We start from the raw sequence: 106073 nt of genomic DNA, 5'->3' as shown, positions 1-106073 counted from the left end.
CAGTTACAGCTCATATTAACGGATATAATTTCAAGCCTGACAGAACAGTCCTTATGATTGTGATTATGAAACATCTCATAACCCAGAAAATGCAATTACTCGAAAACCTTTTTTTCTCAATTCGATTGCAAAACTTGCAACTTGAATTGATTTCTCTACGACTTCAGAGGCACACTTATTATTAGCTGACTCGTGTGGATGCCACAAATTCAGCACAAAGCCAAAGATGTGCTAGCTCATGAGACTGAATTCATATTGAAAGTCTAATACTTTTAAATTCTCTTCATAAATCTACACTTGCATGAGTCTAGGGTCAGCTTTGTTATGCCAGTAATGTAACAGAGCAGCTTTTTCATTAAGTGTTGGTCACTCTCATGATGACGACTTTGCTTTTAAAACCTGATACTGCACTTAAAACAACATGTTAGGGGAAAAGAAGCAGTTGCAATATCTAAAGGTGGAGTATTCTGGACCCAGAGCATTAATATAGCAGCAAACAACTATCGTATCTGTCAAGATAAAGTAGAATTAATGTCAACCCGAGCAAAAATGAAGTTGCTTTCCCTCTGTGTGAGATGTTATCAGAGCGTGTCAGTGCTGTGTTGACAGCGTTGTTCCAGAAGCACTTTTGACGTTGTTAGCACTGTTAGCACCATTTGCTGCGAGCCGCCGACTCAGCGTATGTCATGATGACAGCCATGTGGAGACAATAGAAATAGAAATCTCATATATAGCACCTTTACCATATGAAGGCAAGGCTGACAAGATGTTTGTCTGTTGCTTCAGGCAAACTGTCTCAATGCAAAAGAGACATGTGTTTTGCACAGAAACACTTTATTTTGTATATTACAGCTCAGTGTTTGCATCTCAGTATATGTGCTGCAGGGTACTGCTCACTTGGAAGCTTTAAGTCCTGGACCGTAGAATTGTGAGGCATTGTTTGTAGAACTGATTAAGCTTTTCTGACCTATTTTGTCTCATTTTCCACAAGATAGGAAACAAAATTAAGATGCCATTAACATTCTACACACGACTGAATAAACCACTTTGATGGCTGGTGGTTGCAAAATTAAATCAAGAAATTAATTTGGTCTCCTGATTATATGAAATGCTTCAATGTGCTATATCTCAAAAAGGAAATATTCTCCAAGGAGTCATCAGCAAATATAATAATCACGCAATCAGAGGTGGAATTAGTGTCACAGATTAAACAGTTTATTGAAATTGCAACAATTGTAGTCATTCACAATCTCAGTGCATTTAGGCAAACATGACAAGGACAGGCTTTTCTATGAAGTTAACAGAAGCAGCTGGTGTTACAGAAGTCCACCAACAAGACTGACAAAGAGATGAAATATACAGAAACAAAAAAAAAAGTTCATTCATCAATGAGAAAAAAATCATAAATTAACATATTTGAAAAGAAAAAAAATACTAATAAGACTAAATTAAATTAAAGTCCATAAATAGAATAAATAACAGAAAATTGTATAATTTCACCCCGGTTGACAAATGCTAAAACTGGCAATAATAAAATAAAATAAAATAACATAAAATACAATCCTTTGGTGCAGTGAATAGGCCTTGGTCCAGTCCATAATACAGTAAATAGTCCCATTTTCAGCAGCGTGTTCACCGTATTGTTTTGCATGAAGCTGCTTCACTGGAACTTGTGGGGGAAGGATTCAGGATGCTCTTGGTTTCTGTCGTCCTCCTTCTCTTTGCGAAAAAATCTGCCACGAAAAGAAAAAGAAAATATTTCCTCACTGAATATATGAATCTTTTTTTCAATTGAATAAGCGTGGGTTGCAGCGTGAACTAACTCAAGATGGATCTGTAAGACTTTTGTTCCTCACCTGTGATTCGTGCGTTGCTTCCGGGCTTGGCTGCCGGTTTTGTGAGCGTCCTCTTCCTGCGGACGGGCGTCGCTTCGGCGGGACTCTTGCGCGTGTTGGAGACGCTAGAGCGGTTCTCCTGGTCGGTCCCCCCGCTGTCCTCGCGGTCGCTCATCCCGTCGTCCTCCCCGGCGGACTCCTGATAGACGGCCGCGGCGCAGTCTGCGGGTATTTCCTCCCACTGGAACCTGCCGGACTGCGGCGTCTCCGTCTGGAAGTTAAAGTTCCAGCGGCGGCTGTCCTGCTCCGTGATCTCCCGCAGCTTCAGCGTCAAGTCCCGGTGCAGTTGGTCGTGGTCCACCGGGCCAAACAGACTCCTGCAGACCGACTCTCTGCGCCCGATGGGATCCATCCTCTGCATGCTTCTGCTGGAGTTTTGGTTTGGGAAAAGTCTTTTGGGTGTAGTTTCAGCTGTTGCTGTTTTCAGCTCCGCACATTGCAACGCTCTCGGGGCCATTTAAAGGCTGCATGGCGCACGATGTCCTGTTTGTACACAAAGAGCAGAGGCTGCTGATTGGCTGCATAAGGGGAGAGGGGCGTAATTCATTCATTGTGTGATGGAGACCACAGACACCATCAGTCACAGTCCCCGTTCCATTTGGAATACTTTGTGTAATGTTGTGATAAAGTATTTTTTGTCCTACTTTCCATTTGAATGATCTCAAGCAGTTTATCAGGGTTGTGGCTCATATTGCCAGCTATGTATTCGAATAGAATAGAAAAGTACTTTATTCATCCCCAAGGGGAAATTTGTCTGTGGCAGCAGCAAACAGGGTTACACAATAAAATAAAAATATTGGGAATGGAAAATTCACACTACATACAACATAATAAAATAACAGAGCAGGACCTATTACATTTAAGAAAACCAATTAATAAAAATGCACAGTATATACACTGAATAGAATTGTATTAAGTTAACTCAGTAGGAAAAAAAACAACAAAAAAACAGGAGTGCACAAGATCACCAACAGCAGCAACAACAGTGCATCAGTGTTACAGTCTTGTGTTTGACTTGGCCAGAGGTGATTTATTACACAGCGATATTGCAGAGGGCAGGAATGTTCTCCTGTATCTGTCCTTGTGACAGCGGAGCTGCATCAGTCTGTTGGAGAAAGTGCTCCGCTGTCCCTGCAGGAGGTGGTGGAGAGGGTGATCCGGGTTATCCAACATGGATAATAGTTTCTTCAGTGTCCTCTCCACCACCTTTCCAGATTGTCTTGTTTGCAGCCAATGATGGAGCCGGCCTTCTTAACCAGTTTGTTAAGTCTGTTGGTGTCATTCAGCTCATATTAAATATTGCAAAGCGGTCAAATTGACAGAATGCGGATCAATGCTCGAGCTCATAGAGAGAATTACAACTTTTTTTATAAATGTTAATCGATTTTACATTGTGCCATTTTAAAATGTGCACCCATGAACGTGGCTACAGTATGTAAAATAATACGGGAAGGTAATTGAAATGAAAGCAGGAGTATGTGGTCCTGATGAGAGCAATTTGCCGCGGCTGACCGACATGCAAAGCAACGGTGCGCGGCAGTGTCTGGGATTGGCCGAAAGGAAGGAGAGCCCCACCCTTGCACCACTTCCTGATCGCCCAGGTGGTTCACCTCAGGGCTGTGCAGGAAAACCCCGCAGCCCTCTTACAGGTGTTCAGTCGGAGGAACATTCATTCGAGCCATGCAGGAGAGACAAGGCACACCTCTGGTGAGTATGGACAGTGTGGTCTTTTCTTCATGTTCATCACCATAGAGATGTTTACATTTGGCAATGAAAAGATTATTTATGGTTAAAGTGTAATATTTGTACACGGTGGCCAACGTTTTCACACAAAACAGTGTGTCTGTTGATGATACACACGGGCTCACATCCAGCCAACATTGTATGTCAAGGGTGTTAAAGCAATATGGGAAAATCATTCTATGATTTGTGTGTTGCGTAATGGAAAATAGTTTATGATTTCATATCTTGAGGATGTAATTACAGTTTGACTTTGAAGATGAAGCAGTTGTGGGTCGCATGTTTTTTTTTAGCCATAACAACCTACAGAGATGCACCTATGCACCTACAATATTATAAAAAATGTATTTCTTATATTTCTCCCCTAAGCTATCCTTACTTTACTCATTTTACTCATTATTCTATGTGCAATATCTTATCTCTTTTGGTTTATTAAAGTGAAAGATAAATGTTTCTACCCATGATAATACTACTTCATGTGCTGTAAAAGGTTGACATTCAAAAACAAAATATTGATTTTGAAACAGACTATTGCTTTTTCTCTCATGAACACATTCAATTTAATAGAGGTTTCGGCATGAGTCCGAAGGGGGTTGCTGGGCCCAACAGCTACACAAATACTCTGATATACGGTAGCTGTGTGCTTGCTGTAAATGGATGAGGACATCCCAGATCATCATCTTGTCTGCTAGAGAAAAGACAAGTTCATTCTGCCCGACTTCAAGATGTAAAGTGTGCTGTCTGTGTCCTTGATATTAGTGCATGCAGCCAAGTTACTTCAGATTTGCAGGTAAAACATTGTTCATTCTCAATTAAAGTGACCATGATTATTTTTGCAATGTTTGCATCACGGCAAAATGTTTAAATATTTCTAACAAGAACGTATTTGAGGTAAACGAAGACTCAGTAGGTGAAAGAATGGGTGCCGGCAGTTCCACTGCAGTATATGGAGGTCCCATCTCACAAGGATGCAAGTCCCCTCTTGGCAATCTCTTTAAAAAAAAAGAAAACATTTTTGCAGTGATATTCTGTAAAATGACCTTAAAAGGTAAAGTGACCCGAAACTGAGGTCCACACTTGGTTGTAGTGTTTTGAAGGTCCACTGTTGGTCATGTAGGAATGTATGTGTGTGAGGGTGTCTATGTCCGTATCTTTGCATGCAAATTGTCCTGTTTGCATACCCAATTGTCTTTTCCCTCCCAGATCCAGACCTATAGTCAAATAAAGGCCTCCACAACAAGCTGCTCACTTACATTAGGACAGATGGCTGAACACAAATTGACTCTCGGTGTGTGTGTGTGTGCGCGCGTGTGTGTTAATCGTCGCACCGCAATTCTATTAAGACACTGTTCTTGCCCAGGGAGGCTCTTTGTCAAAGACATGTACACTTGTGCAGCATTTTTTTGTTTTGTTCTCTTCATCTTCCACAAACAGCCCACGCAAATAAGTCTGTGTTCACTCAGGCAAACGGATTATCTTATCAATAATGAATGGGTTTCCTTTCTGAACTCAGTGTCAGTTATTCCTATGACTATAAGCATTCAGAGATAAACAGACGGTTGCTTTTTTCATTGTAAAACATTAACTACATACGAACCAGGTCATAATGTCAAAAGCAGATTCTAGAGTGCTTAATAAAACCTACGTTATTGCCATTTGACAAAACATCCGAGGCGTTTTACATTTAGAGATTTTGGTGAGAAGCCCACAATATTGTGGCCCAGTTTTCTTGTTTTCATGTCTATGACTGGCAGTGTTTTGTGAATTTCTAGTTCAAGCATCGCGCAGGAAGCGCTTTGCATATGAAGCGAGGATGAAAATTCTGCCAACTTTGCATTGACCACAAGTATTTCTAAGAGCCTTTCCTCTCTGTGAAAAGAGTGGCGAGCGAGTCACAATGGATTCAGAGGAAATTGCTGTCTGTGCATTTTTTTCATCACAGGGGACGCTGCAGCCACAGCCGCGATGTCTGCGATGTGGGGACGCACTGGAGTGGTCAGAGGAGCACAGGTGTGTGGTTGTGTAGAAGGCAAAGACAATACGAACAGATACTGCAGTCTGTTCCCTTACATTCCTGACAACTGGCGGATCCTCTTATCTTAAAATGAATTACAGTGCTGTTCAGTGTTCGAGATAAAGACATCAACCATCACATCATTTGCAAGCAATCAGATCAGACTTGCAGTTAGCAGACCATCAATGTAAGAGGTGCTACAGGAAGCAAACATTTGTGCCGGACTAAGAAGCCTTCACGAATTGCAAGTATAGTTTTCGGTTTCAATTGTCAACGAGTAGAATAGAATGCTTCCTGTTAAATACTAAGAGTAAAAGCAAAGTGCTGCATTCTTGATACAACAGATTACAGACGAAGCAGCCAAAGCATGAAGGACACCGGTGCTTCTGATGCGGACGCTAAAGGGATCTTCGGTATCAAACGCTGTGACACACTGTGACGTGCTACGTTTCTATGTCGACACCGTTGGTCGGGACGGCGTTATCAGCTGTAACCAGTGGAGCGCGCTCTCATGCACTAACATGCACTAAAAGGCTCTTGTGTCCGGCCCGGCGACATTAGCAAAGCCCAGAGATGCTCGGATTAAACCACACACAGGGAGAGCGACTTCATTCTCTGCTCCACTGTATTGCTGCTATATTGATGCTCTGAATATCGTATAGAGACCCTTTAAATGTAGCACCGAGCTAATGATAATCGGGCAGATTATACTTTTGTATTTAGAAAAAGTACAGACCAAAAAGTCCACAATCTTTTTCAAATGCTTGCTTCGCTATGGGAGAGCAGCATGAGAGAAAATAGTCTTGGTGCATGTTTGTGAGGAATACAGTGAGACGGGTGAGCAGGAGATCAGAGATCATGCTACAGCTATTGTGTGTTGGTAGAAAGGACTCTATGATGCAATTCACATATCCACTGAATGCGTGTTTCTCTCAGTGTCCTGCTGGGCTGTTCCTGCTGCTCGACAGTGGATGAGACGCTGGAGAACGTAGCCAGAGGCCTTGCCGGCAGAATGAAGCAGGAGAAGAGCCAATGGGCATCGGGAAGAGTGGGCGACATTGACTTCGTTGGCTCTTCAAAGACAAGAGGAAAGGTGAAACCAACAAAAGCTGAAGGTTCTATCACGGCATTGGGAGAGTTTGCGAAATAGATCTTTCGACAATAAGGACATATCGCCTCGTCTCTTCATTTTCAGTTCGTGAGGGTGCACAGCGACACCGACCCAGTGCTGATCTACCAGATGTTGACGGAGGAGTGGGGCCTCGCTCCCCCACACCTGGTGGTGTCACTGGTGGGCGGCGATGAGCTGACTCAGATGAAGCCCTGGCTCAGGGACATTTTAAGAAAAGGACTTGTGAAGGCTGCACAGAGCACAGGTGATCATCAAAGGGCCGAACATGGCCTTGCCTTTTGAAATCAACAGCCAATGATGGAGAATGTGTTCTCTGTCGTCTTCTGTTGGCTGGTGGAAGAATCACCAAGAGGGAATCCTATCTTTTATTCAGATGTGGGAAGTCGTTTTCATGTGCTTTTTAATTGCATGATGAGTAGAATGCGTTCAGGACTTTCAGGACGAACACAGAATGCGTTATAACCATTTAGGCAGTAACCTAATCTACATCATCAATAGGCCATCCAGGAATCCTGGAATCCAGAACACAACTGGTTTGATACATACTCATAGCAGTGACTCGCTGCTTCTTCCCATAGATCCCGCTACAAAGTGCACACAAAAAATGACCGAATGCACACACAAATGCAACTGCTAATGTGTTCTCTAGGGGCATGGATTCTGACGAATGGCCTTCGCTTTGGCATCACCAAGCACTTGGGCCAGGCGGTGAGAGATCATTCGTTGGCCAGCACCTCTTCTAAAGTCCGCGTCGTGGCCATTGGCATCGCACCCTGGAGCATGATCCACAACCGAGAGGCGCTCACCAGCAACTTCCCCAAGGTTTCTGTTCATACACAGGCCATATATAGAGCTTATAAAACCTGCAGCAATGACAATAAAAGCAAATATTTACACCTCTCACAACAGTGAGCTCATGCTGTCCTCTCGTCTTTCTGCATGCCCGCATTCCTGCCATCAAGGCGGACGAGCCTGCAGAGTACAAGCCGCAGGATTTGCCTCATGGGTCGGTGTATTCCCTGGACAGCCATCACTCCCACTTTGTGCTGGTGGAGGAGGATCCCAACAGACCAGGAGCCACCAGTGAGATGAGGGTGAAGCTGCTCAAACACATCTCTCTTCAGCGCACTGGTTATGGAGGTAAAGCCCCTCAGTCATGAGAATCCTTAATAACAACACCAGAATTTAAAATAGTGAATGTTGAGGTCCTGCGTTTACTTGTATAAATAAACTAAACAGACAGTTAAATTCACTCAAACATTAAAAGTAGGAGTACTCATTTTATTTAAATGATAGACGCATTAAGTATTATTTCTCCGTCGAGCTGTTCGTAGTACGGGTGGCTGCTTCATATACTGTTAAATAAAGCCTGTTTCATATTTTATGACCTTTTTCAGATGGCTCGCTGTAAAATCATAAGCCTCGAAATCGTAAAGTTCAGTGAAGGCACATCTGCTGACTTTTGCAATGCGTCTGCAATTGACATTCTGTGTGTTGGGTATGCACTCTTTACCGCCAGAAGGGAGTAAATATATAAGAACGAAAACAAACTGTCTCCCAAAGAACAGCACGTGAGCAGACTCCCCAACATCCCATTCTTTTTATCTTTTTTGTCTTTCAACCGCAAATTACAAAAGAAACAAAAAAGAAATACAGTTCAAAATGGTTCAAATGTAACAATTAGGAACATCAGTCTGCTGACAACAAGGAGACAAAGAGAAACTGTGACTCGGATACTTGTCACCATATGGGAGGTAACCGGGCTATCACCGTGGTGCAGAGTTTAGTAAAGGGACAGCTGAGGGGAAGAAGCTGTTCCTGAGCTTGCTTGACAGCTGATGCCTGTATGTACCATTTGCACAACAGCGGGATGTAGTAATAATTTGAGATGCATACGATGTGATTATAAATGTACTTTACTTTGGTGCATTCAGGCGTAGGCAGTTTCGAGATCCCTGTTCTGTGTCTCTTGGTCCACGGGGAGCCCAGGATCCTGAAGGTGAGTTTCATTTTATTTTGCTGCTAGTTAGTCACTCAAGAACGTTAAAGATGTGACCACGAAGAGACCTTTTGAGAGCTGGATATATTTTTGTGAATGTCCACAATCAAACAGTGGCTTTGGCTCGAGAATTAAGCACTGAATCAAATTTTGGTTGTGCCACCTCCTGAAGTCACGGGCCAAAGCCAGACTGAGGAATCAATTCCGTTTCCACAAAACTAATCTCTTGTGCTAGAAAAGCCACCGAATTTGCATAAACAGAGCCACAAACCACGATTATGGCATGCAGCCGATCGATATATTTCTTTGTTTGTGTTCAGTTGAGAAGTTATTCAGTGAAACACGAGGTATGTTTGTGAGTTTAACCAGCGAGTCTGAACACTGTGTTCCTGTCTGCAGAGGATGCACAAAGGCATTGGCAACTCGACACCGTGGCTGATCCTGGCAGGCTCGGGAGGCGTGGCCGACATGCTCGTCACGCTGATGAATAGGGGCAGCTGGGATGTGGACAGTGTTCACGAGCTGCTGCTGGACACCTTTCCAAATGCCCACCACGGCACAGACATCAGTAACTGGGTCAAGCTGGTGAGAGCGATGTGCAGTGGAGGCAGGCGCATACACGCATCACGTTCGTGTTGCCAGAAAAATGGGGCACACTGGGGGAAGATTGTGAGGGAAGCTGGTGTGGGATTTTCATCCTTATCTTCAAAATGTGTTTGTGATGACCTAATTTAGGATGTGAAGGGGAGGAGGGGGGGGGGGGGAGCTGACATACACAAGGGATTGTAATTTTGAATAAACAATGCATTATCAAATGAGGTATTAGTAATAACTGACTGTCAACCTGCCAATCAGATCCAGAAGATACTTGATCACGGGCATCTCCTAACTGTCCACGACCCTGAACAGGAGAGCGCCGAGCTGGACACGGTCATCCTCAAAGCTCTAGTCAAGGGTAAAGTACCTCGTGAGAGATGTGTTGTCGAGAAACTTGCAAATTCTTTTTTTCAGGCTGTACAATTACTGCAAAGGTTTCTTAACTTAAAAGCTGCATGGAGAGAGAGACAGGGCTTTGACATTTCGGGCACTTCATATATTGTGAACCTGTTGACATCTTGTATGTTGTGTGTGTGTGTGTGTGTGTATTTGTATGTGTGTATCAGCTTGTAAGAGCCAAAGCCAGGAAGCCCAAGACTTCCTTGACGAGCTAAAGCTGGCTGTGGCCTGGAACCGCGTGGACATCGCCAAGAGTGACATCTTTAATGGGGATGTGGAGTGGAAGGTGAGTTGACCAGTCATCTTGAGAAGAGGTTTGTAATTAAACTTTGTCTCATATTCAGTGGGATTGACTCGCTTTTGGAGCCTGAAGAGGCCATTTGATGAAATGCAGTTGTTGGCATAATGTTGGCTTCATTTTGCAGCAACGTAGGTTGCTGCTTGATCAACACACATCCATTAACTAACTGACACGACATTTCACTGAAAAACACTAACGTCAACCATGACGGTGGCGCGAGAGAAGCAATCAGGAGATCATCAAATTCAGTAGGAGTCATCCTCTGGGGACCATGAATGTCTGTACAAAACTGACAACCCACCCAATAGTTTTTGAGATATAGCTCTACCTACCCACTCATTTCTATCCCTTGGGCTTTGCAGCTGGCGTACCTACATTTGTATTCAATCAATATGGGAGGGACTTATTGACCAGTGACTCATTAGATCGTGCAGAAATATGTTTGGTAAGCCAGTGTCCATTACAGTAAAGGAGAATTATGAAAGCCTTTTCACATGAAGTAAAGAGGACTGTTGCTTCATGAGTCTTTGTAACAAAGACGCTCAATCTTTACAGGCATGCGACCTCGAAGAGGTGATGATGGATGCGCTGATCAATGACAAACCCGACTTCGTGCGCCTCTTTGTGGACAACGGCGTGAACCTCAGCGAGTTCCTTACCTACGGCCGTCTGCAGGAGCTCTACTGGTCCGTGTCGGAGAAGAGCCTCTTTCACAACCTGCTCCTCAAGAAGTACGAGGAGAAGCAGCTTCTGCTCGGAGCTGGCAGGGTGCCCGGTCCACCTGGGCACCATCCGCACGAGCAAGGGGACCGGAAACCCCGCTTCACCCTCTACGAGGTCGCCAAAGTGCTGAAAGACTTCCTCCACGACTCCTGCAAAGGCTTTTACCAAAAGATTCCCACAGTGAGTGATTCGCTCTGTCTCGGAAGTTCCAGTAAATCATATATCCTGCACTGAATGAGAGATCCTTTCAACTGATGGATTAAGGTCCACCTTGTACTGTATTTCTCATCCTTTTTGGCTTGTGATATCTTGAAATTAAGCAATGCCTACAGTATTTCTGCTCCCTTGTCACAGTTTGCGTTGGTCTATGAGTTGTGAGTGGACAGTGATTTGCCCTTCTAACCCTCTCAGACTTTTCCATTTGAAACCGTTAAATGCCTGAAAGATGCAAGGCAGTATACAGACGTCACGGTAAACTCACCTCCTGGAAAACAGTGAATCTTTAATGTTGTTCTCATCCTGCACTTGTAGGGTTAAAACATATAATCGAACCAACAACGTTGTCGCAATTCTTCGGTAATCCCAGTAAAAACAGAATATGATGTCCGAACTATGTCGTTTTCGTGTTTTCTGTCCTGTTAGCCAATGTGCGACCCTTCACATTTCTTTTTTTGTGACAGGGGCCCTCGAATTTCACCATAATTGCGGAAAGGAAGAAATGGATCATCGCACACCAAACCTGCTTTCACTCCCTAGGAAATCTCATCTAAATTGACCCTCTAGATTTGCAGTTAATTACCCATCTCTGGATGTTGTTTGCACTGTATCAAGCTGTTAAAAAGAAATCATAGCTCAGATCATGACTTAAAATCAAATTGCTTCTTGTCAGAGGGTCTGTCAGCTCGGCCTGTTTCATGCATTTTTCTTTTTTTTAAAATACCTACATCTCCTGTACACGGACTGACAGACTACCAGTTAAAACAATCATGTTTTTCGTGGCAGATGAAGTCATTTGTTTTGCAATAATGACCGTAGATGTGATATGTGCAATTGATTTTATGACCCATGTAATAACCGCATGCTCCTGTAAACTGCGTGCAGCTACTCGGTTTGCTATACATATTTAATAAAGTGTGTGCGCTCTAGGAGAAGCCAGCGAAGGGCCGACTGTTCCACTCCCAGAAGAACCTGGTGGAGTCAGAGGAGCGCTGCGAACATCCATGGAGGGACCTCTTCCTCTGGGCCGTCCTTCAGAACCGACAGCAGATGGCCAACTACTTTTGGGCGATGGTCAGTCTTGTCCGCTTCTTTATTCGGTTCAGCTCGTATGATCTCAGCTCTGTGTAGTTCGATCGATGAAAGCCCAAACGTGCCTGGCAATGGCAAACACCATTCAAAACCAAATTGAAGCAAGTTAAATGATGCTGTGCTCGTTTGTACTCTAGATTCAGAGGGAACAAGAGTGATGTGGGCCAGCGCAGCACAGGTGTAGGTCAGTCCTGCCACATGAAAATGCCACCGCAGATAAAAGAGCACTACAAACGGCATATTTATGAAGAACTCAGGTGAACTAAAAAGCTATCTTATCTCAGGAACATTAGTCAAATGAAGGTCGTGCTGCCTCATGAGGCAGCGTATTCAACGAGCTGTGAGGTAGTGCGGCCGTATCTAAAGTCCTGATGAAGTTAATGCGAAATATATCCTGACATGGGGTTGATGCACTATGAATGGTTTAAAAGACACTAATCAATGATAATTGCTCTTTGTTTTTAACGTCTCTTCAAGGCACCTTTCATTTCCTTATTGCCCTTCCCCGAACTGAGGGAACCAATTACTGTAATCTCACAAGCGGTCACCCTCATGTGCTCCTTTCCTGCGTCTTATTTCAAACATTGTCTGAAATGATGGTAATTGCATTGGGTATGTGTACAACCCCCCCCACTGCAGATCTTTTCTTCCCCACTCACACTCTGGCGGGGATTTCTGCATTCATAATTCCATTGTCTGAAGTATCTCTCGTGGTGAAAGCCACATCACAATTATCCTTGCCGGCTGGCTTATGCTAGCAAAATACCCCCATTTATAAATTTCGGGCGTGGTGCATATGAATATTGATCATTTGAATCAAGACGGTTGAGGTCCACACCGCTAAGTGTCGCTTCAAATGGAAAGCCCTCCGTTTTAGTATGTTGCTCTTTATTTATGTGTGTCATGTTAGGTTTCTTCTTCAGGGTACATGGCCATTAAAGGGGATGTATCATGCTCATTTTCCCATTCATACTTGTATTTTGGGTTTCTACAAGAACATATTTACATGCTTTAATGCTTTAACGTTTTTTTTTATATATGTCCCATTTAAAGGTTGATATTACCTGGTGAAATTCACACTATATTACAACAAACATAATCGATTATAATGCCAATTTTTACCAGAAAGAACTAAAGGTTTTCTGTTCTGATAAAGAACACATTGATTATCACCCTCTTCATTCTATCCTCATGCACATTTTTGACTGACCTGGAAACCCACCTGGTGTTACCCGAGGACCCAGGAGACAGTTAGCTTACTAAAGAAACATCATGCTGTATTGAAGAAGACTTGAAACTAGAGATTGAGATGATAAACTCATGTTTACAATGTTTACTGAGGTAATAAATCAAGAGAGAAGTAGAGTCATTTTCTCATAGACTTCTATACAACCAGAGGAGTCGCCCCCTGGTGGTCAGTAGAGAGAATGCATCGGCTTCACTCGGCAGAACCGGAGGTTGCCGCCTGGTTAAAATGACAGTGCTCCCTTGGAGGGAAACGGTATTCAACATAACACCGTGAGGAGACAGCCTGGTAACACCCATATACAACAACCCGTCATCATCATATTTCAACAACAAAAAAATCACATCTGCTGACATTTCGGTCAACAAAAACAACATTTATGTTTGCTGCTCGGTTAGCCTTTTTTGTCTGTTTGTTTGTCTGTCAGCAGAAAAGGGAGAAAAGTATTTATCCGACGTTGATGAACCACGATAACACTTTCATTAAAGGTGCTAAAGGACAGCGCAGAGTGGGAGCACGATGGCATGCATTAACATGCACTAAAAACATGACAGACAGGGCATCTGTGCTGCACTCATGTGGCGTCGGAATAATCTGAAAAATGTGTTCCCAACGAGGAGATGCCCCCTCAAGTCAGAACAACAATTCGGAAACAGCTAACGCTCTGAGCAATAAAATACAACACATCTTATTTGTAGGACCCATGTTTTTTTTCCTACATTACGAACTTCCCAACTTGGGAAATGGAACCATCCGAGGAGCATGTGAATGCACCATTGTCTGCGCTCTAGTTTTTCTGATGAGATTGCTTCCAAATTCTTCCAGTGTCAGTGTGTTTGTGCCCGGTACAGACCTGCAGGTTTTTTGAATCCTTGCTGGAGGGAACCGCGCTTCCTTTCCAAGACTGTTTCTGCTGGCAAACGTCAACTTCTGCTGCAGCCGACTGTCTGATATCGAGTGCTGTGGGGTTTGTTTTGGCAGCAGGTCAAACAAGCTGTGCGATTCCTGTAACTCTGCTGGCATAACGGTGTGCGTGTACATCGTTACTTCCTAAACACACGCAGTGCATGCGAACAGTTCAACTGTTGCTGATGAATTCAGCTGTAATTGTCTTCTACTTTAAAACAAAAGAAATTGGTTATGATTTTGAAAGTTTTGGCAACATTCACAACTAGTTATTTGGCACTTACACAATTTAAAGGAATCATTTGCTGTTTGACGTCAAGTTTTTCAAAAAACAAATTCTACATCACATGTATTAAAAGATTGAATGTGAACAATAAGATGGAGGGTAAAAAAAAACATGGTTGGCTTTGAGAAATAGTGAGCAGAAAAGAGTACATGGAATAAAAAACACTGGCAAAGTCCTTTAAGCATGAGGGTAACTTTTCTTTACCTCAACACCACTTTAGTCGTTTCCAAGGTGAGGTGAGTCCACGATCAAACTTCAAAGCATGCGGTTTGAACCTGCTCTCGCTCAAGCTGATTGACAGGTGAAGACAGGCTACAAGTAAGAATGTTCTCTTCCGCTGTTGAAGGCCTGTTCACTTCAGTGGTAAATATCGTGAAAAGTGGTCTATAATTTCAAATACCATCACTTGAGCAACACAGGAATGCTTACATTTTATGTAAGTCGTGAAGTATGCACCATATGTGCAGCCTGGTGCACACAGTACACGCGGGTTTCTAAAATTCTCAACTAGATTCCTCAGATCCCGCTCCCAGACCCATTTCTTGGCTCCAGCTTTCTTGTAATCCTTCAGGGCCCTGAGGCGGTTGCGGCAGCGCTGGCGGGTTGTAAGATTCTGAAAGAGATGGCACGACTGGAATCTGAGGCAGAGTCTGCACGCAGTATGAAGGAGGCGAAGTATGAGCAGTTCGCCCTTGGTGAGTATATAAACCTTTCCATGACTGTGATCAAAACAAAGGCACACTCCCTGACCTCAAACAACAGAAAGAAGTGGAAGGGAATGAAATATGGATCTGCAAATTCTTCAAATGTAGCCGAGCGGTTGACACTGTGTATCTACTGTTCTAATTGTGGCAGATGTCTTTGGAGAGTGCTACTCCAACAGTGAAGACAGGGCTTATGCTTTGTTAGTGAGAAGAACACACTGCTGGAGCAAATCTACCGTCCTAAACTTGGCCACTGAGGCAGATGCCAAAGCCTTCTTTGCCCACGATGGAGTCCAGGTAACAAGGATGCTCATTTGGCTCCAATTGAACTCATTATTTTTGTTATTTTGAAACATTTAAAGGGGACAAGCCATGCTGGTTTTCAGGTTCATACCTGCATTTTGGGTTTCTACTTGAACCTGTTTACATGCTTTAATGTTCAAAAACACTTATTGTTCTTAAATCGTCTGAATATACATACCTGTGTTCACCCTTTCGTCTGAAACACTCAGTTTAGCGCCTGTCTCTTTAAGAAAAAAAAACATGGTGCACCTTTGCAAAGGTAGTTCTCAAGCTGTGGGTGGGGGGGGGTGGGTATATATCCTAATCAGCGTGTGACGAATGTGGAGGAGCCAATTCTGCATGGCTTGTTGAGTAAACATGTTTTCTGATCGAGGTAGCCCATTAAAGGTGAACTGGGTTGTCTTATTTAAAAGTTTGTGGGTTGGTATTCACCCCAGATACCAGAATGGATGTGCAAAGTCAGATTGTCATGACATGTCCCCTTTAACTTTCACCCACAGCGTTTCATTACGCAATTCATTTTGCTGCCTTGTGTACTGAAACACCTTGTTGCCCTACACTTTCAAGGGCATCGCATGCCGTGAGATACTTAGTTCAAAGTCCTCTCACTCTGCTCGTCAGCGGACTCCATTCTCTCTACAATTTTAGAAAGATAGACGCCCTTGACATTACACAGTCAACATTGAGAGTTCATCGGCGTTCAATGTCAGCAGTGAAAGGACGGTTAGTGTGCAGACAACTGTTGTATGAAGCACACGTTTGGTAAAGAAAGAAAGAAGCCTTTTTAAATTGGATGCGGTGTTTCAAGAGAAGGTGTATTTCACTGGTCTGGTAAAAAAGGTGGACAAACCCATGACTGAGCATCGGGTGTCCTTTTCATGAAAGCGACTCATCAGACTGCAACAAGACAGCTGCGGAGAAGGAAACGGTTCACACGTCTTATGAAATGGTTCATAGAGGAGGGGGAAATTAGCATTCTTCATCTGACAACCAGCTCCCTGTTTGAGGCTGCTGTGGGTTTAGTCACAAGACTGAAAGGCAGAAATACTCAAAGGCAGCTGACTCCCTCTTGTGGTGGATTTTCATTCAGATGTTGAGTTGGTTTTGTTTCCACTGCTGTGTGACCCTGTCTGACCTTTCTAACGGTCAGGCCCTGCTCACGAAGATTTGGTGGGGGGCGATGACGACGGACACGGGCATCGCCAAACTCGTGGCGTCTTTCTTCTGTCCGCCGCTCATCTGGACCAACCTCATTAAGTTCAGGTGATCCACTTGAAGTGATTCTTCTCAGCCACGCGGATGCATCTTTTTGTGTTGTGTGCACTGACGCGCTCTGTCACGTGTTTCTCAGCGACGAGGAACTCGATAACCGGAACAGCCGCGAGCAGTTCGTGGAGCTGGACAGTCTGGACACGGAAAAGGCTCTGCTGCTGACTGACGACGATGACCCTTTGTGAGTTTGCACTTAAATAATACTCACATTGCTGATAAATAATCTGAAAAAAGACATTTGTTCATCATTATTTGAGATGTTGAACTGCATTGTGTACTGACGGTAAAGCGGTCACATTTTAATTTCAACTTCAACTTCATTGTCCCCAAGTGAAAGCCAAGTTAGACACACAGGTTTGAGCAAAAACATGATAAAACACATAAAACATATCATAAAAATGAGTAAAACCCACCACGCAAGACAATGTGCTGACATAACACAAAACCCCTGAGTGCATCCAGACTGCATCAACAAACCTAATAATCAATGATTAAAACATACTCTTCCCATGGCCCAGCGTGTAAATCATGATACTGTCTCTCGGTCTTCAAAGGGACTCGTCGCCCGGAGGTCCGGCAGCCCAGAGCTGCGCCTCGGTGTGGTGGCGCTTCCTGCTCCGCCGCTGGCGCCGCTTCTGGAGCGCCGCCGTCACCGTGTTCCTCGGGAACGTCCTCATGTACTTCGCCTTCCTCGTCCTCTTCACCTACGTGCTCCTGCTGGACTTCCGCCCGCCGCCGCCCCTCGGCCCCGGACCCCAAGAGATAATGCTCTACTTCTGGGTCTTCACGCTGGTGCTGGAGGAAATCCGACAGGTGACCGCCGTAGCCACCGATCTCGCTGGGGCCTTTAAAACCCGGTTTTCAAACACATTTTGAGTCCTCGGATCATTGTTTTGTGATGTATTCTGTCGTTGTTGAGGATAGCTATCCATGCAGCTTTTGAAGATTTGCTTGCATGACAGCATTCAGGCTGGAAAAGTCAGCGTGAATCGCTGCAATAAGCTCATTCTCTCTGGGGGTTTTAAGGATTCATGAGCCTTCCACCTTTCCGCTCTGACTCTCTTCCCAGTGAACCCTCCCTCCCTTGGGCCCAAAGGCCCCAGATGGGACAGGCATTGTTCTCTCTGCTCAGAAAGTCCCTGAGCTGAACAGAACCACGGCACAGGTTTCCAAATAAAGAACCGCACTGCTGCAGGGGACCCTGTTGTGCTAGCCCAGGGGTGCATTCCTCTCCCCAAAGAAAGACAATAGCCCAGGGGGCCTCTGTTTCCCGCCATGCTTGTCATAAGACACGGTGACAGACTGTAAGTTTTCTAAAGGCGATAGATGGGCTGGTGTAAGGCTGCTCACTCTCACAAAGTAGTAAAAAACCCATCTGTTGTTGCATCAATTGATAAGTAGCAATATACAGTCGATATGTAGACATCACTCGTGATCACATGCTGGTTGAGGCGTATTATTCCAGACGATTTGTTTAATGTCAGTCTGGGAGGGATTTAAGATAATCAGGGCTGATTCATAGTTATTCACACATCATTTATCACTGCCTTGTTTTAAACCAACACCAATTCATCTGATGACATGTGATTAGTTTGCCCTCAGTATCCAACTCTACACCTTACGCCAAGAAACATTCCAGCTCTATTTGCATATGATTTATGCCGTGAAAAGGTCATGATATCATCAGCAAATAAAGAGCGAAGGAAGACCAGACTCCCCCCGCGGCTTTCATTCAAATATGTTGGAGGGGAATTATTTCTCTTCAACACGCTGAAACTGAACTGGGCTGAACAGAAAAGAGCTGGTAGAAGTAGACTTACAGTGGTTTGCAAAAGTTTTCACCCCCTGTGCTGTTTTTGTTGCATTACAACCTGGAATTTAAATGATTTTATGCATTGTACTTCCACAAATGAGTCCCTAAATGCTGCCAATTACCTTCAGAAGTCACATAATTAGTTAAATAAAGTCCAGCTGTGTGCGAGAGTCACATGGTCTCAGTCTATACACACCTGTTCTTAAAAGACCATGAAGACAACGGAGCGCTCCAAACAGGCCAGGGACAAAGTTCTGGTGAAGTCCAGATCAGGGTTGGGTTGTTAAAAAAAGATCTGAAACTTCCCACACAGCATCACTAAATCCATTATTATGAAGTAGATAGACTTTTGCGCCGCTACAAACCTGTCAAAAGAGGAGCAATGCTCTCGGCAGGCAAGGAGAACATCAATCAGAGAGGCAACAAAGAGACCGAAGATAACCCTGAAGGAGCTGGAGGACATTGGAGCGTCCATGAGAGGAAAGCCACCGCTTAAATATTGAAACGATAAAACATGTTTGAAGTCTCCCTCATGCCTTTGAGTGAACTCCAAACATAAGATATATGTGTATATGTACATGTGTGTGTGTATATATACATAGACTGAGATCATGAGACTGATCATGTCACACTTAGATTTATTTAACTCATTGTGTAAAGGTATTTGGTAGCATCCGATCTTATTTAGGGGCTTCAGAGCTTTTAGAATCTTTTAAAACATTTTTTCCATTTACACGGCAGCGTAGCCGCTGTGATCGTGCTGCTGATTAGGACCACTGTGTCTTGCTTGGTACTTTGAGTGTTCGGTCACCATGTCGGGGCTTTGTTGTCGTACAGCCGGGGCTTACGCAGCAGTCTACCACTTTATGAACACGGCATACTTCCCTCAGCTTGTTCTCCAACCTACTGCCCCATCGAGGCACCAAGCAGCCGCTGTTGATGCACTTACAGGTTTCCCTGTTCACACCACAGCAGACGACTCAACCGCACACTCTTGAGTGCGAGAGACATTTCACAGGATTGTTGGGACACATGCAGGTGTTTCTAAAGACGCAGGACTGTGTCGCTGCTAACTCCCTTTTGTCCCCGCAGGCGTGTCAGGACTCTGGTTTTCTAATCAACGAACTTTTTTATTTTTCAAAAATGTCCAAATAATTATCGTCATGAACTATGTTCTCTGACACAGAGCTTCTTCACGGACGAAGAGATGAGCATCTTGAAGAAGTTCAAACTGTACGTAGAGGACAACTGGAACAAGTGTGACATGGTCGCCATCTCGCTCTTTGTTGTCGGGGTCTCGTGCAGGTAACTGGCATTGATGACACTGGAGAAATATAACATGACACGACAGGCTCTAGGTTTGTTGTTGTGATGGCATAGAATAGAGCATTAAAACAAAGGAGCGATTGCATGAATGAATCACTGAATGGGAAGAAGGAATAAAACAAACTGTCATTTCTTTTTTTGCTTCATTTTGCAGGATGGTTGAGGACACGTACGAGGCAGGAAGGACAGTTCTGGCGATCGACTTCATGGTGTTCACTCTCCGTCTGATCCACATCTTCGCCATTCATAAGCAGCTGGGCCCCAAGATCATCATTGTGGAAAGAATGGTGAGCAGAACGGAGCAGTATTACGCAAACATTGTAATTATGAACATTTGAAAGGGGACATGTCATGCTCGTTCTCAGGTTCAAACTTGGATTTCTCCGAGCACATGTTTCCATGCTTTAATGTTAAAAAGACACTTTCTCATACTGTCAGTCTAAATATGTCTGTATTCACCCTCTGTGTGAAACGCTCCGTTTCAGTGCCTGTCTCTTTAAGTTCCCTCCCCAAAAACTGAGGCCTTTAAGTAATGCTCATGGGTATACATGGATGAAGACAATGACTGAGTTTACACACTTATATTCCAAATATGACAATAATCTTTTCCGATTAAGACATGTGGAATATGCTTATAATCGTTTTTTTCCCACATTATTTAGACATGTATGCAGCGCATTCAGAAACAGTGTCTCAACACGAGGCCTATTGCATGTTTACGGTCAGCTCTGTGCATTTTATAGTTGTCCAACAACACCAACAGTTTGCGGAGATGCATGCCCGAAAGAAAAGCCCGCATTTCTAGTCGTAAGGACTTGGATACAAACAGGCTTTTGGATATGCTCACATATCTCAACGCCAACCTTTTCAAGAAGGTGCAATGAAAGACAAAGGCTGTGTTCGCACAATCAAACAGTGCGCCACCGGTTACGTTCATTAGAGTGCAAAAGGCTGCATGTAAATGGGATTATTAGTGCAAGGATGTGCACGTAAACGTAGTCAATGTAGACCTTGTGTAGCCCATTGAGAAGATAAAGAAACATGTTTTTCTCTCCTTTACAGATGAAGGACGTTTTCTTCTTCCTTTTTTTCCTGAGCGTGTGGATGATTGCGTACGGCGTCGCCACCCAGGCTCTTCTCCACCCCAACGACCCGAGGATCGACTGGGTGTTTCGGAGGGCCTTGTACCGCCCTTACCTGCACATTTTTGGCCAGATCCCCCTGGAGGAAATAGACGGTAAATTACAGCAGATGTTAATTTCTGCAACTTTTGAAATGGGTGTTCATCCATGAAAGATGTGCGGTGTGTCTGTTGTGTAAGATGCTGTTTTTATATTCATTTATGCGATCAGCGATGCTTACCGTCGGCCTGATGTCTTCTAATCTAATTTTCTTCATTTAACGGAGCACAGCTGCTCGCATGCCTGAAATGAACTGCACCAATGACTCAGAGGAGATTATCATGGGCCTGCGTCCGCCGTGTCCCAACATCTACGCCAACTGGCTGGTCATCCTGCTGCTGGTTATCTTCCTGCTTGTCACCAATGTCCTGCTGCTGAACCTGCTCATTGCCATGTTCAGGTCAGAGGCGGGCAATCCAGAAAAACCCTCCACATGTTTGTCTGTCCGACGACATGCGTTGACACACGCTAGTGGCTTCTTTGTAAGTAAAACAAATCAAAAACATGAACTGATTTTTTTTGTCTTTTTTGCCATTTTGCAGCTACACATTCCAGGTTGTGCAGGGCAACGCAGACATCTTCTGGAAGTTCCAGAGATACAACCTGATCGTGGAATACCACAGCCGTCCGGCACTGGCCCCGCCCTTCATCATCATCAGCCACCTCTCTCAGCTCCTCCTCAGCCTGGTCAAACAGCCCGCGTCCAAGCAGGAGCAACTCGGTATGAAGGTTATATTCACGCCTTCATTTGGAAGCCATTGTACTTTAATACAAGAAGATTTAGAAATAGTTCACTGTGGCTTATCGGGCTAAATTAAAATGAAAAGAAATGCTGGAAAACGAGCTGTGTGTTTATGTATTCTCTGTGCACGGGAATTGCCTGTTGCTCAATTGGTTATTGGACTGCCTCCTTGTGTATGTATGTGTTTTGCTAGACAGGGAGCTGCCGGCGGGGCTCGACCAGAGGATGATAACATGGGAGACGGTGCAGAAAGAGAACTACCTGGCCAAACTGGAGCGCCAGCATTGGGAGAGCAGTGAGGAGAGACTCAAGAGTACCTCCTCGAAGTAATGCTTGTTTTGTCATTTTTGTAAAAATCTATAAACTGTGATATGGTAGGAGTTTAACAGTATGATAACCACACTGGACACTATCATCGACTGTCTGTGAATAGTGGAGGTCGTCACCGTGACGTCACCCATCGGTTTGACGCGTTTTTAGCCGCCGTCATCTTAGTTTTTTGCAACCAGAAAAGACATGAGAGGGTGGAGCTAAGTGCAACCGGTCGTTGAATAAAAATTTTAGGCGACCAGAAATTTAAAAACTAACTTTCATGAAAACACAATGAAAGGGTTGAAGTCCGAAGACAAAAACATGGTAAACTCCCAGAACGGACTGGTGTCAGTGACCTGTCAATCACCGTGTAGCCCCGCCCTAAAGCATCCCCTGCTTTATGGTCTGTTTGACTCTAAATGGACCATAATGTACTAAATGAACATCATGCTGTGTTGAAGAAGACTTGAAACTAGAGATTGAGACATAAACTCATGTTTACAATGTTTACTGAGGGAATAAATCAAGAGAGAAGTAGAGTCATTTTCTCATAGACTTCTATACAACCAGAGGAGTCGCCCCCTGGTGGACAGTGGAGAGAATGCAGGTGTAGCCATTGGCTTCACTTTTCAGATCCAGAGGTTACCCCCTGAACACATGCATGTAGCTTCTGCCCTCAAGTTGTAAAAAAAAAAAAGGATGATTGCAGCATATGTCTTGTTTGTGACCAAGGGTTCAGAGCTTGCTGAAGATTGTCGGTGGGTTCAAGGACCAAGAGAAACGACTGGTATCCATGGAGGCTCAGGTAAATCTGAAAAAGTGACAGCACCATGTGACCCACAATGAAGATGCGTATTCCTAAGCCTGTTTCATACAACACTGTCTTTGTAAGTAATCTGACAGACAGTTTGAACCCTCGGTCATTTCTGCCGTTGTCCAGGTCAGATATTGTGGAGAGGTGTTGTCCTGGATGGCAGAGTGCTTTTCTCAAAGCACTCTCAAGTGCGGGACAGAAGCTCCAAGAGCTCCATGTGAGTCAAGAATCTGATAATCACGTGACAATAGACATGAACACTGTTCTCTTCTAACAGCAATATACTGTGATCATACTCTTGCACGACTAAGTACTTTGATCGAACTAAATATCAATATGACGTTTCAGTGTGTCTAAGCAGCACCAGCGGAGAAGTCAAACAAGAAGAGGATGAGGCCAGACCAGGTCACTCGGGATATGGAGCCAACAAAAAGTTTCCATACATCGATGAATAAAACACTAACTGGTAGCACGCAGACAGCTATTTATGACACTATATGTACAATTTTGAGAATATTTTGAGGTATGATAATTGGGGGGGGGGGAAGGGGGAATTGATTTAAATGGACTTTAAATTAAGTGTTTTCTCAGATGTCTCCCTGGTTTGAGTGTTGTGGGGACGTTTGTTCTATATCTTAAACAAATTCACTGAATCCCTCTCTGGCTATACAGCATCATGTTGCCTTCTTTAAATGTATCTTTCTTACAGGAAATAAGTTCCTTTAGGACAGCAGGAAGTTTAACATTTTGGTTTAAATGGAAAGAATGCATGAATTAACGTCTTCATTTAGGGTTCAAGTCAGAACACATCTAATGTTACACATTACAGTGAAGGTGAGCTACTTCCAGCGGTGGATAATATAACATCTCATTTAATTGGTAACATTAAGTGTTTTTTTAACAGTCATATCACTTTGAATGGCATCATAATCATAATCAGAATCAGAAACCGTTTATTGCCATCGTATGTTGAACATACAAGGAATTTGACATGACGGGAGGTGCGTAACAATAATAACAATGCAAAGTTACAGATGGAGAAATACCAAAACAGAAAAACTTTTTAATGTTTATTACATCACGTAAAGGCTGAACTGGCAGAATAATGGCTTAAAATCAAGACACCGACCCATGATGTTAGATTTATGTCTGCTGCGGAAATATCGGTTGGAGGTTACACGAGGTCGGAACGTGTGTGAAAGGCATCGTGAATTCTGTCAAAAGCAACTTAGTGACCAATATGCACGGCAGTAATGTAATAAATCTGCAGGGCTGATGAAACCCTGTGAACAGAAGCTTCATGTGAAAGTCTTTTTTTTACTGATGTCACAATGATGCCTGAAGAAGAATACAGTCAAAAGAATGAACATGAATGTGTTTTGCTATTCCTTAAAATGGCCGTGCTTAAACGTTCCCTGTGGATATTTTTCTACAAACACAGAAAAAGATACAGTATCATTGTTAAGGTGCAACAAATGAAACATTTGCAGAGCAGACTTGAGTATTTTACATTGTTTCCAAATACCCACACATGCACCAACTAGTAGTCTTGTTCTCCCTCCTTTGCTTGAACATTACCAAGCGTCTCGCCATGTTACCGCCACGAAACATCCAGTGTACTACCGTGAAACCGAGGGATGTCGTGTAGCCCTCCTGTTTGATGAACGTGATCAGATTTGACGTAATGCTTCTCAGCATCTTGTGTCCCCTGTAGATATATTAACAGAAATGGACCCATTTTACCCAGTTTACCTGCGGGGGAACCAGAGGGTGGGCGTTACTCTTCGATGACAACGCCGGCGGTTGGAAAAGGCGTTTTTCAGCGGTATTTGCGAGTATGAGTGCAGAGTGGCGGCCATGAGCTAGCCAGCAATGCACGCTCCAACAAGCACGTGCACGCGCAGCTGGACCGGCTACGTAAAGAAAGCACGGAGATGCCCAGATTACACAGAGAGTGAGAGCAACTTCACTCGCTTCATTACATCTTTCCAGAACAAATAATTCTCTGCTGCTTTATTAACGGGCTGAATTTCAAATGTAGCACCTTTAACATTCAGTGCCGTCTCCAACAACCAGAGCAGGAGCGGAAAGTCTTCCAGGAATATTCAGCCTTCAGGCAGCCAGTGCACATCTTAAACTGGTGATGTCGAGCTGATTAAACATACCTGCGTACAACAATTGAACTCATGAGGCTCGCTAAATGTTGTGGGTGACTATGTACATTTCAGATATATTAAAAAGGATCGTACTGTTTATATTTATTAAAACAAACATCACAGACATTTAAAAGTCGGTGGACAAATAAATACGAGCATACTTGCAGTGTCCAAATTTAAAATGTGAGTGAACATCAATTTCTCTCCTCCTGGTGTCCATTAATCAGAATGAACTGAGCCGTATTTAAACACTGGGAGATGTGCTGTGCTGGCATCTCGGCATGATGCTGGTATTACAGACACGAGTTTGACTTTAGTCCCTGGAAACCTCGGGTCCTCTGGGCTGCACAGTGGGTCCGTCGCGGTGAAGCATATTGTCAAGACGTGGCGTCACCTCACAGCGGATGAGCAGAGTGTCATCTTTAACAAAGGCTCTCTGACTCAGCTGATGCAGGTGCAGAAAGGTGACGTAGCCGAACCCTTTGGGGTTGCGCTGGATGACGGGCTTCTGGAAGGCTTGCAGGTCTGGTTTGGTCTCCATCAACTCGACGTGGTGCTGAGCCTCGGGGCCCTGGTCCAGGATGGCGAGGCGGATGGTGCCCTGGAACGGCCAGCTCAGCTGCCCGTCGAATACCCCTTGCATGGTGTGGACAAAGAGGGAGATGAAGTTGGAGCAGCGCGGGGCATTGGGGGTCTGCAAGTGTAAGCGCAGGCACAGCTTGTAGCCCGGCCGGCCCGTGTAGAAGCCGGGGCTGTGCTCCACCACCGGCTGGCCCGCCTCCTGGTTCCGCAGGTGGGAGGAGAAACCTCTGAGGCACCACACGAAGATACCGTGACACTGCTGCGACTCCAGGTCCTTCACGGTCTCCTCCAGCATCGACACTCTGCGCCTGAGCTCTGCCAGCTGGCCAGCCTGTGGAGGACACGGGACGATAGTTTAACATGACTGCGTGTGTCGTCACAGGAGGTGCGGCGCGAGCAGCAAGTTAGCTCCATCAATGTCCACACAGGATGCGTTCAGGCACAGTACCGAGTGTAGGTCACCTGTGTTTTAAAAATGCCCCCTGAAAATTGAAATTTGATCATAAGAACAGTCTAATAAATGAAAGCTAATCACTTAGTCACAATTGTTTAGCTGCGGGTGTATTGTATAGATTTTGGAACTTTTTGTATCGCTGCTCAAGAAAGACAATTTGTTCACATACAAAAATAATAAACCAATGTGGTTCTTTTCTTCATTTCTTCTCCCAAAATAATGACAAAAAAGAACGAATAAGAGTATCGCTAAGGAACCGAACCGATAAGAGGACTATATGGAAAATAGACGTGAAGCATGAACAGTAAGTTTGGGGTCCTCATTACGAGGGCACATCGTGAGAGAAATGAGCTGAAGAAGTGCAGCTCGCTCCTGTGCAGACACAGTTCAAACGTCTGTGCTCAAACAGAGCGAGCAACCGAGCCTCCTGGGAAAAGAAATGGAGACGCTCCAAAAATACAACTCTGTGATTTGATGAAGGCATAAAACATCACGTACTTTCACGGGAGCTTTATTTTTCTACACAGCAGGTTTGACATCTCCTCTTTCACACTTTACCACCAAATGACTCGGGTCTCATAAAAAAGTACACAATATCGAAGTATCCCTTCATGTACATGAGCCACCGAGTACCACAAGTGTTGATTCTTCGGTTTGTCTTTACCTTCTAACAACTAGCAATTAGTTCTGCATTCACTCATAAATGATCGATTGTATTAATCCAATCAGATATTATGAATCTAATAACTGGAAGTTAAAGTCATTGATGTGTTGTGACTTCATATTCAATTTCTGCAAACACATGAGAGACCCAAGACGTGACAAGACGCATCACAAACTGTGCTCACAGAGTCTGATGACACATAATTGTGCTCACGGGCCTTTACCTGCGTCTCCTTTAGGATGATGAGCTCACGCAGCTGGTGGTCCTGCTTCACCAACCGTCCATCCATCTCCCGGAGCCTCTGCATCTCCTCAGCAGGCTGACTCGCCGCACAGTTGCCGTTGCCGCTCGCAGCTCCTCTGGACCCACTACAGGCCGCTGCTGATGCCGCTGCAGCCCCTTGATCCTCGGAGGAAACGGAGGGTCCCGGCGTCCACAGGGACTTGGGCGTGGTGCCGTTGAGGCTGAGGCCACGCAGGAACTCGGCCATGTAGCGCATGTGCATCTGCGTGAACTCCTGCATGTGCTGAGCCAGGTTGTGGCGCTGCATCTGCAAAGAGGCAAACGGCTTTAACGGGCGTGCGACAGACGGAGCACTCAACGATCGTTCTTCTTCCACGCCGTGTCGGAGATTTGGATCCGATCACCTACCCTTTCCTTACACCCGAAGGTGCTGAAGTTACAGGCGATGGGTGCTTTTGGACAATCGGTGTCACAATGAGACTCAATCTGAAACAAAAACATCATCAGCTTAGCTTCACTTATATCTAGTTGTTCAAATCAGGATCTAACGGATGTGAAGAGGGAACTCTCTTGGAAATAGCTAACTTCCTGTCTCATGCAGAAAACTATTTAAATGTTATCAAATGTGTGTGGACTTATTGTTCCCCATTCCTGTTAACAGAAGTTACATTCAATGATTAACAATTCGCACCTATAAAAATGTACCAGAGGTCTGCCGCCCCCCCCCCCCCCCCCATGGCAGACATTGTTCCAACTCACCTGGTCTCTGATGAGATCCATCTCGCAGTACTGGCACGTCACGCTGGCGAAGGGACACTGCTGCTCATGAAGCTGAAGGGACAACCAAAACAGACTGTGAGGAGACTAATCCTCGCCGATTCTACGATGAGAACTATTCCGGAATAAAACCGGCAAGAGGAGCAGTTAGATAAGCCACATTACCTCTCTCTCCTCGTAGCAAAAGTCCGCCACACAATCCGGACAGGTCATGGGTCTCCTTGGGCACTCCACAGTTTTGTGCTCCTCAAGGCGGCTCTTTCTCACCGACTGCTGGCACTGTGAGCAAGGCACGGTGGCGAACTGACACCGGGCCACATGTTTCTGGGGGAAGGGGGGTGTAAGACATCGAAACAATGCAGTTAATATTATTCTGTGGCGAGACAGCAGTGATGTCATCGTCCACGCCAGTGGAAGATTTCCGTTTCTTTACTTGGCACCTGATGCAGCTTTTATGCCAAAACAAGGACGCAGAGTGAGAGGACATGTTGGAATTAAAAAGAGAGAGTCTGTGTTGACGGGGGGAGAGACACGTCTTCTTGAGTACAAGTAGTGATGGATCAACCATAACTGACCACAATGAGCAATACAGTATAAACATCCAAGTAACCACAATTACCTAAATGTGTTTTAAATCATACCATGCAATTTCAAATTCTGGCTTTTTCACTTAAATGTTCTATATTTATCTCGTCTGAGCTGCATTCAAAGTCAGAGGTGCGTGTGACTCTTAAACCGCTCACCTCTAAATGCCGGAGCTCCATTTTGTCAGCACAGCCGGAGTTCGGACAGCGAACGGTCAGCGATAGAATCTCACGCTTGGCAAAGTTATCGGGAAACAACTGGTCTTCTAACAGCCTTTCGTTGTCCACGGGGCACCTCTGTCCTGTGTCGCTGTTTTGCAAGGAAAGCGGCAATTAATGCGGCAGGAGTTAGCAACATGTTGCATCATTTCGACGCACGCACGGCACATATATTTTTAGGGAGCTGCACAGTAGCATACCGAATAGACTTCTCAATGCAGTTCTTGCAGAAACGGTGACCGCAGGGTGTTTGAATGGCATTCCTCAAAGCCATGAGGCAGATAGGGCACTCGTATTTGCTCTCTAGGGGGGGGTCAAACTCCACATCGTAGCCCTGGAGGGGGGCGGGGAGGCTGCTGAAGGTGCCAGGGCTCTCTGACGGGCTGAGGAGGCATTCGCGTTCCTTTTCCTGCATCGCCAACGCGCAGCCGGACAGCTCTCCACCGACCGCTCCTTCATAGCTGTTCTCCTGCAAACCTCCCTTATTGCTTTCAAAGGAAGCCATCTGTGGAGAGTGAGACAAACAAACATTGGATATCAGGGTGAAAGTGGCAAAAGAAATAAGGCATTTGTGTGTTGTGTGTAAATGTTCCTGATTTTTCAAAGTTGGCATCGGTACTGAAGAAAGCTCAGCAAAGACTTTTCTATTCAAGACAGATGGAAAGGTTTGGTATCACGGGATGGTGTGTTGAAGCGACTATCGAGAGCATTGCAAGAACTGTGTGGAACGGCAACACCTCAAGAAAACAGCTGGACAAAGTGGCTTAAAACTGCATCACAATCACAAGCCAGACGCAGTTATCATTTGCTGAAATGAACACCATTTAATAGGGGTGTCACGGATCACAAACCTCACGGTTCGGTTCGGATCACGGTTCAGGAGTCACGGTTCGGATCATTTTTCGGATCAACAAAGAAAAGGGGAGGAGACAAATATAACTTTGCTTTCCATTTATTAAAGAACTTCAAGAACACTTAAAGCAAATAACTTTGGGCTATAGTCTTACATGAAAACAAAAATATTGAATATGTCCAATTTGAAACAAAACAAAATGAAATAAATAAATAAAAATAATACATTCAAGAATTCTGTTAAGTTTAAGTGGGTGCGTAAGTGGACGTCATAGCGTGGCTCAAGCATTTTAACCAGATTTAGAAATCCTTTGTTTTCTACACCGGAGTGTCCCCGTCGCTGACAGACGGGATGGTGTCTCTTCATATGTGTGGACATGCCGATGTTTTGACGTTGTCATGTGTCTCTCTTTAAATAACGCCTACATACCGTAACGATTTGTCCACCACCCTCATCCGTCATCATACGTTACAGGGAAGACAAAATGTTCCCAAACTTGCGACTGAAATGACGCCGCGGCTTCTGACGTTCCTCCGCTCGCCATGACGTCACCGTTAAATGCTTCTAAGCTGCTCCGTTCACGTGAACACTACTGCTTTATATCTGTTCACTGACACTCTGCATTGATATTCGGGGACTTGTTACTTGAAAAGGAACAGCAGCAGTAGAACTTTATTACACACTGTGATTACACTGTAAAAAAGAAAAAAAATACTCGATTGATCCGCGGTTCACGAGTGATCCGAACCGTGAGGGGTGATCCGAACGGATCACGGATCGATCGGTGATCCGTGACACCACTACCATTTAAGCTACAGTAAAAGGGGACACAGAGCTAATTTATTATTATTTCATTATCCCCAACGATAAGATAGATAGTACACACCATGGTTGCTTTAGGGTGCTAATCGTATGTGGAATGCTTCATGGCTGCCAGCAAACGGGATTTTCATTGTTGAATCATGGATTACTTTTTGCTTCGAACAAGTTTCCTGTTTCAGTGAGGTGAGGGCATGTGACATCTTGAGGTTTTGGTTTTGCATTAAATTCCAATCAAATAAATGTCAATACATTGACACATTAAATATTGAACTTGTGTTAAACATATTTTCTGATCATGAGGAAGTATCCTGAGGATTTGTTGCTTAACACACAATAATATCAAAACAATTACAGTGCAGCCATGTTAATGTAGCACCTGTGTAGCTACCACATGCATTACTCTGTTACATGAGCTGGCGTTACTCTCTAAAATGAGGTACAGCTATAACGTTACGCCCATAATGGGAAGTAACGTGTAAAGTCTTTCTTTTTCACAGTAAGCATGACTCAACATCCTCACTAAAGTGGCACCCAGCTCATACTGGGGACACCGTTGCAAACGATTTCCATAGCAGACACACTATGATGACACACAGTGAATAGCGTCGGCGGTGTTGTCACTTGATCTAGTAGAAGTTAGTCATGCCCCTGGATGCGGAACTGCAGCTTCAACCCATAACTTAGGTGTGCTAAAGAACGATTCAGAGAAAAATATACTGACCGAAACAGCAGGGACGGCACACACGCATCCTCTTCAGCAAACAACGGCGTTCAAGTGCTGACTATAAGGTGTGAAAGTAGATCCTATTCGTATGTAACACCCACCTTTTAGCCTTTGAAAATGTCTGGAACCTTTTTTCGTTTCTACAGAATTTCCTGTTTTTCTTTTCCAGACGTCATCAACGGCAACCTGTAGAGTTTTGTTTTTCTGCCACTTGCGAACGGTTAGCGCCCCCTTGTGGCCGGAGGCAGCACTTACCGTTGCCACAGAGCAAAAACGGCAACCTGTGTAGAGTTTGTTTGTTGATGGGTCTGATTACAGTCATATACCTATGGGTACCAGCACATGTTGGGGTCATAGGAAATGAGATAGCAGATAAAGCTGCAAAAGAGGCCACAAAAAATAGTTGGATCAATGTTGCAGTCAGCTTCAGTAAATCAGAAAGTATCATTAAAAAGAGGTTGAAGGAAAGGTGGCAGAAGCAATGGGAAGAAGACAGGAAAGGACGGTGGTTTTACCGAGTTCAGAGGAAAGTGGGAGAAATGAGATGTGCAGGAAGGAACAGGAGAGAGGAAATATGAGCGCGTTGTTTTGTTTCTTTTTTCTTTTCCTTTTGAATTTAATTGTGGATCAGGTTGTCTAATTAGGATTATTATATACAATAAGAATCCTAATTAGACAACCTGATCCACACTCCATACCAGTTGGTGTAGGTAATGCACCAATTCATTGTTTGCCAACCGCCAATAAACCTCAAAAAAGAAGAAGACATTTTTTTTTTTGCCACTTGCGGACGGTTAGTGCCCCCTTCTGGCCGGAGGCGGCACTTACCGTTACCACCACAGAGCAAAAATGAGACGGGAAAAAATGGCGGACCTCAGGAATATCTGTCCTGAGTCTTTGCCCCGTCGCGTCAACTATTCGCGAAAAACGTCATTTCAGGGGAAGCTTTTCATCTTTCTCTGCGTGCTTATAGTGGATTCCGGAGGAGCTACGACCCACTGGGTTGTCACAGAGGATGGAAAAATCCAACAACAAGTATGACAGTTTATCGCTAGCTCATTGACCTGCTAACGTTAGGTGGCTAAGCTTGCGAAGCTATATTCGTTCGCGTTAACTGTAACGTCTATGGTTTGTCAACGTTAATTGTAAATCGAATCTCAACAAGACTCCTTTGCCAGCTTTATGTGATGTTACATACAGCGAGACAAGTGGCATTAAATATAATGTTGTTTGGCTAAGTCGTTTAGCTTCCACTAGCTAGCGTTACCTTAAATCTGACGTTATCGTAAGGTGTGTTAGGTCAAGATGACCGATATGTCACAGGCCCATGTTAACGTCGCTTATTTATTATGCTTACGTCAGAGATAACGTTAAGTGTCGGTTTGTGATAGCTGCCATAAAACTACCAGAAACAAAGACGGTGTTCATGTTAATATTAAATGCTTTGGGGCTCTAATAAGTTAAGTTTTAAACTTGGAAAATGCTATTTCCAACATGACTAGCAATATAATTTGAATCTATTGTCATATACTTATATTAATAAGCTTGTTGATTCGCATTCACTGGGATTGACATGAATATTTTCTTTTTCCAGGTTGACTCACCTTTGAATCTGAAGCATCCACATGATGTTGTGATTTTCATGAGGCAAGAGACTCGTGTTAACTACCTCAAGACGCTGGAGGTGTGTGTGTTTGTTTAATTGAATCAGTGTCTTGTGCAAAGATGTTGTAAAAGTGTGTTTCTCTTTGGGATCTCATTCTGGCTCATGAGTTTATTTCCTTCAGTTTCATTTGTGCAGAAAAGAGATAACAGTTTGTCAATACCGTGGGGGGAAAAAGGATCATAAATACCCTTTTTATCGCTCCTTTATTCATTGAATACCATTTCCTACTCTTGTCGACTGTCCATCTCTCGTGCTTATTGGTATTCACTGATTGTTCTCCTTGGCTGTGGTTGAGCAGAAGCAGCTGGTGACGCAGAAGATCCACATTGAGGAGAATGAGGACCGAGACACGGGGCTGGAGCAGAGACACTACAAAGAGGATGCAGACTGTGTCATGGCTAAGGTTCCACTGGGAGACCTGGACCTCTATGATGGCACTTATATATCCCTGGAAAGCAAATACATCAGGTAAGCTCTGCTCTGTGAAACACGACAACATTCTTGCTATGTCTACAATGTTTTTGTACAGTGGTTAAGGCATCCATTAGATTGTGTTTAGAGTAATTATATGCTTCTGCTTAAAGACATGTTTCTGCTCTCCTCCTATAGCCCTGAAGACTATGTCGATTCCCGGTCAGCTCTGCCCCCAGATCTAGAAAAGCCTGACTGTGCAAAAGTGTTTGAACTGCCTTATAGTATCCATGCCTTCCAGCATCTCAGGGTGAGTAGGGGCTTAACCTTTAGCTTGGTGGATCTGGCATTTTACAGTTTCGGTGGGAAATTATTTAACTCGTGTAAGAACAAACGCATACAAGAGAGAATAATATGTGTGACGAGTAGACACACACAAGCAGACGGACAGAGATTAGCTCTGTAGAAAGCAGCAGAGGAGCAGAATCACTTGTTTATCTGTGTGGAGAAATGTGTGTGAGCAGGCAGGCTACTGCTTGAGCAACTATTGACACAGCGCTGCGTTTTGCAACTCTTCGGCGTCCAGTGTGAAGCTGGCGTGACCGCTTAATGGGAAATGCACTCTAAAGGGCCTGAGGCAGCTGCATTTAGATATGTCACATCCCAGTAATCCAGAGCTGAAAAGAAGAAGAGCTCAGAGGGAAGCTGGTTTGGCTCCAGTGAACAAAGCTTTTGTTGCAGTTTATCAACACGGTTGTTTGTGTTATATTTAAATATGAATATCATCAGGACATATCATCCGATGCCTCTAGTCTGCGGATTCTAACCTGCTGTCTACCCCGCTCGGTGGAACTCCTTACCAAACATACGGTCATTCAAAAAGGCCCTCAAAACACAGCTGTTCAGACTTGTTTATGTAGTTGTAAAAAGTACTTGAGATTTTCAGTGAGCCCTTCTGTCAGGTGAGGTCATTGCTGCTCTGCACACAACAGAGATGTCGCCTTTGTGTGACTGATCACATGCTAAAACTCCACGTAAAGCTGACCTGCTATCTGTTCCAGGGTGTGCAGGAGAGGGCGAACTTGACCTCCCCACTGCTCTCTAAGGAGGATCCCATTTTTAGTTCACTGTCTCATGAGGTGGGCCGCAGCGTTGACGAGATGGGCCATCGCGTCCATCAAGAGTTACTGGGGGTAAGGTCTGCCTGGACAACTCCCTCTCTACACTATACGCACATATTAAAGACCAAGGTCCATTAGTCAATGCAGCAAAACTATGTTGGGGGAGAAAACGAAGATTCTACTTGGAAACCACTTGGAAGTTAGTCCTTCCCAGTGGTTAAAATAGTGTGTGTGCACATCTTGATGATTGTGTGTTCCAGAATTCATCATCCTGGGTGCTGTACAACATGGCGTCGTTTTACTGGCGCATGAAGAACGAGCCTCAGAGGGCGGTGGACTGCGTGGTGCGTGCTCTGCATTTCTCCCCGAGGTACTGTCGACACGGCAATAGTATCCTGTTTATGGTGTGAGACTGCTCACAGGTGTTCACGTTCTCATGCTGTGTGTGTGTGTGTGTGTGTGTGTGTGTCCTTGCAGGGAGCACAAGGATGTAGCCCTGGTCAACATGGCCAACATCCTGCACCGCGCCCATTTCTCGGCAGATGCTGCTGTTCTTGCCCACGCTGCCTTGGAACATACGTCAGATCTGTTTACCGGCCACTACACCTTGGGCAACATTTATGCTGTAAGCCAAAGACATATGATACCACTGCAGTAGACACGTGTGTATTTAAGCCACAGACATGCATCTGGTCGTCCGTTCAGTGTGGTTTCTTGAACAGGATCACAGCCACTGCTTCTGTCGTTTGTCAGGACACTGTAGTTAATGCAGACTTGGTTCAGTAAACTGTAGTAAGCTTTCGTTCCTGTTCTTTCTTACTGTTACTACTTTAGCTCACAGGAAAGAAGATGGTGGCAAATTTATTGACACTGATTTTTTCAGTCTGTAGTTGACTTTCAGGACTCTCATAACACCAATGAGACAGAATTCTGCTCCTAGCATATTCTTTTCGCACTGGTCAGTATATGTAGAAGATACAGCGTATTGCCATCCAAGACCCATCAAAAACAAGACTTTCATACTTGTGTAGGGACTTTATTAATCTCTATAAACAGACTCTGCATTCATATGTAGAATCCAGAGGCAATGGGACAAGATTCTGGTGTTGAAAGCCTTCTGGTTTCCCACCTTTGTAGTCTGAGGAGTGTCGACCAATCACGTCGGAGAAGGCTTTGGTGGAGAAAAGAGGCAGAACACATGAAGATGATTTTGCTTTGTATTGGTTTGAAATGAGCTCGTAACCTGGCTACTTGTAAAACAATCAGGTCGTACGCTTCGTCTCCAAACTCCAACTCTGGTCTTGTATCTCAAGTGGCCAATCGGACTGTAAACAATGAGCAGAGCACAGAAAAGGAAGTCTTGGCCCGGATATCTACTGGCTCCCCCAGAGGCTTGTTATTGTCAGACCATTGGCGAGTTGAATCGCCTTTATTTGACTCAACTCATATTTACACAACACTTGTCTTTGAGTCCCCACAGCTTCCTACCAGCAGCGTGTAGTCCTCCGTGTATATATTTAGTCGGCTACGTTCTTTTCGTGTTAGTACAGTGGGATTTCTCCATGAAAGAAATCACTGTTTGACCTCTGCTGTCTCCGCGATGTGTCCATCTCCCCTTCTCTCGCTGTCTGAACAGATGCTCGGGGAATACAACCACTCGGTGCTGTGCTACGAGCAGGCGCTGCAGGCCCAGCCCGGCATCCAGCAGGCCCTGAGGAGGAAGCACTCTGTGCTGTGTCAGCAAAAGCTGGAGCAGCGCCTGGAAGCCCAGCACAGGTAGGCAGGCGCTCGTTCATTCCCTCTCTGAAGTGCTTTGGTTGGATAAGATACTCGCAATGATATATGGACACAACTGTGAGGCACCAATAAGAACAAGCTTTCTGCCAACCAGTATAGCACACGTTTAATCCTGGGTTAGGTTATCTGAGAAGGCTTTCTTCTCTCTTTTTTTTTTTTACAGTTCAGTTTTAAAAATGTCTTAAAACTTGACAATTTGGTCATTGACCAGAACAATTCTTCACAAAAGCATTTTTAAAAGCATATTTCTGTTTGGTTGGTCGAGGATTTCATGAAATTGTAAGAGCATCAGTCAGTAAAGGGGATTTGCTTTTGATGATAACAGTAAAAACAATACATTTTCCCTGTAGGGACATTTTCTTTGCACTTGGACCCATCCACGGGGAAGTCCGTATGTAAGTAAAAGAAAGGTCCCCAGAGTTGTCAGAGAGTCTGTTTTGCAATGCAAACAATGCAAAGTGGGTTCACAGAAACGTCTCTGTAGTTGGTGGTCATGTGATGGGCTTTATTTGCCTGCCTGTCCTGTATTTGCCTTCCTCATTTTCCTATATCTTCAGATCCCTGCAGCGGACACTGAACGAACTGAAGGAGTACCAGAAGCAGCATGACCACTACCTTCGCCAGCAGGAGGCGCTGGACAAACACAAGCTGCTGCAGGAAGAGCAGATCCTGCGCAACATTATCCACGAGACCCAGATGGCCAAGGAAGCCCAGCTCGGTGAGATGCCACAGCAGATAGATCCGACAACACGTAGAGGCGTCTTATTGTGTATCATAAGAGAAGAAAAGCTCATTGCTTTACCTGGTCAAGAACGAACATGTTTGCTGTGATTCAGCATGCTAAATATGAAAAAGAAAGGATATATATATCAATTTTGTGTGCTCCAGGGAACCATCAGATGTGTCCGCTGGGTCAGCAGCAGCGCAGCCTCTACTGCCCCTTCGACCTGCCTGTGCGCTACCACCGAGGCGATCTGTTCGAGCATGTCCACTACGTCCAGGTGAGTCTCTTGAGATATTACAATGTACTTTGTGATGGTCGGCCCACGTGATTCTCCTGAGATCCCATTTCACTTCCAGCGGATATTTCTGAATTAAAGCAAACAAGCGGGAATATTACCAGTAAAAGAAACATCTTACCTCAGCTTCTGTGCCTCAGTTCTCAGTCTGTTTCTCTCGTTGTTCACAGTTTGGGGAGGAGGTGTCGGTGGCGTCCAGCGTGGCGCTCGCATCGGAGCGCAACTCGAACCAGACGGCAGCCAGCCCCCAGCTGCACCCCTCTGTGTCCGGAGACCAGGACCCCGCTGCTGCTCTCTGGGGCCGCCAGCAGGATTACACACAGGCAAGACAGAGAACTACAGGGATGGTATTACAGCATCAAATCAAACCAAAAGGACAAGTGGTGCCTCTGCACCTTTTGCAGAGGACTCTGAAACTTTAGAGCGATTGAAATTGTCACTCATTGTGAACCAAAGCTTACAGAATTCCTGCAATTATCATTTGTGTTACTTGTGTACCCGTAGAGGTGTAATGGACAAATATACAACCTCTGATCAGAATGGCATGTGGGGGTATTTTAAATGTGTTCGTTACTTTAGGACACGCAGAAGAGGTTGTGGCCTCAGAGGACCGACTGTGCCCGCGAGTTCCCGAGTGTTCCCCCTGCTCACCTGCTGCCAACCTACTACCTTCCCCCTGAGACCCAGGGCCTCGGGTCAGTACACCTTCCTGGCTGGGGGGGGGGGGGGGTACATAGTAGCAGCATAGCTCCGATCCACATGAGGTTGAAGAATTTGAAGTTCAAGTTGGAAAAGAGTCCGCTTGTGCGACCAGAGTTACATTTGGAAAATGACCACGTAAAAATAACTTCTACGTCTTATTGTGTGTATTCAGCCCAGTGGCGCTTCTCCTCTACGGGGGCAGCAGTCCTCCGACGGCAGCTCTGCCGGACTGTGGTCCCGTCCCCCAACCATATCCAGCCCTCCTGCCCGCCTCACTGGACTGGCCTCTGGAAGAAAAGATGCTTCCAGATCCCTCTGCCTCCCAGGTCTCTGTCTGCCTCCTTATCTGTGTGTGGAGATGAATGCGTACCATGTGCAGAATGTTAACAGAATTACTTTGCCCGGCCTCTGTATGTGGAACTGTGCAGAAGAATACCCAATCATTGTTGTTACTGTGTGTGATCACAGGTACTGCAGATACGTAGTGGAGGATGGACGCTGGAGCAGATCGGCTCCAGAATAGCTCAAGCTATGAAACAAGTAAGAGGGCCAAGTTTTTAATGTCACCGACCATCAACTTAGCAGAAGCTGATGTGAACTTCTGCCTGTGGCGTTTTGTCATTTCAACCTGCAGAAGTGACGTTCCGCTGGCTAAACAGGAGAAGCTGCTCACTGGTCTTTGCTAATGTGATCACAGATTTGTTTCTGTCCGAGCGTCGCACATTTTTACCAACGCAGGTGTCAAACGGAGTCAATCACTGGTGCAATCAAATGTTTTTTCACCTTTACACACTCTTAATTTGATCTCGCATAATGAGCGGAATGTTGGCGCTGTAGAGCCGGGCGGTATGTGAGCCTCGGTGCAACACCAGCAGGCTGAAGCGGACAACACACGCTGGAGTTCAGTACAGAAAGGATTTAATCCGCTTCATTAAAATATGCTCGGATCAGCTCCGATACCGGTATTTAGGATCGTCTCGGGACATCGGTGCCCGTTAGTGAGACCGTGCACACGTTAGCAAACTAGAGTCGCCGCGCTGAGGAAAAGAATCCACTAAATCTCACATTTGAGGATTTGATTGTGAATCGTCTGAGTCGTCTTCAGTCGTTCGTCTTCAGATCTAACAGACGTTTGTTTGTGTAGGCCGCCGTGCCCCGCTGGCTGCTCCACAATGAGGCGGCCCTGTTCTGGCGGGCCAAAGGCAATGCCAGCCGTGCCCTGCAGTGCCTGCGCCAAGTGTTGAGCTCAGCTGCACCCCCCCACCGCCACTTGTCCCTCACCAACGCCGCTAACCTGCTGCTGCACCACGGCTTGACCACCCACGCTCAAACACTGCTGGAGCAAGCGTTGGCTGTCAATGCATCGGAGGTAAAGGCACATCGGCACACCACCTGCTGGGTTTGGCCCTCTGAGAGTCGCACACGTGCACACGTGCACCGTGTCGCATCTGATTTACAGTGTTGGCCACCGTATGAGGTACACGTGTTACACATGTGTCGACAAAAACAAGCAGTTCAGTCAGTCAGACGTATTTATAGCTTTAACTGGTGTTGATAAAACTGAAGAATAGCCCAAACTTTGCTGTCCAAGCACAAGAATTCATGAACGTTCGTTGCTTTTGTCCCTGTATCTGTTATGGGAGATACATCTATCTGCTCAAGCTAATGTTTTTGTTTTGCCCCCCTCCCTCCCTCCCTCAGCCCCACTCCCTGCTCAGCATGGTGAGCGTGCAGTTGGCTCAGGGCAACGTCACAGGTGCTCTGGCTTTGTTCCGCCACATCCTGGTGACGGCCCTCTCCTCCTCCTCCTCCTTCTCCTCCTTCGCTGGCTGTGAGCAGTGTCGCAGCAGCCTCCCTCTGCTGCGCTGTCTGCAGTTCTACCCCTTCCTCTACAACCTGGCCCAGCGACAGCCCTGCTCACGTAAGTCAATCAAATGCACACTCCCTCTCTCCGAAGTACAATGGGTTGTTTCCTCCGAATGTTACTTACTTAACTTCTTACAGGGGGGCACTCCCACATTGCTGTTGGAGCATGCAGCTAAACTGTTAAATAAGATTTAGGAATGTGGAGACACTGTTGCGAGCCAAACCAAAGGCCTAACGATTGCATCATTAGACTCTGAGACTGAGAGTTTCTCAATACAAACATGCAGGGACAGAGCAGTAATAATCCTGTAGCTGTAGCAGAAAGATAGCTCTACCAGCTACCTGCATTGAGCTGTGAGCACACACACACACACACACACACTCACACCTGTCCCTTGAAGCTGCAGGAGTAGCCGTGAGAAGCAAGTAGTATGTTGCTCTTCTAATGTGAACAGAGGCCGCACCTTCTTCTTTATTCACATCAGTGGGAGTGAAGAGAAAAGTGCTTTGAAGTGGAGAAATGTTGCCGCTTAATAATTTAGACTGCAGTAAATAGCTGATGCCAAATTTAGAAGGATCTATATTTTACTCTGCAAAGCTAAATATTGCTCCCATAAAGCACGGCGGCTACATGAGGTCGCACAAGCACTTAGAAAACACACACCCGCCTCAGCGTGAGGGCAAAAGGTTTATATACACAAACCTTTCTCGTGTTATATTTCATGGTCGCTGCAGGTATTGCTGCAGTCAATCAGGTGGTAATAATTTGGGCTCTGTGTCTTTTTAGGAAAAGCAACATCATACATATTCTTGGCTAGTAGCCAACTACTGCAGTTGAGAAATGGCCCCACGGGGTTAAATGTTGCGCCATCCGTGGTGTCTCTTGCACCTAGACAGCAGTTTTCATGGGTCTCTTCCACGACTCCTTTAAGATTGTGACATCTAGTAATCAACTGCACACATCGAGTGTCTGTCCAGCTACAGCCGGAGTTATCTGAGCTTTGCTAGAGTACATTCAGACCGTGAATGGAGTCAGCAGAGAGGGAGAGAGAAGCTGAAGGGACCGATTTGTTTGTTCCAAAATAAAAACAAACGTAGTTTCTGTTGTCTCCAAATATAAGATGCATCACTTTCTGTCCAGGAGAGAATTGTCGTAACATTACATCGTATCCCTCATAAGAGTGGGCTGATTGTTCCAAGTCTCAGAATAAAATACAATCATAAAAATACATTCAAGAACACATTTAACGTCACTGTTTGTCACCGGTCTTCTAATCAGTCTTTCTTAATCAGTTTGATTGTAGATGCATGTGTTTCATTGCCTGCTGCAGCTCTCGTACCACGGTAGTGTTTCCATAATCAGTGTGCCTGAACCTGACTTGTGTTGATCAGAGGGCGCTGCCTGCACGGCTGAGAAGGACCTCGGCATACAGCTGGAGGAATGGGAGGCCAGCGAAGACGAGCAGGACGCACCGGCCATCTCTGCCATGGAGGACTCCCTGCTCTTTGAGAGTACGAATCTGATTGAGTGACGCATCCAGTGGCAATATCAAACTTCATACAATTCATTTCAACGATTGCAAGCGTGATCTCTGGCTCGTTTATTCAGTCAGTCCGTTAATAGTGTCATTACCCTGAGTTAACTGACTAAATGTCGTTGAGAATAACACCACCACCGTCTCACATGTCCGTTGGCTTAATTTACCGCCGTGAAAAAATATCATGATCCGGCTCTAATGGGGTGTTTCTGTCCTGAACATTTTTGCCAAGTGCTCCTGGAGCTTGACACCACTCGTATTTATTCCTTTGTTGTTCCCTCTTCAGCGGTTATCTTGGACAGCAACGGCTCAGGTGAAGCAGCTGGACAGCAGCGGGCTTCTCCCTCGGCCTCCGGAGCGGCTCAGATGCCCACGCCGTTTGGCGGCGTTGGAGGAGGAGGAGCGGAAGGGGAGGAGGAGTGGCAGCTGAAGGAGGACCTGATGGGGGCTTTTGAGGGAGCGCTGGATGTCGGGGGCAAGCGAGGGGACCTGCGGGGTATCCGGGTGCTAAAGAACGACCGCGTCATGGGCGCCCATGCCGGTGGCGGGCCCTGCTTCGGAAACTGTGAGGACGACGAGGGAGCCGAGTGGGTACGTGTGCATTCCCGTCCTTTATACGGTCTGGATTCACCAAAGCAGGTGAGGTCTGGGGGACTGGAGCGCTCACAGCCCAACCGAATGGCTTTCGTTCACCAGATCACCTTCCAGGTGAAGCGGGTGAGGAAGGCGAAGGTGGACGGGACGGAGAGCGTTGCGATCAGTGACGACGGCCAGAGCGGGGAGTCGCTGCCTGGAGGACACTCCGTGTTGGAGATAAGCGGGCCGACTATCCCATCGCCTGGCCCCGCAGGTACCAAATACACCTGCGGTTCTTTTCTTTTCTTACAACGACATGAACGCACAAATACAACACTGAGGTGCTGGACAACTAAAAGAGACGTCTTTGGTTTTGCTTGTGTGTTTCTGAGCAGGTCGCTGGAGGGACTACACAAGCCTTGGCTGGCCGGGGCCGGAGGAGTGCCAGCGGACACGAAGGGTAGACCTCACCACTGTGGCGAGCACCTGGTTGGCTGTTTCCGCCAAAAACATTGAGTAAGACTCTCGCTGTCCTGGTCACATTCTCATCTTCCATCACAGCATATCAACAACTAAAATACAGTAAATCCTGTTCGTCTGATGTCTGATTTTTCCCTTTGTTCCAGCATCACAGAGCACATCGACTTTGCCACTCCTCTCCAGGAGCCAGCTGCCGAACCTTTATGCAACGCCAACCTAGCTGCCAGTATGCACACCCTCGACCACCTGGCCGGGGTGGCCAATCGGGCCGCCATCCACTACACTGGAGAGAGCCAGCTGCGTGAGGTAGGCCCATGCGCACTCTCCTCTTTCTACACGCAAACCGTGTGTTCCAACAGCAGCGTTCATGTGCGGTCACAATGATAAAGAAACAGAAGCACAAGTCAAAACCAATGTCAACATGTTGAACATGCTCATGAGAAAAAACACTTCGTTTAAAGTCTGCCGGTGAAGACAACATTTACCACTTCTCTCTCGCTCTCTGTGTGTGTGTGTGTAGCCTATTATTAGATATAGCTGATGATGATCATACATATTTTGGTTCGTTAGCTGTGGTACTACTATATTAAAAGGTCCAGCGGGGTATCCACAGTAGTTCATCTGAATTAATAGAACATGCAGCAGGTGTAGATGCATGCTCAAGGGTCAGTACTGATGTAAACTCACTTGAGAGTTCTACACTGTAGAAAGACTGACGTGATTGACAGACTGTTATTAAATGATCAGCTCTCAGGTAACGGTCCCGTGTGTGTGTGTCTGACCTCCAGGTCCTGCAGAACCTCGGCAAAGATAAGTTCTCTCCTCAGTCCTTTGAGCAGGTGGGAACGCGCATCGCTAAAGTCCTGGAGAAGGTAAGAGCCCTCGCACCTCTAAGTGAAAGACAACCTTTTGTATTCAAACGATGCACGTTGAGACAAGATTCTCTGAATATGGGTTTTTCAGAAAATGAAATAATCGCAGCCATTGTTTCTGCGAAATCTACTCCGAGGAAACCGGCGAAATGCCAAGAAGATTGAAGTAGAAGACGTTGATTTTCTGATATCTAAAGATGCAATGAGCATGTTATTGGTGTTTTTACTGTTGATTCATCGTTTATCCTCCTCCAGAATCAAACATCATGGGTGTTATCCAGCATGGCTGCACTGTACTGGAGGGTGAAAGGTCAAGGCAAGAGAGCCATCGACTGCCTGCGACAGGCCCTCAACTACGCCCCCCATCACATGAAGGCAAGTTAGCCTATCGGCAGGTAACCCGCCTGCTACTTATACTGAACAGAGGCTTGTTTTAAACATGAAAACACATTATTTTGCTTCCTGAACCAGGACGTGCCCCTCATCAGCCTGGCCAACATCTTCCAGAACGCTCGTCTGTGGGAGGACGCTCTCACCGTCGCCCACATGGCGGTAGAAATCGCCCCGCACTTCGTCGTGAACCACTTTACCCTCGCCAACGTCTACATCGCAATGGTAATGGCTGCCGTCACGTTTTCTCCCGCTGTCTGAACGTCCGTTTGGGTTTCAAACGTCCCGATGGTGACGTGGTTGTTGTTGTGTGTCTCGACGACAGGAGGAGTTCGAGAAAGCCATGCGCTGGTACGAGTCCACGTTGAAGCTGCAGCCCGAGTTCGCCCCCGCCAAAGATCGACTAAGAACCATTCAGTGTTACCTGCTCACCAAGAGGGAACGCCGTCAGCCCTAAACCACCGAGCCAGGAACACCCCACCGTCATGCACACACACACACACACACACACACACACACACACACCAGATAACGAACACTCGGACAGACACGCACCCATCTGAAGAAACCTAGATGTGGTTAAAGGTGAGGTATCAAGATTCATATCAGTAGAACCTGGGTTCTAACTCCCCAAAAGAATTAGGTTTGAAACGTCAACTGTAGATAATTGTGCCCCACAACGTATATGTCAAATGCAGGACCTCTTGTTCTCTAACAATCAAGAGGTTATGATTGTTTTTTTTCTAGGTTCCACAAAAAAATGGAAGGTGAATAAAACCGAATACGGTTCGCAAATTCCAGTTAATTCTTCTGCAACATTTAGATTTCAATCTGTGCTAATTGGAACACACGTTGTCGTTTCTTTAAGACATTTTAGCATTTTGGTACTTGGAGGTGGAATAATAACCACAGCCTGGAGATGGCGCCATGTTTTGGACTTTAAATGAAAAGGATGATATTCAGTATTTGCTGAAGTCTGTTGCTGGGTTGGTAAGGAAAGCGTCGCTCAACTCCGAGGATAAAGGAGTACAAACTGAACAGCATATGCCCTCACTGGTTCTGCTTCATAAAATGGATGGGAATTCTCAACTTTTTGCACTTTTCTTTTCAATATCATTCCTATTTATATGGGACCGACATACTTAGATTTTTGCTCCAAGGTAATTTAAATACAAAAGAGAGGAACTACAACATGCTATTACATTTGCTTCTTAACTTATGAAAGTCATAAGGCAGAAAAAGGTTTTGCCATTGACCATCTATTAAAACACAAAAGTGGAATCTGTATTTAATGCGCAGTATTAAAGGCAGTGTGTGGATTTCATTAGTTCATTTCTCTGTGTCAATTCTTTGCGTCGTTGGAAAATATAAACAGAAGTGTGTACTCCTTTTCACCATAAACACTGAACAGCCACACTAAATGAATCCTTGCTTGAAAACCTGAAAGTTAACATTTTTAAACTGGCCTAATGGTGGCGCTGTTTGACTTTTTAGCCACACTCCTGAGATCGACACCTACAGTCTTCCCCTCTGTGTGATACCCCAAAATGAGTTCTATATTATATTTTGTGATCAAAAACCCGTTCATCAGCGCTAATAACAGCTGATCCATAATCAAACGTCCAAAGCAGTCTCAGTCTTCACACACAAAAGTTCACCTTAATATTGTTTGATAGCGGTGTTAACACTTTACAATGGTTTTCATGATAACCTGAAAAATACCTGTATTTTTTAAGTTCCAATGGTAAAGAAAAGCCTTGAATATAATTCACCAAATTGCTGCTTAAGATTCACATTTAATTATTGCTCTCACATTTGTGCTCTTCCAGTTTCACACAACCCTGGTCTTTGTCGATCAATTTGTAAAATAGATGAGCGTCTTCAGACCAGCAGTGTATGCACTCGGCACTACTTATATCGAAAAAATCAAACAACTGGGCTGTATGCAGGCAACCGGCTCAAAGTTGTTGTATCATACAATCTTGTCAAAAACGAAATGAAGCTCGCCAAGCTATTGCAGCTCTACCTCATCGTGTAATGACTGTAAATGACTGAATAATGCAGAATCCAATAGCATCATCCTCCGGATGGAGAAAATAATAATAATTAGAAAAAGCTTTGTAGTTTTGCAACCATAACCCTGTTATTTTGTTTTAGCTCTTAACAGAACAAAATGCTTCCACACAGCGTGTAATGCAATAGATGTCGGAGGAATGAATTAAAACCTTGCAGTTAAAAGCTGTTCATTTGAATAAGATGTTGCAGATGCAGCGTGAAGCATCTTAGAACAAAGATGGAACAGTGTGTCCTCAAAGAAGTGCATCCACACAGTATCCATGCAAAGCAGCACTTCCTTCCCTCCTCCCTCCTCCCTGCTGTCTGTTTTTTTCCCTCTAAATTGCAATACCTAAAAATGGCACAAGCACAGCGCGGCCGGCTATTTTTAGAATCCTGTAAGGGAACAAGATGGTTGCAGAGGAGCTGAAGTGTATGCACAGACTCCTATAAATACAAGCGCAACACATGCGAGGGCACATTTGCTGCTACACATTTCCCGCCCTTCTCCTCCTTCAGATTCGGTACCGCTGAGGACAAACGGGCTGCTGCATTGCTAATGGACATTATTTATTGTTAGCCCCCTTGGTCTATTCCCGTGCGGCTGAACACGCTCCCCGCTCTGTTTTTGGAATGTTTCTCAATGAATAATTGACCGGAGTGGTATTTTTTGAACGGCCTCGTCTTGGGTGCAGTATATAAATAGCTCATGTCCAGCAAAGCGTGCATGGATGTGTCAGGGGCATTAGGCCTGGGAGCAGGAGCCCTGTTACGTAATAGGCATGTGACTTGGCACACCATAGAGACACTGCATTGAATGGGTGTGTGTGTGTGTGTGTGTGTGTGATGCTCTGTACCCATTGGGTGGTTTCAGAGTGATAGTATACTCACTGGGAGTCCTTTGTTAAGTCTGCTGCAGCTCATTTTATTACTGCCTTCGTTAGAAACTTCCGTGCACCTTTGAAATATTTAAATAATGCACTTTGTTTAACACACATGTTTATGCATACATAGATGAGCAGTAAAGTGTGCACATCCGTGTTTAATATTGATTCAATAAACATTTTCATTTTGGCAAATAGTCGAGCTACATGATGCTGATGAAGCAAATATCCTGAATAGGAAGTGTGGCACTAATCTGGCTATCTTAAGTTCATCAATTGCATGTCAGTAGTAGTGAAATAATCTTTTTTTGTGCAATGGTAAAATCATTGTTACTTATGTGCCAGAAAAACCCGCTTCTGAATAGATGCTGAAAGGTCATTTTCAGGGCGAGGGACGTTGGAAGAAGTGGGCGATGTTTTGAGTTTGTTCTGATGCAAAACTTTTGATGCACAATCCCACATTGAAGTTTGTTATTGCGTATCGTGTAGATATATTTGGCTCGGCGCTGCTGAATGTAGTCACACTGAATGGATGTTGACTCAACGCATTGCATAACGACAGTGAAACTCCTCCTTCGACGTGAAAGGAGATGACTATTTTAAAGACACTGAGACCGAAAGAGTGGAGGAAGATTAAAAATGTCAGTTTATTTAAATGTCTGTCATTTATGGCGTAGACTTCCAAACATTTGCATGTATTGTTGTATTACCATCTGATGTTAGACGATCCAAGATGGCACTCCATCACGTTTTCTCACTTTGGCCTTTTTGCTGTGTTACTTTACCTCCTGAGTCCATCATGTACGTTCCCTTTTCACGTGTAAACATGCATTAAATCTGGAGATATACACACCATGGTAAAATGTCATCATACGTGTTTGATGTACAAAATAAACGGACAGTTCTAGATCTAGATTTCTGTGTTTGAGGTTGAGGATGTGCATCTGAAGATCTCAAAGTCCATAACGTGAAGTAGAATAGTGGCAATTTAAATACACTTCCTCCACCCTTTGCCCTTCATGTTTTGGCAATAATTCATCTAAATACTGCACTGGCTCACGAGACATTCATAGAGCATGCATTGTCTTCTGCTGGGGTGTATTCACGAGGGATTTCCTGGCCGTTTATTTGCAGCTCAGTGTAATAAAAATATATTTGCCTTGTGGGGACAATAGTTTTCGCCGCCATTAACACCAAAGTCCCTTCTTGTCTCCCCTCCCTCTTCCCTGTTACCTTTCCTGCAGCCTCAATCAGTCTGGTTCCGTGGTGCAGGTCTTTAAGTCTGAAATCACCCCTGACTGTGTTAACTGCTTCACTGTCGCTTTAGTACCACGGACAGCTCCGAAGTAATTCCACTATCTCCACAGCATGCAGCTGTGCCACTGAAGTTACAGACCTGCTCATACAGATAGGTGAGAGGAGGAAAGAAACGACTTATTGGAAAGTTGTTAAGCGAGTTCTGCTGAAGGCATTGTCATTGTGGAACACACTCCCATCTGTTTGTTTTCTTCTTTTAAACCTTTTTACATTGCACATCTTACATCTGTTCTTACACTTTCCTGTTATAAGGATTATGTGAACAGTTGTAAATCAAATACCAGATCATGTAAAAGTATAATTCCTAAATCTTAAACAGTCCTAACCAGTCTGTAAATAAAACATTCTCCATTTACAAAACTAAAAACAATGATAGTTTGGATATCAAAGGGTGTGTAGCTTTTACGGGGATCTAATGGCAGAAATGTAATGTAATGTTGAAATGTATATTTTCTTTAGTATATAATCACATAAAAATAGGATTGTTTGTCACCTTGGAATGAGCCTTTTATATCCACATCCGGAGCGGATTCTCTTCCCGAAGCCGGCCGCCGTTTTTCTACAGTAGCCCAGAAGGGACACTGGCTTCAGAAGAGACATTCTCACATCTTTCTCGGCATACAGGCTTGGCACACGGTAGAAGTTTCAGTTGGTTGCAAACTGCAACCTCGCCTCCAGATGCCGCCAAATCCGACACACACTGCACCTTTAATACCTTGTTTGTGAACCCTCCATTATCAATGGTGCGAGGGAGCTGCATGGTAACTTCAGGTGGTCGTGGAAGACCTCTGAGTGCCTGGTATCATCCCTCAGGGATTGCAGACCATCGTAGTTATAGTCAACACCAAGGTTCACTGGTCTGTAAAATGTATACACAGGCTTGATTATTTTAAACAGATTCTATTTGCATTGATGAAATCTGAATCCGAAATAACAATAATGCATCAATTGTTAATACAAGACAAGACAACACAAAACATACAAATGCAATGCCAAGGAAATCCTCCTACAGGTTGCAGCTTTAATGAATGAGACAGCGATCTCATTCTTAAAGAGACACATTGATAAAGAGGAAGAAAACACAATCTGACGAGGATGGTTTTATATTTCTTCTTCTTGTGGGGGAAACCAGATCCAGCCATCTCCGCCTGGAAGCACCCCCCCCCCCCCTGTGTTTATGTTTTGCCCTCCCGGTAGTAGGCTACCCTGAGCTATACAGAAACCCGCAGCGCCGGGCATGTGGAGTATGGGAGTTAAAAATAGCATCATCGGTCGGCCAAGCGCCGCTCCGTTACTACGCGTTTCAGCATTCTGCCCTGTGCGGGGGGGGGGGGGGGGGGGGGGGTCTGCAGGACCGAGACCGCGGCAGCCTGTAACGAGCCTCCTGCATCATCACACTCTTGGGCCACACTTCTGGGTCCGCTGGAGGCGTGAACCAGAACCCGGAGTCATTTAACACCTTTACAGATCACAATTAAGAGTCGATGTTTGAGGGGGAAAGCTTCGCGCATTAATCGGATGTTTGGTGTCTCATTGTAGCCAAATGGAGCTCATAATTCCCTCCACGTTGTGTTATGTGTGTGTAACATGCAGGCCGATACGTCTTTGCTTCCAGTCACATGAAAGAGAGGTTTGACCACAGCCAGCACACAATGGCCCCTCCAGTGTTAAAGGAGGAGAGGACTGTGCCTTCTTCAGCCTATCCGCTGCTATTTTACATTTTTTTCCAGCGGATGTTTCATTGGACTGTGGCTGTTTTTTTGTATGTAGTTTTTTTTTAGCCACCGTATAGACAACGGGGGCTCCTGCTTCCACCTTCAAAGTGGGAGATTCTCCACCTGACGTCAATAGTGACTGACGCAGCCCCCAGGAGCAGGAAGTCTATTTCATTCTTCTATTTATTTGGGGGTTCTTCAAACATAAAAGTAGGCTGCGTAAATATAATATGCAATAAGCTAAATACAAAATACAAAATACAAAGAAATAATAATTGTAGCTTCGTGTGAGCATTTTAGTCTTTTTTGATAGGCTCTGTGCTCGCGCGCGTATGAGTGTGTGTGTTGTGCAGCGGGTAGCCACCGTGCAGCAAATTTAAAAAAAAAAAAGCAAAATTCTGCACACTTTCCGTGACTCCGTCAAACAATCCGGGCCGTGCGGTTTTCCACAGCAGCATCATTATGAGGGAGATGCTGTCGCGCGCGCATTCGTCGTGCAGGGGAGGGCGGGAGAGAGAGAGAGAGAAACACGGGGAGCTCGCGCCCGGTTCTCAAACGCTGCACGCTCGAAATTCCTCCAAGGAACCTCTGCGAGCTTTTTTTTTTTTTGCTTTTTTTTTTTCATCATCACGCGCGAGCTAAAAATAGAAACGGGGTTGGATCGTGATCCAGAAATAGATAGGGGGCATCACTCCTATAAAAGGCACACCATTCAACAGTACAGTGTGTGCACAGTTTGAAGAAGCGAAAAGCTAGAGCGTGTTTTATGGAGAAAATTTGCCTTTTTCTGTCTCTTTTCTTGGTACTACTTTTCGTGTTAAAGGAGCCTCCGCTGCTACAATGGTGAGTTCTTGCTGCACCTGTTTCCCTTTTTCACCCCTTTTCTTTAACACCCTGCTATATGTGTGCTTTTTTAATTTTTTATTCACACCACTGCAAAACGTAGGGCAGTAGCAAATGTTTGATTGTGTGCGGAGAGAAACGCGTTGTCATGAGTGTTTTAAAGTGGATTTCTGCTATTTTTGCACCATGAGGGGATATCAAACCGATCTACACGGGAATCACCCTCAGTTATGACGAAAGAAAAAGGGTGGATGTCAGTTTGATTTAGTTGATAACATCATTGTTATTGTTGTTGGTTCAGGATGTTCTCTGTTATCGAATAAAAGAGATGTTTTGGGGGGATTATTTTGAAGATCATTCAGAGTGAGTGGGGGAGCTGTCCTCTGGCTGTGGTGCTGAAGTGCTCTTTTTACACGGAGGATCCTGACAATACCACTGTGGGCATTTTCTTCTGATAAGTTCTATGCACCCGGTTTCACATACAGTTTTGATACCTCGTTCTCGATGCTCGCTCTTTCAATCTGTGTCCGTTTTTAAACGTGCAAAAAAAGAAGAAGAAGCTCCATCATCGCAAATCTTTTTTCCATGCAGAAGCTGAAGGGGGCGAGCGGCTCAGCTACACAGCGCTGACTTTACGATCCCATCCTTGGTGTGCAGGTTGTTGTTTTTTTTCTTTCTCCCCCTTTTGTGCACAAGGAGTCTCGAGTCGTGACTGCTAAAAGTGAGTAAGGCGCGTGCTGCGTCAGTGGCGTCTGGCTCCGGTGCGCTCGAGACAGATAGGAGAGGGAGGATGTGTGTGTGTGTGTGTGTGTGTGGGGGGGGGGGGGGGGGGGGGGGGGGGGGGGGGGGGTCGTGACCGGCTGGGAGACGCGTCCACGAATGAGAAAAAGGGCTGGACGGGCCCAATGAAAACGGAGCGAGGGTGGGGCCCCCCTTTGCTTCGGCAGCTGGAGATTCGGAGCCAAATTAACCCTTTGCAAATAAAAGGAAACTTTACTATTAATGAAACATAGAGGCGCTGATCGCTTTCAACTCGTGTTTTTTTTTCTCCTTCGGTGTAAAAACGATCGACGTGGGGGAAACCGCACATCAGACACCGATGCTTTTTCGTTTTTTTCCCATGTTGTGAATTATGTTTGGTTTAATATCGCACTGGTGTCCATAGTGGATGTTTGAAGGGGGGGGGGGGCTGTCAGGTGCTTTGGCCTCCTGCTTAGGTGCTCTTTCCCCCCCTTTTGCATCACTATTGGTGGACGACGAGAACGTCCCGTCCAATGAGATCCGCGCGGCCATCCCTCCGCTGCGCGTTGAAGCCCGTATAACAGCAACGGTGATGCCGCCTCTCTCCTCACCGCCGCTCTTTTTAACAACAAGGCTGCGCGCTGCTGCAAAGCAACGCCGAGCCTCCCCGGCGGATTTCTTTCGGTCGCCACTATCTTATGGAAGACGAAAAAACAAACAAAAAAAACCCTACGAACGCCTTCGTGCACGAACGCCCCTCGTGCACACACAGCGTGTTGTAGTGTTTCATCTGGAGACACTTTTTTTGAGGACGAGCCGTAGACTCGGAGTGGCATGTTGTCCGTCACGAATCTTTTTGCGGTCTGGGCTTGCTGTGCATACATGACTCTGGGAAGCCCTTACCCCAAAAAGCATTCGTGGAGGATCTGAACGTCGCTCGTTCACGTTGTGAGTGACCAAGAAGTGAAAGTGCTGCCGCTGCTGTCAGAGACTATGGGCTCGGTTGTTCTAACACCGAGGTCTGGACTCACTAAAGTCTACATCCTACAAGTGTGACCCCCCCCCCCCCCCCAACCCACCCATTGCTTTTCTTCCAAACACGCTCCGATGTCAAAGAGAGCTCGGTCGCCCAAAAATAGCACGATGAACATGAATCCTCTCCAGATGTGATGCACGAGGAAGTGAGCAAGGCCCCGGGTCAGAAGGGGGGAAACTCCCCCCCACCCACTCACACATACACACACGCACACACACGCACACAAACACTCATTCAGCAGTCCTCGGATTGTCCGGTGCTTTGTGATGTGTCTATATTGTGCACAATGTTGGTTTCTATTGTGCTATAAATAAACGTGTCTGAAAGAGAAACAGATGAGGGGGATTGTTCCACAACACTGCAGAAATATATTATTATAATAAAGAAAAATATTGTTTTTTTATTGGCTAATTATTTGGCTTTAGAATTACATCATAATTTGGTCTCTGCCTGGTTATGCCTTCCAACAGGATGCATATTTCTAATATACAGGTTATTTTTGGCAACGTGTTGTTTGGATTCTTATGCTGACTAAACATCTGGGACGTATGCTGACAGATGTGTGTGTGTGTGTGTGTGAGGGGGGGGGGGCTTGATTTAAACACGCTTTAAATCAGGATTCTGTGGGTTTTTGAGTTTTCTGCATTGATGTTTCAAAGAGAAAATGATGCACTGGGAATGATTTTTTAGCAGAAACCTGCAGGTGCACTTTCGTCACTTTTGAGTTTTCTTGCTATTTGAATATTTTGCATTTTTAAAATACACCATCCACAGGTACAAAATGCAAATTGGAAAGTGCAATCATTGCTATACATTCACAGAATTCCATATGATGTTGTTAACGTTTAAACTTTAGAGTGTTGTCTTCTGCATTCTGTTACACTTCCCATGATGCACCCCAATATCACATTCGTTTTCCTTCTGAACAGTTCTCCGTACAATGATGATATATCTGCTTCTGCTTTCTCATATAATCTTTTTTTTCTTTGTTTGTGTTTATGCCTTTCGAACTCAGGTTGTCCCCGTCACACACACTCACACACTACTGGGAGACGGCAGCAGTGAGTGAACCACAGTGAGGTCAGCAGGTGGAAATCCACAGAGTGAGTGGGAAAACAGTCAAAGAGAAGTAAACAATAGTTTGTCATCATATTCAGCAACGACTGCTGTTAACGTGCTCTTGTTTCACGCCTCATGTGTCACCGTGAGATTTTGTTTCTTCCACAATGGAAAGTCACTTTGTCCACACAACCATTCCTTTTATTATCTGCAATAAAAAACAGGGTGTCTTCTTATCATTGGCAAGCTTCAGGATGAGTCCAAATCACAATAGTTTAGTTTCTATTTAGGCTCAGCGCTAAAACAAGGAGAAACTGCCACAACAACGTTGTGATGACTATGAGCCGTTTGCAGCTGGAGAAAATAGATACTGTTAGATCCTGGGGTACTTCTGGCCCGATACGGGGCTACTTACTGACTCAGCTCTCTATTAAAAAATTGTCGAGCTGGTGTTCTTGCGAGGGAACTCGCCTGGCTCTGCTCACTGCCGTTACTCCCGACGTCGACCCTGCTTCCACCGGTCTGAGTGCACTCGGCCGAGGGGCCACCCTGGCCCCGGGCGCTCCTACCAGTCGCGTCGGTTATGGCAGCTTCCCTCTTCTGGATCCGTGCTCTTGGTAAATGCCAGGTTAGGTTTTAACGGCTAGGATTACTTCTAAAACCGTAAGGGATTGTTAAGTGGATTCGGTCTCTAGGATAACCTTACAGAACTCAGTTGTTAGACATACAATGGATTTAACTTTTTACTGCCACGAGGAACTTTTACTACGTAAGCAAATAAATGCACTTGAGAAATTTACTTTAAATGCAGATTAGATATTTAATGAAGGTTATATTTAGTTAGTTAGCAAGGGTTAAGCTACAGCTCAAATAAAATGTTACTACACTTGATTAGTTATCTTAATTTTCTTCTTAGATTATACTCATTAGTTTTTAGATGCCGAGACGGCCCGGTGGGAGCTGGGTTTCAATGGTGCGATGAAAAAGTTATTTTGGAGTTGTTAGGAGCGAAAGGTCCGGCCGGACCCTCGGTCCTCCTGCTCTCGCAGCGGAGTCCGTTCAACAGTCCTCAAGGCTCAGTACAAAGTCTTTCTAGGACTGCCGCGTTCCTCCGTTGTTCAGTTGTTAAAGTCGAGCAGTGGGGAGAGGAAAATCTCCGTCTTTCAATCTTTGTCCACGAACAGCGGTCTTCTTTTCGTGAACAGAGACGAAGTCCTCGAATACTTCAGTGGCGATCGTCCGTATCTTCTTCTCAGAGCGTCTGGACGGCTCGTGCAGAAATCCCGTCTTGCTGTTTGCAAGTTACTTCTTTTATAACACTTTTGGGCTGCCTCTCCCGTCTCTCCCCCCTCTTCCCCAACACGTCCTCCCTCAGCCCATGATTAACATGACATCATTGATTTGGTGCAAGTGCTTCGAAAAGTACCAAACTTTTGTGTGTGTGTGCATGACGAAATCACTCCAACTTGCCTGTCTGGGCGCTTACTTAATCAACCTCTGCGCGTGTCTGGGTGTTCAACATCTGTTGTACTTCCCCTTTTCCTTCACACACATTTCTAACACAGATTAGTTATCATAATCACAGTTACAGTTGTTAATCACTTTACTTAGTACACATTTGCTTATAAAATGATTATTGATCTCATCCTTCATCATTATTGTGCTTTGTGTCTTTTCTTCTCAACCACCGTTATTTCCCCATCCCTTGAAGCCAACACCCTGCTTACTTCCTCTTTCTCCGTACTTTCTACACCCAGACTGCACTACACTCAGATACACATATTATTATTATTATCAGGTTTACATTTGTTAAAATCACTTTACATTTGTTATGTAATACACGCTTGCTTTAAAATGATTATTAGATTTCATCCGTTAAACTATAATTATACGCTTTATGTCCCTTTAGCCTAATTTACATACCGAACATGTATTCCCTCATTTAAAGCAGCTTCCCTGGGATCTCAACTATTTTTGACAATACACATGGAGGAATGACACAGAAATAATAATGACAATAATACATTTTATTTGTGTAACGCTTTAAAAGGTATACTCAAATGCACTTTACATGTTAAAAACAGAAACAATGAAAGCGATAATAATATAAACAAGAGAGAAAGATGACATTATAACAGTAAAAAACAAAAACATACATAACTAGCTTCGCAGGTTAAAAGCAGATTTAAATAGATGAGTTTTAAGTGCAGTTTTGAAACGTTCATAATATTTCAATGTAAAAACAGTGGCTTTGATGATTATAACTGCAAATGTAAAAATCAACTGTTTGGTCAAATCCTCCACACAGTTGTTAATAAGTCTTCAGAAGACCAGATGACCCTCTTTTAAACTTGCACTGAGACGTATTTTAATGAGAGTCACTTAATACAGGAGCTCTGGCTAAAGGGGTACCGGGGTCTGACGTACGGCCATGATCAAAGAGAGAACCTCCCCCCCCTTATTTCCAGCTGTCTCTGGAGAGTGTGAATGTGTCTTAAGTCTCTCTCTCTCAGTGATTTCCCCTCCAGGCCATTTGTTTTTTTATCAGCTCACCTGCTTAAAGGAGAAGTAATAACAACGACTCAGAATAAACTCACTGGTCGGAAGACTCAGTCTCAGTTTTGAAAAGTGTGAGGACGGTAGCTTTGGTTAAAAACACAAAAATGACAAAAATTGTGAGATTATGAGATGTAACAGTTTAGAACCACATAAAAAACAATTCTGTAAAAAGTGTTCGATGAAAACAATTAGAGAAATACTATTATTAAATGATATAACTGTGCACAGAGTGTAAATATGTGTGTGTGTGTGTGTGTTTTTCTTTTTACAGACACATCATTTTAGGTGTCATTCTAAACGTAGTCGTCCTCGTCCTGATCAAAAAGATTTCAATTTGTTTTTGCGTTTTCTTTTTGTGAGAACCCCACAGCTTGTAATGTTCCACACGGACATTTCTAAATGTATTAGGATATGCCCTCTCTTATTCTGTCTTTAACGTTCTCCTTTTATTCACTTGTATCTTCTGTGACAATACTATCACGATTTAACTCTGACATTGAACACATTGAAATCTTTTTATTTGAAAGACACGACACAGAGCAAGCTGTGTATAAAGTTAACGTGCAGCCATAGTGTTAACTTTGCAGGTGTGTGTGTGTGTGTGTGTGTGTGAGAAGGAGCAATAGAAAAGCCTTCACAGTTATTTGTACACAGTCTGAAATTAGATATCATGCAAGTGTGCAAGCATTCACGGCAGCCTATGCAGTATATTTTTGATGAGTTTGTTGAGATCTTACACTGATGGGTAAACATCACCGAGCACACCGAGGCGAACACGTACAATCAATCAACGGGCATCATATAGAAAGCGGTAACACCGAGCAGAGGAAGACTTGACGCTGACGAAATAAAACAATCTGCAACTGTTTGGTCTCACTCTCTGTGGGTCAAGGAAATATTTAAACTGTTGTGAACTGGGAAACAATCAGATGCACGTTAATTGTTCAGGCTCCAACAGCAGAATTGTCCAAATGTGGAACCCCTCTAAATATACCAATAAGCTCAACTCCTCATTTTTCCTCTAAATGATTGATTTGTGGTCAGTCTTCACATAGTAATCACATAGGAATGTGTGTGTGTGTGTGTGTGTGTGTGTGTGTTATAATTAATTTCACATCATTCTGTCGTATCTTTTCACATTTTTTGGACTGGATACAAAACTTAAATAAAATAGTTTTTAAGCATATCCCAAGAATGAGTTCATGTTTAAAGGTATATTAACCTCATTTGCTCTGAGTATTAATGGATTTAATTGTATACTGTTAACTGTGTGTGTGTTTTGTTACAATATTAATAATGCTTTTAACCATTTCTATTCAGCAGTGTTATAATAAAAGCAGTGTTAAACCCTCCATCATGTCTCTTTATTGATCTGTGCATGTGTAGTTTTAGTAACTTGTAACCAGTGGGTGCTTTTTTTTTTTGTGCTGTAAAACAACACATGGAAATAAACATTAATAAAAGCTTGTGACTGAATATGCAGAGAAGATACAGAACGACGTGTATTATCCTGTAAAATCCACAAAGAACAGAGATTATATTAACTGTATTATTTCTTACAATTGTTCCATGAATGTGGCGTTCTTCCTGTATGTGTGCGTTTTCCGACAGACGTATCCAAGTTCCATTCTCAAAAAATACCAATAAAAACAGATAAAAACAATGACATAATGATGAGGAGCTGTCCATCCACACGTGGTGCTGAATTTCTGCTCGTATAGTGCACAATGTCGTGTGATTAAAATATGTCCATATACTTACACATATTAGCCGACTGCTTCTTTTCACATGTTTTGTCGAAGCCACGGGTCAAGTTCTCGCTTCATCATTTTATCAATGCAACAGTTTTTGGCTCTCCATCCGCCTCACTCCCACCGGCTCACACGTGGACATCGGGGCCCACTGTACCCGCCTGCAGCCTCTCGTGATCGGCAGCTGGTCCATTTATGTCCGAGATGGCGCTTTAATCTAAATTTCATTCAGGTCCCTTTGAAAGCTTGCAGCCAGCAGTTTAGACTCCTGTTTACCATTGCTGCATTTCTATTTTTAGATGCAATGCTCTTATGTAACGCTCACTCTCACATTATGGACCACTGCTGTCTGCTCCACTTGGCTGAGTTGTGTGCTCCCTGTGTGTGTGTGTGTGTGTGTGTGTGTGTGTGTGTGTCTGTATACGAAGTTAGATTCAATGAAGTCTTGTAACTTCTCGAAAGTAAAAAGACATTAAAAGACAAGGGGAAAAAACTGATTCAAGCCAAAGTAGCATACGTGTTTTTGGGGAAAACTGTAAAATCAAATAAACAAAATATCTGATTAAAAAAGTCCCTCATGAGACTGTTTTACTATTTAGACCCACATTTGGGCCACTTTGTTAAAATACACTTTAAAAAATATTTCTAATTGTCAGGGGGAATAAGGTGTACAATACATATCATGAATTTATTGTGTCAATGGATTTATCACAGTACTGTCAGTATATTCATGAATACTGCTAATTATTTTAAACCACGTATCAGTATTGCTGATATGAGTATTTCCATAAAAAACAAAAAACATTGCAAAAATGCTTGTTGCAATATAATCTGCCAGCTTTCATGCACCCTCAAAACAACCGGACAGGGCACTGGCTTTTAGGTAAAGTTTAAAAAAATATTATTTCCACTTACATAACTCCATAATCGTGAACGGCTGGGATTTTCATGTTGGATTTTTATTGTTGCATTTTCAAACAAAGTTTTCAACATACTAAAAAATAGTGCCAAACCTCACTGTAAAACATTCGGGTGAAACTGAATCATTGATTGTCTTTTTTTAAAACAGAGCCAGGCCTATCAAATAAGAACCTTGAAGATATAAGTAATTTTAAAAAGGCATAACATAATATAACCGCCCCAAAAATGACATATCACATACCTTTTAATAAAATAAAATAAAATATATTTGTATTTATAAAATACAGGACCTGTGACAGGGAGGTCTGAGGTAAAACACCAGGTGGTAGTAAAGCTCAGATTATTTTGCAGTTTGCCTTCTAAACCAGTAAAAGAAGAAGAAAACGGACCAATCACAGACAGCCAAGCGCGGATACGGAAGCGGCCAACGCGGAAGTAACGTCCTGATTCCTTATTTTCGTCACACGCATTTGCACTTTGAGCGTGTCTTACTTTTTTTCGACTAACACATATATTACAAGTCCAGACGTTACAGGTATCAGATCCTACAGAGACAGAGGCGCGTGTGGTTTCAGGTATGTGGTCCAGCGGGGAAGCAGTGTTACGGACCGTGGAGACGCCGCTGCTCTGGCTCGGTGCTCTGACCGCGGCCTGGCTGTCCGTGTGCTCCGTGTACCGGCTTCTGACCGGGATCAGGGTGTGGGTGCTGGGCAATGGACGGCTCGTGTCACCCACCAAGCTGGGGAAATGGGCAGGTGAGAAACTGTGCATAATAGCAGATGTTACTGTCTAACGTTGAGATGGTTCATGATATATATATATATATATATATATAATGTTGGTTAAGGACAGGAATGACATTGTTTGGTGCCCTGGTGGTTCCTCTGTAAGTTAGATGAGCGTCAACTTGAATTTAAAGGAAATAAAGTCTCTCTAAAGTAATATTAATGATGATAATACGTCTGCATTGTTGTATTAACTAACCATTCTTTCTGTAAACATGAATGGTCCTTCAAGAGAACGTGTATGCTGTAGTAGGCTCCGTTATCTATTTGAATTAATTACATTTTAGTTTGAAAAACCAAAAGCCCAAATCATTTTGTTGTAGCTGCACGCGAGTCTTTGTCAGCACTGTTCACTGACCTCTTCTGGATGAACGCGAGGGTTGCGTCTCTGACTCCAGCTGAATTTGGCAACAATACTTTGTTATAGTGTTTTAATCCTTTCGCAGCAAACATCATCTTTGTATTGAATACATTTAAAATGTTTAACGCACCAACACGTGTTTGGACCTTTTTTTTTTAGATTATCAGCTAAAGATAACGGGCTGTTGAGCAATGAAGCCTTTGACCAACCTGCCAGAGGAGCTGCGTCCAGGAAACACCTCCTGCTTTTAATACGTATATCATAAATACTGTTGTCAACGTTCCTGTAGGCTGACTACATTTGTGGTGACTTTATTCTGCATGAGAAAAATTACTTCCGTGTTTGATACAACTTCAATTTGAGAGCAATAGTTTCATAACTGCATTAAAAAGAGAGGAGTTTCTATTATTCAAAATGAGAATGTAGTCCAGTCTGGTACAACACCAGCTACACCTATGACCTCAGATATAGATATGGTATAGATGAAGTGACAGATATCCATAAACTCTATATACATTTGGTAAACTTCATGTAGCTGTTAATAAACTTCTGGATGCAAGCAGACACATTTCCTTTAATGATGTCAACGTGACACGAACAACCTGCACAGATTGCATAATAAGCTTAATAAGTTTCATGACCCGCACTGGTGCTTGTGACGTCTCCAGTCTACTGATATCTGTTGTACTTCGTTGTCAGTCTCAATCCGTGGTCATAAAAGAACGGGCAGCGAATGATCAGCCTTTTGTCACCCGGTGTCCACTGCAGTACATCTCGTCACGGGATTACGGCTCGAGGGGATTATCAAATCAGACTGAATGCTCTCCATCTGTCCCTCGCTCACCGGCTGAACCTTGAAGTTTGAACCGCTGGGGATAGCTTCAATGTTTGTCTGCTGTTCAAGGTTCACGTCACAATATGACCAAAGCGCCGCAGCTCGTAGACTTTTTTTTTTTTCTGAACAACGATTTGGAAAGGAGGAGTATTTTTTAGATGCAGTTATTTTACATTGCATCCTTCACGGTCAGTGGAAATCACAAGATGTCTGATTCTGGTCAAATCTTTCATGCATCTGTAGATCATATTTCACAATCCTAAATCAATAATTTTTATTATATTACTATATAATAAAACATATCTGGATTCACAACAGTCTTTTCAGCTGTGTGCTCATCAGTCTGACAGACAAACCCAAAGGATGAGGATGCGTGCTGAAAGTTGCTTTTGATCTTTCTTTAGTGTGCAGCTAAAAATGGAAATGCGTCAGACGGGTTTTTTTGGATCAGGCTCCACATGCGCAATGATTCAGAATATCCAACGAGGCAAAGCAGCCCGGCGGCTGCTCTCATTCACAAAGTTTGTCTCGCTGAAGTGGACTTGATTTAGAGGATGGCCTGATTACGTAAGAGGACCAGAGCCATTCATGAATGAGAGTCCGGGTCCTCGGGCCTCTGGTTCACTGCTACTCACGTCCCACTTTCCTGAGTGTGTGTGTGTGTCTGTGGCAGTATAACAGGGCACCATTGTAATGGTACCCTAATGAATGAATGAAGGAATGAATGGCGTCTTGCTATCTGAGACAATGCTTTAATTATTTTTAGCATCTAGAAAGAAAGTTACAGCCAAGTCTATTGCTCACAATCATCTCAGTGCTTTTATGACGACGTCATATGTCCGCATGCTGTCTGATTTAAATGTAAAGTCCGGTTTAAATATTCTAACATGTGCATGAGTGCAAACCTCGTGTAGGTTTAGCGCTAGGTTCCTTCATTTAAAGTGTGTATTAAAACTCAAATTGCTTAATGAACAAAAGCCTGTCGGTGTCACAAAATATCCCCTAAACATCCCTAATTGTAGTCATTGGTAGAATTAACTAAACATGTCGTCCGCCAATTATTTCTGCATGAAAGCCCCCTCCTCTTCCTCTTCCTCCTCCAGTGGAAAGAGAAAGCGAGGCTGGAAGTAGGGCAGGACTCTGGCTTTTATTTTGGGTGCAGAAAGAGACGATTTATTCCCAGCCCTTCAATTATTTTCAACAATGGAATGTTGCCGGCTATCAAACCCAACGCCCCCGAAAACGGTGGCACGCAGTAGCGCCATCATTAGAGCAGCTAGCCAGTCTAACCTACATTCAGCAGAAGACGGCGCTTCCTGAAATAGACCTGCTTTTATTTGACTGAAGGGAACATGCACTCGGCTGTAAAAGCTTTTTTTTTGTTTTGTTTTTTCTGTTCCGACTGCAAAACAGCTCATTCTGATACATCTAAAAATAACCCCGGCCCATGTTTCCCTCATCATCGTGCCTGCAGACCTGACATCGCCCCCCCCACCCCCACCCATTTCATCTGTGCTATTTTTAGTTGCCCCCAGGATCCCCCGTGTTTCGTGTTTGTCATTTCCGCTCTTCTTTCCTCCCCCCCCCCCCCCCCCCCCCCCGGCTTGGCTCTGGCGCAGCCCCAGAGGATGCTCGGCACCTCGGCATCATCTGTACTGAGGAAGATCACACGGAAAGGGGAGATGGGCACGGCGAAGGGTAGCGCCACAGATGAGTAAGGGAAGGAATTAAGAGTGTCCTCGGAAGGACAAAGCTCTCTGCGGGGATGCTTGTATTGGGCGATTGCGGCAAAAGCACAACAATCTCATGAAAGCAGCAGTGGTTCAGGTGTGTGTACTGCTCTGCCATATAATTCTCAAATGGAAAACTAAAAGACATATTTAATTAGGATTGCGCGAAGCCAATATGCCAGGGTTGTTATCAAGGCTGTTTGGTGCTCTGTGTTGGCAGACAGCCAGAGTTAAGGCGACAAAATGTAGTTTCAGCCGCAGTTTATATATTATAACAAGTGAGACTAAAAACACCAAGTGCTCGTGTTAGTCGTGCCTCCGTAGAAGATGATCTTTGTCCCAGCATATCAAAACTAAATGAACGAAGCTTTAGTGTGAAACAATAAGTCCATCGATTTTATGTGCCCGGCAGCAGACCCCACTAACTCTTACAGGCGTCGGCTTTTGATTGGCCAAACTGAAACCACGGTTGCCACCTTGCACTATGCAGTCATGAAAGATTTTATTACCAATAAAATTCTTTATGGTTTGTGTTTAATTTGAAAACAGAATTTGAATCTCAATCGTCGTCACGTCCGCCCTCAAGTCATCGTTGACAGAGTTTCCTGAGACAAAGTTAGTTTTGAACACTGCACTTATGTCGGTGCTCCTCGCGTATAGTATTTAATCAGCATACGAGTCTGAGAGCCCCACTAGAGGCCCCTAGAGGCCCCCGCTGCTCAGTGCACCCAAGCAGACTGATGTGGTTTGAACCGAACGACCAATATTCCCATCTGAAGTGCACTTCACTCCCACAAGTAGGTCGCACCACAATGCAGGAAAACACAATTGCTGTTGACACTTAAAAGCACAAAGAGAAGAAGAACATGCAAGTTGACACAAAGAGCAGAAGAATATCTTTAAGCAGAGCTCTACAGGTCAAACGGGGTGACGTCCTCGCTCTCCTCCTCTCGTCCACTTCCTGTTATATTTAGCCAGCGGTGTGATGAACGGCTCCTTCTGAAAGATGGGGATTGCTAAGAATAGGCCCCCTCTCTTTGTCCTCTTTATTCACCTCTGCTGCTCTCCGGGTATACTCATCTATCCACACCGACGTTCAGCCCTTCACCCTCCAAAGTCGTTCTGTGTGTTTCTTTTTGCCCTTGCGCTGCACTTTCCAGGGATCACTTGGTCCGCCGAGCAGTCCATAACTCTGACGTCTTTGAATCATTGGATTCATGTGGTGCTGAAGTTCCTGTGGGTGGCGCTCTTTGTCTGTTCTTACATGGAGGCTGTTTCAGCAGCAGATTAACGCCCGTTGGTTTGGGTGTCCACGTACTTTGGCGACTGTAGAAGTGTAAACTTATTTAAAGAAAGCGTAATAATGAGCCGGACAGTTTTATGTTGTTTAGAATCTGTAGCTTGTTCTCATAGCGGGAATCCTCCAGTGAACACGGAGAAGCACATGTTGCCTTATTGACGTCTGCGTTTTTAGTTTTGATTCAGGACATTACATCATTTGTCCTGCTAACTCCGCCTCTGTGTGTCCTTCTCCATTTTAGTTGTGACAGGAGCCACAGACGGGATTGGGAAAGCTTATGCTGAGGAGGTAAGATTCCTCCTTACCTCAACCACATGGCGGAGTTTCTCTGTTTCTGTCACACACATACGGAATATTAAATACTTCCTAAAGTTGTGACTTGGTTTTTTTTGGGAGTGCGGTAAATTCACCACCCTGCAGTTTACAGGCAGCAGCCTAAATCTTCAAGATGCAAAGGAGAAACCTGTTTGACATTTTGAATAGAAACTACAGGTGCAAATCAAATGCAGAACACGTTTACAGAACTACGAATACAGTGACTGAACTCTCCTTTATGAATGATTTGATGTTCCACACACACACACACACACCTTTTGTTCAATGCCACTTCCACTGTGAATTGCACGTGTGTTGCCTTTGTTGACATGTTTATTTCCTGTTTGCAGCTCGCCCGCAGAGGCTTCTCCATCGTGCTGATCAGCCGCTCTCAGGAGAAGCTGGATGACGTGTCCAAGGCGATCTGTGAGTTCTATGAATATTAATTTAATTCATTAGTTTGTTAAACATGCCGACAAAAAAATGCTGCCAGACATGGAAAGTCAATCGAGAGTGAGGATGGGTGTTTTGTTTTGACGCGTAGCGTATATGCATCATGTTTAAATACAATATGTCGCTCAATATTACTCCAGTTAATCCATCAGTCTAACTAATCCCACGTCTCACAGTGGAGGGAAATCAACAGGACGTCTGGTCGGGAGGCACATGACTAATGTAGTGCATGTGTTCGGTCTGACAGCTGCTGGAGTGGCGTTCAGTCTCACTGATCCGTGCTGCCACTCGGCCTCATTCATCCTCAACCCCAAATGTTGCATCCATGTTGCACTGTGCGACGGTCCGACGGGGCTAAATGACTCCGATGAAATGATATTGAATTGCGTGTTTTTTTCACCGGCGGTCCGCTCATTGAGTGGCGATTCAGCGGGACTGTTATGCTCCTTCGCTGTGAGGCAGTAAAGCCTCCTGCTGGAGCTGAAAGTGAATCTGTCCAATTAAATGAAAGCTGCCTCTTCAGGGAGGGATATCCTCGTTGATGAAGGATTATTTCAGGCTTTACGTTTTTTTTCTTCTTCGCTCTCTCTCTCTTCCAAAGTGACTGTTTGCCAGCGATGTGGTCATTCATAATGTCGGTCTTTCTTTGCTTTACAAGTGTGCAACATTGACGTGTTTCGTGCTTTCAGCGAGCAAATGCGGCGTGGAGACCAAGACGATCGCGGCAGACTTCAGCTCTGTAGATATCTACTCCAGGATTGAAGATGGACTTGCGGGACTGGAGATTGGAGTATTGGGTAAGACTCGCTCGTCTCACTTTTCACAGAAGTGAATTAGACGGTCGTAGGAGATTACACATTCAATCTGAATCAAGACCTGCAGACATCAGGGATGCAGTGAAATGGTGAATGCAATCAGACGGGTTAATTCTTCAGCCCTTTGCTGCCCTCCTAAGATTGGAAAGCGGAATTCCACACCACAGAAATGGCCCCTTTCCTTTTCATCCATCGGTTTGACATTCAATGTCACTGTTCTTGTTTTCCTCTTGTTAACAGTGAACAATGTTGGAACATCATATTCTTACCCCGAGTTCTTCCTCAACGTCCCCAATCTCGACACGGTAAGTTAAAGCTATCCGCCGCGAACGTATAAAATATATCGACGAATGAAATGTCTGGAAAACATTTTACAAGATTGAAAGGAATAGAAGCGGTGATTCAGCACATCCCATAATGTCTTTTAAGCACATCTTATTTGGGTCAAATCTAGCTCCAGTGTGCTTTACATGCGCACATCAGTTTTCTGCTTTTTGCTGAATAAACTGATTCAATGTTGCACTTTTATTTGATCTGGTATGACTGGAAACGTGCTGACTTATTGTAGTTACACGACGTTGCTTACCTGAAGCGAGCCTGGTGCTGAAACGAGGCCACAAGAGGCCACTACAGGACGTGCAGTAGTGAAGTGTAGCTGTAGCACAAGAGAGGACACTTCTGAATCCGTTAGAATTCTGCCATGAATTAGACATATGGTGTTTCTCAATTTAAAAGATCATTTTACACGTTTAAAAAAAAAGTCTCATTTTGTTGTAAAACTGAAGTATGAGACCGTGAAAATACATAATTAGAAAGATCACATGTGAGAGAAGTCTCTCTCTGTGTGTTTGGCAGCTGGATGTAAAGTCATTTACACCATCTTCAACACCTGCAGTTGATTTTTGAACAGAATTGTTTACATTTCCGAAAAATGATGCACAAACGCAGCCTCGCCCCAAGTTGTAGTAATGCTCCTGATCTTGTTGTTTCAGTTCATCGACACCATTGTCCACATTAACATCACGTCCGTGTGCCAGGTGAGTGTTATTATTTTAAAAAGAGGAAATAAATTTGTATAAAGTCTTTCCCCTTGAAGATGATGTTTACTAGAGGCACATACAGCCTCGTGTCTACATTATTTTCATTACATTACTCTCGTATAGTTGACTTGGCGGTAGCTAGCGGGGATCATGAAGTGCTTCAGTCGGCACAACCGTGGGCTCTCCCTGTTAGTCGAACGACTCGCTGTGACGTCCGTGTTGCCTTCGAGTAATTAAGTGGCTGAGGTGGTTTGAGATCCGCTGACGGGTAGTCCCTCAGATGATAACAATGAGAACAATAAAGAGGCACATAAGCAGCAGGAGGACATGCAGCGTAGTCGGTCGCTTCTCCAGGTTCCCAGAGCAACAGCTAAAAGTCCGTCCACTCTCTTTACGCTTAATTTATGTCATTCAATATTTCTTCAAACGGCTCCCTCTGCTATCATTATCATTCCCTCTCTTTGTTTCTCTTCCCTCCTCGACCACCTCTCCACACGCAACCCACACACACCTCCACACGCAACCCACACACACCTCCACACACTTCTCCACCACACACACACACACACGCGCTAATTAACTTTTTTGTTGTTGTCTGTCGATGCTCTCACTCTGTTTCTCACACTTGTCACCTCTCTCTCTCTGTTGTTTCTGCAGATGACACGTCTCGTATTACCTCGTATGGTTGAGAGGTAAGTTTGTCTGATATTAGCACTAATTGATCTGTTGAGACATTACTGATGTCTGTGAGTCTCTAATAATTAACGCGTGCACAAAGGTGCACATAGTGCTTTGAGTTGAAAATGATGATGTCTTATTATGTCATTGTTTTATGGGGTTGTGTTTAAGTCATTCCTCATTTTAAACATGAATGAATGTATGTAAGAGAAAGGTGTGAAAGTTGATACTGCTCTCATATCTGTTTGTTAAATATGAAGCTGGAGGCTTAGCTTAGCTTAGCACAAAGACTGGAAACGGGGGAGACCGTTAGCCCTTCTCTGTCCAGAGATTTAAAACAAAATATATATATACCAACACCTTTTTAAAACTCACTTATCAACATGTAATATCAGATCTTCACTGAAATATGCGCGCATGAAACTTCATGTTACGTATATTTGACTATCAGATAGTACGACAGAGTTTTAATTATCAATGGAAGAGGCTCTCTTTCATAATACGTACTGTATACTCTGCATTTAGGTTATTGTGACATGATGGAACATATACATCTATATATATCTGCATTACAACTGATTGATACAATTCTCAGATCAGTTTTGTTGTGGCTGAGTGAAGTCTTTGCTTGCTACGCCGTCATTACACGTACAAAATGATTTTATTCCTCCAAACATAATCTGCCTCGAGTTTAGATTCAATATTGTACGAAAGCCAAATGTTTGAATATGGATCGAACCGTTCCTTTTGATCGTATCAATATCTACCTGCTGTGCTTTGATGTACGACGAGAGCAGTTTACAGCTTGCAAGCACACAAAGTGCCGCGTCCTCTACTGGGATTGGTTGTCAGTGGTTGTGCCCCCCCCCCCCCCCCCGTCTCTCGTGCTTTGCGTTTCCTGTCAGTATAAATGAGCTTCTGCTTATATTCCAGGAAGAAGGGGGCCATCCTCAACATCTCGTCTGCCAGCGGGATGTACCCTGTTCCCCTGCTCACCGTCTACTCCGCCTCCAAGGTAATTGCAGTACACGGTTTATGACCTTTTAGCTGACGTGTTGTCTATAAACGCGTCCCGGCATCATAAACGGTTTACACTACACCATAGACTGTGGTCCGTGAGGACAAATCCGTCTTTGTTGTCGTGCGGTGAATCGTTCCGTCTCATAGTACACATTGAGGTTAAACGAATCGACTGGGGCAGTTGCAACACCTGCATTATTGACGAGCCGACAGCATTAGATTACAAGCAACCGCGGCCCTCGCGTTCCTCTCCTTTTTGCTGCACATTTCTTTTTTTCTTTTCTTTTTTTTCTTCTGGTCACCGAGAGCTGAAACACGTTCAACGTTTCACTGTCACACGTGTCACTCGTTTACCCAGCCGTCCAATCGCAGTGAAGGAGGGGGCGGGGACAAGTACCCTCAAAGACCAACCTTTAGATCCTACATGTAGGCTGCAAGTTCTGAACAACAATGGCGGAGAAATGAATCTGCCCTCTCTCCCGATGTGCTCCAGCCTTCCCTTCAGCCAGAGCAAGTCCTCTACCTCGTGCCGACACTGCGGCAGACATAGCAGGCCCTCCAACAACGTGTCCAAAGAAGAAGTCAGTCGAATTTAACGTAATAAACCCTGAAAAAGGCAAACACGTCTCCGTCATGGTTTTCAATTAAAGTCGGCAGCAATCTATAACAAAGTGATGCTTATTCTACATAACTTATAAATGAATCATTTCTTATTTTCTTTGGCATTTTTATCATATAGAGATATGCGCGGATGATTGCTGTGTGGCATGTTGATGTTGTCTAATGTCAAAGACAATTCATTAACGGGCGGGGAGTCCGGGTAGATTTCTCTTAGACCTCATTCTACTGTAAAATCCAACACATTGTTTATATATATATATATATATATATATATATATATATATATATATTTTTACCTCGTACCTTTTTTCATATTTGCTGTTTTAATTGTTGCAAAAAATAATACAGTGGGTGACTAACTCGGGTCCCGAGGTAGTGTACCAATTAAAAATGTTTACAGGAGCATATGGCTGTCTCGTGTGTGTGTTTTTGTTAGCCTAAAAAAACACACTTTAACTGATTAATTTGCTGGCGTCTTAATGCCGGGTCATTTTCTGTCTTCTAAACTCGGGTGTCAGCAATGCAAGTTAAAAAAGTGCATCCAAAATCCATCAAGCATGAATCTTCATTTTAATGCCCAATTTAACGATCGTCTCAGTTCATTACACCTGCCGTTAACATTGCGAAAGCCCATTGTACTTGAACTCTTTGTGCACGTATTTCTTCTTAGCTCGCTTCAGGACTGCAGCTTTTGTACTCGAAGTGTTCTTGTTCTTTTGGGAATAGAAGTGCAACGGTGCAACATCTTTTTTTTTTTTTCTTCTTCTGGAACTGTAGTTTTGGCCTTAACGACCTGCCTTTATTCAATGTAGGCATTTGTGGACTTCTTTTCTCGAGGACTGCAAGCTGAATACAAAAACAAAGGCATCATCATCCAGGTAAGTGAAGCAACCTTCGTTCTTCTGCTGTGAGCACACGGGCCTTTTAATGAAGTCTGCTGCTTCACAATGATGGTTAGAAATGCAATTTGTAGGATCCTTAAGGCTTAAGAAAAACACTGAACCAAGATATGAAACTAGACACCTTGTTCATTTCTGTGTCTTCCCCTCCCCCCCCCCCCCAGAGTGTTCTGCCATTTTTTGTCGCAACCAAGCTGAGTAAAATCCGGCGGCCCACGCTGCACAAGCCCAGTCCCGAGCGGTACGTTTCAGCCGAGCTCAACACCGTGGGGCTGCAGACCCAGACCAATGGCTACCTGCCCCATGCCATTGTGGTAAGTCTTGGTATGTAATGCTGGTAACACAAAACAAAGAGTCTGATATAAAGACACACCGTGTACTTTCTTTCTCCCAGATCGTCACTTCGGGCTTCCTTTTGAATTTCACACAAAGCAAGCCGCCAGATCTTCCTCCGCACATTGCAGTCCATTTATATAATGAGCCGTGAACAGTTCAAATCTGACTGGCTGTCAAATGTTTCATTTTAACACGACTGCTCCGCAGTAACGGAGTAATAGTCGAGGTCTGTCATGGCAACAGGAGGAAAGTGGCTCCAAGTTCACGTTGCACATAAAGCGCTTCCTACCGGCTCATCTCCACTCACTGACTTAATGTGACAACAGTTGCTGAAAAGCATCGATCACGAGGTGAACATCCTCTGGAGTGATGCAGTGGGATGCGCCTCTATTACGTCGCGTACTGTGTGCATCCTGATACTGCGATTACTCTGCGGAGACACGAGCATCAGAAGTGAGACGGAAACACAAGTTGAGTTCAGTTAGTTCAGGCGTCTTCTTCATAGTCTTCACTGTGTGACCTGCATATCAATGCTTATGTTTCTTGATATGCACATCAATAACCGCAGCGATCGTTACAGTGCCCATGGGGTCAATAAATCGTTAGACATAAGCGAGCCGCTGTTGATTCGGTGCGTTTGGTTGCCGATGAGGTAAACTCTGTCACCGGCCTTTATATTTAGCGAAACCACAAGCTTGTAGCGTCTGCTCTGATTATCTGATAATCCCTCTCTCTTCAATTGTGCAGCACAGCTCTGACTTCCCCAGTTATAATCCGCAATTCACCGGTATGATATTCAGACTGCTGCAACCTGGAAACCTAAATAATAATAATAATAAGAGACCATCTTGCCAAATCGGGCCAGGGGCGTAAAGTGGGGGGCCCTTCCCAACTTCCTGCCCCTTATTGCTGGCCTTAGTTTGGTGACAGCAAATTCAGCATTTGCGTAAAGTATGGTGTTCGTCCCGTCGTCCCCCTCGCTCGGACCGAACCCCTCTTCCAACTCAACCTACATTTTCATCTGGACGCCTGTGAAGTTTGTGACTGCGTCCTCGCGTTTGACAAAATCTGACCACAGACCGAAATATAAACGGCTGGTAAAGTACTCGAAACAGCCTCTGTGGTAGTTTACTACAGGAGGTGTCTTCAGGATGTCATTAGTATGTAGCCCCCCCCCTACCTCCAGCACCGTTTCTTGGAATAACACCCATTTTCGAACTCAACCCTCACTTTGAAGCTCAACTCCACGCCTGTAAAGTTTCGTGGCAGCATCTTACGCGGTTGTGACACTGTTGCTGTCAAAATGGGTCCACAGACAGACGACGCGAAATACAAACACCTGGCACAAAGTACTGAACGGCACTCCTGCAGTAGCTCCAGCACCACATCATGCCATGAACCCCACACACACACACACACACGCACACACACACACACGAGCTCTGCGCTGTCGCCGCCGGTAATAAAAGTAAATGGATATGGAAGTGAAGCGCGCTCCAAAGAGTGTATCGCCCCTCTCAACCATGTCCATAATTCATTATATGGATTTAATTATATATCAATTTAGAAAGAAATAACACATTCCAGCTTTAAAGTAAATCAGTGTGAGAAATTAAAATAATGCAATTAAGAGGAAATCTGTATTGGTGATTAAGTGAAAATGGTAAGTCAATGAGAGAACCATTTATGATGCGTCATAAAGCTGCCACTTACTGAAGAAGATTAAAAACCCAAGGTTTCTTCAGAAGGAATAACTGCCGTTGTCTGACTTAAAGCCGAGTTAACCTTCACTACGGCTGAAGCAGAAACATTTTATTGCTTTTTTTTCTACTGCCTACTAATGCGCAATATATGAAACAATAATTGCGTATTTGTTGAATTTGTCCAGAAAGATAAGTTCATCATGATTTAAAAAGAAAATGCTGAAATTAAATTAAATTTCTCTGTGAGATGCTACCGGAGAGGCCTGTGTCAAAGAATACCTCCATCGGCATTAAAACAACACAATTGGCTGCATTTTCAGTCGCTTGCCACAATTGTTGCTTCTGTGGCTCGGAAATGAATAATGAATGTTAATCTGTTGTTTGTAAATGCCACCAGCTGACCATGTTATTTCCCTCCACAGGGCTGGGTGACTACTGCTCTGCTCCCTACCAGGATCCTCAACAGCCATGTGATGGGGGTGGTTTTGTCTCAGCGAGCTCACTACCTTAAGAAGCAGAAGCAGGGTTAGACGGACCTGCTTGGCGGCCGGGGACGGAGGGGACCAGCCGCGTTGACTCGCCCCGACTTGCCGCCTTGGCGGGGACCGTAGAAAGAGCAAATGTGACAGTTTCTAGGCAACGCCTCGGCCTCCCTCCCCTCCCGATAACTCCCTGTCAACGGCGACGCGACGTCTGGCCGCCGTCACGTGTGTTCAATCCGAGCGGTTCTGTGAAAAATACCGAACAAAGTGGCGCTCCTCATCGGCGTGATCGGCTTTAACGAAGGGAACGCTAATGCGGAAACTAAAAAGAATTCCCCAAACCACCCGTCTGGAGGTGGTTCTTAATTACTGGTCACGCTTTCTGCAGCACTCGAACAATATTCAATTCGATTTAAAAGGGTGTTTTTGTGACATTAATAGCTTCTTTTTTTCATTTCAGAAGTTTCTTCTTGAGCCCCAAAATCATTGTTGACGGGGCGGTGACGGGGCGGTGACGGGGCGTTGACGGGGCAGTGACGGGGCGTTGACGGGGCAGTGATGGGGCGGTGACGGGGCAGTGACGGGTCCGCGTGTTTAATTTCACCAAACCTCATTTCATCTGTGGAACATTTAATAGGAGGAGGCTCTGCAGATGAATGACCAGCACAGACGGAGACGTTTTGCTGGAATATGAAAATGTGCGTTTTGTTTACAAACTAAATATATTTCCTTCCTAAAATGTTAAACCAGACCAAATGTACAGACGAGACCAACCGAACATTTCTTTTTCTTGTTTTCAAAGCCACACGTATGTGGAGTTTGTGTGTTCATAGAGTAGTATTCCTGTTCCATTGATTTGTCTTGGCTCAGATTTAATTTATACTGCGTTGGTCCCCGCGGGCATCTTGTACTGTTTAGGTGCAGCAGCAGCAGGGGACCGACTTATGTCCTCATGACCTTCAGCATGAGACGTATTCCTAATACCTGCCGCGCCTGTTGTTTTGTGGCGAAAGCGGAGCAAACCAGAACACCTGGAAAACTGAATTGCATTTTGTTCTCAATAAATTGGAATAACTTCAGTCATCCGTCTGCTGTCTTCTTTTGCTCGGTTTCGCCTTTCTTTTTGAATCGTGTGGCTGCAAGATTTAGAACCTGGAAGGGAACGCATATTAGCCCATATTATGCTGAAATCATTGAAAGGCCTGATAAGAGAACAGTTCAGGGTTTTATTTCCTAACGAGAGGAAATCTGGGAGTTTGGAGGCAGACATCGCATGCAAAAGTATCTGTAAATCTCCTGTGTATCTCTGTCTGATACCATCAAACCCCAAAATCAAATAAAAACTACAGTCTTGTGTGTAACACAAACGCCTCATACACACTGTTACTGATCAGCTCGTATACCTCCCTCGAGTGGTTTGTGCCATTATTCGTCATCTTCACAGTCCATGCAAATGTGTTGCCTTCTCCTCCTCTGCCTCTTCCCTCCCCAACCTCGCTGTCCGGTTCCCATGCCAACACTTTCTGGGAGATGATTCCGGTGCACCGGTATGGAAGCTGCGGAAGTGTGTCATCGCTGAGAACGTATGAGGGGGAGCGGAGCTGTTTGTGTGTGGAGGGATGCCCAAAGGAAGAAGCGAGTGGGAGTGCGTCGAGATATATATAAAGAGTCCACGGCTCGCTCCGACTCGCACTCACTCACTGTGATTTCACAGCAGAGCGAAGGGCAGCAGCAGCAGGATCTCTCAAATCATCTCTCATCAAGCAGAACCTTCAGGGCTGAATATTAAACAGCGCTCACTGATTTGAGTATTTCATATTTGAAGAATTTCTTTTTTTTCCTTCTTAATCATCTCTACCAAAAACTTGTGGAAACAGCTGATCAGATACACCAGAATGTGTTCAACAAAGAGGCTTTAAGATCCCACATCGCTTCTACTCTCGAGCCTCGCCGTCGGCACCCCACGTCGTCCTCCTCGCATTTGGGCCACCGTTCACCATGGCGACCAGCATGGACACGCTCCCTGCCCATCTGCTGCCTTTGGTGATGGAGGAGTTCCCCCAGTCCCTGGCCACAGCTTGTGTCTGCAGGGCCGGACAACGCGAGCCCCGCCTCCGCTGCGTGCAGTGTGGCATCATCGAGGAGGAGGAGGAGGACTGCTCCACCCTGGAGGAGGACCAAGCCCTGCGGTCCTTCCTGCGGGCCGTGGAGAGCCTGAGGAGGAGCACCAGATGAGCTCCTCAAGAGGAGCGTTTGTTCATCGCTGTGACACGTTTGACCCATTTGGCTTCCCTGCAAAAAAAAAGAAATCAGTTTTTGGTAAAAAAAACGTCACCACTGGTGGACGAGACCGCACCGAGTCAAGACAGTAAAGACTTGTGATGGAGCTGGTCAAAAGACACTTAAAAAAACAAACATTTGATCAATATTTTCAAAGGAAATGTGCTTTGTTGTGTAGTGGTTTTCTGCAACGCTTTACTTTCCCAATGCAAAGTTGTACACATTGCTGCTAAGATTTTGAAATGAGTCATAAAGCTGTTCGAATATATTTCGTGGCCGGTTTCCTCTATTTTTTTTATGCAAAATAATCTGTAAAATGTTATGTTGACAACTTAAACATCTGCATCAAGTCTCATATCAATGGTGTTTGAAATCACGCACGAAAAGCTGTGTTTTTAATGGTGGCTTACAGAAAGCCATTCATGTCTTTCAGGCCTTTCCATGTGGGGGCACTATTGATACACTTTTTTTTATAGCTAAATAGCACAAACTATAATGCGCTATACAACAATCCCCCCTCTCAGTCCAGCCTGACTGCATATTGAAACCTGCAATCTGTACGTCTGATACAATTGAACCGTAAATTAATTTCCAGAGAAACAAACCAAATCCCCCCCCCTTCTTGGGCTCTGCAATAAAACAAAATTCCACCCTTCTAACTGTGGATTTTTTTCCTGCCTCCCTCTTTTTTGTGACTAAATCAGTCCTCCTGTGACCAATTCATTCCCACCAGGTTGAGTATCATCAAGCGCTTTCCCCCCTCTCACAGTCGAGCTCCATGTCGTCTGCGTCATCTCTGCAAACAGCATGTGATACTTTTCAGTTTCCAAAAGGCAAAAACAAACAATTACAAAGCAGCTTTTACAGGATGAATGAGCGGTTCTTTGAATCGAGGATGTAAACGGGTTTTGTAGTTTCTCGATGATTTTCAGAAAAATAGAAAAATATTTTTGAGAAATACACTCTGCAGATGTCTGCTGCATAAATGTATTCAATTACAGACACTGTATGCCAGCTGCAGCCTGTTTGATTTCCGGTTGTTATCTGAGTATCTGCTTTTTTTGTGAGGGAGGCTTAAAAACAACTCTTTCGCGTCTGCTTTATTCTTCAGTTAATTCAGTGATCACTGCAGTGCGGCTGAGGTTACAGGCTGTTTTCCTTTCTGTGGTCCAACAGACTTGAGTCTACCGCTGTTTAATCATTTATAAACTGCTAATCTAAATTTAATTAGCCAATGAATAAACACTTTTTCTACAAATCACATTTTTCTCAACATAATTACACAACAGTGTTTTGTTTAACTAATAACACAAAAGAGTTTTGTTGATATTTACTGAGAGTCAAAGCCTGGATATTCACTCCACCACTACTGGCGATAGGTGTTGAGTATTGATGCACAGGTAAAAGTTATTTGAAGCAATCTCCTCTTAGTTTGCCGCGCATCTAAAGCCGTCGTATATTCCACCAATTCTAAACATCCATCTGCGCTCACATTTCTGTCCATGGAGCGAGAGGTTGCTGGGGTGATTCCCAGAACAGGTCACCAGTCTATTACAGGACCAACGGACAGACGAGCACACTTAAACTGACATACAGACAACTGAGAGTTGCTCACAAACAAATAGGAGTAGAACGGACATTCCCCTTCAAATCAACAGAGTGGCGGCCATTTTTAAGTGCACCGTTGCCATTGGGACTGTTGTAGTGGGCTAACTTCCGTGTAAACCAAACCGACTTGCGGTAAGTCGCGGACTCGCCGAGGTGAGTTTTTGCAGTAACGGCTAAAACGAGCGGTGGAGTCGTGACGTTACGGAGCAACAACTTACTGCTTCGTCCACGCACTCTCCTGTCACAGCGTAGGAAAGCACATTGCTTTCGCCAGATGAGCGACAACTTTGTCCGGCTCGTTTTCTGTAGCCAGTGTAGCATTAAAGCATGGCGGAATTAACATCATCGTTAGCTAACTAGCAGACAGCTGGCTAGTTAGCTAGCTTACTAATTCCGCCGTGCTTTAATAGAAAACGAACCAAATAGCATTACGTGTCAAATGACAGTTTAAAAAAACAGTTTGACCTCCGTTCCACTCCTATTCGATGTCTATGGTTGCTGAAGTGTGTACGGCCTGTGGGAGGAAGAAGCCCCACGAGAGGACAAGCAAACTCTGCACAGATATCACATTCAGGACATTCTCATTCGAAGGCGACAGAACTAATATTGATTTTAGTGGAGCATTTCTCAAAAGACATTTGGTTCAGTGTCCTCAGATGTCCTGCTTCCCCCCCCCCCCCCCCCAAATCTCCACTTGTGAGACCGAAGGCACTCTGCAGTTACGCACACGTGACAGCTGAAAACACACTCCACGCTGCAGGGTTTCTTTAACTTCCTGGCCTAGATTAGACAAGAAAAATCTCCCTTTTGATTGAGGATATCCCCTCCCACCGTGAAGCTCTGTGGAATGACTGTGCTGTTTCAAACAGGCCATTGTTTTTTTCATAAAAGATTCAATATACTACATTTTCTGAATATTGTGACTTTTGCCTCTGTGATATAGTACTTTGTAGATAAACAAGACATTTAATAGTTTAATTTACTTTAAAAAAATAACAGTATATTGCCAATTATAGATTTCTTAAACTGCTTTGTTTTGGTAAGAGGACATGAGAAAACAGGCATGTTTTGCACAATCTAATTATTTAGACGGAGCGTGGACAGTGAGGACTGACGACTGTTTTAGTTTGCATACGTTCTACTGTTTACCGTCTCTTCTGTTTACTTGTCAATCATGTTTTTTTAAAACAATACCTTATTGAATTTTCAAGAACAAAATGTAACACAAAACACACATGACAGTAAGAATTGATAGGAGCGGATTGCGGACCCTAAGGGATGAACAAAACAATGTCAATCACTTTCTTTGCTTTGGAAACACGCATGTTGTTGCCTCGTATGTCTTTTAAATTGTTAATGTTTTTGTTTAAACACATTGTATGATATTATCGTGTCACTATATGCTCCGTGGCACGTACAGCCTAAATCCATGAAACATATAAATAACGTTTGACATCACAATTCTACACCGTAGGCACAGGGTCCAGTATGCAGAGTCAAATTCTACTTAGGCTTGAGCAAACATAACTCTTGTCTTGGCCACAGACCATTATCATAACTAATATCTGCTTCGCTGAAAACATAAAAATAGCCCCATTCATAATTTCTCCACACACGCTTCATATTCAGTGTGCAGCAGGCGATATACTTGTTTAAACTCAATAGAAATGGGTTAATGTGACATATTTCCAGACTATTCTTCACATCATAATTGCATCCAAGCTGCCGAGCTCCCGTTCTACGTTGTCTCCTTCATTGTCAACCTTATACCCATGACGATTATGTGCCTCTTATCGCTGATGAGGAGATTGTTGGCCTGCAGGTCTTGTGATTTTATTGTACAAATGAATAATAGTCTGCTGCATGGCTGATGTGTCTGAGCCTGCTGCTGCTGCTGCAGCATATCCAGTGGATTGCATGGCTTGTGATTAATCCACCCCAACTCACTTTATAGAAGTAATATACTTCTATAAAGTGAGCTGGGGTGGATTGTGGTGGGGTGAGGTGGGGTCTATAAAGGGGGGGGGGGGGTGACAAGCTCAGAGTCTGACACGTCATATCAACTTTGAACATACTCTTTATTCACACAATAAATCTGTTCTACGTGAGGCGGCTGCCTGAGAGCAGTTATGCATCTTGAAAAAGTGAATAAGTATGTCCCTTTTACAATTCTTCAGCAACTCTGAAGGACAATTTACTGACAAATTCTGATTCATGCCAGCCGTTCTGGTGATATATGTATTCACAGCAACTTCATAACCCTGACCCACATTTTATTTCCCTTTTTTGAAAATCTGACTTCTCTTACTCTGATATATCTCAAACCACTTGGGTCTTGACACATCAGTCATGGGGTCAAACAGAAGCGCTGACTTGAATAATTTTGCCACAGACTCTGGATTGTTGCTTTGTGAGGATGGAGACACTAAGATATGACAAACTAGCAAGACACTGTGGATACTCACTTGTTATGGGCACCAGTCCTCGTGATGCCACCACAGTCTGCTCACTGAGCACATGTACGTACATGATTGGACTTGCCCTTCCATTTCACTTGCCGCAGCCGCATATCGCCGCCGCGTTGGCAGGTTCACTTCATTTGGGCACGGCATGCTATTCAGAGGTTATTTGTATAATTTACCACTTCTAATTCCAAGGCTCAGCCATATTGGCAGGAACATTCAAGACAAAATTGAGTGTGAAGATGGAGAGGAATTAATGTCTGCTGGGCTGTGAGCCTTCAGCAGGCCCTCGGCCACCACAAGGACAAGAGTCTGAGCGGGATTTGTACATTAAAGGTTGACTTAGCAAAGTCAATAATTGAGCGACTCTGTGGGACTCCGTCCGCCCCGAAGCAATCAGCCGTTCCGTTTTTGTTGGATGAGAGGAGAGAGGCGAGCAATCTAACAGGACTACACGGCTTGTAAGTGGAACGAAAACAAAAACTGAGAAGGGATTTATTTTTAAAGGAGCATAAGTTTTAACAATGTTTCTAAAAGAAAAAATTTTTTGCTCTCAAGTCCGATATTACTGCTTGATATTGCCTTTTTTCTGTTCACATATCAAATGGTCCATGTGATTCATTTTTTTACTGTTTTTTTAAGTGTCGGCTATGCAAATTAGAGTCATGGCTTTCTGAAAGCAAAGTTGTCTTCTGCTTGAATATTTATAACAAACAACATTTATGTTTCCAAAAACTCTTAAGGCAATGCAGTTATCCGTAACTACGACAGAGGAACGCACCGATGGTAAGATATCCAGCTGATTCTGACTCAAATAGCTGGATCGCATATCTGTGACAACGGGGCAGATCTATTCCATTCAGTTCTATGTTTATATTCTCTATACATTAACTTCTGGAATTCTTTGCTGCACCAAAAGTTTTTTTTGTTTTACACAGTTTGGAAAGCAATGTTTAGGTACCTGACACATAAAAGAATGATCCCATCAGTCACTTCCACACAGCGAGGCGTACAGCTGGTATCCGATCGGTGCGCTGTGTCAGTTTTGTAATTGCTGTACTGCTGGTCAGACACACCGGGCTAAATTCAGTTTGATAAGGTGAGTCTGCAAGGTAGATATTGCACAGCTGGACTTCTATCAGTAGCTTTGTAGTACCTTACATCATTTACTGTGATCTAATAGTTAACGTGCAGTTTAAGGCCGTACCAATCGCTTCATACACACAAATCTGCCGCTGTTTGTGTGATGTGACCTCATTTAGTATGTCACTGATGATGGCCGGAGGTTTCAATGTGAGCTTTCGACTTTCTCTGTGAGCACATGGAGCAACAATGGTTGGGGACAATAAATGCATGACATACTGTATATGTAGGATTGTATTGAATTTCCTATTTGTTCAATGAATCCGACACACAGCAGAAACACTGCTAAATGAAAATGAGGAGAAGTGCAGTGTTTAGAGACCCAAAGAGTCTATAATGAAATATTTCTACACCATCCGAGAGATAATACGTATCTTTATTGTATTTCCTGCGGTTCCTGTGGATCGTAGTTAGGCCACAGTTACCCAATCATGAATGAAAGTAACTGGTGCATATTGAGTGTGTCGAGACTTGGACTCCCGAGAGAAATTGAGGCAATAGATTGCAAACATTCCCATTACCTCAGCATGGAGCTGACTTTGAAAATAGAGAATATTTACAGCTTCGATGTGATGACACAGTGGTGTATCGATGAACAAGTAGACATACTGAGCCTTATGCCTGTGTAGCAGTTGCGTACTCTCCGTTGCGTTGTGTTTAATTCAGGACACGATATCTTTTGATGGCTCCAACCAGACGTTTATTCATCGGACAGAATATAGCTGGTAAAAGACAGAACAGCTTCAGTGACTCTCATGGACAACGTTGTGGTCACAAGCTCCGGAACACTGTGAAATTAAAAGGGACAAATACTTAAGCTAACTGTGGTTAGCATGTTACTCATGCTAAATGCTAAATGCTAAATCAGTTAAAACCATTTGCTCTAGAAATTATAAATTAAAACAATTATACGAACAAAAATGGACTTCTAGACATCTCTATATATCTCTCTCTCTCTATATATATATATATATATATATATATATATATGTGTGTATATATGTACATCAGACATCGAATGAGATGTTTCACAACGGAGCTTGTCACAGGTCAACCTACCATGAAAACAGCTTGCTTCAGACTAGTTCATGAAAGCTGGGCGCACCACTAGAGTCTGCAAGCAGCCAGCAGAGGGCGCTGTTACACACAACCCACTTGTCTCCATGGGGAACTAATGATACGTTGTAAATGATATTTAAACAAGGAAATAATATGAAAATGATAAGGATTAGCAATAACTTAAATACTAAAGTAATACTAGCAACCAATGGCCAGTGATGGCAAGTGGAATCATTAACTCTGTTACACCTACTTCACATTACACAACTTTAGCCCTAATTGTCCAATCATCAGCACATTGAGTGGACTGGAGCTCTATGTGTCAACTGTGCAAAGACTAGATGCACCAATAGACAACTCAGCTTGTGGCAAAGTAACCCTGGAGTCATTGACTCTGATACCCTGTCATTTCCTCCCAGAAAAATGATGCTCATTATGTGCTATGAGATGGTAAACATGTTGATTATTACAATTTCGCAGTTTGAATTTTGTATTTATCCTGTGCATCCCTGCATCTGGGTCAGTTGATACCGTCTGAAGTTTTTTTTGTTCAAATCAAATGGTGTTGCAACTAATTTAAATCTCATATTGGTGGAAGGGGTTTGAGGGCCTCAGTGACCCCAAGAGCATTGTTGTCGTGATGTCAAATTACAATTCACACAAAGTGCCCTTTGGATTAGTTTTAAACATCTGAAATTGGGACACTTTGGCTCCTGTCTCTGGTCCATTTGAGCTGCAAACAGAATGAGAAAATACTGTTCAGTGTTTGTCATTGCCTCGCAAAACAACCCATGTGAGCATTTTTCTGATTAGCAGGACGTCAGTATTTCTTAGTTCCCTCCAATGTGCCATATCAAGGTTAACATTACGTTTTATTTTAAAACCGCCTCACATTTTGTATCTCTTTATATCTATCTCATTTATGTCACGACAGCTTTTCTTTTAGCTGGTTTGTAACAGTTCGCCATTAGTCGAGCTGGCGCCGCCGCTCATGCGAAGCGTAGCAGCGGTGGATGAGAGACTGCTGACAGAGCAGATTTGTGTATTGATAAAACATTGGCCTTTTACCCGTAAAGGTTTTATTACACTTACAACAAACGTGACGTGGACAGAGATGTTTCCGATAACATTTTTGATATCTAAACTTGCATATCGGCCACTCACCATTGCGTTAAATAAAATAAATATAATAAAAAATGACAAACTATAGATAAACAAATAGAGACAATTAAATTGATTAAGAAATGAATGATGCTGTTTAAAAAAAATACTTGCTTTGATTTAAAAAAAAAAAAAAAAAAAATCAGCATTGGTTGTTTTAATTTTGTATTATAAACTGCTTCGAGCTTGTAGGAAGTTAAACAACAGCAATGCATTACCACCTGATGTGTTGTTCCAGACATTGGAACAAATAACAAATGCTCGAACAGTTTCTTATATCTACCATTCTATGCAGCATGATTCATCCATGTACACATTTATCCCAAACCCCCTCTCCATGGTGGTGGTGATTACGTAAAGAGATGCTGCGGATCTGACGGTTGTCCACCTGCCAAACAGATGAAGACACTTGGCAGGAAATTGCGCACCAGCTGTGTTATTTTCTTCCTCCTATTTGGTATACGAGGAAGAACAAAGATGATCTCCGTTTAAGCGCATTCAAAGTTGAAACGATTTACCGCAGTATCACCGTGTAAATTTGCTTATCCAAGGTGTTGACAAAAAACCTGAAATAAGTGAGTGTGTGTGAGTTAAAGGACAGACGGGAGCAGTCTGGCTGGGCTCCCGCTCACCTGAGCTCAAAGCTGATGATCGTTTTTATTTAGAAGTTCATTTAACAACCTATAGTGCTGCTAACATGTAAACAAAACAAGCTTCAGCTATAAAACATATTAAAGTTACACGCCTTCAGGTGTACAAATCTGTTTATTTCAATGTTGTTCTCATTTCTTTAAGGGTCATTGTAATAACAGTTATAATAATGGTGTAATACCATGAAAGTGATATTTTCAGAGATGGTTATTGTACCGTGAAACTATCAAACTGCTGCAATCATAATCTCTGTGTTGGAAAAGCAAATACATGGTGACAGACCAGATTAGCAGTTTCATGAGCAGTATATGTTCGGATTTAAGCTCGAGTTTAAGACTTAAACAAGCCGCCCTCCTTAGATAAAGCGATCTTCAGCATTTATTTGCTGCATCGTTACGTGTGTGTGTGTGTGTGTGTGTTAAGCGTGGCGCTTCATCCATCACGTGACAGCGCATCGTCATATCAAACCCGCTTTTTACATCACAAAGTGCGACTGATTTTTGTGTCTCCATGACAACACTTCATTCACCAGCGATTGTGTGTCTGCAGAATTGTGTTTCAAAGCGATTTCAGGATAAGAGCTTCATAGAACTTCCATCGACGGACGAATGCAGGAATCAAACTGTAGTGCCATTCAAACAGCACTCACCCTTGTCTCAAGTCCCTATTTGTTTTACCCTCTTTTCTTTCTCTTCTACCTCGCAGACAAATAACTCTTTCTTCTTTACAGCTCAAGTCTGAAATGTAAATGTGGCTTTTGGCATGATTGTGTTTTTTCATCTGGGAGTGCTCGGGAGAAGAGAAGACAAACCGGCACATTCATCTCCATGTTAATCAAATGGCCGCATGCTCTGAAATGTACAGCCAGTCGGAGGGGAACGTAAAGGTATAGCCTCGCCCTGCAGGCCTGACTGTGCATTTAAACCGGTGACCTCAAACAGAGCGGCTGCTGCTCGTGATCTGACTTTCTTCTGTGCTTTGGAGACGTTATTCCATTCAGAGATGGCTTGAGATGCGGTTTATTTAATAAAGTGGACTTTGGTATTAGATTAGATGACCAATTTGAATGACGCTGCACGGCGGCGCGGTCGTGGCTGTGTGTCGCTGAGCATGCATTACAATGCAGAGATGTTGACAAAAGCCGCTTTGCAAGGTCACTTGTCATAAAAGACTTAAAAGAAAACTAAAAGTGACTGACTGACCTCCCCGAGTCAAACATGCAGAGCTGAAATGATATTTGATTGATATTAGCAGGGCTGCCCCCTCTTTGTCAATAATCAACTAATTGTAGTTTTGGTTTTAGTCTAACTCATTTAATGCTGCGTCATGTTTGAATTTCTGATTCATCTCCTTTTTGAAGTTTTTCATTTTTTTCTAACAAAGAATAAAAAGAGCAATCGTTCTCCGCAGGGTTCCAACTTCTCAGATTTGATGTTTTTCTTCTTTTAAATCATGCAAATTGAAAATTGTTGACTGTCAATAAATTGGACAAAACGTCTGATGACGTCACCCTGGGTCGAAGGCTTCTTAAAGTTTTCTTTTTATGTATAAGGCAATTCCTAGTTTTTCAGATGAATCGGTATTAGTAGTGGCACCTTGCTGTCCATGGCCTCTTACAGACAGTAAGTAATTAAAGGCCTGCTGTAGCAGCGCGAATGGAAAGAAAGGAGAAAGATTAAATTCTGGCAAGCGGATTTCCTGCCATGTGGTTCTGCCTGTGAGGCAGTAGGTGGACACGTATTAAGACTCAGGCCAGTAAATTACGCTCATTCTACTTACTCTCGGTTCTTCCTACACTCGGCTTACTCCTCTTTCTTACAAGATCAAATTCCAGGAGTTTGTCCCTGGCACTTTCTTCGCTCGCCTTTCATCCATTCTAGGAAGGCATTGGCGCTGTTCATCAAGGGCACTGAGCGCTCATCAGACGACTGATTGTTCCTCTATTCTCCCATTCCTGTCCTTCTCATTTGATTTCCATCAGGTCTTGTTCTCTCGCTCTCTCTCTGTCCCCCCTTAATTAGCCTCCAAGCAGACACAAAGAGAAAGTTGTGATAATGAAGCAAGGAGAAGAGAGATTCCAATTTGGAGTACAGCGGAACCTTCAGAGACTCACTATTTCACTCCTAATTCATCCTCCCAAGGCCACACTGGAAGTTTCAGTTCAACCACCTTCAGAATGTACAGATTCAAATTGTAACTGCAGCCATGAAGTACCATGTTTATAAAGGTCATTAACCGGGGGACACATCTGGATGCACCTCATATTCAGTACTGTTTTACATTGTACAGTGGTGCTTAAAGAATCAGATGATTGGTTGATTGGTTGATCAACAGAAATTGAATCAAGAACAACAATTCCCTAATGTCCACTGGCTCCGGCTTCTCATATGTGTAAATATCGTCAATCCAGCCTTTACGAGGCGTTTTATCTCTCTTCAGGCATTTCCAACACTTCAGAATATCTTCCTCAACCAGATTAACCGTCTCCCAACATGCTGCATGGATTAGCCAGTGCACTTCCATTCATTTAAAGCATGCAGTGAATGGGTGATTGCAATCCCTGGGGGAGACGAACTGATAAGAGTATTGATTGACAGGTCGGGGGGGGGGGGGGGGGGGGGCATCATTTATCTCCCAATGGCTGCTACGGAGTTCAGATTGGGGGGGAGATCATGTAATTTTGCGCCTAATAAACTAATGGATCCTGAATCCATTTTGTAGCGTACATATGAGCTGAACACCATCACCCTGATAGCGATGCAGACTAGGAGATGGAGAGAACGGCAGTGAATGTTCTTTGAGTTTAAATCCACTCCAACATGTGGAGGACGGATTATCACGGCTCTGCTATTCACAATGCTCATCAGAGGGATTAGATCACATTTACCGGGATTAAGGCGCTGAGCAGTTGAATAATAAACCTATGTATAGTTTATATTGATTAACTATTGTTTTGGCATTCATATAAATATAATAACTACAAATAAAAGAATATATATATGAAATAATGTTAAAAGAACAAACACAAAATAAGATTTTTTTAAATTTTTTTATTCAAAACACTGTACAATTGTTGTTATTGTTATTGTTCGTTTTAAAACATATCTAATAGCAACCCTTGTTCAAGTCTTTGTTGGATTCCCCAACACCAGCTGCAAAGACACGGCAGTGACCTCCTCCTGTAGAGTCCTGCTGACTGTTTGAACCCTAACCCAAAGGTGTTATAATAGATATAAGGTTGTTTTATAATGACCAGGGGCCTCATGTAGAAGCAATATGTACGGACAAAAATGAGCTCATAGACATAGACAAGGGTTTCCCTGTCAATACAAAGGACAGTATTTTGTGTGAATTTATACAGCAACTCTGTTGTAGGTTATGAAGACCAGAACTAAAGGAGGAAACTGTCGTGACAAGTGTTCTTCAGGCTGCAGACATGAAAAGAAGCCACGTATGAAATGGCAAGTGTAAATTTCAGTGCGCTGTTCTATGTACAATAAATACAATTACCTGATTAATCAAGAAAACAAACTGCAGATTAATGATTAATACAAACAATTGTTGGTTGCACCCTTCATTTTTAGTTTTTAAAACTAGCAGAGCTAACTATAGCACTTGCCCCCCCCCCCCCCCCTTTCAGTCGATGAGTCAACTGATCGGTCATTTCGGTCTTTGTCAACGAAGTGTCTTCAGTCAAATAGTCATTTGTTATTATTTTTTTCATGTTGAAAGACTTATTTTCAACAAAAGTGTGAGCACATTTCTGGTAAACACTCGATTTAAAGTGATGCTTTTGTGTAATTTGCCGTGTAGAAACTCAGATCTGTTGTTGGTTAAATCAACTCATCGACGGCAACATATGAGTCTAAAGAACGTCTTTGTTCAAGGACAGCCCTGTAGCACATTGACCATTAATGCACTGTTAGCCACCGTTCAGGAAAAATGTATTTCTAAAAAGAATTCCTATGATATGACAACTGTGGGAAGAGTGTGCAAAATGTGCGAATTTTCAGGGTTAGAAATCTTAGTTTTATAAATTGCCACTTAAATCATGCAGCCGGATACACGTCTGGTCATTTATTTTTAGTTTACATTCACTGCAGTGTGTCGCGCTGAGAGATGACGTAGTCGTGGGTCTTACGGCTAGTCTGTCTTTGTTGTGGACTTTTGACGAGATGTCTTGTTTTGTTCTGGTCCTTTTTGAGTAAACACCTTTTGAGACAGCTGTTTTTTTTAAAACCAATCAACTGCAGTGTCTCGGCGCTGCTCGTTGCCGCCCTCCTGACGCCCAACCTCATGGTATTGTCTTTCATAAAGCCCATCTGCAGCCGTTCCATTCACCTGTATGTGTTGTGACACTCGTGCCACAACACATACAAACAAGTGAGTTTTCTTTTGTCTTGCAGTGACTGGGCCTCCACTGAGTGAATGTGGAACACTAAAGGGCTTATAACGTCATGTTGAAACACATGTCAACAAATGAAAGACCTCTAGATAACAACAAAATGGAAATTTATTTAACAGAAGATTAAATTATAATAAACACACTCAGCCACCCATACTGCCAAACACACAGCCGTCAAATGGTCTATGAATACATTTTCTGCATCAAAGGTTTTCACATCTACCAACCTCTCCAACATGCCATTTTCTGCAACTTGCCGTTATCGTACTGAACCTACATGTGCCGCATTCTATTGCCATGTTGTTTCTACAATCCAATTTAACTGGGTCGGTTTCTTATCTTAATTATTTGTGTTTTGCTGTGTCTTGTTCTGGTTTGTGTTAGGGGTATAGCTGCGTGGTGTTCTTCTTATAACTTCACTTCCACGTTTTAAAATGTCAAGGAATGTGTGCAATGAAACCGAACTTTTCATTCAGTGGACCAGCTCTTTACCCTCACAGGGCCGTTGGAGGGGTTCATGGGAGTTGGTCCATCCAGTCCATATTTATTTTTGGGGACTTGTAGAAGACCGTGTTCTGTGGGTGGTCCTGAGGAGATATTGGCTCCAAGTCTTCTAAAGTGAAGGGAGTTAGCCCCAAAGTTAGCCACAACTTCAGCACACTTAAGGGTATGCTGACCTTTTTAAGGTGGATCGGCCAATGTAATGGTACACTGAGCTGTGCTGAGCCACACGAAGTGGAGGCGATGAGGATCCAATCAACCCAGCGAAGGTTGGACAGGATAAGCAAGTCGATGATGAGCGTGTTTTCTACAAAGTCATCCTTGACCATGCAATCACTGTTCTGAGCTGTAGAAAAGTGGAGGGGGGAGCAGTGTTGTAGATGTCCTATTGTAGAGGCAGACTATAGGGTCGAATAGATCCATCATTATTTGCCGAGTAGCCCCCACAGTGCACATCTGAATTCAGAGCACGGGAATGCAGAGTTGAGTGGCTGGAGCGTCTTCACAGAGAAATGCCATTATGAAATAGAATACTTTGAAGAAGCTTCATACGCTGGTTCAAACATTTACCAAGAGTATAGGCTAACTCCTCTCCTTTTTCCATCCCCTGAATATAATCGGTGAGTCATACAGTTAAAGGAAAAGCTGCATTTGTTGTGCTCTACAGTAACTCTCATGCAAGTTGATATTTTTGTTAAAGGGCTTCATAGGAGATGGAAGCTACAAAGCGTAGGTCAAGAGGTGGCGCGCAGGCATTTCTTTGAGACGGCACACACGCTGAAGTGGAAAAGAGAAACAGATTTTAGTTTGGAGACTGGGACGTTTTATCTCCTTGACAGGGAAAATACAAATTTTGTGGGAAAGTCACTCTTCAACTGTTACTTCATTCCATCACCTCCTGATGTTGCTTTGTCATACATTCTCCAAAGCTTTTGAGATAAATCATGTGGCTTTGAATCAGTGAATTCCTCAGAAATGATGAGTGGAGACCAAAACCCGCGGTGAACGTTGTACTTCAGAGGCGGTGTTAACCAAAACGTGACATGAATGCTAATGTTGATCTGTGCACTCTCTATACATCAACTTAAAATGCGATTTATTTTGTGTATAAAGCCCGTTTCTGATGCCCCCAAGTGGCCAAAATCATTTGATGCAGGTGTAAATATTGTGCTATTAATTTCATATAAATTTTTATTTCATTTCTCAAACTATTGCTGCATTATTTCACCAACGCATTCATCAAGCGGGGACCTCTTAAACCCACAGAAGGGTAGAGAAAACACTTTGGATGTTTTAGTTAATGAGATAACTTAAACTAGTTAAGACACGTGGTGACCTAGCATTTGTGTAATTAAGGGGAAAGTCATTTATTCAATCAATGGTGAGCCAGAATGCTGTTAAAACCTCTCACTTGATGCCACAAAAAACACTTTCTCTCTCACACAAAGTTCCATTTTATAGTTAAGTGGGAACATACTTACCTCATCTATATACCTCATCAATGTGGCATTCATAGATTTTAATTTGAAAACAGAAAATCAATTTCCACATACTGCTAAGGTCCAAATCTCTCAACAGGCCCAACTCTGATTGTGAATTATTTTAACTGACGGCAATTGTTTTTCCCACGACTTGATACCATGAGAGTCAGTTCATCTCTCCACTGGCGTTTCTGTTTACTTTTAAAAGTAATGCAACTGTGCAAAAAAGATGCATTACATGTGAAATGAAGCTCACATGAAGTTAAAGGAAACCGGCTGCGGCTGTGATTCATGAAGTTGCGCTCGTCACCGACCTCACTTGATGACTTCGAAGGCCTCTTGACTTTCCTCACTGGCAGTGAGTGTTCTCCGTGTGCCAAAAGTATATGCTTTGCTTTCAAAGAAGTGAGTCATAGCTATAGGAGAACTTGTTTGTATCGCAGATTTTTCGTGGGGTTTTCAAGGTTCCAATTCAAGGTTGTAATGCATCAAAACGGGAAGAAGGGGGGAGACATTTGCTGTAAAGCTTTGTGGTAGTAAATGTGCAGTGTAGATTACGGTTGGTATATTTATATATGTTGCCATTCAGCCTAAAAATACAGAGATATGCTTTTTGGTCGATATTACCCAGCCCTACCTGTCTCTCCCCTTTTCTTGTCTCTTTGGCTGTTCTATCCAATACAAGTTAAAAAAGCCTAATTGATGTAAACAGTGGTTTTATTAATTCCATCATTAAGATATCGTGGTAATTATGGTGGGGAAATATTTACAGTATTTACGTGTTGCTATCCAGGAAGGGAGTTGCTATCCAGGAAGGTAAAACATTTTACATTGATTTACAATACTGGGACCAATACCTATACTACCATAGTATGCCCCAATACGTGGTATTTCAAATGCAGTATGTCCCCCCCAATAAACAGGATGTCCTACCGCATCTGGTTGCATAGATTTGACAGTATGCAAGCCAGCATGCTTTTTCATGCTATTTCTGTGCCAAATTTGAGGGTGTAACATTATGAAGTAGTACTGTGTCCCAATTTCATGCATACTTCATGAAACCGTATGTACTTTGTGTTGGCAGCTGCAGAAGTATGCAATTCGGAATGCAGGTTGGGTCACCCGGGTCCTCATTCGTGATGCATGATGGATTTTTGCAAATATTATGGGGAGACAGTTGAAAAAGGTAAAAAAGTTATTAATTAGTTGTTAATTATTTTTTGTATTACAAGCTCTCTGAAATGTTTTAAATCCGGAGATGAGGCATTATTTAATGCTGGCTTTTGGTGAATTGTGATAAATCCACTGACGCTAATAGACAATTTAGTCAAATAAACACCTGAATGTGTATTTTGGATGTTTTCTTGTTTTATTTTCTTCTTTGAAAAGGATAGCAAAGTTGCTATCCCTGGTTGTAACTGTAAAAAACTTCACCTCAGCAGACATCTTTGTTTCTTCACTAGCTTCTTCAGCGGCTCGTGTTACTTTCACACATACATTATCTCATTGGTCATATCGGAGAAAAATCTTTTTTTATTTCTGGCCGATTTTAAAGCCTTAATCTGCCGATACTGATGATGTGCCGATACCATGACGCATCCCTAGTCCTCATAGGTGGTTCATGGTGGTCCCATGAAGCTCTCATGGATGTCCACAATGCCCCAGCAGGCGTAGATGGGTGGATTGGATTTAAAAATATTGTTGGCATCATGATTTAGACATGACGGCTATTCTGAATGAATCCCTTGTTATGACCATGAATCTCAAATCGATCGCATCAGGCTGGAAAATGGAACGCCACAAAATGTTTTGCTGCAGTCAAGCATGTAAACAAGCATGACTTGAATTTCAGGCCAGAGACGCAGCAATTAGCAGTTGTCATGAATGCAACACACGGCTTTTTTTTGTTGTTTTTTTAATACATAATTAATAACGCGGAAAATGCTCAGCGCGTGTGGGAGCAATGTCAGTTTTAAAAATCATCATTATGCTCATCCTCATTACACAGTGACAACTTTGTCATGAATTATACAAAGTAAAAGTATATAAAGCCATCAACACTCAGTCACATTGATTCCGAATAATGTTCAGTGGCCATGAAGCAGAAATCTCCAAATGTTCTATGCCTATAGGTCATAACAAATTAGAAATGCCGGCATTCACACAGAAAACTTTATTTTCAGCTTTTCCCTCTGGAAATACATCACGGTGTAATTAATTGTGCTCCCAAGCCAGTGCTCCTTGTCTTTAGACAGCACAGCGGTAGAATGAGATCGATGCACTTGGTGGCAGACTCTCTCCGTTCGAGTAGATTCGTTATTAGATTGTATACTTTAATTTCCTCTGTTGAAGCGAGAGCAGACAGCATCGCTGCTTCCTTACTGGCGAGAGCAGCGTTGCATTGTATTCGTAGACGTTGGTGCGCAAACATTTTAATGCAACAGATGATTAAAATGATTCGATTCTGTTGAATTTGAATCTTACGTCCATTTAGCGATATGCATCACAACACTCTTGTGTGATTGCATGCTGCTACACTGCTCTTTGATATTCATGCATGATCATTCAGGTTTTGCAAGATATGCGCCAAGTTTACTCAACTAGGAGATGTGACTAAATGTGAGTTTCCATCAGGGGCTGGGCGATGAGGAGAAAATCAGATATCACAATATTTTAACCAAATACCTCAACATTGTAGGGCTGATTATTGGTGCTGTCACATAATATTTTTGATAAATTATCATCCGTAACGTGGCTATTATGATGAGGGTCAAGGAACAGCTTGAACAGTCTGATACTTTACAGTAATACAGACTTTAAAAACTGGAAAAGAGATCTCTTATGCTGCAATATCCAAAATCTAGTCTCGTGTCACAATATCAATATGTTGCCCAGCCCCACTTTCCATATAATAAATGGGAGATGAAACACAAGTCTGGAGTTTCTGGAGGCTTATTATTACAGTTTTTAAAAAGAAAAATGAATAATAGACAGGAGGAAATGTGAAATTGTGGTCTGTCTTATATAAATTCAGAGCAATAATATGGCAGCAAACAAGCATTTGCAATGTAAAGATATAGAAGAGTAATGTCAACTCGAGCAGACGATGAAGTCACTTCCTGTGTGTGTTGTTATCCGAGCTTCTCTGTGCTTTGTTGCCACAGCCGGGCCGGCCTTGCGGTCTTTTAGTGCATGTGAGCGTGCCCCACGATAGCTGGCTTTTGTCCACCGCTCTGCACCGTGTTTTAATGGTGGTTGAAACTGATAACGCCGTCCCGACATTGTTGCGGAAGCACAGCACCCACCCTCCCCACCCTCCAGTTCCCACTCAGGCAAACACTGCTCTGTCTGCACTGTTGCCGTCGTTTGCGCTGTTAGCTACGAGCTGACGGTTGAGAGCCGTGTGGACGCACTGGATATGCTAAGAATTTTGAATTTAGCACCTTTTGAATGTTGAAACAGAGATTTGAATGAATATAATGAATAATTATTTTTGCTCAATTCCACAGCACCTGATTCACTGTGTTGAATACTTAAAATTACGTATTTTGAGATGCAAGTAAGGTTTCCCCCTTTGTGTTCATGAACACGTTTTTGAGGAGAGTAATGTAATGGTACTTGTAATTATGTTTTTGAATATGTTGCTCCAAACTTTTCTGTTTTTTTTTTATTTTTATCTTCAGCTTCCTGTATTTTCAGGGTCCTGTAGCTTTCTGAGGGTTTTCCAGTTGACTGTGTAATTTCTGTGTAACTGTCATCACTTCTCTCACAGTAATGCCGCCCAAAAGGGGTGTTGATTAAGCCATTAGCGAAGCCGCAATTACTATTGTCCCTGCAGATATTTGCATGAAAAAGGAGACTCCGGCAGATATCATCGCTTTTGAGATATATTCAGTGACGTTCAGGAGTTATTTTGTGATGAACTGATTTATTTAAATTTAGTAATTTAATTTTGTGGTACACCCACTTCCTCCTCGACCTGGCAGACGCACTTCTTCTTCATTTTGTGATTTCCTTTGTCACCCAAAACGACTGAACAACCTGGAGAGAAAGGGGGCATTAACTCATTACTTTCGATCAAAGGTGGGCATAAAAGAATATAAATGTCTCGCCCATGAGTTCTTGAACACTGGGGCGAGTCTGTGATTGTCTGTGATTGTCAGTGGAGAAATGACTTCCTTCCTGTTCCCCTGTGGATTTCTTTGTGCTGGCTGTACAAAGACGGCCTTTTTTCTGATTCAACCTAAAACTAATCACAACGTCAGCTAGATGCATCATAATATGCTTTGATTTCATCAGTTGGCTCTTCATCAGCATCAAGCAGATCCAGAAATCACCGTCATAAGTTCTTCACAACATAAGTGTCTCTGGATAGATTTTTCCAGTATATGAGGTGGTGCCTAATATGGTACTATCCAGACATGAACACTGTACATGATGCCTCTTAGCATCGTAATTAAAGGTGTTACCTTATATAATCAAACAGTGAATTATTAAATTAAAAATATTAAATTATCCAGATATCATTATACACAATTACGTTGTCTACATTGACAACAACAAACGCCAACTAACTCGATGGGAACACCCCACTGTCATTCAATCAGACTATTGTTGTAATCTGATTACTCTGTCTTTGTGTGCAAGCATGTAAATATAGTCAGTGTACAGCTGGAAATATTTATTTGCTGTGTTTACATTTTTTCTCTGTATCATCACTTTAAACTGCTGTCTTTATTTTGCACTCAATTTCTTCAATTAAATACGAAAGTACTCAGTACTTTTCATTGTCAACTAAGAGATGCACCGATTGCAATTATCAGATTTGTTTTTTTTAAAGTTCTTTTACTTCTTTCTAAGAACCATAATTGACAGCAAGGCCTCAAAACTGACCTGTTGTTTTTCTTTGCCACCGTCCCGAAGTCAATGTAAACCATCAAACATTCTCAATTGTTATCCTTGTAAGTTGTTATAGTCATCTATGGTGGTAATTTTGTTTGAAAACACAAAATTCAAGAAAGAAATTGTTCAGTGTTAGTAGTTTCAATTATATATTTTAAGCTGCCTCGAGCTAGTGTTAGGAAGTAAACATATTTCCCTCTCTAATTTCTATTTCTATTGTATGAAAACCTTATTCAAACAACTGGATTCATTCAAGTTTCCCGCCAAAAACTCAATTTGACAAGATTACATTTGAACTCATCATGATGCCGTTATAATTTCCTTTCACCCACTACATTTGTTTTGTTTTTTACTGATTTGAGCTTGAACGCATCGTAATGCAGGTCCATGCAACCTCGGCTAACGTTAGCTGTTGGCATTGGAGCTGCGATTACTCTTGAGCAGATTGAAAAACAATGTAAGTTTATGATTAAGTTAGTTGTTCCAAATGTATTTCAGGTTGTTCCTCCAAGGCTTATTTTAGACTTGCAGTTGTGAAAAATTACAAACTTTATGTTTTCTTCAACCGCGAATAACTTCAGCACTGACGACATGTGTGTGTGTGTGTGTGTGTGTGTGTGTGTGTGTGTGTCTATGTGTGGCTGTTACGTTCCTGTCTGGGCCGGTTGCAATTTGGGGCCGATAGATCAGTGCATCGCTCCATTACTCACACAGGGATTCGACATTTTTTGTGATCAAGATATATGAAATGACTTATATGGAGATGGAAGACTTTGGCCCTATCGCCTTATCATAATAATGATACCCAATTTACAGCACATATGCTGTAGATTGTTTTTTCTTTTCTTTTGAGGGTAAAAGAGCAGGCTCCCGCTTCACTGCCATTTCACAAAAGCAGTGATCGGTGTTCATATGTGGTGTTCTCTGCACACAAAGCTCGGTGAAAGGAAAAGCGATACCCGTGGGGTTGCTCATGGCTCATTTCTTGGTCTTGTCTCACATTCACCGCACACAATTCCATTAAACTGTGAGAGCTTTTTAGAAAGCGAGCATGCTCCCTCATGTGCAAGACAAACAAATTCACCCTTGATGCGCACACACAGACACACAGACACACACACACACACACACACACACACCCTACAGGCTTCTTTTCCTGGCCAGGGAGCACTCACTTAGCGTAGCGGTAGAGTGCAAAGATTGGAAACTCAGCAAGTGGTAGGAAACCCGTCGTATGGAATGAGAAGAGGTTTGATGTTAACAGAAAACTCAGTCTGCTCTGTGCAGGCACTTTGCTCTTAAGACTGATTGGCACTCGAGAGATTGCATCAAATTAGATTCTATTTCGGGGCAGATGGTTCCCACATAGTATTTACCCCGAGTGTGTATTTTGGGGGGATTATGTTTTGTGTGTGTCTATCTGAAGGAAGTAGCACTTAACCCCTTCAGTTCTGCTGGACCCACCACTGGGTACATTACTGGTTGCATTGCCAGTCAATGTGTCTCAATTGTAGTATATTAGCCTGTACTTAAGCGACCTTCTCCATGTACGTATATCTTTAACTGCATGAAGAAGAACTAAGTATTTATTGAAGGGTGTACACTGAGATCCTTTGGTTGAAGAATCATCGGAAGAAAAGCTATTCTTGGTCATGTTTGTTTTCAAACCCACGAATGCCAACATTTAGGAATATGTTTCCAATATCTGCACATGATGTGGATAAGGTTGGGGAAATATTGCTGTTATGGCAACTAAATCATTTGGTTGAACCTGCAATTCTTTTGGCCACTTGGGGGCAGCAGAAACAAGTTGTGAACAAAACATTGACATTTTATCATGTTTGACAATCTTGTTCGGAACTCTGTCCCGATAACTACTTTATACAACATATTAGCTATATGTTACATATAATGAACAACAATACTCTTCCCTCATTCTGCTTAAACCTCAAATGTTCCCACAACAGAGCTGTGGAGTGCGGCTTTGAAACCAAGTCCATTTGAACTTATTCGTCCAAACTTTCTGGCTTGTCAGTATAGCTGTCGCGAAAAACGCCTTTTGGCCACGAATCTGAGCCCCGCCCACGGCAAGGCTCCGACATAGAGAGCAGACGGTCTTTGGGGATTTTGTTCAGTCGCCCTCGGCACTGTGAAGAAAAAGGCTTAGGTGCTGTGCACAAGTCTTTATAATGGAAGATCTGGCATCATGTTAGCATGAATGTTGGTGACTTTCCCATGTAAACAAACACAGGTATGGGGCAACATCGACGTCAGCAAAAATGATTCAGGCCATGTCCTTTCAGAGCATATTGTACGATAAGTCAAAAACGTCATTTTCGTGACCGCCTACTTGTTTATTCATTCATTTGGACCAATGGTGATTGGTCAGGTAGCTCTGTTTGCCGACTTTACCAACTCCTGAGGGGAAACTGTCTCTTTAGCTGCTAAATGCTCCACTGTGTTCACCAGCTACTCAACTAACTGTGTCTTTCTACCGTTTCGGCACGACACGACCTGTGTACGGTGGACAAAAGCGCCGCTGTGAGAGCAGTGAGAGCGACCAATGAGCTGAAACTCTCCATAAAAGCTCCATCAAGCCGAGGGGCGCTGCAAATTTGCGAGATAATTCTCTGCAGGTTCACGACTATGAGCGACCCCTTTCACACTCTTATCACAGTCGTTTGATAGATTGTTATTTTTAAGAATATCGATAACACCGCTGTAAAGACACATTATTATGGTTCTAAATAATACAACAAGGCCATAACTGTTGGATGGTGATGAGACGGGAACAACTACCCATCCATTCCCCACCTCTGTGCTTTCTTTCGTCCTCTGTATTAAGGGCACACGACTCTCTGCATTGGACCTGAGCGTTGACACTGGATGGAAGTCATGCACTGCAGAATTCCTTTATTTTATCATTATGTCTATATATGTCTGTATAGCTGCATTTAATAATAATTATTAAACTTGTTAATTAATTAGTTGATCAATATTGACAGAAAATATTGACAATCAATTTTATTTCAACAAAAAAAAATACAAATCATCCCCTGGTTCCAGCTTCTCCAATGTGACTGCTGAACAATTGATGAGTTCATTGAAAATATAAGTAATATTCATTCAATGACGAAAATAACAGTAGGCTACTGGACCGTTTGCCACATTAAGTCAGCTCTTTGAGAATGATCCTAAAACTTTAATTTTCTGTTCCATCCATTTACAGAAAGAGGTTTGGACGAATATGTTGTTGTAAACAACACTTTTATAAAGCACCAGCATTTCTTTCTTTTCTTTTACCTCGTTAAGAAGTCCGAATGGAATATACCTGCATCCACATGACTCAGAGAGATAAGGGCTACGCCGCAGCAGATAATGAGGATGCCACTGTGTATACCCCCAGAACTGTGAAGTGCTATCTGTGAGAGATCTACTTTTTCACACACTGCACTTGGGGAAACATTTTACAAGGAGTGACCTGTTAGAGCAACACAGTTTTACCTTGCTGGTCTCAAGCTGTGACGAATTAGGTGAGGTTTTATCCTACCATTCATGTTTTCTCTCTTCAGCTGGAGGTTTCCAGCTGTGGCCAGTGCAACAGAGCTCACGAAATATCCAACACACCAATTTCACCACCTCGTTAACATAGAGTGACTGGATTTTTAAGGCTCATCCTACCGATAGTTGTGAGTTAAAACAATCTGATAGCTGTATATCGGCCACGTTTATCATTATTTTTTTAGATAACAAAATCACTTATTAAACACATAATGCAGCAGTACAGATATCTGTCCAATAATCGACCGATATATTAACATGGCGCTGGTCTAGCTCTACTTATTACATACTATCTATATTTATATTGGAAGCTTTCATCTCCATACGTGTTGAATTTTCATCATATGGATTATAAACCGTGATATGTTTTTTTTCTACAAACTGAGTATCGAGTGTATGCCTAGATATCTCATCGTGTTTATATATTCATTGTTGAGATGCTGTCGTTTCACAATCGTTAATTCTAAATAATGTGAACACATTTATATTCCAGTGTTTTTGCTTTTGTAGACAACTTTTCACGTTTGAGAACTCTTGCTTTTTTTTGTTAAATACAAACCTGTTTTGAAAAAAACAAGTTACATTCCTAAAAGAAAGGTCTTTAAAAACAGTATGGTAGGATGTATTGAAACTAAAATGTCATACTGCCAACACTATCGTCATATCATTTCAAACCAGCCGTACTCATTATGATATTAACTGTCATCTGTTAAGTACAAGCTGGCATTGTCGCACTATTTGTGCCCCTCACTGCTGCAGCTCAACAGGCTCTGCAGCCATGAGTCAGCAGGCTGCGAGGCAGTCGTATGGTGATGTGGTCTGCTGGTGCTCTTGGATGTGGGAGAGCAGCTGTGTGTTAGACACTGCAGTTGACTCACACTTTTTTCGGGGGCGTAGTTGGACATAGATGGTTGGAGTTTCGATTGGTTCCAAGTAATCTGGCCCAAACCCACATGGACTGCAGGTGGATGTTGTTTAAACGGAGTCTAACCCAATTTACCATTTGATGAGCTTGAAACAGATCTTTTCTGTGTATGTGAGTCAGATGCTGCTATAGATTCTTCATACCTTTCACTGTCAAACCTCAGCAATACCTCAGCAGGCTCTTACCCTGCTCATGTTAAACAAAAGCAATGGATATCTTGTCGCAGCTGATAATAACCTTAAAGTAGTGTCATACATCCTGGTGATCTGTGTGAATTCTCCCGATGCTAATTTCATTGATACTTTGTCAGTGTCTGTTTTCCAGAGTTAATATGCATTTTAATAGGGCTGCTCGATTGTGCGATTTTTTAAATTTTATTACATTTTTAATGAACTTTTTTTATTTCTTTTACATTTACGATGATACTATTATTCTTGTCAATATAACTATTATTACCATGATTACTCATTGTCGAGTGGGGCGTAAGCATGCTGCTGTGAAGGAAAGGGGTGCGACAAAAACACCAACACCAAAAAAACAAGAGCATCATTGCACAAAGGAGTACGGCACAATAATAATTTTATCTTGATTATCCTGATTTCATAATTGAAAATAAGACTTGATGAATTGCCCAGCTCTCATCTGAGAAGCACCTTAATGTCACAGACCGTGTTGGCAGGGCTGGAGGTAGAGGACAGATGAGCACATCACATTGTTTCACGCTCTCTGATTTTAGAAGAAAAAAACCGAAACAAACACAATCAATTTGAAATGTGATTAAACCTGAGAGGAGTCCGAGAGCCCGACCTCGCGTGAACCTTTCGGGTCAGTTCTGACTGAAAAACTTTGGAAAAGTGAATCAATAAAATGAAGAAAAACCCCACAAAAGGCTTTAAGATGAGATCTTATTCCCTAACAGTTACAGGGAAGCAGCTCTCCGGCTCAGGGGAAAAGACTGAAGCTACATCTTCTCGGCACGTCTTCCTTGCATAAAAAAAAAAAAAATGAAAAACTGTAACTAAAGTTGCCCTGCACACAGTGATTATGCATTCATGTTTCAAAGAGAAAGGGCAAAGATTTTCTTTAATGAAGAAATCTGCCTCCCCTTTCAAGAAAATATTTCTGAATCAAATGTGTTTCAAGTATTAAAACTGCGGTGTTGATAAGCACTACTTCATGTTTACTTTTTTTTGACAAAGTTCAAGCCTAAATGTGATTAAAGCTGCACTTTTAGTCTCTGGCGGTAGCTTCAGTGGGTGGCCACCACTTCACTGTCTTATAGGAGCTTGTTGACAACACAATTTATTCCCCCTAATTTCTGAATGTTTCGTAAAATGCCTGTTGTTTACAGTCAATTAATTAGTTTGTCTGCTGTTTTTATTTTTTCATTATTTCTTTTACCTCCTGGCGGTCCTTGACATATTTCAAAAAGGACATTATCTACATGTAAAACCCTACCGGCAATCTGCGCGCAGTGTGTGCTTTGGTAATTACTCGTTGCAAAGCTTTGAGTTTCACATTACAGCCAAGGAAATGTTGTGCATGAGAGAGAGCAATTAAATCCCACTGTGTTAAGTCTTGCAGTTTGGCAGCTCCAGTGGTTGTGGCATGTGCAGTAGTTTCTGCCTACAATTCTTTGTTTTTGTTTTGAAAATCCTCAACACTCAAGTCACTCAAGTGACAATGTTGATCTTTTTATTTTTATTTACAGTATAATGCTGCTGTGGCCACCGACAGCCTCTGCAGCTAGAAAGCAAGCGCGTCTGTGGTTATGTCCTTATAATATATTTCAAGAACCGTTCATCTGATTTACTTCACACTTGGCGGGTGTATTGTTCGGGACCCGAGGGAATGCCGTGTCGAATCCGGTGCAATTTGAACAGCGCCGCTTGCAGCACTGGGGGGCGGGGCTTCGGGGCTCTGCGAACTGAGTTTAGCATGTCATTCTGCAGCGGGTCTTTACAGGCCAGGGGTGTAACGATACGCATATTCGTATTGAACCGTTCGGTACGAGGCTCACGGTTCGGTACGCATGACGAATCGAATACATTTGAATAAAAAAAATAAATAAATAAAATAATAACAATAATTAAAAACCTTTATTTAACCAGGTAGTCCCATTGAGATTAAAAATCTCTTTTGCAAGATGTAAGTAACAATACAAGATGTAAGTAACAATACAAGATGTAAGTAACAATACTACATAACATTAAGGAGCAGTTCTTGTTTTTTATGCTTATGTGTTGCTAAGAAGACACCCCAGAAGATGGGTCACTCAGGTATAGTTCCATCATTGTTCAAAGTCAAAGAATAACTTAATGATGTTAGTTGTAATGAATAAATCTATTTTAAAATCAAGTACATTTCTCTGGCATTTATAGTTTTCTACTGTTACAGTCCACTAGATGGTGCTGAGCTGTTTTCTGGTGAGGTCAGCAAAGGTCCTGGGTCAGCGTGATTGGTAGGAAGTTGGTCAACACAAAGATGGAGACATCTGGCCTCACAACGGGGTTAAATCTGCCAACAGTAGCCGGCTCATGATGAGAGTGCAGCGCATAACTGTCTCTCTGCCCTCGACGTCCACGCATCGCAAGTTATACTGAGTTATATAACTCTAATATCCTACTTATATAAGTTAAGAGTTCATATGCTGAGTCCACACGTTTGCATTTAGTTCAGTTGGACTACGTAGTAATACAAACAGTTCAGTTTGTCAGGTTCATGCAACATTTATGACATTGTTGGTCAGTCTGTCTGCTTGACAATCCTATTCTGCTGCAATGAAAATGATTGAAGTGAGATGAACAGACTGAAAACTTTATCTTATCAGATATAACATGTTGACACAGTTTTCCTTTGGGGACATCATTTGAAGTTGAAAAAAGTAATAAATCGCAATATATGTTATCACAATACTCAGAATGTGAAAGTATCGTGATATATCGCAGTATCGTGATATGTCGAAGTATCGTGATATCATATCGTGACCCAAGTATCGCGATATCGTATCGCGAGATCTCTGGCGATTCCCACCCCTAGTATTTACTGCTCTTCACTTTTGCTGATGGAGGCTGGATACACTGATGTTGCAACAAAACTCTTCTTCACTTCCCAGGAGTAAACGGTGTAGTACCACGCAGTAGTACCGGGAGCCACTTCGTACGGCCATGTCATTTCCCTATGTTGGCATGATGAGTTGTATTTCCACGCAAATTCTTTGATTTCAAGTTTTGAGTTTGAGTTACCAATCCATGAAAACTGTTTTGACTTGGTGTCCAAAATTCAAACCAGAAGCAAAAATAAAACAAATATCTGCTAATGTGCTTGTGCAAGAGAACTGTCCTTCTTATAAGATTTAAGACATCATTCAAAAAGTTACTTGAATCCCCCAGGATTTGCACGTATATACAGAAACCCCACTCGTACAGTTAAATAGTCCAAAGGAGGTTATGGAGCGAGTGAGCAAGCAGAGGACAACCCATCGCTGAGATATGAAACCAATTAACAGCTGTGTCTGCAACTTCCACAAAATCTGTAATACAATTAAGAATGAGCGATAACAATGCCAAAGGCCCCACTTCTGGTGGGACTATAACACATATTCGCTCGTCTGCTTAAAGGTCGTTTGTGACGAAATAAAAATGAAAAATTGAGTCTGTAGAGGTGCAGCATTCAGCAGCATTAAGAGCTTTGAAGTAAGTCAAGTTGAATATTTAATGTTTTAAGTTTGCATTTGTCATCAAGGACTCGTACCTGGCAGTGAATGGGACTGACAATGAAAGATGTACTGAGTGTAATTATGGAAATAATCTCTTGTATGCAGAATTACTACGTGTTTTCCATTTAAATCATTGCCCCCTGGAAATTTGGATGCAACTGATACTGCAAGTTTGAGTCCGTTAACTGTTGTGTACAATATGTATAACATGGTCGCTGGGTGCGTGTGGCCCTTTCTGTCCTGGGAAGGAAACATAAACATACCTGGGTTAAAAAAATGTTTCCCTCTAGCGCCATGATGCCACACAGATTATGCAGAATATCATCTCATGATCCGCCCAAATTAAGTGTTCGTAAATGTGCATCTGCTCCATTTCGATCAGAGGCGCATTTAAGCTGCACGAACTCAAAGAGATGAAGAGAGAGCAAGAGAGAGAGAGCAGTGTACAGAGAATAGGGTATCCCCAGGGACAGTGCTTACTCCCGGTGGAGCGACCTGTCTTAAATAAATCATTCCATTTCCATGCCCAACTTCCCTATCTGCCTTTAATCCAGTGTGGGAGAGAGTGGAGAAAGATAGGGGAGTAAGCTGTTTGCCTTCCTCCTCTGCCTGTGTGTCGCTTTAAGCCTTTGGTAACTTGAGTTCCCAAACTTTTTATTTATTTATTAATTTTTTATGTTGACCCACTTAAATGTAACTGTAAACCCACAAACTGGGTTGTACAGTAGGGGGGGGGGGCTATTTAGAATGCATTTTTCTGTCAGTAAACAAGGTTGTTTTCATTGCTGCATGCATTCCAGCTGCATCACACTGAGCAGATGACATGACATGACTCGGTAATGAGCTCTATTTTCCATGCACTTTGGAATGCAAGGCTGAATCTCCACCCATGTCAATTTCATGAACTTAAGTTAAAAGAAAAAGATCAGATGTCAAGTATTACGTAAGTAAAAATGATGTAAGTATTTACCCCGGGAAACTGCACGGTCAGCAATATGCTGCTTGATGAAAGACTGAAATACTGTTGTTATTCATCCAAAAAACAACTCCCTTGCTTTTGCTGACTTCAGGTAAAAACTAAACACCCACCTTGCTGTGTGTATTCAGAGGATAAATGGAGTCCTCTAGGAACACCGATAAGGTTCGGAGGTCATTGGTAGTCCTGTGAATGGCGACGCTGTTCTTAAGCTTCCCTAGGCGCATCCCGTGGGTCCGCCTGGAAAGTGCACATACCGCATAACAGATCAGTTGACCCTGTCAGCTGTGCCTCGCAGTGATTGACACGGTTCTTCGCGAAAGCTCGCAGCCTCTAGTGCTGACAAGACAAGGCCCCCCCCCCCCCCCCCAGAAACGGTGGATAATATTCGCAGTCTTCTTTACAATGCAGATGTCAAAAAAGCTTTTTCTACAGCCCTTATCTATCAATTGTACAAAGATTGTAGGGCTGGGCGATATGGCCTAAAAAAAAAATCTCCGATTTTTTTACAAAAAATCCGATTCACGATTTAAATCGATTTTTTTCCCCCAAATTTTTTTGCAGATGACAGAAGCTGTTGAAAACAATTTTTTCTTTTATTTTGTGATGATTTTCCCAAGTAGGTTGATAAAAATAAAGTGCAAACAAAACCTGAACATTGTAGAAAGGTGCCTGTAGTATACAAAAAGTATTTGGTCACTCTTTTGTTTGCCTGAATCATTTAAATATAAAATTAAATTAAACATAACATTAAATGGCATTAAATAGTAGCCTTCCATTGTTAACAACTGTGCAAATGTAACTTTTTACAGTAAGCTTTTCTAACTGAATACACTGATACAAACACAGCATGAAATAAAATGTATATGACCCTTTAACATTCACATTTTCAAAAGTGCAACATCTGATCTAACATCAACATAACATATTTTGCACAGTAAATAAGTGCATGTAAACAAAATCAAGTGCATTCACAACATAACCAACAGTATTAAACAGTAGTGCATGTTTTTTCTAAATATTTTTTGCCAGGAAGACAAGCCTGTCTACTACCTCTGGCTTCAGGCATGCACGGTGGCATGTAACAATGCCCTCCCACACACTGAAAAGCCTCTCAGAGGGGGCACTTGTAGCTGGCACAGAGAGGTATTTCTTTGCTAAAGTACTTAGCCTTGGAAAGTTAAGTTGGTGACGCTTCCACCAGTCAAGTGGATCGGTGTCTGGGTCAACCTGCTGGACCACAGGTCAGTTGTTGCGGAGTAGAATGACATCCCCTCCAGCTCCGCAGAGATCCTTTGGCGTGTACTATTGTACAGCCGAGGCAAGGCAACGTCAGAAAAATGTTTACGGCTTGGTAGCACGTACCTGGGGTCCAAAGCTTTGAGACGGTGAATAAACCCCGGCTTTTCCACGGTGTATATGGGCACCATATCTTTTGCGATATACATCGCGACTGCATCCGTGATGGCTTTCCACCGGGCACTCTTCTTCTCATGCGGAGTACAGTTGGTGAATGTCTCCAAAATGCTGGGTTGTTGTTGTGAGGTGGCGGCGGCGGCGGCCAGCAGTGAAGCTGCTGGCCGCCATTGTTTTAGTTTGTAAACAATGCGCGCGCACTCTACTACGGGAACCCAACGGGGGGGAGGGGTGGGGGCGATTTTCTCGATTTTCAATAAAACACATCGCCTTAAAGCACACATTCGAATTAATCGATTAAATCGATTTATCGCCCAGCCCTAAAAGATTGTATGAAAATTCCTGACGATTTCCACATGCCGATGTATTATGTTGAATAGGTAAACCAGCTATTTACAAGAGATGTACGTTTGACAAATCACAACCCAGCTTTATGCATGTCTTATATGTGAACTACTTCATAAATGCATATCGGCAGCGTTTACAGGCTGCCTCATTCTTTCAATTTCCTCTCATCAAATCAAAAGTGACTGGTTTTATACACATTCCGATTAAACAGAAGCAAATTGTAATTGCACAGACTAGGCTTGCGCAAGTTGGCATTGGCGTTTGACGAGTCCTTACAAGTCAAAAAACACTCTTCACCAAACTCTAATGTATTAGTTGTGGTACACTAAAAAGACAAGAAGATTCTTCCAACATTTTTATTCATCTTTCGGTTTGGAAGAAGGTTGCAAGTCTTTCCGAATTTTGTCGAGTCTAAAGTCATCAAGTTTGTATAAATCAGTGGCTCATCAGTGCAAACAAGAGATGATGATTAATGAAGGCTGAGTGAGAATGAGAAGTTAATGTTACCTTGCAACTCTTGAAGATCACTGATGAGTCTTTAGGTACAGTGGCAGCCCAGCCAGGGCTGCTGTTGTAGTTGCACTGATGTCATTCTTGTCCTTTTACACAGAGAGAGGTTTTTAACTAAAATATTGAATGTATGATTTGACCATTTTATTTCATTGATTTTATTTGATGCAACATTTAATTGTATTAAACTGACCATTTAATTTGATAGTTGTTTCATCAGTTCAGTCATTATTATTGTAGTTACTTCCACCCTTCAGTAAACATATTAATAGCACCCTTACCTGCTCGTCATACGCCATCGACAGATCTGCCATCTTTTCACCAAAAGCTCCAGTCTTCCTCTCTTTGTAGAGTTTGAGCAGCTGTGGAGTGTTTTTATCCAGCGCAGCGAAGAAGTAATATTGAAGGCTTTGATTGGTGATCCTATGGAATTCGCCATAGAGCTGTACCAAACACAAAAGCATTGGACAGCAGTTACATTTTCTAAGCATATCTGTAAAGGGCAAGCAAGTTTCCCAGAGTAAGATTTGAAGTAATTTATTTTTCACATAAATCATGAGCTGTGTTTCCCTGATGAAATGATCCTGAGGACAATGTCACAATACATTTTTAAATCAAATCAAGCAACATTCAATGTTGGTTGTCTGTGTGTGTGTGTGTAAGACACGTCACCTTTGTTTTTTGTGTCGTGTCCCAGTATGTTTTCACTCACTTCAGCAGTGTCAGGGCGAGTGTGCAAGTTAAGCTTTTCGGCATTGACTTCATCAAGAATGACCCTTAGCTTGAGGACATCAGGCGTTGCCATTTGTACAACTGTGAATGGGAAGCCTGTGACAAACAAACAAAAAAGATACTGCAAAGGTTAGCGTATGTTTCAGCAGCTACTCTGCCTGCACAGCAACATTAACATCTGGTTCCCCCATATTATTCAAACAGCTAAAAGGGCATATGCAGTTGTAATACAAACCTGGTATGGGAGAAACGGTAGAATACTGGCCATGTTGGAGTCTGTAATGTCTCAGTAAGCAGACTTTGATGGGACTAGAAAAAGCACATAACTTACATTTACACATGACTTGGGTCCATGAGCTCAGCCACAACTGAAATGAAAATAATCCGTTCAATTTATTAAAGTTAGGCTTAAAAGAAAGGGAAAAAAACGTGGTGAACATAAGGTAGTAAC

The 106073-nt window shown here is 43.3% G+C and overlaps 5 protein-coding genes across 8 annotated transcripts; 3 read left to right on the top strand and 2 right to left on the bottom strand.

The window, feature by feature from the left end:
* Positions 1-1632: 1632 nt before the first annotated feature.
* On the bottom strand, positions 1633-2273 carry cdkn1ca (cyclin dependent kinase inhibitor 1Ca; the record flags this gene model as incomplete). The annotated part of the gene is made up of 2 exons (XM_079291055.1): positions 1857-2273; positions 1633-1733 (listed from the first exon to the last, which is right to left on the bottom strand). Exons 1-2 carry the CDS (start codon positions 2254-2256, stop codon positions 1633-1635), a joined length of 501 nt encoding a protein of 166 aa, XP_079147181.1. The 5' UTR covers positions 2257-2273.
* Positions 2274-3575: 1302 nt separating this feature from the next.
* trpm5 (transient receptor potential cation channel, subfamily M, member 5) lies at positions 3576-23492 on the top strand (the record flags this gene model as incomplete). The annotated part of the gene is made up of 26 exons (XM_079291013.1): positions 3576-3602; positions 5578-5645; positions 6586-6742; positions 6845-7025; positions 7431-7603; positions 7744-7921; positions 8716-8780; positions 9180-9365; positions 9636-9735; positions 9944-10062; positions 10633-10980; positions 11947-12090; positions 15118-15241; positions 15402-15547; positions 16704-16816; positions 16905-17006; positions 17380-17638; positions 19825-19943; positions 20119-20251; positions 21027-21201; positions 21377-21545; positions 21688-21866; positions 22081-22213; positions 22932-23004; positions 23140-23230; positions 23362-23492. 26 exons carry the CDS (start codon positions 3576-3578, stop codon positions 23466-23468), a joined length of 3669 nt encoding a protein of 1222 aa, XP_079147139.1. The 3' UTR covers positions 23469-23492.
* A 142-nt stretch (positions 23493-23634) lies between these two features.
* Positions 23635-31227, bottom strand: traf6 (TNF receptor-associated factor 6). Of its 2 annotated transcripts, none has more exons than XM_079291035.1 (8): positions 31089-31227; positions 28893-29197; positions 28633-28783; positions 28055-28213; positions 27872-27943; positions 27521-27598; positions 27093-27419; positions 23635-26082 (listed from the first exon to the last, which is right to left on the bottom strand). In XM_079291035.1, the coding sequence occupies exons 2-8, from the start codon at positions 29195-29197 to the stop codon at positions 25483-25485; spliced, it is 1692 nt and encodes a 563-aa protein (XP_079147161.1). In that variant the 5' UTR covers positions 31089-31227; the 3' UTR covers positions 23635-25482. The 2 variants fall into 2 exon arrangements, with proteins under 2 accessions (XP_079147161.1, XP_079147162.1); XM_079291036.1 differs by having other exon boundaries at positions 31193-31224.
* Positions 31228-31955: 728 nt separating this feature from the next.
* Positions 31956-44819, top strand: ttc17 (tetratricopeptide repeat domain 17; the record flags this gene model as incomplete). Of its 2 annotated transcripts, none has more annotated exons than XM_079290991.1 (25): positions 31956-32126; positions 32686-32775; positions 33056-33225; positions 33367-33478; positions 34230-34361; positions 34550-34659; positions 34767-34914; positions 35926-36065; positions 36644-36804; positions 36975-37087; positions 37276-37428; positions 37685-37800; positions 37980-38133; positions 38276-38347; positions 38952-39176; positions 39509-39728; positions 41066-41185; positions 41498-41802; positions 41908-42061; positions 42183-42303; positions 42414-42573; positions 43056-43139; positions 43395-43514; positions 43611-43754; positions 43855-44819. In XM_079290991.1, the coding sequence occupies 25 exons, from the start codon at positions 31956-31958 to the stop codon at positions 43984-43986; spliced, it is 3627 nt and encodes a 1208-aa protein (XP_079147117.1). In that variant the 3' UTR covers positions 43987-44819. The 2 variants fall into 2 exon arrangements, with proteins under 2 accessions (XP_079147117.1, XP_079147116.1); XM_079290990.1 differs by having other exon boundaries at positions 42180-42303.
* A 14017-nt stretch (positions 44820-58836) lies between these two features.
* On the top strand, positions 58837-72862 carry hsd17b12b (hydroxysteroid (17-beta) dehydrogenase 12b). Of its 2 annotated transcripts, none has more exons than XM_079281814.1 (11): positions 58837-59165; positions 63663-63709; positions 64087-64162; positions 64879-64986; positions 65245-65309; positions 65997-66041; positions 66702-66736; positions 67656-67737; positions 69176-69241; positions 69427-69576; positions 71724-72862. In XM_079281814.1, the coding sequence occupies exons 1-11, from the start codon at positions 58988-58990 to the stop codon at positions 71829-71831; spliced, it is 960 nt and encodes a 319-aa protein (XP_079137940.1). In that variant the 5' UTR covers positions 58837-58987; the 3' UTR covers positions 71832-72862. The 2 variants fall into 2 exon arrangements, with proteins under 2 accessions (XP_079137940.1, XP_079137941.1); XM_079281815.1 differs by having other exon boundaries at positions 69427-69586.
* The last annotated feature ends 33211 nt before the right edge of the window (positions 72863-106073 follow it).

The sequence above is a fragment of the Melanostigma gelatinosum genome, assembly GCF_949748355.1.
Source record: "Melanostigma gelatinosum genome assembly, chromosome: 2".
In the NCBI taxonomy this organism is placed as follows: Eukaryota; Metazoa; Chordata; class Actinopteri; order Perciformes; family Zoarcidae; genus Melanostigma; species Melanostigma gelatinosum.
Note: the sequence above shows the minus strand (reverse complement) of the source record. Positions and strands in the feature narration are given on the sequence as shown.

What these genes read in the sequence shown, in the direction of transcription:
- traf6 (XM_079291035.1), bottom strand. Translation starts at nt 29,197, where the DNA reads ATGGCTTCCTTTGAAAGCAATAAGGGAGGTTTGCAGGAGAACAGCTAT. An exon ending in TTTGCTACGAGGAGAGAGAG is followed by an intron (nt 27,944 to 28,054) that starts GTAATGTGGCTT and finishes TTGTCCCTTCAG; the next exon opens with CTTCATGAGCAGCAGTGTCC. An exon ending in TCATCCTAAAGGAGACGCAG is followed by an intron (nt 26,083 to 27,092) that starts GTAAAGGCCCGT and finishes TGTCCTCCACAG; the next exon opens with GCTGGCCAGCTGGCAGAGCT.
- hsd17b12b (XM_079281814.1), top strand. Translation starts at nt 58,988, where the DNA reads ATGTGGTCCAGCGGGGAAGCAGTGTTACGGACCGTGGAGACGCCGCTG. An exon ending in TGACGTGTCCAAGGCGATCT is followed by an intron (nt 64,163 to 64,878) that starts GTGAGTTCTATG and finishes TCGTGCTTTCAG; the next exon opens with CGAGCAAATGCGGCGTGGAG. An exon ending in TTACCTCGTATGGTTGAGAG is followed by an intron (nt 66,737 to 67,655) that starts GTAAGTTTGTCT and finishes CTTATATTCCAG; the next exon opens with GAAGAAGGGGGCCATCCTCA.